Raw genomic sequence first — 143,208 nt, 5'->3', positions numbered from 1 at the left:
GCAGAAAGCAGACAGGGACAGACTGTAAAACCTCAAGGCCCACCTCCAGCGACACATTTCCTCCAGTGAAACTCCAACCGCCTAAAGCAGTGGTTTTTTTTTTTTTTTTCTTTTTTTTTTTTTTTTCAGAGCTGGGGACCGAACTCAGGGCCTTGTGCTTGTTGGCAAGCGCTCTACCACTGAGCTAAATCCCCAACCCCTAAAGCAGTGGTTCTCAGCCTGTGGGTCACAACCCCTTTGGTGGTTAAACGGCCTTTCGCTGAGGTGTCCTCGGACAACCTACATGTTGGATATCCTCATTACGGCTCACAGCAGTAGCCAAATTACAGTTATAAAGCAGCCCTGACGGTAAGCTTCAGGTTGGGGTCACCGCAGTGTGAGGAACTGTATTGAGGGCTCATAGAGTTAGGAGGGTTGAAAACCACTTCCTAAAGGTCCCCCAGCTTCCCAACAGAGCCGCTGAGGGCAGAGTCAGGGGCAAGTGCGGGAACCTGGAAGAAGGTCGCATCCAAATCACAAGGGTTTTTTGTTGTTGTTGTAGTTGTTGTTTGTTTGTTTGTTGTTGCTGTTTTTTAGAAAAGAAGCTACAGGTTGTACAAACTTAATGAAATCCTTCCTTCAAATCCCCATTCCCAGTCACAGGAGGGCACAGAAGAAAACATCCCTCGTTGTCTCGTCTACTGCAATGGGCCACTTCAGTGTGAAACCTGTTGTTAACAGCCCATACGCCTGTCTGCTAGGGTTCCACAGGGACCTCCAGGGAAAACAGCACACTTTGCTGAATCACCCTGCCTGTGACGGCACCTTCCCACCTCTGCAGTCTACAGTGAGACAGCGGAAGTGTGTCCCCAGAAGAGAAGTCAGGCTGAGCCAGAAGCAATGGCCGGAGACACTGTCTTAAGCTAAAGCCCCAAGGACAGTCTCCTGACGCTGGGAGCTCTGGAGCCTTTGAGTCTTGCAGTCAGGTGGTAAGTTGTCTGAGGAAGAGAAACGACACAAAGAAAAATTCCATTCCTCACGGCGGACGGCAAAAGGCAGTGTTTTCAAGGACACTGAGAAGGAGGGAGCCTAGGGCTCTGAGGAGAAATGGAAGAGCTTTCAGATGAACATCCAGGCATACTGCACCTCTGCATCTAGAGAGGCCTTCTGGCTTCCGGATCTCCAGAGCAGACTCCTGTCCCACCGTCGCCGCCGCTGTTGCTCCAAAGCTGTGATCAAAGTCATACAAAGACCCCACAGAACCCCCTTGAATGAGGAGAGAAGCCGCGTAGGGCTCACGTCCAGATGGATAGCTGATGTTGACAAACACAGCTTCTTTCGTTTCACGAACTAATTTAAAATATTTTTCACCTATGCGTATGTGTGTCAGTGTCCTCTGAGTATACGCACGTGTGGCCGTGCTGGAGTCGGCGGAAGCCAGAAGAGGGTGTCGGATCCGTTGGAGTTAGTTACAGGAGTCGGTGAGCTGGGATCAGAGGTTGGGTCTCAGTGGTTGAGCAGCAAGCCTTCCTTACTTAGCCATCTCTGCAGACCTGGTTCCTTCATTGTGACCTTCCTGAATGATATTAACTCCCCGATCACACGTTGTACGTCACACCATGAATATAGGTAACCGTGCATATCTATCTATATGCATTCATATAGTTTGGAGTGTCTGTCTTCTAAGGGGCTAAAGAGACCGCGGCAGAGCCGAAGGGGTTCACAGAGGCCTAGCTGGAGGCTTAGGAAGGCAAAGAGAGTGACTGCGTGGTGAGGCTGGCTACACAGTTGAGGGTTTGGTGGGCTTCAGCGTCAAGTGGAGCTGCAGATTTTAGGCATGGGACCACAGAGGCCGTTTGCAGGACCACAGGATCGTGGGAGCAAGAGGTAGGGGCAGGTCTAGATGAATAAACAGGTGGACAGAACTTCAGTAGGCCGTACCAGAAGTACAGACCATGATGAGCTAAGTTGGGGACTTTGCCCTTGATGCGAATAGATCACTGGACCACTGGCACTACAGTGTCAGGTGACGTACTCTGGAGAATCGAGGTGAGTGAGAGCTTTTGTACTTAGTAAGGCTGGTGCGTGTGACAGATTTCCCAGGCCTGGGTTATCTGATGTGGTCTTTTTGTTATTTGTGTGTGTGTGTGTGTGTGTGTGTGTGTGTGTGTGTGTGTGTGTGTCTGTGTATCTGTGTGTCTGTGTCTGTGTGTCTATGTCTGTGTCTGTGTCTGTGTGTCTGTGTCTGTGTGTGTGTGTGTGTGTCTGTGTGTGTGTGTGTGTGTGTGTGTGTGTGTGTGTATCTGTGTGTCTATATGTGTGTGTCTGTGTGTTCGTGTGTGTGTGTGTCTATATGTGTGTGTCTGTGTGTTCGTGTGTGTGTGTGTCTGTGTGTGTGTGTCTATGTATGTCTGTGTGTCTGTGTTTGTGCATCTATGTGTGTCTGTGTGTCTATGTGTCTATGTGTGTATCTCTGTGTGTCTATGTGTGTCTGTGTGTCTATGTATTTATATCTGTGTGTCTATGTATGTGTCTATATGTGTGTGTCTGTGTGTTCGTGTGTGTGTGCGTGTGTGTGTCTGTATGTGTGTGTCCGTATGTCTATGTGTCTGTGTATGTGATGGTGGGGGTTTGGGGGAGTAGGAGGATATGAGTATAGGTTCCTACAGAGGCCAGAAGAGGGCATCCCATCTCCCGGAGCTGGAGTTACAGACACTCATGAGCCTCCTAGCAGTAAGAATGCAGTGTTAGACTCCAGCTGCTGCTTAGGGAGCAATGCCCCCAGCTCGCCCTCTTTCACAAACCTCCACAGCCACCCTACTAAAAACATTGTGAGTCTCTAGCTAACAGCCTTCTAAGCCACAGGGTCTCCCACCCGGGAAGTGACTTCACATCAAAGCGGGCACTGCTGGCCTGCTCCCCGCCCCTTTCCTGTCCCCTGCCCGGGAATCAAAGAGTCTGGATCTAAGCTGGTGTGAAACCGCCCATCCTCAGAGAGCTCTAAACCCATAACCCACCTCTGCTGTGTGGGCCACTCCTCCCTTCAGATGTTCTCTGCCACCCTGAATGCTTCTGGTGCTGGGACTTGACATCTCAGAGACCCCCGCTCCACGCTGCTGTCTGTCTGTCTGTCCATAGTGTAAACAACTCTTCTAATGCACTTCAGGCAGAGCAACAGCAGCAGCCCTGTTCGCTGGCCTCCTCCAGAGCAATAGAGGGAAAGGTCAAAGGTCATAAGGGCCAAAGGAGAACTGTGGGAAGAGCTTCAGGGAAATGTTTCCCTGGGAAGAACTTCCCTGGGAAGTTTCCCTGGGATCCCCTTGCTTCGGGCACTCTGACTTGCTTTAAGTAGTCTCTCCAGGAAGTGATGCTCCCAACTGAGGCTTCCTCAGAACCTCTCCATCTATGCCTTCCCCTGTCCCCACCCCCTGACTGACTCAGGGGAAACCTGAAAGGTACATTTTCCCCAGAGTGGGAAGAAAGAGATGTGTTGTTTATTAACTTCCTCCTAGCTAAAAATTCCCCCGAGGGTGAAGTGGGAGGTTCATGAGATTCAGAAAGTAAATAAATTTCACATGTCCGGGGAACCTGAAAAGCAGTTGATGGGAGGGGGGAGGGAGGAAGGAGAGGGGTGGGGGGGGATGAAGAGGTGATGGGTGAGGGGATGGGGGTGAGGGATGAGGTGAGGGGTGGGGATGGGGTGAGGGGATGGAGGAGGGGGTGGGGGAATGGGGATGGGGATGGGGGGGGATGGGGGATGGGAGTGGGGGATGGGGAGTGTGTAGGGGGAGATAGGTTCTGCCTGGGCTGCCAGAAGGAGGTTCTCCCTGTCCTGTGGAGCTGCCCCTCGTGCAGAGAGCACCAGGGCTGTAGCTTCCGTGAGATGGGATCTCAGAAATGCTCCAGCTTCTGAACCCTTTCTGTTCCTGTAAGTAGCCCCGAGCCCATTTTCCTGTTAGAAGCCCCAGCTTGGACTTTGGTCTGTCCTGGATTCCCTTTCAGGAGGCATAGATGCATAGGTCACATGTACCTACGGAAGAGTCGCATAGGGGGTGATTCTTACTGGTCTGGGAACGCACAGAAGAGTCCCTAAGGATGCCCACATTCCCAGCTGGTGAATGGGAGATGTTTCAGGTATAACAGGACGTCTCTAGAATCTGAAACTCCCCTAAACAGCTCGTTAAAATTGTAAAACAAAGCTGTCAGCTCCTTGGTTTGAAGCACTTTAAACAGCAGGCCGGTTTCTCCCTCCCAGACAGTCCCTGTGTAGCAGGTAAATGTTTACCCACAATGATGCTGGGTCTTGATTGCTTTTGTCTGGATCTCTACTCCAATCCTGATCTCTGGTTTTAATCTCTCTCTCCCTTCCCTCCCGGGACTACAGTTTCATTCCCCTACCCAGAGAAACCATTGCAGCTTCTGAGACAGAGGTTGCAGTTAATACCTGAAGCTCAGGAAGCCCAAAAGACTCCTGCTTAGCTGTGCTTTCCCAGGCGAGGACCCTGAGGTACAGTGCCCAGCTGGACAGCCATGTGAGGGACGAGGGAGGTTGGCGCATGTGTGTTTGTGTGAACCTGTGAGTTTTTGTGTACGTGTGATATGTGTATTTGTGCCTGTGTATATGTTTATGTACATGTGCATGTTTGTGTATGTATGTATATGTGTGTGTTTATGCATCTGTGTGCACACGTGTGTGTATACATGTATGTGTGTGTATACATGTGAGTGTTGTGAGTGTGCATATGTAGGTGTGTATATATGGTGTATAGGTGTGGCTGCCCATGCAGGCACATATGGAGACCAGAAAGGTCTTCCAGTATGTTATCCACCTTATTTTTTTAAATTCTTTTTTTTTATGTACATGGATATTTTGGGAGCAGGTATATCTGGTCATCATATGTGTGTAGTGCCCATAGAGGCCAGAGGATGGTATCAAATCCCTGAACTGGAGTTACTGATGGTCGTAAGCCATGTGGGTGTTAGGAATCAAACCCGGGTCATCTGGAAGAGCAACCAGTGCTCTTAACTTATCTCCTAGCTTCTCTGCCTTGTGTGTTTTGAGACAAGGTCTCTCACCGAACCCAGATCTCACCAATTCTGTTAGCCTACCAGCCCCCTGAATCCTCCTGCCTCTACCTTCTCCTTGCTGAGGTTACACACACAAATGCCACTATGCCGGGCTTTTACAGAGATTCTGGAAATCCAGACTTGGGTCGTCACGCATGCATGAAAAGCACTTTGCCCCCTGAGCCGTCTCCCCTGCGCCCCCCCCACCCAGTTCGTGTATTGCAGCAGAATTCATCCCGATGTAAATTCCGAGAAATGCAATGGTGGAGCATTCAATGACTGTCTAGTCTGTGGCTCCTTTGAGCATCCGATTCCACAGGGTACCGGAGCCAGCATGCATTAGAGATACAGTTATCAAATTATCAGGAATTTCATAAGCTGATCATTAAACATAATTATTACCAAGCATCGAGTTATGTAAACTTAGAGTTAAATAAATTACATTGTGAACAAATGTCAGTTGGGGCTAGAGAAATGGATCAGCAGTTCAGAACACTGGCTGCTCTTCCAGAGGACCCGGGTTCAATTCCCAGCAACCACATGGCAGCTCACAGTCATCTGTAACTTCTGTTCCCATGCCCCTTTCTGGTCTTCTGGGGCACCAGACACACATGTAGCACATGGAAATATATACAGGCAAAACACCCATACACATAAAATAGAAGAGAACAAATGTGGGGGATAGAAGATGGCTCAACGGGTAAAGGTGCTTGCCGCCAAACTGACAACCTGAGTTCGATCCCTGAGACCTGCATGGAAGAAGGAGAGAGTCCACTCCCAAAAATTGTCCTCTGAGCTCCACACATGTGCTGTGGCATGCGTGCTTCGCCCCACATATAAACGTGATCAATATATATAATAAGAAACTAAAGAACAAAGGTAATAGGCACGGTAGCACACATCTGAAACCCAGCAAGAAACAGCTTTAGATTGGCCTGGGCTACTTGATGAGACAGATCAGGGAGAGAAGGAGGGAAGGAGGGAGGGAATAAACTTTCAAAAATCTATTGGGGCTAGAAAGATGGCTTGGAGGTTAAGAGCACTACCTCTTGCCAAGGACCAGAGTTACTGAGCATCCATGTTGGTCGGTGCACACCCATCCATAATTTCTGGTCAGGAGATCTGGCGCCCTCTTCTGGACTCTGCAGGGACCTACACTCACATGCACACACACACACACAAGCACATACACATAATTAAAAACAGATCTCTTTAAATCCACTTTTCCCCCACTTACTTTCCCATATCTACGACTGTGGCCACACTTATTTCTATTGCACATGTGTTCTGGATAATAGGGATAATAGCCCGGCATCACCCAGTATCAACTGCACTGTGCAGCTTGGACCAAGTGGGAGAGTTTACACCACAGACCTGGGCAGGCTTCACAGGTCAGGCTCACACACCCAGGTGATCACTAACAGCAGCAGCACCACACAGATCCCATCACAAACAGCACAAGCAGAAGCTTCCCTTCTTTATGAGTTGACTTGAGTAGGAGGTGGAGGCTAGAGGATCAGTTGGGGTCAAAGGTCATTTTCAACTACATAAGAAGTTTAGCACCAGAAGCCATTAAAGCCTAAACAAAATTGAAAAGGTAAGGGTGTGGGAGGATGCCAGGACAAGGTCTCTTCCTACACATTACCAGACTGAACTCATCTTCAAAAGGAAGAAGACCCCCTTCCTCAGTAACTCTGTCAAGCTCAAGGGAGGTGAGGAATGTGTAGACTATAAGAAGTTGCTGGAGTGACTGATCCTCAGCTGTCTAACATCTGTATGTTCACAAGATGCGTCTACAGAAATGTAAGCGAGGATGCCCAGGTTCTAAGTGAAACCCTGACGAAGCAGGAGGCACCCTTAACAGGAAGCAGAATCAATACCCAGCAATCCAAAAAAAATCAAACTTCAAAGTCAGAAAATCTCCTGGAGGGGAATGAAGACGGGCAGGCAGCTCTCTGTCTGTCTGTCTGTCTGTTGTCTCTCTGTCTGTCTGCGGCGAGTGACCTGAGACCTGTGATCCACACAGATGTTCTGGAACTTGCCTGGCCTATGAGAGCAGGGAATTTTGTCTTCTGTGATTAAAGGGACGGCAGGCTGCTAGCTCACAGGCTACATCTCTAGGTCATTAGACTTGAATGAATTCAGGGCACCTCCTCAGGGAGTCGCTAGGACACCAGAGCATCAGTAGTTCCGGGCATGTCCCAGGTTCACAGGCTCTATTTTCTGACCTTGGCTTGGTGATTCTTCATCTGCCTGTCAGCTTCGTGATGTTCTTGACAACTGTATTTTGTAATTTTTCTGCTCTGCTAATTCTCCTGCCTGGGACAGTTCAAACCAGTACCTGACCCTCCCCCACTAGAATCAGAGCCTTTTTTTTTTTTTTTTTTTTTAAAGAGACGGTCTCACGTCTCATGTAGCCCAAGCTAGCTATAAACCAGCTATGTAGCTAAGTATGACTTGAGCTTCTGGTCCTCCTGTGCCCCTCTGGCCACATTGTTAGTGTTGTGCATTGCAAGTACTCTATCACTGGCGCCCCAGCCCCGGCCCCAGAAGCTATTTGTTTTAAATATAGTACAAATGATAAACAATGAATCATTCCTTCAAGCGTATACTTTGTATAAATAATAGCTGTGGTGTAGGCTTCCAGAGCCTGGCTGCATACACATGCTTGGGACTTTCTGCCTCAGCACCAACTCCTCCAGACTGTGAGAGGCCTGAGATCCGACCCACCCACCCGCTCCCGCCCCCGCCCCGCCCCCTGCTCTCGCCCCGCCCCTTAGCATATCTTCCTGCTGCAAGTCCCATCCCTCACAGCTGAGCATTGCCAGCCTCCTGCGGTTCCTGGTTCCCAGTCCTTGAGGGTCATGTTCCCCCCAACATCACAGCCTCCCCCGAAGCTTGGTATCTGGAGCAGTCACAAAGCCCCCTTGTCTAGGATGGTGTTATTTATTACCTGATGTAGAGAAGAATCGACAGCCCGATTCACCCTACAGTCCATGGTCCTCTCTGCGCATGACAGGCTGGACAGCAGGCAGACATGCTGCATCTGTAGAACTTAACGCAATGGGGAGTGGATTAGAGGATCGCAAGCCTCCCTGCCCCTCGACTGTCCCCATTTTAACCTGTCAAAGCTGGCGCCTCAGAGGTTAGGGAAAGTTTCCCTCTGGGCAGTGTGGCCAGCCTGACACCTGCCTCAACAGTTGTCACGTGGATCTGGCAGAGACTGGCACAGTCATGCTGTGAGCTGGGACCTGTGAGGCTTAGGCTAGCAATAGGGCGGGTAGTTAGGAATTCCCAGGGAGGATTTGTGCCCTCCTTGTCACACATCCTTCGGGTCCAGTCACATCATCTGCCTGGCCTTAGCCTCAGGGAGGCTTTGGTTGAGTTGTTTCTGGTCTGTACAGTCATGTGCATGCCCACGGGTCCTACAGATACCAGGGCATACAGTTTGAAAGAGGTACACCAAAACTCAAACCTGGGGCGTTCTCTGTATTGCCTCTTGGTCAAGTGTGCACTACACAGGTTTTGTGATGTTTGCAAATGACTTAATTTCCTCTAAAAAGAAATGAGTTCTGTGTTCAGGAGATGGTCCTGAATGGGGCTGGGCGGAGCATTTAGTCAGTAAAGTACTTGCCTTGCAAGCATGAGGTCCAGCAGCTACCAAACCAAACCAAACAAAAACCAGATGTGGTGGTATGCCCAGCAATTCCAGTGCTGGAGGGGACAGACAGACAGACATCCTAATCAGTGAGGCCCGGAGTCAGTGAGAAACCCAGCTCAAAAAACAAAGTAGGTAGCTCCTGAATTGTTTTCTAGCAGACAGACAATCATACAGATAGACACACTGAAACCCAGCTCAAAAACCAAAGTAGATAGCTCCTAAGTTGTTCTCTAGACAACAGACACACACACACACACACACACACACACACACACACACACACACACCACCAGTATATATTCACAGAAAAAGGGAAGGAAAAGAGGAAAAGGGTCCCATAAAGTGGAAAGGGGACACTACTGTCGTGGTCAAGTCCAGAAGCAGCAGCAGCAAGGCCCTGAGACAGCAGGATACAGTGACCCAGCATCCACGGCTCTCAGCAGACAGAGTCTAATGCAGGCACATGGCTGTTCTTTTTTTTTTTTTTTTTTTTTTTTTTTTTTTTTTTTTTTTTTTCGGAGCTGGGGACCGAACCCAGGGCCTTATGCTTCCTAGGTAAGCACTCTACCACTGAGCTAAATCCCCAGCCCGGCTGTTCTTATCAAATCCCTATAGCTGCTTCTGAGAGGGCCTGGTGCTCACGCTGGACTGAATTTCACCAAGCAAGTCTCATGGTATTAAAAACAAAAACAAAAACAAAAAACCCCATGGTTTCCATAGCTTGCTTTCCTGTCACCTGTGGAACTTGAGGTTCAAATACAAAAACAGGCAGCCACTCAGAATACTTTCTCTGCCCTTGGCTTGCAAGCCCCTTTTCATCGTGGATTGGTTTGCTTCTATTTCAAAGACCAGGTAGATATATGTGCTGGAATTATCTTTCCTTCAGTCATGTAAATGACATCACGGCATAGAAACGTGCTTGTGTTCATTTAGAAAGAGCAGAAATTGTATTCCCAACCCCCACACCCCACCCCCGTCAATGTGACGAATGCCATCTTAGGAAAATCTGGCCTAGAGCAGCCATCTGGAAAGACTTATTATTATGCATGGCTCAGCCGCATGTGTGTTATCCTGGGTGTGCACACACATGTTACGTGTTTACCGCAGGAGCCCCTGGGCTGCTCTCTTGCCTTGAGGACAGGAGGCGAAGCGGGAGAGTCTGAATCATAGCTCTGTCCTACTCTGTGCAAAGCAGTATCTGTTAGCTGTGTTGGGGATGTCACCGATTACAGTCTCAAAACACTGTGCCTAGCAAGGCCAAGAAGTGGCCCTTTCTGCTCTGGAAAATGGCTGTTCCCACCAAGCCTTCAGCTGCTTCCTGCCTGGCAACCTGCCTGTATGATAGCTTCTCTACAGATGGTCCAAGTTACCTGACAGGACCAGACTCAGAACTACCCTTGGACTTAAGATGACTTCTCCTTGACTACTACGTCGTCGTCTTCTTCTTCTTCTTCTTCTTCTTCTTCTTCTTCTTCTTCTTCTTCTTCTTCTTCTTCTTCTTCTTCTTCTTCCTCCTCCTCCTCCTCCTCCTCCTCCTCCTCCTCCTCCTCCTCCTCCTCCTCCTCCTCCTCCTCCTCCTCCTCTTCTTCTTCTTCTTCTTCTTCTTCTTTCTTCTACTGGTCCTTTTGCCTCAATATCCCATAAATCCTTGCCTGGAGTTCTTCACCTGGATGCCATCCTCCCGTGTCACTGTCGTAGCAGACATCTCTTGACACAGGGCAGAGGACCTCCTTTCCATCCCATGAGAACAAGAAGCACTGTTGTGTCTGGGTCTCCCACTGGAGCCAGAGGGAGTGACTCGTTATTTTCTGGGCATTTAGTTTCTAACTGACAAACACGGTACTTTAAAGTCAGAAGACCTTCACTTAGGAGAACGAGGCAAGGCAAGGAAATAGAGCGCTGGAAATTATTAGAGGACGGAGAAGGAAGCAAAACAGTACATGTAGCTAGGTGTAGAAAATACAGAAGTCGAGGACTGTGAGTAGGTACCCTGTTGTCCCAGCTACATTAGAGGCTGAGGCAGAAGGAGCGCTTGAGCCAGGGTGTTTAAGACCAGACTGGGTGTGATGGTTTGCTTATGCTTGGCCCAAGGAGTGGCACTCTTTGGAGGTGTGGCCTTGAGGTAGATGTGTCTCTGTGGGTGTGGGCTTTAAGACCCTCATCCTGGGGTTGGGGATTTAGCTCAGTGGTAGAGCGCTTGCCTAGCAACCGCAAAGCCCTGGGTTCGGTCCCCAGCTCCGAAAAAAAAGGAAAAAAAAAAAAAAAACCTCATCCTAGCTCCTCCTGCACCATGGCTGCCTGGATGCTGCCATGCTCCTGCCTTGATGGGAGCCCCTGTAAGCCAGCCCCAATGAAATGTTGTCCTTGTAAGAGTTGCCTTGGTCACGGTGTCTCTTCATGGAAGTAAAACCCTAATTAAGGCACTAGGTAAGACTCCGAGAGAGAGAGAGAGAGAGAGAGAGAGAGAGAGAGAGAGAGAGAGAGAGAGAGAGACTGGAGGAGGATGGCTTGGCAGCTAAGGCATTTGTTGTTCTTCCCAGGACCCAAGGTTGGTTCCCAGCATCTGTATGGCTGTATGGGATGATCACAGTCTTCTGTAATAATGGCTCCAGGGGATCCAATGGTGTTCTGGCTGCTGCAGGCATGTACACACATACATACACACATACATACACACATACGTACATACATACATATATACATACATACACACACGTACATACATATATGCACACACATACACACATGTAAAATTAAGTCTTTTTTCTTTTTTTTTTTTCGGAGCTGGGGATCGAACCCAGGGCCTTGCGGTTGCTAGGCAAGCGCTCTACCGCTGAGCTAAATCCCCAACCCCTAAGTCTTTTTTCAAAAGAAATAAATGAAAGAGAGGCAGGGGAAACGGCTCAGCTATTAATGTGCTTGCTGCTCGAGTGTGAATATCAAGATATGGACCCCCAGAACTCTCATAAATGTCAAGTGGGCATGGTGGCCCAACCGTAATTCTGACCTCAGAAGGTGGAGACAGGAGACCCCAGAGTAAGCTGCTCAGTAAGACTAGCCGTATCAGTGAGGTCTGGGTTTGATTGAGAAACCCTGCTTCGAAGGAATAAGATGAAAGACTGGTGGGGGACGATTGCTGACATCCCCTTGATCCTCTGTATGCGCACACGCAGAGAGATCCTAAGGGGGAAATCCAGACCCAGCTGGCTTAGAGAGAGCGCACTTTATAGGTAGATCCAGAGTGAAGAAGTATGATGAGTGCGGCATGCTGTTGGAAACTCCCCGATCGAGTCATTTCCAAGGCTGACCCCGTCCTCTGAGGCAATGTCTCAGTTTTCTCCTCTTCACAATTCTCATTACCCCCAGGCTGCCTCTCACAGATGATGTTTTGCAAACCCTGATAACATCAGTTCCATCTCTCGAGTGGCGACCTGCCGTGTGGCAGCTTCATCGCCTCCCTCCATTTTGTGGGGGGGAAAAATAGACTCCAAGTGTCACTGTCACCACTCCACAGCAGGGGCTATTGTGGCACAGAGACCCTTTTCACCGCCTGCGTGACATCGGCCAGCCCGTCATCACTGTAACAAAACTTGTGATGAATTTTTTCTTATAAAGGTGCGTTTGTGGGCATAGTTTTGGATGTCCTGTTCCAGGATCAATGGACACCACTGCTCGGGCCTGAGGTAGACAGCAGGTCTCATGATAGACATGGGATACAGAAAAGCTGCTCACCTTGTGGCCTGGAATGGATAGGGAAGTGAGAGGCTGGGCCCCTCCATCCCTTTTGAGGGCATGTCCACAAGGATCCTGGACACTTCCCACTAGGCTCTCCTCTTAAAGGTTCTACCATGGGGAAATGTCTACTGTCCCGGAAGACATGCCTTCAACCCATGAGCCTTTAACACACGGGAAGACACTCACCCAAATAATAGTAACGGCCTCCTCAAATCCGCCCTCTGAGGACCACGCCACAAGCACATCAATTGGAAAGAAGGCAGGTTGGGGCATACCCTGCCTCAGACCGCATCCTGTCATTACCATTTTGACAGTTGTCATGACAACTGGGAGATATGCCCACGTATACTTTATAGTCTTGTCAGGCTGGGTAGGTGGGGACAGACTCAGGACGCTGATCACACACACGCACGCACGCACGCACGCATGCACGCACACGGAGTCTGTAGCCATAAGAGAAATGGGGCTGCCTCCAACACAAGACAAAGGGCAGGGTTGTCTCGTCCTGTGCGGTTCCTGGAAATGAAGGTCAGATGAAATCCACCAGGAAGTGAACAAGGAACTGTGCTCGGGACACGCATGGATGGCCCTGGGCGGGTGTCCGTGCTTTGACGGGTGGGATAATAGGCAGGATGTAGCAATTAGTCCAACACTGTGAGACTCTGCTCCGCCTACATGCATGTGACCAGAGACAGAGTCACCTCCTGGGGGTGATAAAGCCACTCTGGTCTGACCAGACCACTGCCTAAGTGGTCCCCTCACGGGGAAAACTATAGCCCAGAGATGAACTGGGCTAAACTTGGCTCCCCATAGTCAGTCCTTTGTATCCCCAGGGGGAAGAGGGGGTCCTTTCTGCGCATGCGCAAGCTTCTCACATCAAGCAGCACGGAGTTTACATAGAACTTACACGTACCCTCCTGGGTCCTTTAAATCCTCTCTCATCTGCTTATGACACCAATGAGCATTGCTATGCGTGTAGGTCTTTTACTGGGAGAGTTGGCACACGCTCAGCTCAGTACAGACACCTGGGTGTAGCGCAGACTGAACACGCAGAACGAGATCTTCAGCGGTTGAATCTGGGAGTCAGAGTCTGCGTATACAGAGGGCCACTTGTCTGTCGACTGACGCCTTTCTCCCATGCAGCCTGGACTCCTCAGTGGCTCCCAGCCACCGTCTGAGATGGCTCGGGAACTCTCAGAACTATTCCTTGTCACAGAACCTCCTGGCTCAATCCTGTCCTCTGTAGAAGAAAGTTGTTAAGAATCATTTGCCATAGGAAATTATTTTCCCTTTTGCTGTTGCTCTTTTGGCTCTTTGAGACAGATTCTTTAAAAAAAAAAAAGATTTTATTTATCTTACGTATGTGGATACACTGTAGATGTCTTCAGACACCAGAAGAGGACATCAGATCCCATTACAGATGGTTGTGAGCCAACATGTGGTGGCTGGGAATTGAACTCAGGACCTCTGGAAGAGGTCAGTGCTCTTAACCACTGAGCCATCTCTCCAGCCCAAGACAGATTCTTACTATGTAGCTTTGGCTGGCTCAGAACTCACAGAATGGACTGGGCTAGCCTAAAGCTTGAGGCAACCCGGTTTGGACCTCCCAAGTGTTGGGATACAGGCGTACACCATTGTCCCCGATCTACAGGAAGTTTGGTTTTGTTGGTTTAATTTTCCTCTCACGTACATGTATGTCTTAGTTAGCACTCATTGCCAGTGACCTAGCCTAGTGTTCTCTAAGAAAGATGTCTCAACTGAGGGATCGGTCGGGTCAGATAGGCTTGTGGGCGTGTCTGGGAAGGAATTGTCTCGATCGATCGTTCACTGATGCTGGAGGATCCAGCATACTGTCTGGTATCATTCTTTACATGGATGATCCTGAACTTCCAAGGAAGCCAAACAGATGTAAGCCGGCCACAGAGCCAACAAGTAAGAGGCCTCTCCACAGTTCCACTCTACCTCTTGTCTGCGATGTGAGTTCCAGGTCAGAGGTAATGCTGTGAGGACCCCAAAGCAAGCCTACCTTCACGTTCCTGCTTGAGTTCTTTCAACGATAGGCTGTGGCCTAGAACTCTAAGCCAATCGAAACCCTTTCTCTCCCATGATGCTTTTGGGCAGAGTGTTTTAGCACAACAGCAGAAAGAAAACTAGAACATTTATATTGAATGGGCAGTGTATTCCAACCCCCCCAGCTCTGCCCCCCTCTTCTCCTTTCCCACCCCTCCCATTAATTGCCCCTTTCCTCCTAGACAATTTTAATACATTCCCTGACAGTGCAAGCCTTCCATTCCACGGGGGATCTGAGCAAACAGGTGAACAGAGACCCAAGCCAAGCTCTCCAGGTCAACCTCTACAGTGAACTGGCCTCCCAGGTCCCCTGCACAGCCTGGCTTGCAGCCTCTCAACTTCTATGGGATCCCAGCTGTCCTCAGCCAGGGATCTGGAGGAGACCTCTAAGGAACTTGCTTCTGAAGGACAGTGGGGAGCTGCACAGTGACCTGTGCCTGGTTGCTTAGAAACAGGATAATTACCCCAGTGGGGCAGCTTGCTGTCTGGATGTACCATGAGGAAAAGCTTTCAACGTCCGTACATCTGTGATTATGTGTTCACATATGTTCCTCTGTTCCCCATGGCTATGCCCTAGTGAACGCTGTACACAAAAGCATCATACGGTGAAAATGAGTTTGCTACCCCTGTCCTACTGGTCTTGGTGGCCCAGCTCTGCCTGGTCCCTTTCTTTAATGTGATGTTATAGACCGAGGCAAGAGCCTTATGCATGCTAGTGTGGAAAAAACTGTTTCTGGGAAGAATAGCATCTTCCTTTTCCTTTTTTTTTTTTTTTTTTTTTTTTTTGGCATCAGATTCCATTACAGATGGCTGTGAGCCACCATGTGGTTGCTGGGATTCGAACTCAGGACCTCTAGAAGAGCAGTCAGTGCTCTTAACCACTGAGCCATCTCTCCAGCCCAGGACAGCATCATCTACTGAGCCTTCCACAAGAAGGGTTAGCTGATGAGGACGTCAGTGGTTGTGGAGAGTTTAAAATGTGACATGTCCAGAGCCAGATTATGTCACTGTCTTCAGACACACCAGGAAAGGGGCATCGGATCCCATTACAGATGGTTGTGAGCCACCGTGCGGTCGCTGGGAATTGAACTCCAGTTAAGAGCAGCCAATGCTCTTTTCCACTGAGCCATCTCTCCAGCCCCATCTTTAGACACTTAATAGCCATCTATTGCCCTGCCCTGTATACGTTAGCATCTCTGTGACCATTAGGTAAAGCCTTTGGAGTGTACAAAAGAGACACTTAGTTCCGGAGGCTGAGAATGTCTGAGAGCGTCTGAGATCTATAATGGCAGACATCTCCCGACTTAGCTTGAACACGCCTATCTGACGTCCCCACCAAGGTCTGTAAAAAGACTTATGACTTTTCTTTGTTCTCTTACTATGAAAACTTCGCCAAACTGTTACCATGTTGGCATGTGGAATTTGGGGTAAGCCAAATATGTTCTCTTAGGCCACATTCGCTCATAGTTGGCTCAGTAAATGCTGCCTCCTATCCCCCTTGTGGTGAGTGTCCTTTTTTTATTGACATTGACAGAGGCTAGCACCCCACCACTGAGCTACATCCCCAGGCCTTCTTCTGCCTTCCCGAAATGCACCTGGAACATTTACATTCTCCTACTGCTGCAAAACATCATCTAATACAAGTCTATTCTATAATAAAGCACTGAGTAGCCCGTGTAACTTATGGAATATGAAGTGAAATTCAGAAAGGTTACACGGGTACCATTAGCACCATTAACTAAAACTAGAAACCCAGGCATCTGGGTTGAGGGTGTGGCTCTGTCCATAGAGCGCTTCCTTAGCGTACAAAGAGCACTGGGTTCTAACCCTAGCACCACATAAACCAGCTACAGTGGTACACACCTGTGATGGCCAACCAGGAGATGGAGTTAGGAAGATGAGAAGTTCAAGGTTAGCCTTGGCTACATATGGAATTTGAGTCTAGCCTGGGACACATGAGATCTTGTCTCTTTTTCCTCCCCCCCTCCCCCCCGGAGCTGGGGACCGAACCCAGGGCCTCGAGCTTCCTAGGCAAGCGCTCTACCACTGAGCTAAATCCCCAACCCCTGAGATCTTGTCTCAAACAAATCTTAGAGTTGCACCATGGCTAGTCGAGACTGCCTGTGTTCTATGTATGCAGATAGTGTGTGTGTGTGTGTGTGTGTGTGTGTGTGTGTGTGTGTGTCCTGCACATAAAATAGACACAGGGCCTTTCAAGGGATGGGGAGCTTAATGTGCTCTGTGAAGAGTTCTCTCAAAAGCACTGGTTGCAACCAACCAGCCAGCAGAGTGACAAGGACCTATCAGTGATATGGAGGGTCAGTACCTCCTTCCGTTTGCTTGCTCTTGTCACTGGAGGTGTGTTTGGAGTTAGGGAGAGTACTCCCCCCAGGCCCCTCCCCTCCCCGTGACATCTGTACATCTAGTTGATAGCGATGGCTTCTGCAGTTAAGAGCTTCTGGCTTCCCCTCACCTGTGAAAAGGCCAGTAGAGTCCCTCGTTCCACGGGCTCTCCGCGGGAGTCTTGGAAAACCATCTGCCTCAGCGTGAGAGTGGGTGTAGTTAGAACTGACTTCCCATCATGGGGTGTTTGGAGACAAACGGGCACAAAGTGGGTGCACACAGTTGCACGGGGTGAGGTTTGCATATTTGTTTAAATAAAAGAAACGGAAAATGCTGACATGGTCTAGCACTTCTACTCTGGGGTCCAGGGGCCCAGCAGGTGGAAGGCCAGGTCGCAGCTCATGCATAGTGCCTGAGAAGTACCCTCCTCCTCAGATCATGTGACAGATGACAGCATTCACTGTTGCTCCAGTCACTGAGGCCAGTGCCAGGACCACACATTTCTAAGAGGCAAGAGTTTATACATTGGTAGGCGGTCAGAAGAGCTGGCTCCACAGAGTGTCTTCCTGCCAGGGTTCTTGCTGTTACAAAGCCAGCCTGCTGACACCTTCAACCAAGCTCCACCTCTTAAAGGTACCACTGCATCTCAAAATGCCACGGAGGACCACATTTCAAGGCGGTGTCTTCTGACGACCGGACTGAGTATCGGAGTCAGACTACTCCTCCCACTGGTTCTCTGTGTGTGGGGGGTGGGGAGGGGCATTTTGCTGCCTGCCTGTCTTTCCCTTGGTGGCCTGGAGGAAGTCCCTGCCCTCTCACTGAGGCTCTTTCTCAGGCTTCCCTCCCAGGCGTCTTCCCAAAGGCAGTAAGGCTGATGGTCTTTTGTGGACCTCGGGTATCTAGATGAGTGACTGTTGCCATGGCGACAGGTCTGCATCAGGGATACACATATGCTCTTGTATGTGTAGGAAGAAGATACTGGATGAAGAGATTTGAAGATAAGCCCTCTGATAAGAAGTACGTGTTCGAGTGGGGCCTACAGAGAGGGGCGGTTCCTCCCAAAGGCCTTGGTGTTCTAGGCGTAGCTGTAATAGATTAATCTGCTCTATTCTCCCAGAGGCAGCAGCAGCGTGGGTTTCTCATTACCGCCCCAGTGTTGTAGATTCTGGAATGGAAGACACACACACACACACACACACACACACACACACACACGCACGCACGCACACACACACGCACACGCGCACACGCATACGCATGCATTCATGCGCAGTCTTCTATTTTAATATGCTTTAAACAGCTCGACGGCTGGGCTACTTCATTCCCTCATGTTGCTAGCACACCCTCCCCTCCGATATCCCTGAATTATTACTTAGTAAAACCTATATTCCATCCTGGCTGCCCCATGCCCAGGCCTGCAGCCCTCCTAGGCCACGATCCCTGACTCTAACGTGTTGGCAGTCTCTTCCTGCAGCTCTCAAGCCTGATCCTTCTCTTCCCCCTACATGACGGTACTCGGTCCTTCTTCCCTGGGTTGCCTTGCAGGGGGAATCTAAAGCACGGCCTCTGTCTCCTTGAACAGCCATTGATTGGCCACTGGCAACTTTATTCGCCAGTCAGAACCAGCTGACATATGCAGACATGTGGGTTCCTGGTAATTTGGGGAGCTGAAGTAACACAAGCAGCATTAGAACCAATCCACAACACTAGGTACCCAGGGATCGGAAAGGCCTTTGGGGACAAAATCCAAATCGTAACAGTCCTTCATCCACACAGTCATTTTATGAGCAGCATAGGCTAACGGATGACTAAAGGGTGGGAGAGAGGAAGATGAAAAGGTCACAAGCTGACACAGGCGGCAACGGTCCCGCCCCAGCCGACGAAAGCACAAGCACCATAGTAAAATTAAAACTGTAAGACTCTGAAACAGGGCCAGCGAGATGGCTCAGCAAAAGGGAGCCTGCGGCTAAGGCTGATGATCTGAGCTCAAAGAGTGGACTCCTCCTCCTGAGTTCTAAGTTACACACGGCACGCCTTGTGAGGGGACCTGTACCCCTTCATCCAGTGCAACAGCATCCCAGAGACCCTCGAAGCTTGAGGGTGGGAGCCAATGGGAAGGCCCGGCTTGTGGACAGGGCTCTCAGTGAGGGCCAGGAGCGACTGAGTCTACGATGAAGACCTGCTCTGACTTTCCTAGGAAATGCATTGAAGCAAGGGCCTCTCCCCTCCGTCATGATGACGCTTCATTCCAATGAAGCCTTTTGCTGCCTTCTCTGTCTGGCGGATGGAGTTACATCTGTTGAAGCAAACGAACAAACAAACAAAAGCAAAAACAGCTTAGGCCAGGTGTGGTGGCACACGCCTGCCATCTCTGCACTCAGAAGGCTCAGCAGGAGAACTGGGAGTTCAAGGCCCGCTCAGACCACATAGTAAGACCCACCTCAAAAGCCCCCTGCACGCTCCCCTCCTCCCCCGCCCCCAATAGATACATAACAAGATGGAGTGACTGTCTTCAACAACGAAGTTCATATTTCTAAACAGAAAAGAAGCATTTTTAAATATTTATTTTATTTCTTTACTCTGTGTGTGCGAGTCAGTGCGCGCGCACACACACACACACACACACACACACACACACACTTGTCCTATCAGCATTGGGGATGTGGAGACAGGAGACAGGGTCACACATAGGCACCGCTGCTGCCCTAGGAGAGCGGAGGTGTCAGAGATCTCCAGGGCCAGAGTTCCGGGCAGTCGTGAGCCACACGATGAGTGTGCTGGCAACTTAATTAAGAACCTGTGCAAGTGGGGTTGGGGATTTAGCTCAGTGGGAGAGCGCTTGCCTAGCAAGCGCAAGGCCCTGGGTTCGGTCCCCAGCTCCAAAAAAAAGAAAAAAAAAAAAAAAGAACCTGTGCAAGGACAGTATACGCTCCTAACTGCTCAGCCATTCCCCCCACCCTCCCCAGACAGAAGATATTTTAATGTTTCCGTCACAACGAAGTAATAAATGTTTAGGGTAATGAATGTGCTGTGTACCCTGGCTTGACTATTATGCAAATTTCATTAATCAATAGATTACACGGCACCCTATAAACATGCGCGGCTGCATGTCAGTCATTCCTCCAACCAAAGCAAACAAAATCAAGATGGCTAATGACGCATTACATCCCAGGACGGTGCGTTAACATCTTGGGGCGGGAGAGGTAGCTTAGCCGGTGAAGGGCTTACCTCGCAGGCATGAATACCTGAAGTTTGGATACCTCATGAAAAGCCAGTGCGTCATGACATGCACTTGTCATATCAGCACTGGGGACAGGAGAATCCCCAGACTTTGCTGGTTAGCAGCATAGCCAAACAGCTGAGCAAAAAGAATGTGACTAGCACCTGAAAAATGGCTAGCACCGAGGTTGATCTCTGACCTCCACATGCGCGCGCACATACACACACACACACACACACACACACACACACACACACACACTCAAAGCTTTACTGGGGTCACTTACCCACTGACTTTGCTTCAGCTTCCTGGTTATGTGCCAGAGAAGCTTCCCGGTTGGCTGCCCCTCCACCCTAATGCCATTAGCACCTGGCTGTGGTCTCTTCAGAGACCTCTTTCCTTAATGAGGAAGAACTGCAGCTCTCTCTGCACACAGGATGTGCTCCTAATGGGAGCCGCTCAGCTTGCGTGGAATGACTTGAGAATAGAGCCTTTCTCTTCCCTTGCTGCTGAGTGTGGTTTTGTAGCCTTTCAAACATAATACGAACGGCTCGCCCCCCAGCTCTGATTTTCCTTCTGAGCTAAGAGCATTTGCGGTTGAAAAGAAAGTCTGTGGCTGGAGGTCATTTATCAAAGATTGCTGTGCTATGGAAAAAGAACATTTCGAGGGTGTCGGGGTTTACCCCAGCGCCCCATGTCTCGCCAGTGTTTCTGTGTTCCCTAGCGTGGGCACTGGAGGAAAACAGCATTTTCCCCCCGATGTCGGTATTTTATAAGAAGATTCCCCCGTGCAGCTCTGTAGACCCAAACCCTGGCCACTGAGCGTAGATGAAGCCTTTCAGCGTCTCTCTGGATGAGACAATTTCCTGTGAGCTCTTTCAAGTGATGGATTGGACAGATTGTGGCAACAGATGGGGGGGAAAATAACCATCTGATTGTGACATAACGCCAAGAAATAGACCCGATGAACAATAATTAGAAGAAGCCATACTCAGCCAGAGCAGACAGTACCAAAACAGCAAGCCCTGAGGCTGGGGAGAGGGCTCAGTGGAGCGTCTATGAAACAAGCATGAGAAGGAGTTCAGATTCCCAGCGCCCATGAAGAGAGTAACTCGAGGCAACGTGCGTCTATAATACCCTGCTCTGTGTGGGGAGGGAGGGCCAAGGATGGAGGATCCCTGGGGCTTGCTGGTCAGCCAGGTAGCTGAGTCACTGACTCAGGTCCAGTGAGAGGCTCCTTGTAAATGAAAAGATCTAGAGGGTTGGAAAAATGGCTGACGTGCTTGCTGGACAAACATAAGGACCTGACTTTAGATTCCCAGTCCTTGTGTAAAAACTGGATGTGGTAGCTGGATATGTGACCCTCGACTCGGGGTCAGGGGCAGAGACTGGGGGAACCTGGGGGTTTGCTCACTTGGTGTTGGCCTCTGTCCTCTACATGGGCCTCGTGGGTACAGTCTTACAGTTTCTATTGCTGCTGTGAAACACCATGACCAAAAGCTAGTTGGGGAGGAAAGGGTTTACTCAACTTAAACTTCCACATTGCTGTTCGTCACCAAAGGAAGTGGGGACAGGAACTCACACAGGGCAGGAACCTGGAGGCAGGAACTGATGTAGAAGCCATGGAGGGGCGCTGCTTACTGGCTTGCTTCTCATGGCTTACTCAGCCTGCTTGCTTTAGAACCCAGCCTAGGAATGCTGACACCCACCGTGGGCTTGCCCCCCCACCGTCAATCACTAACTAAGAAAATGGCCCACAGGCTTGCCTCCAGCCTTGCCTTATAGAGGCGTTTCCTCAATTGAGGTTCCTTCTTCACAGATGGCTTTAGCTTGTGTCGAGTTGAAGTAAAACTAGCATAGGTGCGCTCACAGAGCAAACATACATACATACAGACACACGCACACAGATGACACACATACAGAGAGAGCCACCCCCAGACACACATAGAGACACACACACACAGACCACATACACACACAGACCCCACACACACACACACACACACATACACACATATATACACAGACCCTCCCATACACACAGACACATACATACACACACAGATCATACACACATGCACACACTGTCACACACATAGATGACACACACACAGACACACACAGAGATCCCCCCATAGACACATATTCACACACACACAGATCCACATACAAGCACATCCTTACACACACAAACACATATTCACAGACACACACACATACCTCACACACACACACACACAAATCACACACACACACACACACACACACACACACACACAGAGTCACAGCAACAGAGCACTAAGCAGATGATAAATGTCTGACTGTACTGCCATGATGGGGGCAGGCAGGGCAGGCAGAGGCAGGGGCAGCGGAGGGGCCCCTCTGTGCTGGAAATCTTTGTCCCTCAGAAGTCCTTTGCTCTAGTCACTGTCCATTTGGCATGGTGACTTTTAAACAATGAAATATAGTATGTAGCTTGCAGCATGGCCCTGGTAGGGGCTCACTTGTAATACAGGGGTGTCAGTGGTGACCGTGAGGAGGCTACAGTGAGGTAAGTGCTCTAGTGGCCTGCACATGACTCCTTATAGTTTGGATTTTGACTATTCCCTGAAAGTCCATATCCTAAAGACCTGATCCCAATCTATGATGCGACTAGTAGTGGTGGAACCCTTAGGAAGTGAGGTAGTGAGAGGAAGTGACGTCATTAGGTGTGCTGATGTGAATGAGAAAGCCCCTATAGGCTCATATAGTTGAACTGGTGGACCTGCTTTGGAAGGATTAGAGAGTGGGGCTTTATTGGAGGAGGTGTGTCAGTGTATCTGCAGGGGTGGACTTTGAAGTGTTAAAAAGCCCACTCTATTATTAGTCAGGACTCTCTGCTTCTTCCCTCCCACTCCCATCCCATGAGTGGATGAAGACACAAGCTTTCAGCTGTTTCTCCATGTCACATGTCTGGCTAGCTGCCACGATCCCCCACCATGATAGCCATGAATTCACTCTCCAAACCGTAAGCCCTTAACACACTCCTTCTTCTATAAGCTGCCTTGGTCATGTTATCACAACAGCAGCAGCAGCAGAAAAGAAACTAAGACATAGGAAATGTGCTCTGAACCCCTCCTCCCACCTCTCTCTCTCTCTGCTTTTGGCTTCCATGAGGTAAACAGGCTTCCTGCACCTAGCATTACCACTATGAGATACTGTGCTGCCGTGGACTAAAGTCTCTAAAACCATGAGCAACAAACAAATAAACTAACTAACAAACAAACCTTCCATCTTTATAAGCTGACTATCTCAAGTGTTTAATCACAGTAACGGAACGCTTATGAACACCTCGCAAAGGTGAACACTCTCAACGATTCACAGGAAAGCCCTTGGGTGAGGTGCTTGTGGCCCTAAGAGAGCCAGGGAGAAGGGAGGAGCTGAGATCACCCACTCAGGGCTGTGACATGGGAAGAGCAGGGACAAAAAGAGGCTGCCACTCCTGGCTTGTCCCAGCTTGGAGCCTGAGAGCCATCTTGTTAGAGTATGACTGAGGTTTACAATCAAATAAACAGACCTCCAGTTTCACCTGGCAGGAACACGCCTTTAGTCATTAAGTAGTATTAGGGGTGTTTAATTAATATAATTACAACGCAACAGGAACACGGCCATCTAGGTCATGCCTGAAGAACACAGAGAAACCAAGAAAACAAGCTGAGAAATTCGTATTTTTAAAATCTCGGAACCCCGGAGAGATACTTCCGTTGATAACATGCCTACTGTAAGCAAGAGGATCAATCCCCAGAACTTATGTAAAATAAATAAATTAATTAACTAAAATATCTGGGCACAATAGAGCACTTCAATTCCCAGTACTAAAACAGTGGAGACAAGTAGGTCCCCAGGACTTGCTAGTCTGTCAGCCAAGTTTGCCTACTCAGTGGACTCCAGGCCAGTGAGAGACCCTGGCTGAAACAAAGCCAAGGTACCTGAGAATCAAAGCCCTGGGTGACCTCTAGCCTCCAGACACACGCAGTCACACAGCCCGTTCGCCCTTAGCTTTGAAGCTCCCCGGTGAGACTAAGTGTCCCAGTGGGTCCCACCAGAACCCAGAAGCAGCCATCATCCTTTGGAGACAGGGTCTCTCACTGACCTGCAACTCACGAATTAGACTACAGTAGCTGGCTGTGCGCCTCTGGGATCTGCCTGTCTCTGACATCCCGGGACTGGGATTATAAACACGTGATGATGGCTGTTACTCTCGTCAACCTGACTACCTCTGGAATTAACTAAAACCTAAGAGGCTGGATCCAGATGCGAAGGGTTTTTCTTTCTTTCTTTCTTTCTTTTTTTTTTTGGTTCTTTTTTTTCCGGAGCTGGGGCTGGGGACCGAACCCAGGGCCTTGCGCTTCCTAGGCAAGCGCTCTACCACTGAGCTAAATCCCCAACCCCGCGAAGAGTTTTTCTTAACGAACTCATTTGAAGAGGGAAGGTCCATCTTTTATCTGGGTCTTGGGGACGGGAAGATCCGCCTTTAATCTGGGCCACAATTTCCTGTGGTAACCTTGGTAAAGGACACGGAAGAAGGTAGCTTTTGCTCCCTCTTTGTCTGCTTGATCCTTCACTGGCAACTCCATTCTTTCACTGGCATTAGCGACTACTTCTTTGGGATTCTGGTGTATACTGAAGACCAACTGAGACATCCTGCCTCATTCAGTGAGCTTCTACTGGACTCTTGGACTTTATGGTTGGACTAGCTGGACCACATCCTGTAAGCCACTCTGATAGATCATGTGTGTGTGTGTGTGTGTGTGTGTGTGTGTGTGTGTGTGTGTGCGCGCGCGCGCGTGTGTGTGTGTATGTGTGCATGTATATACCATATATAAAAATATACATATGTACACATAATTTTATATAAATACATATATAATAAATAATACTTATATAAGTAAACACATATACATACATAAATACACAAATATATATAAAATACATATATGATTTATAGATAGTTATATATTCATTCTATTCTGTTCTGTTCCTCTAATATGGCATGCACCCCCCACTCTTAGCTTTTTACATGGCTTCCGAAGATTGAACTTAGGCCCATATGCTTGTAGCACCAGTGCCTTATGGACGGAGCCACCTCCCCAGCCTGGCATGTGGGGCTTTCACTGGAAGCATGTCATTTTCTCTGCTGGATCTGATCACATGTGTAAAGAGTCGTGATTGAAGAGCGGCAGGCTGTCAAGCACACAGGGCTGATAGAGCTTGTGGGTTCTGGCAGGGGAGACTGCCCAGCCCCCACGTGAGTCACAGATAGGAGAGAAGCCATAGACTGTGGGGAAGACACTGAAGCCTTCCACATTCCTCTTCAAAGAGATGTCCTCTTCAAACGGCCCTGTAACCACATGAGGCAGCACGACCCTACACACGTCGTCTGTACTGGACAACTGCAGCTTTTGTATTGCTGGGGGCAGAGGTCAGCCTGGGGCAGCATCTTCCAACCATGCATGTGTGTGTGTGCGTGTGTGTGTGTGTATACACATGCGCATGTGCACACACAGCCGGTGGAAGCCAAGAGGACAATTCACCAGGTACCATCTGCCTCAGTTTTTGAGACAGGCTCTGTCACAGAACTGGAAGTTGCCAAGTGGACTAGGCTGACTGGCTGTCAAGCCCCGAACACCCCCACAGCCCTGGGATTACAACCCTGTTTTTAATTTTTGTTCTTTTTATACATGGGCTTTGGGGGATTGAACTTTCGCTTCTCTGACTGCACTATCACCCAACCAGCTCAAAGGTTTATTTTATCTTTTATTCTGTGTGTGGGTTGGGGGGTATATGTACGTATTCTTGCAGTTCAGAAGGCGGCATAACCCTGGAGCCAAAGTTACGGGTGGGTATGAACCACCCGATATGTCAGGAAGAGCAGTGAGCGCTCTTAACAGTCAAGACACCGCTCTAGCCCCCTGGCAGGATTTTTGATATTTTTCTATAACAATCTAACTCTGGAGCCTGGAGCAGGCCCTCTGTTGAGCGATTGAGAGTCAGACACTCCAATCTTTATTTTTATAACCTTTTCCTCACAGACGTGCTTTCCTGCGCTCTCTCGCACGGCAGTGGTTTTCGGAGGATGTGAGAAGGCAGACCCACTGTGAGCTCTAGAAGTGTTGATGGTGGCTTCCCAGAGCGCTACATCATTCCACACACAAAGCAAAGATGAGTCTGAGCTGCTCCACATGCTTGACAATGCTGGGGGTTGAAATTTTAATCTAACTTATTTTATTTTATTTTATTTTATTTTATTTTATTTTATTGAGACCTGGTCTCCATCTGTAGCCCCAGGCTGGCCTTGAACTCATGGTGACTCTCCTACCTCAGCTTCCCAAGTGCTGAGCTTTTATAGGCACAAGCTGCTTAGTTTCAGACACTCTGATCTGTGAGTATGTTTCTGCTTCTTCTGTAACAGTGACAGGGTGGGGGGTGGGAGGAGGGTGAGGGGACGGGGTGGCTACAGTGACTTTCTAGCTGGTTACACACTCACCCTTGAGTGAGGACTAGCCATGCTTTCCTCACATCGAGAGTCTCGTAACTCTGAAAAAGCCCAAGTGGTCAATGTGTTGGATTTGGGTGCCAGTGGGCTTGAGCAGGACAGAAGGACATCAGCCTCTAAACAGAACCAGAGTGGACTAGAGGAAGAGGAGAGAGAGTCAGAGAGAGAGAGAAAGGGAGAGTCCTAACAGTGGTGATCTGACTGCACCTGGGAGACTTTGGATGTCAGTAGATGCAGCAAAATGACCCTTGCCTATGGCCAAGATTCCTGTTTGAAGGAAAAGCCGTACAAGTATTATGTCAAAGACCCCCTTCCTCACCCCCTGACACCTCCTTTAGAAAAAAGAAACTGAGGTGTGGCTCTGTATCTGCATTTGCCTAGAATGCATGAGACCCTGGAGTATACCCCCCAGCAAGCCAAAAACAACAATAACAACAACAATAACAAAAAACAAGCACCCTCCCTCAAGACTGAGGGAATGTGGTAGGTGAGGGTGCAGAAAGAATATAAGAGCCGGAGGAGCCCTGATGAGAGCCCTGGAAGGGTGTTTTCTGCAGGAGACATGGCCATTTTGATCCTGAAGTGACTGTGGGTCTAGTGGTCTGCACAGGACCTTTACGAAACTAAGGCAACAAGGCCAGGCAAAATCCCAGCTGGTGGTAATCACTGGACTCGGCTTGTGTGTGTGTGAGTGTGAGTGTGTGTGTGTGTTTTAGTGTGAGTGTGTGTGAAGGTGGGAGCTGTCTAGGGGGAACGGGAGGCGGGAGGCAGTGGCAGGAGTGACTGAAAATGTATATGGAATTGTCAAAGACTAAGCAGATAGGTTCACAAATTGAATATACCTCCTCTCGCCTGTAACTGAGAGGAAGACTTTCTCCCTAGGACCATGTTTAATGTCAGCCAGCAGAAATCATAGCAGTTTCCATACTGAGTTGCCATCCGCCAGGTCTAGAATAGTGGGTAGATTACCATGACCTCAGAACACTGACTTTCTGGTCCTGCTGCTCTGAAGAAGCGAAGAGACCACACTTAGCAACGTTTGCATAACTGGTTTCCCTCGAGCCTTCGGATGTCTACGTTACCAGTGGGGAGAAACTCTAAACATAGCTCAGAGAAGAGAGGAAAACACCCTGAAGCGATTTTAGTGGAAGCTCCAACTGGTGGTGAGAGACATTGGGGTGACATCCTAGCTGCTGAGGAGAGCTGGGGGACACTTAGCTCTGCTGGGTATGTTGGGAGGAAGTGACAACAGGTATCAGACAATAGATGGGGGTGGGGGCCGTCCCAGGGCTCTGGCAGCTGGTGTCAGCTTCACCTTGAAGCTCAGAAGAGGGCGATGGTAACGCTGAGGTGGGTCTGGGTGAGGGAGCCTCCTCTCCTGTCGCCGCCTTCTCGGGAGTCACTGAGTCAGTCCTCCTGTGGTTGCACTGGAACAAGGCACAGCCTCTTTGGAAGCTGACAAGGACACAGCTCTCGAACGGTGCTGTGTGCTCAGGGAGGTGGGAAGTACTACAGCAAGAGCGTGCTGAGGGCTAGATTATAGGCCTGAAGCCAACTTAGTCCTCTGGCTCGACAGCTGAGATGCAGGGAGTGGAAAACAACAGTGCCATCCACAAACAAGCAGTTCAGCAGGTCCTCCTTACACTCTGTTGTCAGGGCAGCTCTAAGATCCCCAGGCACCATTTAGGGAGGAGTCCTTCATGGCTTACGGGGAGGAGGAGGGGCCCAGGAAGGTACCAGGGGGCATCCGGAGGCCTCAGACGGTACCTAGGGATGATGGACACTTTGTTTGGGGAGGCTCTTTAGGAAAGGTGGATCCTGAGGTTGTTCGGGAAGAGACACGGACAAGATGTGGGTGGCAGCTACCTTGGAGGTAAAATAATTTTGCATACTGTCTCACGCTGAACATCACATTTGGAAGACATCTCCTGGAGACCAGGGAGACAGTGCTTCTGTTAGAAGCAGAGAAAGCAGAGTTCTATCCCTAGAATCCATGTTAAAAACAATAAACCAGGGCTAGAGAGATGGCTCAGTGGTTAAGAGCACTGACTGCTCTTCCATAGGTTCTGAGTTCAAATCCCAGCAACCACATGGTGGCTTACAGTCATCTGTAATGAGATCTGATGCCCTCTTCTGGTGTGTCTGAAGACAGCTACAGTGTACTTATATAGAATAAACAAATCTTTAAACAAACAAACAAAAACAAAACAAAATAAAAAAATCAATAACCAAACTGGTGTGGTTGTATTCCCAGGCTGTGGACGTAGAGACAGGTGGATTCCTTGGGGCTCTTTGGGGTTCATTAGCCAGCTAGCCCGCTAGCCCGCTAGTCCGCTGGCCTGGCCTACTCTGAAAGCTACAAGCCAGTAAGAGACCCTATCTCAAACAACAACAAAATAACAATGGATGGTGTCTGAGGAATGACACTCAAGGTTGTCCCCTGGCCACCATACATAGGTATCCACATGCACCCACACCCACATGACCACCTCCCAACATAAACCTCTCATATTTCCTGAGGCAGATGTCAACCACTGCAGGGGGGAGGTAGACATGTCCCTGTTCAGTGAAACAACATGCGGACCTGCTCTCCTGGGCTGGGAATGCTGCCCCCACTTGGATGGCTGATACAGCCTCCAGCTAGCCTTGAATACCTCCTACTTCACACTGTGATGCAGAGGCCCAGAAGCCCGGGGCTCTGCATATCTGCTCAGGGGATGATCCAAAGCCACGTCCAGTATGTGCACCTGAAGGTACCACACTTGGGAGTCTTTCTCCTGTGAGATTCAAATCTTATCTCTGGAGTTAACGTGCTCAGCTGGACAGAGAGGAAGCCAACGTTCTCATAGAAGGATGTAGAAAACTATATAAATGTTTAAGAACTCAGTGTTTCTGGGCAAACAGCGTGCTTGAAGTTAGTCAGAGGGGAGCGTAAGCTGGTCAGTGTGGAGGCAGCCTTGGGTTCATTTCGTGATCGTGAACATCTATTCAAAACAATGATACAACGCTGGCTGGAGAGATGGCTCAGTGGGTAAGCACTTGCTGCTCTCGCAAAGGGTTTGGTTCCCAGCCTCCGTGGAGAACACTCATAAGCTCCTGTAACTCTGGGTCCAGGAAGCCTAACAGTCTGTGTTAGTCTCTATAGGCAGTACATGCACGTGTTGGACAGATATACATGCAAGCAAAACATGCATATGCATATGCATAAAATCTTAAAAACAAAAAACAAACAAACAAAAAAGCCCCAGAATGCTAACAGCAATAAAAAGACAGGCTAGAATTGGGGTCCCAGACCATCAAAGGGGACCATTGAATACAGACCGAACTACCGGCTGGGCTTGCTGGAGAGAATGGTTCCTTTTTCCTTGCCCATTTCCTCTGAGTTGAGCCTAGAACTCTGGGCCCCAGGACAGCCATGCCACAGTCTCTGCTGAGCTCTGGGTTGCCTCTGTCGTGGGCCTAAAAGCCAGCAGAGGTCTCTCCGTTATTGATGACCTTTTGGCTGCAGTCTCCTCCAGCATGTTCTCTCCCGCCCAGACAGTCTGTCTGAGGCAGGCTCCCACGGGGGCCGTCAGCACAGAGATCACTCAGGCTCTCTCTCAATGGGAGAAGCTGCTTTCACCTTTAATTTGCACCTCTATGTCCGGTTCTGCTGTTCATGATCCCTCAGGGATCAAGCTCTAGGCCATCTGCAGGTACGTGGATCCCACTGCCATGTGCTGTACACGGGGATTTTCCAGGCTGAAGGCTTCTAATGTCTCTACTGCCCCCACCCCTATCCCCAGGATGCTGCCAGCCACCCAAGCAAGGGAGCAATGTTCTAGATGCTTCTCTCCTGTGAAGAATAACTGAGAGTCTCTTTCGTCTCTGCACTTAGGTGTCTACATCCTAGGTGTATCTTCCTTCCTGGGGACACAGGATGCTGTTAAATAGGACTAGGACTAACCTGTTCCTGGGGCACTGTGGTCCCCATGAGACAAAGACAGTGGTGGACCAACGCACAGAATCGGAAGGGAGTTTGGAGAGGGATCCTCTCTTTTTCTTTGTGAAGGTCACCATCACTGAACTGGGGTACACGGCTCAACAAGCTTTACCCACTGCTCTCTGGTCCCGGGAGTTTCTGCAGGATAGATCTACCTGTCACTGCTGGCGCAGAGAGCAGGATAGGCCAAGACCGCTCACCTGTTTCTCTCACGGATGGAGCTCATTACAGAGCTGAGGCCCGAGGTCAACTCGGAAGCAAGCCGCAAGCTGAGCTTTGTCAGATTCTAGGTTCAAGGCAAGTCGTGAGCCCCCTAGAGCAGTGGTTTTCAACCTTCCTTATGCTGTGACCCTGTGATATGGTTCCTCATGGTGTGGTGGCCTCCCCCAACCGTAAAATTATTTTTGTTGCTACTTGGTAACTGTAATTTTGCTACTGTTACAAATTGTAATGTAAATATCTGTGTTTTCCAATGGTCTTGACTGACCCCCGTGAAAGTTGTTTGAATCCCCTCCGAAGGGTTCTCGATCCACATGTTGAGAAACACTGCCCTAAAGCGAAGACAACAGACAATCCTCTGGTTGGTTCTACTGTCTTGGCCTTTAGTAAGCCTGTTCTGCAATTTGAGCCAGCACTGACAGGCAGAGCTATCCTGCAGAGGCTTCTTGAGCCTTTCTAGGACCTTCCATCCTATAGGAAGGGCTCACTCCAGTTAACTGCCATCAGCTGTTTTCCTTTCCAGCAGCCCCTAAGGGCCTTCTGTAATTCAGGAAGCTGTGGCCCTGCCTGCAGACTGGTCTTGATCCATTTCTAGGTCCCTCTGGCAGGCTCATTTAGGACCTGGGTTTCCTTTTAGGGGGCACTGTGTCTCTAGGGCAGGACTTCCCACCTGGCTAGGTACTAGTGAACAGAGGGTCACTTCTCCCTTCAAGGGCAGAACAGAACAAGGCCAGTAGCTGCACTCTGTGTGTGTGTGTGTGTTTGTGAGACAGTGTGTCATGTGTCACGAGATCAACCCAGGTGTTGTCCACTTAGTTTTAGAAGACAGGGTCCCTTACTGAAATCCAAGACTGACTTCGGACTAAGTGAGGTAGACTGGCTGGCCAGTGAACTCCATCTGGGGAATCCACCAATATTCTCTGCCTCAACCCTGGGATTACAAGAAAGCACAACCGTTTGGGGCTTTTTTGTTTGTTTCTTTTTTTTCGGAGCTGGGGACCGAACCCAGGGCCTTGCGCTTCCTAGGCAAGCGCTCTACCACTGAGCTAAATCCCCAACCCCGTTTGGGGCTTTTTATTGTAGGTTCTGGGACACCAACATCAGAAAACATGTTAAGGACCTGGCTATATGCCTACCCTCTGTACCAACTTCGGAAGGCCCAGAATTAGTTAGAAATGTATCTCACTGGTATACAGGAACCCTTGGTCCATAGGAAGTGGAGAAACTTTTAGCAAAGTCAATGTACCACAGGAGGAACCACCCACACCTTGCATGGAGAACCCCAAAGGGTCTATCATAGATCACAAAGCCAAGAGCCCAGCATCTCTGGTGTCAACATTGGTGGCCCCAGAGTCTGAGGTGCAGGAGACAAGGCCAGTCTTGGGTAGTTAAGAGCCCCTGGGTCAGGACCTCCTAGCCTGGTGTGGGGCAGGGTGAGGGGTGAAAGGAAGGAAGGAAGGGAGGGGGGGTAAAGGAGGGAAGGAGGAGGGAGGGAGGAGGGAGGGAGAGAGAGAGAGAGAGAGAGAGAGAGAGAGAGAGAGAGAGAGAGAGAGAGAGAGAGGAGAAAAGGAGGACGAGGGAGTTGGGGAAAGAGGAAGACGTGGTGGAAGGTAGATAGGGAGGGAGAGAGGGAACAGAGGGGAGCAGAGGAAAAAAACTAGGGTAGGTGAAGACAGGCGGGGCGCGGGAGGGCAGGGAAGAAGGGAGAGAGGTTGGGGGTGAGAGGAGGGAGGAGGAGGAAGGGGGAGGGGCGAAGGGAGGGAAGAGACGGGAGGGGGAGGGGAGGAGGCGGGAAGGGAGGGAGAGGGGGTGGGGCCTGTGCGCTCGCCCCGCGCCCTCCTTCCCCACGCCGGCCTCCGCGCCCTGTCGCGCCGCAGCATCTCCGCGTCTCCCGGCCTCCCCGGCTCAACCTCCTGGCGCCGTCCGCCTCTGTCGTCGCTGCCACCAACGCCGCCGCCATTCTTGGCGCGGAGCTGGCCTGGCCGGTCCCCGCCGAGAGCCGCCGCGGGTCGGACGCGCGCTCCAGGTAAGCGACTGGGCCGGCGCGGGAGGAGCGCGCGCGGGGTTGGGCAGGTGCGCGGGGCGCGGCGAGCCCCCGCGGCAAACCTAGGGACCCTGTGGGAGCCTCTCCTGTGACCCTCTCGGGGCTCCCAGGATCCCTCTCCGAGCTTCCTCCCCAGATCCTCCCACACCGCTAGGACCCGGTCTGCATTCCCACCTGGATGCCCCCGGACTCCCTCTGCATTCGTACCGGGATCCTTCGGATCCTTTCTGAGTCCCACTCGGATCCCTCAGCCCCCTTCTCCATTTCCACCGCGTTTCCCAGACCCTCTCTGCAGTTCCACCCCAGCCCGGATCCCTCCCGGGCCTCGCCTTCCTAGCTCCCGCCCGGCCCTGGCAGGCAGGTGGCTGGAACAGGGACGCGGGACCCGTAGCGGATCGCGACTTTGCTGGCCAGGCCCTGCGCGCTGGGACCCCGGGGTGCTGGCTTCTTGGGCCGCGCCCGCCAGGTCAGGCCCGGTGCCCCTTGCCGGGCTCCCAGCCCCGGCCTAACCGGCTTCTATTTCGGTCTCCCAGGCCTTGGCTGGGGTGCACCGGATGTGGCGCGGTGCACTCAGACAGGTGCGGCTCGAGGGGCGGCCGCGTTAAGGTCGCCACGGCCGGGCAGTGGGCGCTTCAAGGCCGTGGCTTCCTGGAAGATTCGGGCTGCGTTATTCTAGAACCGCCCGGAACCACAAGCTTTAGCTGGAGCTGCACCTGTTGCTGGCGCCCGATGATTTGCAGGGGGCTGGTTCTGTTGGGGCTCAGCCAGTTATGGCTTGGGAGAAAAAAAACAACAACCAAAAACCAAAACAGAGCTGAGCACGTAGCTCCGTCCTCTCTGTCTGTTCCGTTTCGTCTCTCTGTGGGCGAATGTGGAGTCTTGCTTCAAATGAAGCATGTGGTGTAAGGCCTGCCCTTACATTGGGGGGCATTTGCCACAATGAACTTGCCCTGCTTTTGTTTTGCAAACCCTCACTGTGTTGAGCACAGCCCAGGCCCGTGGGTGGCCAACCTCTCAGTGGACTCAGGGCCTGTAGCCAGCCATCTGACCCTGCTGTAGGTCTACCAGGCGCTACCGAACGGAAGTTTTCATCCCAGGAGGGTGAAGTGACACCAGCGGCCTGTCACTTCATATGCGCCCCTGGCGTCCGGCTTGTCTCATGGCTGCCCAGGCAGGGTTGTTTGGGAATGTTTACAGTGTCCCAGAAGCAGGCAGCCTTGGGCAGAGGTGGGGGGTAGATCCCGGTAGCGGTTATAATGGCCTGATTGTCATTTTGACCGTTGCTGTCTGTGTTCATCACGTCAGAGCGATGGTCTGTTGAGAAGCAGAATGGATAGCATGGTGGGTGGGGATGTCGGTATGGGCAGAGCTTGTCCTCCCTGACCTTAAGACTCAGGTGGCTGGTCCACACAGCAAGTAAACCAAAAAAATAAATAAATAATAAAAACACGTGGCCTGTACCAGTTGTGGCTCCGCCATTTTTGCCTGACTTGAGACCTGGAACCAGAGCAAGAGTCAGAGGCTGCCTTCCGATGATGAGCTTGTTTAAGTCTGTCTGTCCTCTGAAATGGAGCCACGAAGCCCCTCTGTCTATAGACTCCAATGACTTCCGGCTGTCTCACACTCTGCCTCACAGAGACTCCTCCCCAGTGGCTGGAGTTTTGGAAAGTGGTTGTCTGCCCTGGACTGAGGGTTGAGGTGCATGGTATGGACCATGCCGTAGCCTTAGTGATCCAGTGGGTCTGGGGCCAGGGCGGTGTGTCTGGTGACATCATCCACTTGTGGACAGTTGCTCCTCTAGGTTGGCCTTTATGGATGGTGTCCAAGGAGGCCTTCCCCACCCCAGGCATGGTGTGCAGTGGGCCAGTGCTATGGGAATGTGTGCTAATGGACAACACAATCAATAATGCATCTCAAAGATCAATGGTTTTCTTTAGCCATTTGAGGTGCTTCTGAAGGAAGCCTGCCCGGGAGGGCTAGGAAGGCTGAGGAGGGGGGACAGTTCCCTTTATCTTGATTCGATTATGTTTGGGGTGAGCCTAGAGTCAGAGATCCTGGGCTTGAGCCGGGCCTTCCAGGGCCTCCTCACTATACCTGGGTTAACTGCAATATCCTAGAAGAGAATTTGCGATTTTCTCGTTGTAGTCATTTAAAGCAAACTGTTCCCTCCTGTTTAGAATTTGCTGGGTTTAGAGGACTTGGAAAAGGTTCTCCTCTGATTCTCTCAGGCTCCCTGTTCCCTTGGCTCCCAGCTCCCAGGGAGCCATAGCATAAGCTATGCCCATGCCAAGGTGGTCTTGGGAAAAAGCACCTGCTACAAGTTGCCAGCAGGGGGCAGATCCCCTTCTGTCCCTCCCTCTCTCTCTCTCCCTCTCTCCCTCCCTCCCTACTTTAGATGGGGTCTTGCTGTGTAGCCCAGGTTGCTCTCTGATTTCCTATATCAGCCGCCCGAAGGCTGGAATTACAGGTGTGGGCCGGTATACCCAGTTTACTTCTCTCCAATGGTGACAATCCCAGAAGGACCACTAGATGGTGAGAGGTACTGGTGAGAGGTACCCGTGAGATTTGCCCAGGCTGAGGGGGAGGGTCCTTTTGGTTCTCTTGGCTAAGAGCCACCCCAAGCTTGGCAGCTGCAGTATGGGCAGCCCATCTCTGCAATCTCATTTGAAGACGTGGCTGTCCCTGGGTGACTCAGGGTGTGGCCCCAGAGCTAGGCTGGTGAGACCAGGTCTTACGCACATGGACCACAGGGCAGTTTTCTTGCCTGGAGGACATGCAGAAAGAAGTGGCAGTCTCTTAGGAGGTATGGGTTAACCTGGGCTGTCAAGGGGTGACTGGAGGAAATGTAGAAAGGAGCGACAGTGTTAAGAGATAGGAATTACCTTGTCTGTCCAGGGCTGAGCTGCTGGGCCTCCCCGACAAAGGACACCGAGGATTTGGGGGAAGAGCCAGGTGTGGCAGTTTTGCTCTTGGGCACTTGCTTCCCACCTGTGCTCCTCCCTGAGTCCCTTATGCACTTACCTGGGATGCCACACCATGGCACATCTGTTGCCGACCCTGGCCTGGACAGTAGCCCCACCCTACTTCTTGTGGGGGGGGCTTATAATTTGGTTTAAACTCTCGCATACTGCCCATGAGAACCCAGGTTGCATGTTTTCTCTGAATGGCTTCTAGGAGGCGCTCGGAGATGGCAGGCATCCCCAACGCCTCTAACAGGAGTCTCTGCCAGAGCTAGGCTGTGAGACAGACATTTGCTATATATATGAACAATGGTACGAGGGCCTTCTTTACGACCACCATGTGGTGGTTGTTACTGTGAATGCACAGGACACTAAAGGGTGCTTGGGAATCTGTGTCAGATCGGGGAGGGGTCTGGGTGAGTGTCTCTGTGCTCGTCACTCTTTGCTGGTTTCTGTTGTGTACCATTGAAAGCACTCCGTAATTAAAAGCTAACAGTCGAGGGCCATTCCGATTGCTTACCTGAAGCAGTAGCTGAGTAAGGGTTTACTTGAAACTTCCACCTTCGGTGCAGTGCACTGAACGGTCCTGTTCACACAAGTGGGCACTTACTCGTGGAAGCGGTCTCCTATGTGTATCCAGACTGCACAGTTGTGTCTTCGAGGATGCTGCCTGTATGTTGAATAGGCAGTGGTGGTGGTGGTGGTGGGGTATCTCATGGACCAAGGTCAGACACTACCTTACTAGGGGACACAGCCCTCTAAGAGCCTAAAGCAGTGTGCTGAAGTTAGTGGGAATGTGGGCGTGGGGCCTGACTGTCTTCATGTCATACAAACATGTATGTACAAATACGTGGGAGTAAGTCACGGAGTCAGTGTGGAAGTCTGCGATAGTTGTGTGAGGGTATCAGGTGGACAGGGTAGAAGTAGAAGCCTGTGAATGGGGTGTGTGTGTGTGAGTGTGTGTGTGAGTGTGTGAGAGTGTGTGTATGAGTGTGTGTGTGTGTGTCTGTGTGAGTGTGTGTGAGTATGTGTGTGAGTGTGTGTGTCTGTGTGTGTGTGTGTGAGTGTGTGTGACTGTGAGTGTGTGTGTGTGAGTATGTGTGTGTTTGTGTAAGTTAGTGAAAGTGCGTTCATGCATGCAAATTGTAGTGCAGCTTGTTGTGTGGAAGCATCTTCTGTGTTTTCTTTGGCCCCATTGCATTGCCAACGTCCTTACTGTGGCGTTTGGAGCCATTTTTAACTCAAGGAAAGGGTAGCTCAGTAGTCCTGTGGCATGGAGGTGACCTGGGAACTGGTGACTGTTAGTAACCAGCAGGCAAGTGGGATACACTGTGTGGATACTCTGGAGAAAAGGAAGGCTAACAGCGCCGGTGGGGTGGAATTGTGTGTAATTTAAACCTTATGAATTATTTATTTCTGGCATTTTCTATTCAGTATTTTTGGACTGTAATTGACTGGAAACCGAACCTTCAGAGAGCAAAAGAGGCAGTCCGTGTTGCTCTGTTGATCCTGATTGTGTGCCTCTGCTTTACCTCTGCACAGGGGCTCCGGAGGCCCATGTGACTCTTGGGTGTTAGTGCGTGGGACTTTAATGCTGAAGGGGGGTGGACTGTGGTTAGTTTGCTCATCTCTTGGTAGATGTTTGGATTGTGTCCTGCTAAGGGGTTAAAACTTTATAACAGAAGGGCAGATAACCTTCGAAGAGAAGCACGTAGACAAACGGTGGTGTCATTAGTCATAGAAAGCTACAAGCCAAGACCCCTGTGGGATACAAGCCATCTCCCACTGCATTAGAGTGGCTTTGATAAAAAAGGGTTGGGAGAGAGCCCCTGTTGGTGAGGACTTGGAGAAAGTGGAAGACTGGGGTGTGGTTGGGGGTCAGGTAAGATGGTGTTTAGAGAAACAGTCTGGAAGTATCTCGGAAAGTTAAACGCAGATCCAAATTCCTTGTGATCCAGCAATTTCACTTGATGCTCCTACCTAAAAGAATCGGATGTGGGGACTAGACAAAAGCTCTGTACAGTTTATAGCACCGTTCCCACGGCAGCAGATGTGGAAACAGCCCACCTGTCCATCTGTGGTATGTGTACCCATGGAGTATTAGTCAGCTATAGAAAGGACTGGAACACTGATACATGTTACAATACAGACAAACCTTGAAACACTGGGCTAAGTAAAAGTAGTCACAGCTAAGAAGACAATGTGACTCAAGATTCTTGTTTACAAAACCTCAGTACAGGCCCAGCCACAGGACCAGAAACTTCGTCAGCCACCCGGGGTTCGGAGAGGGAAGGGTTATGACTGCTTTATTTTACAGGACTTCTAGTTCCCCTTTGTTTTTTAGTGCAGTGGATTGTTGCCCTCCCCAACCCCCACCTCCACCCCAATTCTGTATGCTGGGTGATAAAACGTGTCAGCTAATGATGGTTGTATAATGTCGTGAATGCATCACAAGATGCTTTTAAAGGATAAGGTGTGTGTGTGTGTGTGTGTGTGTGTGTGTGTGTGTGTGTGTGTGTGTGTGTATGGTGCATGCCCCTCTGTATGCTTCTATGGAAGCCAGGACAGGATGCTTTCTGTTTGCATTCTTGCCTTGAGACCGAGTCTGTCACTAAACCAGAAGCCCACCATTTTGGTTAGCTGGCTGGCCAGCAAGTTCTCTGTCTACAACCCTCAAACCAGGGTTACAGGGGCCTGTAGTGGTGCCCAGTTTTTCCCATTTCAAGGTCCAGGCCTCTCAGATTTGCCGAGCAAGCACTCTTACCCGCTAAAGCCACCTCTCCAGCTCCGTAAGTATATTTGGCCACAGTAATAATATACACAAGTACCCTGTGCATTCTTAGACGAATCCTACTGGGGTTGTGTATTTTTTCCTATAGTCTGGGACACTTCCTTAGGGGAGGAATCTCAGGGTTTTGTGGTGTGTGTCTGTGTGTGCTCGTGTGTGGCTTTTTTGAAGAATCCGGTAGCATTTTTAGTGACAGTTGTGTGACAGGAGATGCAGCCGTTTCCATGTGTTTACTTGGCTTGTTAACACTTACTGTTGTCAATCTAACTCTAAGTTACTCTAGTGGGGTGTTGCAGTGAGGAATGGGGACAAATTCTAGTTGTGAATCTCCCCTTAATACCCGTGTTTCCTTCCTTCAAGGAGCATCCGCTTAGCTTTATCGTTCACTTTTTTGTTTGTTTGTTTGTTTTTTGAGGCCCACTTTCTCTGTGTAGCCCCGGCTGTCCTGGAACTCACTCTATAGACCAGGCTGGCCTCCAACCCACAGACATCTGAGTGCTGAGATTTAAACCGATCCATTTGTCTCATTTGTCAGGTATTTGTATTGTAAGTGTTTCCCCATGTTTGCGTTTTTATTTTACTAGTGATATCTTTCAAAGGGCGGATGATGTTGTTGTTGTTGTCTTATACTTTCAAGTCCAACTCACTAATTTGTTTTTTCTTATTATGGAAGGCTCTTGTGTAGCCCAAGCTGGCTTTGAACTCACTTTGTAGCTGAGGATGACTGAGAGCTCCTGATCCTGCTGTCTCTATACCCCGAACGCCAGGGTTATATGTGTACACCTCTGCCTGACTTCAGTTTATTGCTTCTCGACGTGATGTTAATGTGTGTTTTCCCTCCTCTCAGTCCCTCAGAGGCCAAGGGAGCACATTGGAACTCCTAGGCCTGCAGTTACAGGTGGTCGTGAGCTGCCTGGGAATCCAGGGCCTCTCTGCAGGAGCAGCAAGTGGTCCTTAACCACTGGCCATTCCCCTCCACCCCTGCCCCTGTACCTTGTATGTTGCTGTCTGGAACCTTCAGGGAGGACTCAGGTGGACATTTCATTTATTGTTAAGTATGGCATTAGTGGGATGTTGTAGGCTGAGCTGTTAGCGTTGAAGTGTGTTGGTGTCACATGACCCTCAGCCTCCTTGGGGAGGTCAGGGATTGTTTGACTTCCACTTCCAGGTTATAGTCTTTTGGAGGAAGAGTCAGGGGAGGAACTGAAGCAGCAGCTGGTGTGCCGGTGTGCCGATCTGCCGGTGTACTGGTGTGCTCAGTTATATGCAGCCCAGGACCACCTACAGAGGAAATGCTGCTGTCCATAGGCCCTCTCAACATCAATTAGCAATCAAGACAATTTTTACAGACTTGCCCATGGGCCAGGCTGTCCTGAGTTTGAACCTAGGAACTTCTGCCTGCTTGGCAGGCACTATAACATCACCCTAATGTCTGGCCTTCTTTCTAGTGATTTCTTTGGAGACAGGGTCTTCCTACGTTGTTTGAACTGTTGGTTTTGAGCCTTTGACCCTCCCAAGTGGCTGGAGTTACAGGCCTGGTATTTGAATTACCTACTCTTTTTTTAGATATTGTAGTATTCCTTATGTACAATTTTAGGATTCCATAAGTGTCTGGAATTACCATAGTACACATCTATACGTCTACTTTTTATGTACATACCTGTGAAGAAGTTTTCCTACATTAGGCGCAGAGATCAACAAAATTAATAATAGAACCTACCCAATCTTAGCACCGCGCCGAATTGACAGTTACGAGAACATGATCCTTGCCTTTCTCGAGGTGGCTTATTGTACTTTTCATGTAGAAGGAACACTCTCCGTTGGATGCAGACCACACCTGTGACCTCAGCATCCAAGAAACTGAGGCAGGGGGATGGCACATCCCTGCTGGTGAGGACCATTCCTGAGTAAAGGCATGGGCAGCGGTAGTAGTTAGTCGATAGCAGAAGCAACTGCAAAGGGGCCAGCAGGAGGATGCTGTATACAGTGTGGATACGCTGCACAAAGGAATTTGGCCTCTGCTCCGAGAGCAGTCTACCATATAATGTTGATGAGCCATTTATTCTGGAATTTTCCATTTTCTATTTCTAGACTCTTATTGTGTGCATAACTGAAACTGTGGAACCAGAACCACAGTTAAGAGAGAGTTCTATATTGCTGGGTTTAAGATTTGTAGCATTCTTTATGGGGCAAATGTTTTTGTGGTCTCAATATCATTTTTTTTTTCCTCTTCAAAGTATCGATGTAGTAACAGCGAAGCCACCAGAGTCTGAGGTTTTCTTCTTGGTGAGGCTTTTAATAATGAAATTGATTTCTTGCTCCTAAGATTGCCTGTTTCTGCTAGGTTTGGTTCTGATCATTTAGATGATTTATTGTGGTAAAACCTAAGTACAGTACCTTCCACCCTGTGAAAGTTCCATTCTGGGAGTTTCAGTAAATGCTTACCGGCATGGAATCATCACCCGAGTCCCAGAATTCCATGCCTTCTTGGGCATGTTTGAAGTCAGATCCTACCGTAGCGCTGGCAGCCAGGGCTGGTTTTCTGTCCTTACAGAGGTTTCCAGGGTGTCAGGTGAGCACAGCTGACAGTTTGTGGCATGGAGTCAGGCGTGTTGCCACTCCTACACTTTACCTTAGCAGTAATGGAGGTGATTGGGTCCATGTGTAGAAAGGGCCAGCGGGATAGCTCAGTGTAAATGCCCTTGCCATGCAGATGTGATGACCCGAGTTCCATCAGTGGAACCCAAGGTGGATAGAGAATTGACTCCTGACATCCCTTGACCTCCACATGGTCATTGTGGAGCACACAACACTGGAGCTCATGCATGTGCTTGCATGTGTGTGTACACACTTGTGCATGCACACACACAAATAAATACATACATGCATGCATACATACATAATTTCTTTTTAAAAAGACTGTTTCTGAGCCCTGACTTGTAAGGGTAGGATCAAAAGTGGGCATCAGGTAAGAATGGTCCTGTGGGGGTTGGGTATTTAGTTCAGTGGTAGGCCGCTTGCCTAGCAAGCGCAAGGCCCTGGGTTCGGTCCCCAGCTCCGGAGGAAAAAAAAAAAAAGAAAAAAGAAAAAAAAAAAAAAAAAAAAAAAAAGAATGGTCCTGTGGTTCATGATGGCTTTTGTGCGTCACATGCCCAGGGCTTTTTGCCCATTCTATGGGATCCCCACTGTACCCCTCAACCTGGCCTAGCTTTGCCCCACCCTTTACAGTGGAAGACCCTTAAGAACAGATTGCATAGGGAACTTACTCTTGGGGTCCCTCAGCCAGGAGGGAGAGAGACTGAGGTTTTCACTAGGATGCTCAGGCCCTGTGCACAAGATTAGACCAGACTGACCAGCCAGCAAGCCTGAGGGATCCATCTGGGTACACCTCCCCAGAGCTAGGTTTACAAGCACATGACACCGTGCCCAGATTTTTGTGACATGGGTTCTGGGGATGGCACTTAGGTCCTTGTGTTTACAAAGCAAGCACGTTCCCAACCGTCTCCCCAGACCCCTCCATTGCATTTTACTTAAAAAAAGTTTTCATCCTGTGTTGAAAAACACTGCCTCAGTGTGGCATGTGGACAGGTCCTGCATAGAGTTAGCATGCATCCTCTGGGGACAGGTCTCTGATTTCTATGGTATCTCACTATGACTGTCTTAGTTAGGGGTTAACTGCTGTGAACAGACACCATGACCAAGGCACGTCTTGTAAGGATATTTAATTGAGTTCCGTCCTTTAATCAGGCTCAAAGGTTTAGTCCATTGTCATCAAGGCGGGAGCATGGCAGCGTCCAGGCAGGAATGGTGCAGGCAGAGTTCTACATCGTCATCTGAAGGCTGCTAGTGGAAGACTGACTTTCAGACAGTTAGGATAGCATCTTAAAACCCACACCTACAGTGACACACCTACTCCAACAAGGCCACACCTCTAAATTGTGCCACTCCCTTGGCTAAGCATACTCAAACCACGACAATGACCAAGCTCCTTCACCTGGTTTTCTCCACATCTGGCTTATCCTTAGGCCCTCGGGTTCCTCAGACACCCAGAGCTTGCAGCAGAATGGGAGCTGTTGCAGACTTGTGCTTGGATCAGGCTCCAGAAACTGGGTCACGCCAGAGCTCTGAGCAGGCGGAATTGGATCTCTGCTTGTGTTTGAAGGCAGAGGGCAGCCAGCGGCTTGGGTTTCAAGTGTGGAATCTGGAGAAATCACCAGCTCCCTCCTCCCGCTTCTGTGAGCCCCTAGCTTTGTCTGTCATGTCTGGCAAGGAAAAGATCATCTATCCCCAGGGCGCTGTCAGCCTGGCTTGCTTTCCCCGCAGCTGGGCCCAACCAGGGAGGTGGCCAGAGCCAATCTTTAAAGTAGATACCCATCTCGGAAGAACCTGTGGGGAGTCACAGATTCTCGTTTATATACAAAGTAACACAGATTATACAAAGTAACAGCTCGTGACTCCGTGGGGCAGCGGACGTGGATTTTATTTCAGCCGGAAGAGACTGTTGTGTCAAATGAGCAGAGTCATTTCTGCAGAGAGCTTGGAAGGCGCAGCCCAGACATCTCACTGTGGAAATGGCGGGGGACTCAGGCTGGGGAGGTACTCAGTGTGAACCAGAAGACTTGAGTGTGATCTCTAGAACCAACCTAGTAAGATACCCTGGAGGAGCCATGGATGCTGGTGGCCCTGGTGCTCGCTGGCCAGGTGCCTAGCCTAGTAGACCAGTCCCAGCTCCCAGTGAGAAACTTTGTCTCAAAACACAGTCTGAAGGATCTGGCCATTGTGATGGCTTAGCCGGTAAAGGTACTTAATACCAGGCCCAGTGACCTGCATTCCATCTCTAGAATCCACATGATGGGAGGAGAGAACTGACTTCTGAACCATCTCCTCGTCACAAATAACAAACAAACAAAAGGCAGAATAATTTTTTTAATTAATTAAAAGATGGAGGAGACCGAGGAAGGACACCTGAGTTGACCTTTACATCCTCTTTCTCCCTGGTACACGCACATGCACGTGCTTGCACACACACATACACATATGCACAAACACATACACACACACGAGGGGAGGAATGATGGTGCACAGAGGGCTTGGGTGTATGCTCTCCACTGTTTCAGGGGAGAGCCAGCAGAGACCCCATCTCTGAGTAACTGTGGTATCACTAGGGTATTTCTGCCAGCATCATTTGGGTCTGGACTATTCTGAAGCGTTTTTCTCACGCTTACGTTATCGCTGCTAAAGATGGAAGAAAAGAGGCTTTCAATTCACCAGCCTGGTGCGCTGTGCTCACTGGTGTCATCCTCCCCCTATGCAGTGGGCTGAGGACCTCTTTGTTGCCTCAGGACACAGAGCGTGGCTCTGTGCCACACTAGGCGTTTGCAGTGGCTTTTCCCCTGGGTACTAAGTGGAAGGGATACATCCTCACAGAGGTGAGCTGTGATGCTGGGGGGAGCCTGTCTTTCAGGCGCAGTGGGGGTTACGGGCATTTGCTACCACCGCATCTGGCTTTTCACATGGTGCTGGGACACCTGGACTAGGCCCTCATGCTTGAGCTTCAAGCGGTTTACCAACCGAGCCATCTCTCCAGCCCACTGCTTGTTCAGAGCTGACGGGAAGGGCAGATTTCATAGTCAAGACCCTGTCCTTATGGTTAACCTCTACCTGAAGTGTCTGGGTGTGTTTGGTCCTCAGCCTCTCCTCTCCAGAGTTCAATTCCCAGCAACCACATGGTGGCTCACAACCATCTGTAATGGGATCCGATGCCCTCTTCTGGTGTGTCTGAAGACAGCTACGGTGTACTCATAAGTAAAATAAATAAATCTTTTTTTTCTTTCTTTTTTTCTTTTCTTTTTTTTTTTCAGAGCTGAGGAAACCAGGGCCTTGCGTTTGCTAGGCAAGCGCTCTACCACTGAGCTAAATCCCCAGCCCATAAATCTTTTTAAAAAGCAACTTGAATGGGTTTATTTTAGCTTACATTTCAAGGTAGAGTTCATTATGGTGATACATTTGGGGTGAGGGGCGCTTCAAACAGCTGGTGACATCATAGCCACAATCAGGACAGAGAGTGATGAATGCTTGTTAGTGCTCAGCTCACTGTCTCCATTTTAGACAGTCCAGGGGCGCACTCCTAGCCCCATTAAGATGGTCTTATTAATTTATCTAGTGTAATCAAATGCTCCCCCACAGTCGCACACAGAGGTCTGTGTCCTCTGTTTGGTCAAACGGACCACACTAATCATGTCACATGGGGGCTCTTGGGGTCTGAAGCAGAAATGAGCTGTTTGTGCTCTCGTCACAGAGGGTCGAGTGTAGTGACATGTGGGATGTCACTTGTAGGCCTTCGTGACTGAGACCAGGGTAGAGGCAGCGGCTCCCCGGGGAGAGGGAGAGGGAGGTGCTGTGCACAGATGCTGGGCAGGAGGTATGGCGTGTGAGCACACAGAAGACGCTCTGCAGGCTGCAGGGAAGGTGGCTAATTTTCACATCGTGCTGCGTGTGGACACTGACCTCAAAGGCAGTGAGTGGTCCGTTTCCTTTAAGAGTCTCCTGTGACCACCGTGACAGAACGCTCCAACTGAAGGAGCTGAAGGGTCAGATGATTGGTCATTGCCGTTATAAGGGTAAGGTGTGAGCAGGGCATAGAACTGTCCTCTCTGCCATTGTCGCACGGCCTCAGGTATCGCTGCCTTCTTTGCCTTATCACATGGTCACCTTTTCTGTGTCTTTTTTTTTGGATGTAATAAGGACACTTAAGACCCACCCAAATGTCCCACTTTGAGATACTTCACAGAGGCACAAAGTTCTTTCGGTAAAGATCTTTTGGTAAGGTCACACTCACTCGTGATCGTGGGCCTTTCTTGGGCTGGACTTCAGGTGGGTGACCTGGGACGTGGGAACAGGGCCTAGCATGGGCTTTGGGATTCTTTCCAGCGGAGTTTTATCTGCAGGAAAATGGAAACCATAGCTCCTCTTGCCGGAATGGAAAATCGTGGAAACAAAAATAAAATATATATAATGGAATAAAAACCGAGGTCGGCTTTTCTCTCTGTTGATGGGAGGGGGGTGTCTCTGCAGAGTCCTCGTGGAATCCAGTGTGAACAGGAAGCAAGCGGCACTGAGTCACCTTTCCTTTATTTTTATGGTGTTTTTAGTGTTTAGAAAAGGGAGAAAGAAAGCAAAGAGCTTCCTCTCTGATCTGGGTCCTTGCCATGAACAGCTTGCTTTTCTGACATTTCCCCCCCCCCCTTCTGCTACCATTTTCAGGCGTGTGCCTGCTCCTGACTGACGCACATGCACACACGTGTCCCCAGATTCCTGCTCCTGCTGTGGTGGTTTCTGCAGCTTACATAGGTCCTGTGTCACGCTGGACGGCAGCACCCAGCCTTCAGAGGACGTGTTGCGCGCACCCCGCATCTGTTGGCTCTTGGTGGGTGTCTGTCCAATCTGCTACTTCCCTGGCTGTTTTTCTTGCTGCATTTTGCTCTTCAGGCACTGCTGAGGGACGTTGGCTTAGCCACGATATGGGGTGGCTCCTGGGAATGGCAGAGCCTCCTGAAGTAGCTTCTGTGGTGGGGTGGGTATTCCTGTGCCTGTGTGTTTGTGAGCGTGAGTGTACATGCTTGTGCATCAGTCAGTGTGTATGTGTGTGGACACTGGCTCCCACGTGTGCACACACGTGTGTGTTTGTGGGCCAGTGTGTGCATATGCATGCATGTGTGCAGAAACCGAAGTCTACACTCTGGACTCCCGCCTACGTTTAGCAGACTCTGTTCATTAGGAGGCTCGGTGAGTTCATTTTCTAGAAGTCTGTTCTTGGCCCAGAGCTAAAAATCCACCCTTGCTGTTCTATGGCGCCGCTCGCCTACCTGGAGTGATAGAAGATGCAGGGGCATTCATCGTGATACCGCAGATTGTGTCTGAGTTCCTCCGGGAGTCAGCTGTTCAGCTGTCTTGTCCCTGGTCACACTGGCTGTCCCAGCCAGATTCTGTGGATATTCCCAGTTTCCAGCCATTTCCTGTCCTGGGGCATTGTCCTTTCTGCTCGTGGGAACTTCCCTACATAGGCAAGTTCTATTCCAAAGGGATCCAGAGTCATGGTGGCTTGGGCAGGCAATAAGGTACAGGTAGATGTCCTGCCCAGGTCATGTAGGGAGTTTAATCAAACAAGACAAGAACAGGAAGTTGGCCTGCTCAGGAAGCCTGACAGGTAGAGCTCGATATTCATCCCCATAAGTCTCCAGGGCCGGCAAGGCATAGAGGAAGGTTGCTGGCTGGCTGCTTGGTGGGTTCACCCACTGGAGCTCTTGTAGACTGAGCCTTATGCCTGACCGTTCATTTCCCTGGTGCTTCATGCCTGTCTCGCAGCTGCTGTTACATTCAGGGGCCAATAACTGCCTCTGGTAACGAGTAATTCCTTCACTGCCACTTTAAGTGAATCCTTTTGTCCTTCTCCAGACACAGCTTCATTTTTCTGACTAGCATGCCAGGGCTACACACACCAGAGGCCCTTTAGCAGAGAGGCACTGAGCTGAGCTGTTCTGTTTCCTTTTGCCGGGGGAAAATGTTTCTGTAAGTTGCGGTCTTTCCTCCTGTTGTGAGCTGCTGAAGTTAGCCTCTTGCTCCCTGGCATGCTCTTATCTGACCTTTATACTGGCGAGTTCATCCAACCATAAATAATCCCCTTGAAACACAGAGAGCCTGGTGTGCTGGCATCTGCAAGAGGCTTGGAGAGGAGCTGCCGGGAGAACAGAGGGCTGAGTGCAGGGAGGTGCAGGGAGAGTGCCAGGACTGATGGAGGAGGGTGGCAGAACTGATGGAGGAGGGTGGCAGGACTGATGGAGGAGGGTACCAGGACTGATGGAGGAGGGGCTTCCTCTGTCCCCTTTCCCTTTGGGCCTGAGTTGGGGAAAGAGTAATTAGATGATAATGAGCCAGTGAGTGGGAGGAGCTGGTCTTGGGGACTTGCTGGGAGGACTCAGTGCTATCAGAGTGGAGAGGGGGAGGTTTGGGGGCTCTGTACCAGGGCTGTGAACAGGTGGCTCTCAACACCAGGCATTTGCTGGTAGACTGGAGTCAGCCTATGTCCTGGGTCCTTCCCGAGTGTACTGGCTGATTTTGCGTGTCAAGCTGGAGTTATCACAGAGAAAGGAGCCTCCCTTGAGGAAATGCCTCCATGAGACCCAGCTGTAAGGCATTTTCTCAACTAGTGATCAAGGGGGAAGGACCCAGCCCATTGTGGGTGGTGCCATCCCTGGGCTGGTAGTTTTGGGTTCTATAAGAGAGCAAGCTGAGCAAGCCAGGAGAAGCAAAGCCAGTAAATCCCCAACTTAACCATTTCTCAGGAAGCCAGGCCTTTCTGGGTAGCCTAGCCCATCTTCTGCCTGAAGGTTCTGAGAATCTGGCAGAGCCACTGGGGATCTTAACCCGGTGGGTTTCCTCAGTGACAGTGCGGTGTTGGTGTGATGGAACCATTCACAGGCTCAGGTCCTGAAGCGAGAGCCGCTGTTCTTGGAATTACCAACTTGTACTTTGAAAGGCAGGAAGCGACCTCAGACTTGAAACCAGACTTGCTAGATTTAACCCCAGCTTGGCTTCTCACCTTGATTTACCCACAAGTATGTGGCAGTTAGGGGACAATCCTGTCTCACCATTTCCTGTTCTTCAAGGGTCAGGAGAGGCCTGAGGGCCATGGCTTGATCATATACATGCCTGAACCTTTGCCCTGGACTAGGATGTAGCCATTTAAGAAGGCCATGCATGGTTTCTGAAGCTCCTTGGTTTCCAGGGGCAGCTTCAGTGTGTCTGATCTTGAAAAAAGAACAGTAGCTTGAAACAGTGGGGTTCTTGCATTGCTGTCTACAGAGAAAAATGGCTGGAGACCAGGAGTAGGGAGGAGCAGATCTGTTGATGTTTACGTGGCCTGTGTAATCTTGCAGATGCTCTTATTTGGATTAAAACGCAAGTGATTTCTCAACCCAACCTCAGACACGCAGTAGAAGCGAAGGTTCCTGAGGGCTGACATGCACTGATGTTTAGGGCTTCGAGTTTATCCCCAGGGTTTATTGACACCAGGTGTCTAGAAGCTGTGGTTTCATCCGGACATCATTGTAGTGAGGTTTCTTGGAAACCAGCGAGGCACAGGGTAGCAGGGAGGAGGGGACTCTTGTGTACAGAACCTGGTGCCCATGTGACACCAATGTGACTGGAGCCATTGGGACAGAGACCATTTCCTCATCCCTGTAGAAGCCTAAGTAATTCTGTGGATGTGGGTATGAAGCTCCTGTATGTATGTATGTATGTATGTATGTATGTATGTATGTATGTATGTATGTATGTATGTTTTTGCTTCGCCTCTTTTCTGGGCTGTACCCAGGAAGAACCTGAGTAAGAGTGTCTGGCCCGAGGTTGCTTCAGGAATCATTCTAGAATTCTCTTTCACCTCCCTGTTGAAGCAGGGTATCTCAACCAAACTCTGTCTGGGGATCTCATCTGTGCCTTCTGAAGCTAGAATTACAACTGGGCCTACCCAGCATTAACATGAACTCTGGGGATAAGATCTCCAGACCTCACGCATGTGTCACAAACTTTAAGCTCCCTCATTGCCCTCAGGATCTGTCGTTTGTAACTGAAAGTCTCTGCATTCGTTTCTTTTTAAGGCCATGGTCAGCAGCAGCTCAAGACACAGTGCCTCCACTTACAGCAGGGGTGTGGCTGAAGATTCACTGGTGTACCGAGCTGTGTACCTGACAGCTTGTTTGTGTGTAGTGCATGTGTACCTGCAACAGATTGAGGTGTGAATCAGGCACAGTCAGTTTGACAACAAGCTCATCTGTGCTCCACAACTGCAATACCAGTGACTAGGGAGTGGGAGGTGGGAGGATGGATGGGAGGATGGATGGGAGGATGAGATGGGAGGATGAGATGGGAGGATGAGATGGGAGGATGGATGGGAGGATGAGATGGGAGGATGAGATGGGAGGATGGATGGGAGGATGGATGGGAGGATGGATGGGAGGATGGATGGGAGGATGGATGGGAGGATGAGATGGGAGGATGAGATGGGAGGATGAGATGGGAGGATGGATGAGATGGGAGGATGAGATGGGAGGATGAGATGGGAGTGTGAGATGGGAGGATGAGATGGGAGGATGAGATGGGAGGATGGATGGGAGGATGAGATGGGAGGGTGGATGGGAGGATGGATGGGAGGATGAGATGGGAGGGAGATGGGAGGATGAGATGGGAGGATGAGATGGGAGGATGAGATGGGAGGATGGATGGGAGGATGAGATGGGAGGATGAGATGGGAGGATGAGATGGGATGAGATGGGAGGATGGATGGGAGGATGAGAGGGGAGGGATGAGATGGGAGGATGAGAGGGGAGGATGAGATGGGAGGATGAGATGGGAGGATGAGATGGGAGGGTGAGATGGGAGGATGAGATGGGAGGATGGATGGGAGGATGGATGGGAGGATGAGATGGGAGGATGAGATGGGAGGTGAGATGGGAGGATGAGATGGGAGGATGAGATGGGAGGGAGATGGAGGATGAGATGGGAGGATGGATGGGAGGATGGATGGGAGGATGGATGGGAGGATGAGATGGGAGGATGAGATGGGAGGATGGATGGAGGATGGATGGGAGGATGGATGGGAGGATGGATGGGAGGATGGATGGGAGGATGAGATGGGAGGATGAGATGGGAGGATGAGATGGGAGGGTGAGATGGGAGGATGAGATGGGAGGATGAGATGGGAGGATGAGATGGGAGGATGAGATGGGAGGATGAGAGGGGAGTGTTGGATGGGAGGAGGAGATGGCAGACGAGGATGTGGGGTGACGGGAGGTCGGAGGGGTGGGCGTACGAGCTGGGGAGGATAGATGGGAGGATGAGGTGGGAGGATGGATGGGAGGATGAGATGGGAGGATGGATGGGAGGATGGATGGGAGGATGAGATGGGAGGATGGATGGAGGATGGATGGAGGATGGATGGGAGGATGGATGGGAGGATGAGATGGGGAGGATGGATGGGAGGATGGATGGGAGGATGAGATGGGAGGATGAGATGGGAGGATGGATGGGGAGGATGAGATGGAGGATGGATGGGAGGTGAGATGGAGGATGGATGGGAGGATGAGATGGGAGGATGAGATGGGAGGATGAGATGGGAGGATGAGATGGGGAGGATGAGATGGAGGATGAGATGGGAGGGAGATGGGAGGATGGATGGGAGGATGAGATGGAGGATGGATGGGAGGATGAGATGGGGGGGTGGGATGGGAGGATGAGATGGGAGGATGGATGGGAGGATGAGATGGGAGGATGGATGGGAGGATGGATGGGAGGATGAGATGGGAGGATGAGATGGGAGGATGGATGGGAGGATGAGATGGGAGGATGAGATGGGAGGATGGATGGGAGGATGAGATGGGAGGATGGATGGGAGGATGAGATGGGAGGATGAGATGGGAGGATGAGATGGGAGGATGAGATGGGAGGATGAGATGGGAGTGTGAGAGGGGAGGATGGATGGGAGGATGAGATGGGAGGATGAGATGGGAGGATGAGATGGGAGGATGAGATGGGAGGATGAGATGGGAGGATGAGATGGGAGGATGAGATGGGAGGGATGAGATGGGAGGATGGATGGGAGGATGAGATGGGAGGATGGATGGGAGGTGAGATGGGAGGATGGATGGGAGGATGAGATGGGGAGGATGAGATGGGGGAGGATGAGATGGGAGGATGAGATGGGAGGATGAGATGGAGGATGAGATGGGAGGTGGAGATGGGAGGATGGATGGGAGGATGAGATGGGAGGATGGATGGGAGGATGAGATGGGAGGATGAGATGGGAGGATGAGATGGGAGGATGATGGGAGGATGAGATGGGAGGATGGATGGGAGGATGGATGGGAGGATGAGATGGGAGGATGGATGGGAGGATGGATGGAGGATGAGATGGGAGGATGAGATGGGGAGGATGAGATGGGAGGTGAGATGGGAGGATGGATGGGAGGATGAGATGGGGAGGATGGATGGGAGGATGGATGGGAGGATGAGATGGGAGGATGGATGGGAGGATGGATGGAGGATGGATGGGAGGATGGATGGGAGGATGGATGGGAGGATGAGATGGGAGGATGGATGGGAGTGTGAGATGGGAGGATGGATGGAGGATGAGATGGGAGGATGAGATGGAGGATGGATGGGAGGATGGATGGGAGGATGAGATGGGAGGATGAGATGGGAGGATGAGATGGAGGATGAGATGGGAGGATGAGATGGAGGATGGATGGGAGGATGAGATGGAGGATGAGATGGAGGATGAGATGGGAGGATGGATGGGAGGATGGATGGGAGGATGAGATGGGAGGATGGATGGGAGGATGGATGGGAGGATGGATGGGAGGATGAGATGGGAGGATGAGATGGGAGGATGAGATGGGAGGATGGATGGAGGATGAGAGGGAGGATGAGATGGGAGGATGAGATGGGAGGATGGATGGGAGGATGAGATGGGAGGATGGATGGGAGGTGGAGATGGGAGGATGGATGGGAGGATGAGATGGGAGGATGAGATGAGATGGGAGGATGAGAGGGGAGGAGGGATGGGAGGATGAGAGGGGAGGATGGATGGGAGGGATGGGGGGAGGGATGGGAGGATGGATGGGAGGATGAGATGGGAGGATGAGATGGAGGAGGATGAGATGGGAGGATGGATGGGAGGATGGATGGGAGGATGAGATGGGAGGATGAGATGGAGGATGGATGGGAGGATGAGATGGGAGGATGGATGGGAGGATGGATGGGAGGATGAGATGGAGGATGGATGGGAGGATGGATGGGAGGATGAGATGGGAGGATGGATGGGAGGTGAGATGGGAGGATGAGATTGGAGGATGAGATGGGAGGATGAGATGGGAGGATGGATGGAGGATGAGATGGGAGGATGAGATGGGAGGATGAGATGGAGGGAGATGGGATGGATGGGAGGATGGATGGGAGGATGAGATGGGAGGATGAGATGGAGGATGAGATGGAGGATGGATGGAGGATGAGATGGGAGGATGAGATGGGAGGATGGATGGGAGGATGAGATGGGAGGATGGATGGGAGGATGAGATGGAGGATGAGATGGGAGGATGAGATGGGAGGATGGATGGAGGATGAGATGGGAGGATGGATGGGAGGATGGATGGGAGGATGAGATGGGAGGATGGATGGAGGATGGATGGGAGGATGAGATGGGAGGATGAGATGGGAGGATGAGATGGGAGGATGAGATGGGAGGATGAGATGGGAGGGTGAGATGGGAGGGTGGATGGGAGGATGGATGGGAGGATGAGATGGGAGGATGGATGGGAGGATGAGATGGGAGGATGAGATGGAGGATGGATGGGAGGATGAGATGGGAGGATGGATGGGAGGATGGATGGGAGGATGGATGGGAGGGTGAGATGGGAGGATGAGATGGGAGGATGAGATGGGAGGATGGATGGGAGGATGAGATGGGAGGATGAGATGGGAGGATGAGATGGGAGGATGAGATGGGAGGATGAGATGGGAGGGTGAGATGGGAGGTGAGATGGGGAGGATGAGATGGAGGATGGATGGGAGGATGAGATGGGAGGATGAGATGGGAGGATGAGATGGGAGGATGAGATGGGAGGTGAGATGGGAGGATGAGATGGGAGGATGGATGGGAGGTGAGATGGAGGATGAGATGGGAGGATGGATGGGAGGATGGATGGGAGGATGGATGGGAGGATGAGATGGGAGGATGGATGGAGGATGAGATGGGGAGGATGGATGGAGGATGGATGGGAGGATGAGATGGGAGGATGAGATGGGAGGATGAGATGGGAGGGTGAGATGGGAGATGGGAGGATGAGATGGGAGTGTGAGATGGGAGGATGGATGGGAGGATGAGATGGGAGGATGAGATGGGAGGATGAGATGGGAGGATGGAGGGGAGGATGGATGGGAGGATGGATGGGAGGATGGATGGGAGGATGAGATGGGAGGATGAGATGGGAGGATGAGATGGGAGGATGGATGGGAGGATGATGGGAGGATGAGATGGGAGGATGGATGGGAGGTGAGATGGGAGGATGAGATGGGAGGATGGATGGGAGGATGGATGGGAGGATGAGATGGGAGGATGGATGGGAGGATGGATGGGAGGATGAGATGGGAGGATGGATGGGAGGATGAGATGGAGGATGAGATGGAGGATGAGATGGGAGGTGAGATGGGAGGATGAGATGGGAGGATGAGATGGTAGGATGAGATGGGAGGATGAGATGGGAGGATGGATGGGGGTGAGATGGGGGGTGAGATGGGAGGATGAGATGGGAGGATGAGATGGGAGGATGGATGGGGAGGATGAGATGGGAGGATGAGATGGAGGATGAGATGGGAGGATGAGATGGGAGGATGAGATGGGAGGATGAGATGGGAGGATGGATGGGAGTGTGAGATGGGAGGATGAGATGGGAGGATGGATGGGAGGATGAGATGGGAGTGTGAGATGGGAGGATGGATGGGAGGATGAGATGGGAGGATGGATGGGGTGTGAGATGGGAGGATGAGATGGAGGATGAGATTGTAGGATGAGATGGGAGGATGAGATGGGAGGGAGATGGGAGGATGGATGGGAGGATGGATGGGAGGATGAGATGGGAGGATGAGAGGGGAGGATGGATGGGAGGATGAGATGGGAGGGTGGGATGGGAGGATGAGATGGGAGGAGGGGATGGGAGGATGAGAGGGGAGGATGGGGATGGATGGGAGGATGAGATGGGAGGATGAGATAGGAAGATGGATGGGAGGATTACAATTTCTGGGCCTGCATAGGCTACTGAGGATGACTCTTTCATTGAAAAGGGCTCTAATACAAGTGCATATGTTTTATCACTCATAATCTCTCTCTCTCTCTCTCTCTCTCTCTCTCTCTCTCACTCTCTCCCTCTCTCACACACACACACACACACACACGCACACACATGCAGGCACCTACACACACTATTGAAAATATAACTGTCCAGTAGATCTGGGCAGTCATCACATATCTTATTTCTTCCTTTAGGTTGAAAATACACACCCCTCCTCTTAAAAGAAGCACTTCCCGGGGCTTCTCTTTGGACATCCAAATTCCTACAACCCACTCTCCTGTGCTGTAGAGTCATTATTAAATAGAATAGGGGTTACTGGAGCGCGAGCCCTGAGATGCTCAGGTAGTCAGGCTGATAACGGAGACAGCTGTTGAGTGGATAATGTAGACATGGTGGCTTCAGTAGGCAAGAGGATGCATAGTCCATCAGGATGGGGCAAGGCGATGAGTGTGTGTGTGCGTGCGCACACGTACGCACTACAAAGGACATTGTACAGTTACAAACTTAGAACAAGTCCTGTGGATATTTTTGGACTGTGATTGATGGTAGTAGGTAAGTGAAACTGTAAGATTAAGTTTCAGGTGACAGGGCTATTGTGTGGCCAAGAATGTGAGCTGCACACCCAGGGCCCAGGATGTGTTGTATCACATTCCCGTTGCCTTTCTCTCTGGGAGGTAAAAGGCATGATTCCTTGAAATTCCAAAGGAGTGGATGGTTTGTCCCGAGGTCTCTGTTTTCCCAGTAATTACAGGATCCAGGCTCTGCATTGCCTTTGGACCTCAGTCATGCACGGAGCAAACATAGACTCTGCCCTCTGGTCTGGAGCACATGATCTCTACAGAGGGTCGTCAGGAACTGCTTCAAATTTTTTGACTGTTTTGAACTCCCTTGACTGCCACTTCTTTATTATGACTTGGCCGTTTCATATATGTCTATGAAATTTTCAGTTGATTTTTTTAATCTATATACAATTTTGTAAATTTTTTTCTCTTGGTATAGCATGCTTGTGTATATGCTCATGTGTGCAGATGTGTGTGCGTGTGCATGTGCGTGTGTGTATGTTGTGTGTGTGTGTGTGTGTGTGTGTGTGTGTATGTCTGTCTGAGGGTACATGTGCACATATGGAGGCCTGAGAATGATTTGAAGCCCGGTCACTTACTGAACCCAGAGCTTGCTATTTGGGCTGCATAAGCACATATGGCCTTGAGTTCGAATCCTCAATACCCAAGAGCCAGGTGTGGCAGCATGCACCGGCCATCCTAGCTCTGGTTGTGGAGACAGAAAGATTTGAGGGGTGCCTCACTGGCTAATTTGTCCAGCCAACTGATGAGAGACCCCATCTAAAAACAGCAACAAAACAAAAATAAATGGGTAGATAAATATGGATGCAGGCGAGATGGCTCGGTGGGTAAAACTGTGGGCCGTGCAGGTCTCAAGGGCTGAGTTCCGTTCTGAAAACATACACATCTGTAATCCCAGCACTTCTATGGCAGATGATTACGGAGACAGGAGGATTGGTGGTAGGTTGCTCTGAGTGCATAGTGGGACAGAAACAACCAGAGAGGCTCTGCCCCAGAAAGTAAAGGGAGAGACCTCCACATGGGAGCCATGGTAGATGAGAGCCCTCCTCAGTAATAAATCCTCCCTCTATAGAGGGAGACACCTGATGCTGACCTGTATTCTCATGCATGTACCTGTGGGCATGAGGACACACATACACAGGCGCATATACCACACATACATACATACATGCACATTTTTTAATTAGAGAAGATCCATTTGTGATACAAGATTTTTATCACAGTTTATCCATATAAATTTATTTCCAAGGATACCAAAGCATTTTGTTCTAGTGACATTCGCAGCCACCCCCCCACCCCCAAATAAAATTTTAAGACACGCCAGTCAAATAGGTGGAGTCACTTTATTCTTGTCTTCCTTTGCTTCTGAGGCTAATACCCCGGAAGTGATTGTTTTGCTGTCAAGGTAACATCAACCTTGTTGTTTCCCCTTCCCATTGTCTAGAAGAGATTATATACAATTGTTATTAGTTACTTCTTTCTTTTTTTTTCCGGAGCTGGGGACGGAACCCAGGGCCTTGAGCTTGCTAGGCAAGCACTCTACCACTGAGCTAAATCCCCAACCCCTAGTTACTTCTTTCTTAGTGTATATGGTAGACTTTTTCAATCAAATTGTTGGGGGCCTTTCCGATGTCTTTCTCTGGGGTGGGGGGGTTTCATTCTGTCTTCAATTATTTCCTTAGCGTTTACATCATTGATGAGGCTGTCTATCATCTTGGGTGAATTTGGGTTTTTTTTTTTAAACCAGGTACTTCATGTTTATGGTTGTTTAAAGGTTGTTTTTCTGTTAGCGTCTGTGGGGTCTGTGGTGGTGACTCCTTTTCTTTTGTGGATGGTGGGAGTTGGACATTTGTTCACGTGTTGTGGGTTTTAGAACTAGTGTACTCATCCCTTGCCTCATGCCCAGGGGTCTGTCTCCACTGTCTCCTCTCCAGGGAATAGCTAGTGGGGTGTCTTACAGGCTCTGCAGCCCTGGCGGCAGGTGGTGCCAGGACTAGCCAATTAACACACGAGCACCCCAGTGACCTGCGCATCCGCATGTCTCCAGAAAGGCCAGCTTGCTACCTGGGAGCAGTCCCAGAGGATTGCTGAATTGGCTTCGTTCCACACGGAGAGGAAACTTGTAGGCGAGAGAGTGGTTGAGCTTGTCACTCCTCTGAGAGTTCTCCGGGCGACCGGTCCAAGGGACAGATTCATTGCTGTTCTGTAAAAGCTGCTTGTTGGCTTGCGTGCAAAGCCCAGACAAGCCTGCCAAATGGAGTGAGGCAGGAGAGGAAGATGGAAAATCATAGGGCCGTGGAAGGAAGGCTTATTCTTCAGAATCTGGCTGGGAGTTAGAAGCTGGATCTAAGATTGAAAAGGGGGGAAAAAAACCAAAAAACCAAAACAAAAACAAAAAACAAAAAAACAAAGTTACCTACAAATATAATGCTTGTCTTCTTTTTAACGACATCTCAAACAAGGATGTTAAAACAGCTAGCCAAAAAAAAAAAAAAAAAAAAAACAGCTAGCCAAGAGGGCTGAGAAGAAGGCTCAGTAGCTGGAGTCCTTGCCTAACAGGCACAGGGCACTGGGTTTAATCCCCCCAGTGCTGTGTAAAATGGGCGGGTGGTACACATCTGCAATCCCAGGACTCTGGAGGGGAAGACATGAGGACCGGGGAGTTCACAATCACCTTCAACTGCACAGTGAATGTGAGCCCAGTCTTAGAAAACAAGACAGCTGTGCTTACGCCGGCCACAATGCTTGCATTTGCCAGGGGCAGCACGCCTCTGCCATCCCTGCACATGAGTAGTTACCTGACGGTTCCGTTCACAGAAGAAAATCCTTAACTTTTTTTTTTTTTTTGAAATAAATAAACCAGCTCATATATTTTGAGTTTAACCCTTAGCTTAGGGGCTGGAGAGATGGCTCAGCAGGTAAGAGTTCTGTGGCTGTTCTTTCAGAGGACCCAGGTTCTATTCCCACCACCCACCTGGTGCTCACAACCTTCTAATTCCTGTTCCAGGGGATCCAATGCCCTCATCAGGCCTCCTTAGGTACCAGGCATGCACGTGGTACACAGACACACTGGCAGAACACCCACACACATAAAATAATAAAATGATTTTTTTTTTAAGAATTATTTTATTTTACTTAATGTGTATGAGTACACTGTAGTTGTCTTCAGACACACCAGAACAGGGCATTCAATCCCATTACAGATGGTTGTGAGCCACCATGTGATTGCTGGGAATTGAACTCAGGACCTCTGGAAGAGCAGTCAGTGCTCTTAACTGCTGAGCCATCTCTCCAGCCCCCAATAAAATGATTTTTGTAAAAACAACATAAATCGGGTTGGGGATTTAGCTCAGTGGTAAAGCACTTGCCTAACAACCGCAAGGTCCTGGGTTTGGTCCCCAGCTCCGAAAAAAAGAAAAAGAAAAAGAAGAAGAAAACTTTAGGGCTGGAGAGACGGCTCAGTGGTTAAGAGCACCCGACTACTCTTCCAGAGGTCCTGAGTTCAATTCTCAGCAAACACATGGTGGCTCACAACCATCTGTAAGGAGATCCAGTGCCCTCTTCTGGTGTATCTGAAGACAGCTACAGTGGACTTATATATAATAAATGAATAAATCTTAAAAAAAAAAACCAAAAAAAACATAAACCTTAAATCTGGTTGTAAATTAGATTCTTAGCCACAAAATTTATATATATATATATTTCATATGTAAATATAAGTATAATCTGTGTGTGTGTGCATGTGTGTGTGTGTGTCTGTGTGTGTGTGTAAAACCATTGCAAAGTATGGCTTTCTAAGCAGCAGCCCTCAGTGTACTACGCCTCATGTCTGGTTCATAAACGTGTTGACTTTGTGAAATTCTTTTCCTGGAGTGTTAGTCCGGGAGGTCCTGAGGGTGAGACTCCTCAGGCTGCCTCTACAGTATCCCTGTCCTTTGCTTCTGCTAAGTGGGGTTGAAGATGATTGACTGAGCCCTTCTGTAGGGCACATTGTCATTGTCCCCGTTTGTCCTGTTTGGATGATGGAGGATGTAGATTTTGGTTCCTGCCCTGAATCGTTGGAGCATCTTAGGTGAGGGAAAAGTACCTCCTCCCTTTCTTTTTAGTAATTCCTCAGGCAAGTAATTTTGCTTGATTTGATTAAAAAAACTGTGTCATGCTGGGCTTTCTGACAGAATGACTTTTAAGGAATAGAAAGAAGGTTGGGTCTGGAGGGATGGCTCTGTGATTAAGCTCACTGGCTGCTCTCGTAGAGGACTGGAGTTCTGTTCCCAACATCCAAATGGCAGCCTGTGGCTCCAATCCCAGTGGATCTGATGTTTCTTCTAATGTCTGCGGGTTCTTGCAAACATGGCTGGCATACATGGATATAAAGTATCTCTTTGAGAGAGAGGGAAAGTTTTTGAAAATACAGATGATTTGGAAAGTGGCGTCAGAGAGGGAAGCAGGGGCTGTAGGGACCCCAGACTACAGTGGAGCACCAACTTGAAGTAGTGGTGAGTTGTGGAACGAGCAGGCTGAACACACCGTTTGTTGGGGCCTCTGTTGTCCCAAGAACGGCTTCTGTGCCTGCTATTGAGCCTTGGGCTGCCTTCAGCCTTCTGCAGCTGTCTGCTGCCACTTTGTATCAGTGTGGCTGTGCTAGTGGGTGACATGGGATCTATCAGCAGTCTGCTTAGGTGAGGGCATGGCAGAGGGCATGAGCTACAGCTCTGGCCCAGGTGCTTGACAGCTCATGGTAGCTAGACTGGCAGTGTTCAGAGCCTAACCTCCACTGCGGTCGTATGCAGACAAGGGTTTCTAAGAACTGTGTCTTTCCTCCTCTCATAAAGTAATTCATTGCTTTTGTTTGTGGAGACAGTCGCAATAGTTCAGACTAGCCTCAGAGTATAGTTATGTATATATTTTTTAAACGTTTATTTATTTAATGTATATGAGTATACTGTATTCGTCTTCAGACACACCAGAAGAGCGCATCAGATCTCATTACAGATGGTTGTGAGCCACCATGTGGTTGCTGGGAATTGAACTCCAGACCTCTGGAAGAGGAGTCAGCACTCTTAACCATTGAACCATCTCTCCAGCCCAGTTATGTATGTTGTATCCAGACATTTTGTGTTAAAGTAACAATGACTGAGACACTGAAGAAGTGGGGAGTTGGAGGCTAAAGTTCTTGCTGTGCAAATGTGAGGATCTGGGTTTGGGACCCCAGGATGTAAATTTCCAATGGGATGGTGACTTGCCTGTAGTTCCACTCATGGAAGGCAGAGACACGGATCCCTAAAAGCAAGCCGGTTAGGCAGAGTGCTGTATTGATGTGCTCTGGGCTTGATTGTGAGACCTTGCCTCAGTGAGGGTGATTGAGGATGATTCTCGACATAACCTTGGGCTTCTATAGGAACAAACATTCACTTGCATTGTGTGTGTGTGTGTGTGTGTGTGTGTGTGTGTGTGTGTGTGTGTGAAAAAAGGAGCACCGTGTGCCTTGAGACAGACACTGAAGTGGGGAAAAGGATATAAAAATCAACTCCTCCATCATGTGACTTGCTTGGGTGTGTGCAGTTGTCCGTCTGGGCGTGGTGTTTGTACACAGCGGTGAGCATCCTCGTGATCATCAGCCACCTTTACGTGCCTCACAGTTCCAAGATGATAGATGTGGCGTGTCAGTGGATGTAAGGAATAGGGACGATGACAAAGGGTGAAGACTGAATGTGCACAGAACTAAATTTTCTGAATGTATGTGGAACCCATAGGTTCAGAGGTTCACATGTGTCTGAATTGTGGGCACTGAGGAACTAGGAGCTCCAGGGATGCTGAGTGATCAGATACTGTGTTTTCTCTTTCTGGACTGTGCCGATTTCACCAAATCATCTTGGTTCTGGAGCGTTGGGCAGTTGGTTAGAGCCGGGTGGTACTGGGGCCATGTGCTTAGGACCATACTTGGTACCAGGAAGAGGCAGAGATGGTCCTATTCCAGAAAAGTGCTGCTAGGGGTTCTGCTTATGGAAACTCCAGGCCCAGCAACCAGGAGAACCCCAGCTAACCTTCAAGTGGAAGCTAAGAGCTAGGAAGTTAATTGTGTTTCCCTCCAGGGGGCTGGTGACACTTTAGTTTCTGCTCTGGTGGCTCTGGAAAGAGTAACAAAAGCCCTTCCAGGGTCTGCCCCCTGGAGCTTTGAATTTAAAAACCTCTGGTTACATAGTAACAGGAGTGCAGCAGCATCTTCCAAGTAGGTTCTGCAAGGGCCTCTGCTTCACCCTTGGGCTCGGGCTGCACAGGTGGATGTCCAGCCCTCGTTCTCGCCATATTTACAGGCATTGCATGCTGGGTACTGACAGCAGAGTAGGGCAGTGGGAAAGGACTTGAGAAGGTACACGCCGACAAGACATGCCCTGGAGCAGGGCTGGTGCTCCCAGGTTGATTGCCACCTTACTGCCGCACAGCATGTGTTCTAAGCAGTGGCGATCCTCGCTGAGCTGCCGAATGGGCTCCTGGGTACTTGCACACCTGTGAGGGCAGCTGTGTCCATGTGTGATCCTTGAGTATTGGCGTGTCTGGACATGTGCATACATCTAGCAGACGCTGTTGGAGGTCTAATGTCAGGCCAACACACTGGGTCTTCCTGCTGCCTTGTGGTAGCTCCGGGAAAAGAAGGCCCTGGGCAGCTCCATCCCATTTCCCTGCCCCAGGCTTTTAGAGGTGGTTTGTCAGCCCTGAAGAGAATCCAGATCTACAGGAATGAAAATGAACTCAGTGAGGTGAACTCAGGTGATTTTTTTTTTCCCCTAGTTTTTTTTTTGTTGTTGTTGTTGTTTTGTTTAGTTGTTTGTTTGTTTTTTACTTAGAGCATGTGCGTGCGTGCGTGTGTGTGTGTGTGTGTGTGTGTGTGTGTGTGTGTGTGTGTGTGTACTCATGTGTGCAGGCACAGAGTGCATTTGTGTGCATGGAGGCCACATCATAGCCTTGACTTATTCCTCAGATGCCTCCTAGATTATTTTTGTAAAGATTTCCCACTGGCCCGGAATTTGCTGATTCATCAGTGAGCCCCCAGGAGTCTCCTGACTCTGTAGTGCTGGGATTAAAAGCACACAACACATTTCCAGGTTTTCACATGGGTTCCGGGGGCTTAGGCTCAGGTCCTCACGTTTGCAAGGCAAGCGCCTTATCAGCTGAGCCATCTCCTCAGCCCCTGAGCCAGGAAATGGTTTTGACCTTCCTGTTCTTTTTAGATGTCTGGCCCATTGGGGCGAGCCCCTGACACTATGCACGGGCTGGTGAGCCTCACAGCCAAGTGGTGCATTCTTAAAAGTCAGGCTCGGACCAAGAGAACATCTGCTGAGATTCTCCGGTCTTGGGTTCTTGCAATCATAGGCCTGGTTAGTGCTCTACTCTTCTTTCTCCTGCCCCACCCCCACCCTAGAAATTCAGGGCTACTCCCAACTCCCATTCATGGCTTCTCCCCAAATCATCCCCTGTGCCCTAACCTCAGGATTATGTCCCTTCCTTTCTTCTAGTGTCAGACTTTGGAATAAGTAACCTTTAAATTGGTGTTAAGAGGGGCTCCTGTGTGCCACTCCGTAAGTCACACACCCCTGACATCAACACTGACTGTCCTCTGTGGATGTGCAAATGGCTTCAGGGCAATGGAAAGGTAACCGGTGGCCTCCCATGGGAAGAGCCAATCTGTGTCCACCATGGGAAGAGCCAATCTGTATCCATTGGAAATCCATCCCAATGCCTCTTGACTTCTGTAGCTTTTTGTTACTGAGAAGAAGTTCCCGTAACATAATGGGATGATGGGCGGGGACATTCTGGCACTGTGTTCTGCAGCTTGCAAAGTATTGAAACCCCCAGAACATCCCTTCCTAACCAAATCAGTTTAATGAGTTGCTAGGAACAGCCTTCTGGAGTCTGTTCAATTATTACTTTGTCATTCAGAAAACCCTTTGGCTTCAGTGCCCTAGTGCCTTGCGATACTCATGATGTCTAGGCCACCCCCAGTTTCCACCGACGTGGTATTCTTCCAAGGGTGGATAAGACCTATTAGAGATTCAGTCTGGCAGTCTGCTATGGCGATGTGCTAGCCTAAAGTGCTGGGTGGTTCTTGCTTCTGCTTAGTTGTATGATCATGTTGCTATATAACGCCTTTTGGAACTCATGTATTTTTTGATTTGTACAGATTCAAATAAAAAAGCAAGGCCCTGAATATTCAGCTTGGTGGCAGATGGCCTGTTTAGCATGCTCAAGAGGCTGGGCGTCATCTCCCGCAACAAGAATATAAAGCAAAAATAAAAACCAAGTGGGGGCTTATTAGGAAGACTTCGTCAGGGGATGTAAAGCCCAGTCCACCCTTTGGCCATGAGGACCCAGTATCCCCAGGGTTACACCAGTGGGAGGGTAGGGGTCCTGAAGGGCACAATGTGGATGTGGTATAGGGGTGAACGTGTGCCAAGAGTGTCCCAGGAGTGGCTTGGGAACCAGGGGATCTAAGAATGTAGGGAAGCTTAATGCTTGGTCCCCAGGGTCTGGTTAAGTGACAACTTACCTGGGGGTACCAAGCCAGGTCTGGAAGCCACTGTGCTTGGCCTTGTCTGGGTAGATTGGCATCATGAATCCTGGTGTCTGGAAGGGGTTTCTTTGCAGTGTCCTTTCTGGAACCCAGCATGGGTACTCCGGGAGCTCAGGGCTTATGTGAAGCCAGTGTGGTCACCATTGTCACCTGCAGTTCTTCAGAGTCGGGGTACAGTGTTGGAGGCTTGCTGGCCTGGACTGTCCATTCACCCAGATGGTCCTGACACTTTGCCAGGCCTTCCTGCTGGTGGACCCCATCCCTGCTTTCAGCAGTGTCCTCCGAGCTGGCCAGTAACTGAGAGAATCCTACCAGAGGAAGAGTACTTCAAGCCACAGGAGGTTTGAGCTGGAGCGCCCGTGGGTACCAGCAACTCTTGGGGTTGTTAGTAACAGGACTCATCCATTGACGTTCTTGAGTTTCTAGCAGAGCATCTCTCCTGGAATTTCCTTCTTTTATAAGAAACACAAAGTGCTTTTCAGCAGAGCTGCTGAGCTTTACACTGGATGCTTCTCCCCAGAAGAACAGCTCCTTAGGAGTGGCCCCAGAGGCCCCTGCAGCAGACCTGGGATCCATTACAAATGCACTTCCCTGGGCTCCCCTCAGCTCTGTAGGACCAGGGTTCCTACTGGGGCCCAAAGGTCTGGTTTTTCATTCACCCGAGGCAGTTTCTCTTTGTGAAAACCACTGACTGAGGCTCCTGGGGTCTCCAGGAAATGGCAGTGGCTAAGAATGCATATCTCAGAGCTGGTGGCTGGGTAGGGCTTCTGGGAGAAGGGCCTCTGGCAATGTCTGTGGGTGTGTGCATTTGGAGCGTGAGTGCATGTAGTGTGATATATATGCATGCATGTGTACAGGTTGACTGCTCCCTTTTAGTGGACTGTGGCATGTATCTACTGAAGTACAAGGTAAAATGTCACTAGCAGAGAGGTGACCAAGTTGTCTTCTGACTCCCAGACCTAACTGTGGTGTTGAGAGCCTGTGGCTGCTTACCTCACTGTCTCCTGACACTCATCCACACACTCCAGTCAGGCATTCCTGAAGCCGGAAACCCCAGAGTGGCCATCGCTGTCCAGCCCTATTCTGTCTTGGGCTGTTCCACCTCCACACAGGGTGACCGCCTTCTTCCTTACAGCTGCCCAGGACACGGACATTTGGATAAACTGTCCCTCACTCTGGTCACCCGCTGACGGTCCTGGAGGCTGTTTCCCTTGCTTTGGTGTGATGCAGAGAATGCCCTTTGCTGTGTCTTTGTGTCTGAGTGGGAAGGGGTCTCGGTCCTTTTTCTGTTGCGTGAACTGGGTAATTTGTGAAGAGGGGTGCTTTAACCGGCTTACGGTTTGAAGTTAGGATGTCCAGGGGCACGGTGCTAGCATCCGTTGAGCACCTTTTGAAGTGGGGTATCGTGGCAAGGGCATCACACGGTGAGACAGACCGAGCATGTGGATCATGGATCTCTTCCTCTTCCTTAAAGTTACTAATATGTCACCTTGGAGGCCAAATCCTCATGACCTCGTCTAATTACCTTACAAAAGCCCCACCTCTAACACCAGCAACACAGGAGTCGAGATTGAGTGTCACCCTCTTAATACTGGAACAGTGAGGCTGCCAAATTTCAACACAAGGATCTGGGAGGTACTCTTCCAACAGTACCAAGATATATGGCAGGAACTTTCCAGTGTCAGGCCAGTCCTTTTCCCGACTGTGTCGGGAGTTCCTGGGGTCATCCCCATGACTGGCCCTGGTGATGGGTCACTTGAGATCCCTGCCCACCTAGAAGAGGCACGGACATCTTGTTTATTCCTTGTGTCGTTAATGACACCAAACCCTCACCATCTCTGATTTCCCTCTGCAGTTTTAAGCTTTGGTTGGGGGCTCTGGGTGTTCCAGGGGACCTTGGGAAAGGTGGCCCTGGCACTTTCTGCTCTTTCTATGCCTCCTTTTGTGTGTTGCAGAGTAAAACCTTTTCTGCTTTGATTAAAACAACAACAACAACAACAACAACAACAACCCCACGAGTTTGAGTACTCTTGCTTCCTTCTTTCCCTCTCTTCTGCTTAACATGGTGGACTGTGTGCCAACACCACATTTCTTAGCCTGTGGTTCTAGTTGAGGGGATGCATTAGAAATGTGCCAACATATCGTCCTTTTTAAAAGCTTTTTGAATGTTTGCTTGTAAGTGTGCACCAGGAATCAAACTCAGGATGTCATGTCTGGGGGGCAAGCACCTTTACTCACTGAGTCATCTCATTGGCCCTAAAATGCCATTTTGTATGTATGTATGAATGTATGTATGTATGTATGTATGTACTTACTTATTTAATGTATATGAGTACACCGTCACTGTCTCTAGACACACCAGAAGAGGGCATCGGATCCCATTACAGATGGTTGTGAGCCACCATGTGGTTGCTGGGATTTGAACTCAGGACCTCTGGAAGAGCAGTCGGTGCTCTTAACCACGGAGCCACCTCACCAGCCTCAAAATACCATTTTTTAAAGTCAGGACTGGATTATCTTTCACAGCCTAGGATCATCTCCTGCCCCTCTCCGATTTTCTTAGTTTGTGCTGGGGAGCCTCTGCTGCTCTAATTCCTGGCTCTACCAGAGAAAATAAGCCAGGGAGGGGCAGACAGGGCCACCACCCTTCCCGTTGCTGGTGGGGTTGTCCTGTATGGCTCAGCTAGCAGACATGCTGATGTGCTGGCCGTTTCGGCAGACTGCTGTACTCTAATGGAGTCTCATGTGCATATGTTAGTGTGTGCGTGTCTGACTCACTTTGGTTCTGCTCATTCCCCCTTTCCAATTCTTGTTTCAGACCCTGCTAATACCTCGGAAACACAGCCAAGTTCTGGATACCGGCATGTCCGACGACACTGATCCCTAGGTGAGTAACTAAATCTGCCGCCAAGGAAGATTCCCTTGGGAGGTGGCCCCATGAGTCAGCAGTTGGTTCTGTTCTATACCTGGCCCTGTGGTCTGATTAGAGAACCAGGAAAAGTCTGTCCGTGCAGACCTAGGCATTTTTGTCTCAGAGCTCTGTCTGGGTGAGGAATGGGGCATTGAAGGTCCCGTGTGGATGGAGGGAGAAAGGCTGCCAGCAAAGGGCTTCTGGGTAAAGCCCATTCAGGTGATGAATTCCTCACTTTTCTGTTGTGCAATTTCCAACAATAGCAACTTAAAGGAAGGAAGGGTTCATTCGCTGGTCATGGCAGGTGGGCAGCCGCAGCAGGATCTAGTCAACATCTGTAGTCAGGAAGCTGAGGGAAACAATGTTGCTAGTCAGCTCGCCATCTCTTTATTCAACCTGGAACCCCACGGCATGGGATAGAACAACCCATATTCAGGACAGGTCTCCAGGCCTCAGCTGAACCTCTCTGGAAACACCCTCACAGACACACCCACCAACGCATGCTTCCATGTGACTCAAAATCCAGTCGGTTGACAATGAAGAGTTACCATCAAAACACCTGAGTCAGCACCAACTTCCGACTTCCTGGGCAAGACAGGAGGGAGCTGGGGTTGAGTCCTGGCATGGGTTGTCCTTTCTGGTCTCCCTAAAAAATCCCCTGGGGGTTCTGTGTTCAGGAGCATGTACTGGGTCTTTGAAGGCAGCCTGTCTCTCTCCTGTGGGAGCTTCCTTGCTTCTCTCCTGTGTTCTCAGCTACTGCATGACCCTGGAGTAGGGAAGTCTGTGAAGGTGGCAGGTCAGGTTGGGGCCGGGAGGGTGACATACCAGCCCTTCATGGTCACTACACTTGTGTGTTCAGGGTGATGGACAGCAGAGGCCCTGTGGGTTTGTCTGAGCCTCAGGAAGGCTGTGGTATATGGGCCCTGCTGCAAGTGCAGCAGCTATGCTACCTCATCTCAGTAGCTCCAGGAGGAGGGTATCGGTACTCTTGTCACAGGCGAGGCACTATATGGTGAAGGGAACATATTCAGCCATTTTCTGAGGGGTATCTCCAGCTTTGTCTGTGATCTCCTCTCAGCCACTGCGACATCCATCTCCCATCACTCCAAGAGGCTCTGACTGACGGTTTGTAGGAACACACCTGCATTCAGTGGGCTTTTTCAGCGTGGTTTTTGTCTCCACGCCCGTCATCCCTCAAGTGTCTGCATCTTGTCTAGAAACCCCATTGGGTTGGCCTGCCGTTAGCATAGGATGTTAGCTGCTGGCTCAGAGGTTGCCCAAGGCTCGACTTTCACATCACGGATGCAGTCATGTCCTTCTCTGCTGTTGGACTGTGTGCATGTTTGTTCCCCAGAGTCAGCAAGGAGAAAGAGCACGGTACAGTAAAGCGTTTGAGAGCAGGAGGAGAGAGGGCTCACACTTGCACGGCTCTCTGCCGTCCAGCGCTGTCACGGACCGTTCTTGCGATCTCAGTGTGTCTAATTTTAAGAAAGGAACTCTGTCCTAGGTTTCTGTGTGCTTGGAAAAGCACGGAGCACCCTCCGTGCTGTCTGTCACCCCGCAGAGGTCTTGGAGGGCAGCTCCCGAGGATAAGGGGGACCGCTGTAGTTTGCATATAAAAGGCTGCTTAGAAAGGAAATACTTGGGGATATTGAGCTGTATTTTGTAGGGTTTGCATCGAGGTGGAAACTAAAACAAATTTTCAGGATCTTTCCCATCGTGAAGAGGCCCAAACGAGCAGCTTTGCCTTTAGTGGGTCCTCAGAGTGGGGACAAAGCAGGCATTGTCCTTACTGTTGCCCCTGGGGGCCCGTCTCTATGACGCCATGGTGGAAATCTAGCCAAGAATCCAAGAGTGGCCTCTGGGAGAAGCTGGTGTGTCCAGGCAGGGAAGGCAGCAGCCAGAAGGTTCTGTGGGGCCTGGCTAACAAGCATGGTTTGGGGGTGCTTGGGTGTCCTTTGGGTCTTTTTGGGAATACTGAGCATAGGACAGGGCAGATGTCAGGATTAGCGACAGGCCTCGCTTGGTGGCAAAGCTGTATCTCACCTGCAGTTCTGTTCTTAGCGCCTTGATCTTCCCTGTGTGCTTGGAAAAGGGACACACAGAGTATGGGAGGTAAAGAGGTTCGAGTCTGACCGCACTTTGAAGCCACTCAAGCTTTAAAATTCTGTCTTTGGACTAGAGAGATGGCTCAGGGGTTAAGAGCACTGAGTGCTCTTCCAGAGGTCCTGAGTTCAAATCCCAGCAACCACATGGTGGCTCACAACCATCTCATTACAGATGTTTTGCTTTTTTTTTTTTAAAGATGTGTTTATTATATTTATGTGTCTGCGTTTGTATGTGCGTATGCTCCATGCATGAAGGTGCTGTGGACAGCCTGCTGGGGGTGCCGAGAACTGGGTCCCAGTTCTCTACAAGAGCAAGAAGTATTCCTAACCTCTGAACTGTCTATGATATCTCAGCCCCAGCCATGAGGCCTTTCTGAGCCCATTGTGTGCATGCCGCAGCACTGCTCCAGTGTGCCCAGCCCTGGAGTAGGCTTGGCTGACTGTACCTACCCCTAAGTGTGCCCAAGTACTAAGTGTGCTACTCTCCAGTGTGCTCAAGTGCCTTGGGACTGACAACTTTTATATAGGAGGGATGCCTTATTTTTAGTAAGTGTGTAAAATAAAAGCTTTGAGCAGGGCCACTGTAGATTTAATTAAAGGCCGGTAAAATGGGAGACGAGTACTTCTGTCTGTTTCGTGGGAGGGTCTCTCTGGTCCTGTGGGTGCAGTCCTGTGAGGCTGTGACCTGAATAATGCCCAGTCGTCCCCCCCCCCATCCCCCAAGGCATCAAGGGTCTAGTAGGTACAGAGCCAAAGGCTCCGAGACCCATTAGTATACAGAACTCTCACCTCTGGGGCATCAGCCAGATGCTAGGACCACAGTGTACATCACCAGTGGGCGTTGCATTAGAAATGTAAAAAATGGCAGGTCCTCCAGTGTCTCTGAACTGACAGGAGATATGCAATTTAGCACTGTCCAGCCTCTTCAAGCACAGAGGGGCCAGCCCAGACCTCGGACTTGGCCTTGGTCACAGCAAAGTATCTATTTCTAGTGACTGGAAGCATCCTTGGAGCCAAACATTTATATTAGCAGCCCCATATGGGACATATTGCTCTCCTGTGCTTAGTCCCCATACCACCCAGTCACAAATGAGTACTATGCCTGGCCCAGGTACAGGAGTGTGGCTGTTGAAAACCAAAGCCTGCTTTGAAGATCCAGCACCCAGAAGGCATTGCACAATGCCCCTTTCTGAAGTGTGTTGAGTGCATGTCAGAAGGCTGTATTGTGCATATTTGTGTACTGGATTAAATGAGATAGATTATGAGAAAGCATTTACTCTGCTGTCCTGGCCATCCATGCAGTCAGTGGTGTGTGTTGTCTGCTGTGCATGCATGCGTGCGTGCGTGCGTATACGCACACGTGCCATGTACTGTGTTTGTCGAGCAGTGTGGATCTGGAATGATATGGATGCCTTGAGTTTAAATTTGCTCTTCCAGAGGTCCTGAGTTCAATTCCCAGCAACTGCATGGTGGCTCACGACCGTTTATAAAGGGATCTGATGCCCTCTCTGGCATGTAAGTGGCATGTAGGTGGCATGCAGGCATACAGGCAAGACAGAGCACTCCACATTCCACATCATGGTTGTGTCCTGACTGCAGTGGTGGCTTGCTCAGCCTGTGTGTCATGTTTGTGCGAGCCCATGCCTTTGTGGGAGGGGAGCCACCTCATAAATACCCGCCCCCCCATACCATGTGACTTGCTTTGAGTAGCTCGAGTGGAGGGGGCTGATGCCCATGCAGCTGCAGGACCCGCACAACTCTAGGAAAAGACCTCAGGCACTCCCACATCTGGTCAGGCTATTTTTATCCTACAAAGGGCTCCTTTTCCCCTGTGGACAGCCTGCATGTGGTGATGCTGTCACGCACATGAGCAGAGCCCATGAAACGGGCCTCGAGGTGATTTCTAGATGCACCGTTGAGTTCCCAGCTACAAGCCTGGGTCTCCCAGTTTTCTGCCTTTCGCTCTGCGGCGTGTGGATGCTGGTTCCCAGAGGGCAGGTGGAACTGTGGGCCCTTAGGTGGTCTGCCGCAAGGAGGCTGGCCCTTCTAAGTTGTTTCTATCTACCCAGCTGTGGAGGAGTTCTCTGAAGCCTACTGCACCCTGGCATAGGGGCCTGAGCGGAACAGCAAGTGCTAAACTGCTGGGGAAGACAGGTGGGATCGCTGAGGTCAAGTGGGAGAAGAGACAGTGTATGTTGTGTGGAGAGATCCACATCATATTTAAAAGGAAGGGCTATTAGAACATAGGCCATGGGGCTGGGGATTTAGCTCAGTGGTAGAGCGCTTACCTAGGAAGCGCAAGGGCCCGGGTTCGGTCCCCAGCTCCGAAAAAAAGAATCAAAAAAAAAAAAAAAAAAAAAAAGAACATAGGCCATGTTCATAGGCAGAGCTGGTCCCACAGGGATACCCCGTAGATGAGCCCTTCGGAGTGTCCTCTGAGCTGGACATATGGGTTGGGAATTGGATGAGGATCCCACCCTGGATAACGTGTGTCTGCAGTTTTCCTCCTCCCGAGGTTGCCTCGTGTTTAGAAGTCAGGGCCATCATGATCCTAGATGGCGCATGTTTGACTGAACGGGGGGGGGACGGGGACGGGACTGCTCATTCGTGCAGATAACACTGTAGACTGATATCTTCTCTTCCCCCGAGAACCTGGGAGGCCTGAGTGTGTGAATCATGCAGGTGGGGTAGGGCAGGCCCCAGTACCTATGAGAGGCACACCAGACTCTGAGACCCAGGCTTAGCCGTTGTGTGCTGCTTTGCTCTTGACGGCTTTCTGCAGATTCTGTGACTCTCCTAGGGATGTCAGGTGCTGCCCCGGGCACCTCGTTAATGCGGTCTTGTGTGAATAGCTCCTAGGAGTGTGAGCAGATTAAAGGTCTTTTAATGGAGAGCTCATGGGGGCTTATCAGGGAGTATCCAAATGCAGCAACAGGCACCCCAGGGTGGGGGTGGGGGCAGGCAGACAGCCAGGGGAGTCAAGATGTTGAGAAGAGAAGGCTCTGTGGAATGAGGGAGACCCGGGAGCAGTGGGCTGCCAGAATGGGTTTTATCCCAACCTGCCTGGGCCCTGTGGTGCCTAATGTCCCATCAGACATTGCTCTGAATGTCTGGAAGGTGTTCTGATTTTTTTTTCCTCCTTAACATGTGTGTGCATGTGTGCATGTGTGTGTGTGTGCATGTGTGCATGTGTGTGTGTGCTCGCGCATATGCGCCAGGACCTGGTTGTGCCATACATGCTTGTGGAGGTCTGTGGGCTAGGTCAGAGTCTTCCCCTTCCACCTTAATGAAACAGGGTCTCATTTACTTGTTCGCTTGTCTCCTCTGTGTGTGACAGACTTATTGACCCATGATCTTCTGGGGCTTCTGTATCCACCTCCCATCTCCCTGGGAGACTGGAACTGGGGTTACAGATAATGCTACTGTATTTGGCTTTATTTGGGTTCTGGGGGCTCAAGCCCAGGTCCTCATGGTGGCACAGCAATCATTTTACTCACTGAGCCATCTCTCCAGGCTTTGATGGGGCTCTGATGAGACCTAAGGACTCAGACAGAAGGCCTTCCCTTGGTGGTGATTAGTAGGAAGGAAATACCTGCTGGTTAGCTGGGATCTAAGAGGTTTCCAGTTGCAGATTGTAGATCGAAACCTTCTTCTTCTTCTTCTTTTTTTTTTTTTTTTAAGATTTATTTATTATATATAAGTACACTGTAGCTGTCTTCAGACACACCAGAAGAGGGCATCAGATCTCATTACAGATGGCTGTGAGCCACCATGTGGTTTCTGGGATTTGAACTCAGGACCTCTGGAAGAGCAGTCGGAGCTCTTAACCACTGAGCCATCTCTCCAGCCCCGATCGAAGCCTTCTTAGTCTCAGGGGCCACATCAATTCTGCTCTCGGAAGAACCTGGGGTACCAAGAGCCCCATAAGCTAGGACCCTTTGTAGCCACTGCACCAATGGAGAGCCTGAATGTAATTCTTGGGGGTCTGTGGAGGGAGTGGGGTCTAACAGTGCCCTTGACCTTGGCCCGGTGACATTGCCCTGAGACTTCTATCCTCTAGAGAAATGGGAGAGTCAGTTCCTGTTGTTTTAAGCCTCTGGGCTTTAGTAATTGGTGAGAGCAGCCACAGGAAAACAGGAAGTCAGGATAACAGGGCTTCCACTGATACCCCAGCTGCCTCAGAGCTGTCATTCAGAGGCCTTGGCCCCAGGGTGGGGCACTGCTGGGTCACCGGGTGTGTGGCTCTGGTAGAACTTGCTGGCCTAGTTTCCGAAAGGATCTTGGTAGTGGATCCCGTTCCCGGTTCCTTCCCTCCGCAGTGGCGAATGCCTGCTGGAGATCTGATGCCGCCGCCGTGGTCATACTGCCTGTCCCTGAGCTCCGGTGAGCTGTTCCAGCCTCTGTGACTCTTCGGCTGTGTTCTCTGTTACCACTTCTGCCGGGTGGTCTGATCCTTTTGCCCATTGGCAGGGGCCGAGCGTTTCAGATCTTTAAAACACCGATTCCCAATTCTTAACTTTTTTTTTCCATTTATTTATTCCATGTGTGGAGGTGGGGAGTGGGGGTACACGCCTCAAGGCGCATCTGTGGAGATCAGAGGGCAGCCTGAGAGAGTCCGTTCCCTCCTACACATGGACTCATTCTCGAGATGGAGCCCCGTTCTGATGCCTTTCCCTGCTGAGCCTCTGGCTGCTTCCCAATTCTGGCTTTTGCTGGCTGCTTTTAATGGAGTCTCATTTGTCAGACCGGGAAACCTGTACATACGTGCTCAGGTCTTTTTCTTTGCTCTTAAGGTCTGTGGTGTCGGTGCTAAGATATAATGGCTGTGCGGGAGTTTTATTCTGTGAGTTTGAATTGCACAGCATGGATTAAGATGTTTAAGGGAAGGTTTCCAACAGTGAATTAGAACACATATGTGGGGGTGTGACCAAAAATTATTAAAAGAGCTTTTTTCCTTTATATATGTGTGTGTGTGTATATATATATATATATATATATATGTGTGTGTGTGTGTGTGTGTGTGTGTGTGTGTGTGTGTGTGTGTGTGTGTGTGTGTACATGTGCACTGTGGCTCAAGTGGAGGTCAAAGGACAACTTGCTGGGCTCAGTTCTCTGCTTCTACAGTGTGGGGTTGAGCTCAGGTTGTCAGGCTTGGTGGTAGACAATGTCTTTACAAAGCCATCTATGGCCCTAAAAGCCGTCTTAGAGGGAAGAAGGAGTCCAGTCTTGGGTCCTTGCAGTGTGCTGGCACGAGGCAACAACCGTTCATGTTTGGTTTTGATCCACGATTTGAATGTCAGCTCAGTGGTCTTGTATGTTCTTCATAAGAGGGCATTCCACTGCTCCCCAGGTGGCCTGGTGGCCTTTTCCCATCCTGAGTCACTTTGGTGACAGTTCTATGGAGTATGCTGACAGTGGTGAAGGAGTCCCCTCTCTGTCCTTTGCACGTGTTATCTTAGCACAGCACAGAGAGATTCCCTCTAATGGGTGTGGGATGCCACGTGCTCCCTCTGTAGAGGATACATAGTATCTGTACTGAAGGGGCTTTGCCAGGAAGACCAGGGAGAAAGGAGAGCACACGTGTTTACTCTCTTTGTTACCAGTGACTTCTAGAAGCCTTTAAAACTAGAACTGAGGGGTTGGGGATTTAGCTCAGTGGTAGAGCGCTTGCTAAGGCCCTGGGTTCGGTCCCCAGCTCTGAAAAAGAATGATGTAGCTCAGTCAGAGGAATGCTTGCTTACCTGGCATTCAGGTAGCCCTGGACTTGATCTCCAGCACAGCATAAATAGGCATGAGGGGACACACCTGTAATCTCAGGAGACTCGGTAGTTCCCAGTCGGTTTTAGTTACATGTTGGTTTGAGGCCAGGTGGGGCTCGATGCGATCCTGTTTCAAGAAACAAACAGGAACCGCAAAAAACCAACTGTGAAATGAGTGAAGTCAGAGTGTAAGGCAGTGGGCGCTAACTGGAAAACAGCCTGTGGTGGGCATGGCCATAGGTGACAGCATCTATGTTGGGGACTTGCCCTCCTCCTGGGTTTCCTTTAGGTGTCATTGGTCTGGCTCTGTCCAGGATGGCTGAGTGCTTAGATGAGGTGGAGCGTGTATACCAACCGTGGGGAGTTGTTCTGTGCCGTATCCATGTGTTAGGATGTGTGTGACCGTGTCCTAGGTTTGTGTGCCTGACCTGCAACTTCCAGGCCTGGGTCCTTCTGAGTATTGTCCCTACACTGCCTGCCGCTTGGGTGGCTGTGCCCCATGGCTTCTGAAAAACTCTGTGTGGCTGAGTTTGCCAGGCCCCACCCCTGCTGGGAGCATAATGAGTTCAGGCCTGCATTTCCCTGTATGTGACCCGGCCGCACCCGAGCTGTGGGTGGAGGTGTGGAGTGTTGCAGGTGCCTGACCCCACACAGGACTAACAATACCCCCCCCCCATCTCCTAGGTAGGTGTGGGATGAGGTTGGCCACAGTGTCACTGGGTGGGATCTATCTAACCATTCGCTGGTCCCAGGCAGGCGTGTCCTTCTCAGTCAGCAGCTGCTGGCCTAGCTGCTTTATGGTGGCAGTGATGTTGCTGGACCCTGGCTCTCCTATGCGGGGATGAGCAGCATCTTCCCGACACCCAGCATTCTGCAGAGACAGCAGCTGTGGCATTGCCTCAAGGTCAGTGAGAAAAGTTGATGACAGCCAGGTCTAAGGACCAGGTAGACAGAGGGGGTCAGGGCTTGGGGGCAGATGGCCAGAGCGTCTGGATGTTCCAAGAAGACTGAGTCCAGTGGGTGTCAGGGCATTCCTACTTACACTTTTCTTTCGGCTTCTCCACAGCCTGGAACATAGACTCCCTTCTCTTTCCAGGGCTTCTCAATTTGTGGGCTTTGCCCTTGGGCAGGAGTGGGGTCACGCTCCAACTGTTACCTGGCAGGTCTCCCCAGGAAGTGGTGGGGAGTTTCCCAGGGGGCCCAGAGGGCTGCAGGTGGGCCTTCTAGACTGTGAGTCTTGGTCTGGGGGGAAGCAGCTTCCTGGGGGTAGAGGAAATGACTTCTGCATCCGTGTCTTGGGTTTTTGTGGGGTTAAGCCTTCCCTGCTTGGTGGGGTCTATTGAAAGACTGTCTGCTCAAGCTTCCCCTGAACCGTAGGTGGGGAAGTTGGCCCTAGCCACACTCAGTTTCTTTAATGACTTTCTGATTCCCCTCTCAGCTCTGGGACACTTTGCTGTCTCTTGGTTTCCTCCTTCTTTCTGTGCTCCTGGGACATAAGGGACCAGCTCCACCTACACCTTGCAGAGTTTCTTGAATTGAGTCAGGGCAGGAAAGCCATCGAGGCTGGGCTAAGGTGCTGTAGCCCCTCCCTTGCTTGGCCTTCTTGACTGTCCAAGCCCCTCCTACTGCTCTACCTACTGGCCTTGACATGGGGGCAGGAGTAGTAGGGGGTTGGACAGCAAAGTTTTCTGGCTCTGAGAGCGTGTGCAGCCTGACCCCTGGCAAGAGAGGACGCTGGGTATCATGGCTGGGAGGGACACACAGCCTCCCTCACAGACTTGTTGGGTGTTGATTCCCACACACCATGCCGTGTGGGATGCTGGTGTGGTAAATATATAATGGCACCCAGAGAAGCCTTTAGAGGTGGCTGGGGGCGGGGCTGAGAGGGGCTATCAGTTCGGCCTTAGGCATCCCTGTGCCTCTGCTGTGAGTGGCCTCATGGCCGCTGTACAGAAGAAGGGACACACGACCCTTCCTCCAGCCGCCTGCTTGTCGTCCACTGCGACTGCTCCCTCCCCTTTTCATGACATTTAATAGATCCGAAGGAAAGTGATTGAGCTGGTGTTGGGAGAAGAAATGAGAGCGAGGCAATCGGTTGAGCAGCCAGGCACCAGGCAGCCCCAGTCCTAAAAGAAGCCAGTGTTTGTCCAGTGCTCTGCTGGGGCCGGGTAGGAGCTGGGGTTGGAGCCCTGAGGGAGGAGCTGCTAGGCAGGGGAATGGGTCCTCTGCCCTCTCTTTCCTGTTCTTGGGAACATTGACCTGTCACTTGGATATGACCTGACATACACCTAAGCCTAGGCCTGGCCTTTACCGTCATCCGTCATGCCCGAGGCCCGGCCCTGCAAAGCCATCGTCAATGTTGTCTGCTGTGCAGAAGTGCAGCTTGACCACTGGCCTGAAGGGGAACACTCCCTACTGAGTCCTGCGTGTGAGCGGAGGGAGAGGGGCCCGTCCACTGATAGGCTGATTGGGTTTAAGGTATTTCTTTCAGCATGGTGGCATGTGGGGCGGTTGAACAGGTAAGGGCTGAGGCTTACAGGTGCTGACTGGGTGCTGAGGAAGCAGTTTGCCTTGGGAGGTGGCCGTTGTTCTTAGAAGGCTGTGCTGTTGTGAGTGGCCAGGACAGCAGGTTGCTGGTCAGCTGAGACAACTTTTGGGAGCTTGCACACGGCGAGCAGATCTCCACACTACTTTTGTCACTGGGGGAAACACTACTAGAATAGAGAACTCAGAGTAACTGTGGGCTGGCTGACTCCTGCTGGCTCGGGTCTCAACTCAGGATCCACTCCAGGCCTCTGCCCAAGCTAGCTCACCTCCGGCATCCAAGTAGGACCGACTGCCTCCTGGCACACCCAGGCATTCATCTCATACCCCAAGACGTCTTTCCATGTCTCATCCCCTGCTTGCTTCCATGTGGCTAGCTCTGGTCCCCTGCTGGTGTCAGGTGTACTGCCCGACAGCAGCAGGGACCAGGGTGCGTGAGAAGGTTCTGCACGTGATACTGGGGAGCTGGCATGGGAGACTCCTTGTTTTCAGATCATTTTTCCAGACGGCTTGGTGGCTTTATAAGCAGAAGGCCAGACCAAGGGAGAGTTGACAAACAGGTGTGTGTATTTATGCATCCAAGTGGGTGCGTGTGCATGCCATGTTATGTATGTAGAGGCCAGAGTACAGCCTTGTGTCGGGGCTCACCTTTCACGGGAGACAGATTAGGCAGCCAGCTGTACTGCTATAAGGTACAGAGCTGAGATTTTAATCTGAAGATAGCCGGTGATGTTCTATTGTTTATCTTTTTATTACACGTGTGTGTGTGTGTGTGTGTGTGTGTGTGTGTTTGTGTGCATGTTTGCACGCGCGCAGGGAGTCTATACACATGGAAGCTAAAAGCTGGTTTTGCCTAGACTGGCTGGCCAGCGAATTCCTCAGATCCACTGTCTCCGTGCCCCGAGGTCTGGAGTTATATGTATATGTCACCTGCTTGGTGACATGGGTGCTGGGGACCCCAGCTTGAGTCTTCTTGCTTGTACAGCAAAGTCTCCTACCAAATGAGCATCTCCTGAGTCCCTGATGGTGTCGGTCGGAGCTGGATTTTAGGCATATACTGAGGAAGAGTGGAGAGAAATATCTGGAGAGACTTGTGCAGAGCAAGACACAGGGGGATGATAGAGGGAGGTTATCAGTCATTCGTCAAGGGTGGGGGACTTGTGTTCTCAGAAATTCTGAGTAGTTGATGGATTGACAGTCTAAGACCTCAAGTATTTGAGTCTGAGAACTAGGAGCTTTTTGCTCCCGACTGGGGTGGCCCGAGGTGTGTGGTCGAAGTGGTCAGGTTGTAAGCAAGCACATTACTCTAGGCTTTAGCTGCCAGTGCTGGCACTGGGCAGATAGTGCCTTAGCTCTTGGCAGCAGTGTATGGCAGCACCGACCTTGCAAGCTAGTGTTACAGTCCCTGTGCCTTGAGTGTTGGGACCTGTGGCTCCTACCAGCAGCCAATGTCAGAACGCTGAATGAAGCCTAGGCTGTCTCTAGGACTTGGTAGCTCTTGCAACTCTGTGACCAGGGCCTACATTCCTTCATCGTTCGTTGGCTCTGTGCAGCTCTCTCCAGGCTGGGTGTGGTAGCGCACACCTTTATCCCACCACACACTCAGGAGATAGAGGCAGGTGATTCTGAGTTTGAGGCCAGCCTGATCTACCGTAGAGGTCCTTGTCAGGCAGAACCAAGCAGTGAGACCCTGTCTCAAACCAACTTCAGTACTTTACCATCCTTCGTCTTCTTAGTCACTGGCCACTAACCCTAGAGAGAGAGAGAGAGAGAGAGAGAGTTTTATGCATACAAGTAGGTGTGTGTGCATGCCATGTCATGTATGTAGAGGCCTTGTGCCTTGTCTCACCTTTCACCTTGTTCGAGACAGGGTGTCTATTGTTTGTTTCTGTGTACCGGAGGCTAGCTTGTCAGTGATTTCTAGGCATTAACCTGTGTCTGCCTCCCATCTCACTGTAGGCGTTCTGGGATCACAGGCACACATTGCTGTGCCCTACTGTATTCGGGTTCTGAGGATACGCAAACCCTCATACTTTGCACACAGAGCCATCTCCCTACCCCTTCTGCTCCCATCTTGGCTCTGTGTGTGGCTGCTGCTGGTAGCATCACCACGGCCACAGCTGTTGCTGCTCCATCGTCTCCACTTGGTGTTACCCGCTCAGCCCCCTCAGCCTAGGATAAGAAACTGAAGTAGGCAAAGCCACTGGAGGGAGGCTTCCACTGGGGCTACAGTTATGAAGACATCAGAGGACAGCACAGGAAGGGGGTCTCCTGACTAACTTGAAAAGTGAGCCAGTCAGCCTGGTTACATGGCCTAGATGTGTGTGTGTGTGGCAAGGGTGTTTGTGCCAATGTTGACACAACCCTTCATACAAATGGAAGATTGTATTTGCCCCAGCAATAGGTGTGCCCTCTCTGGTCCAAGTGAGAACATCTGCTTGCTAACCGATGCATTGTTCAGGCCTGTGATACTTGGGAGTGCTGCGTTCCCAGGCTGGTCCAGGCTCTATCTGGAATGGTTATGGCTAGAACAGGCTATGTTTTCAGCCGAGGTTACAGCGGTCCTCTGCAGCTGCTGGAGGGTCTTCGGGGTGACTTGAAAGTATCCAGAGTGGCCTGCCTGACATGACGGGTAACCTAGCTGTTTCTTGGGCCTGTGGTTCCCTGTTCACCACCCGACAGCTGCCTACTCCTAGCAATTTTGATCAATTCCAGACCTCGTCGGAAGGATGCTTGCAGTACAGGCTGGGGGGGAGCCCAACACAGAACTCAGAACTCTAGTAGTATTTAACCGTACCTAAATAGTGGGTTCAGTGTATGTGGAATGGTGCTTAACTTTTCCTCTCCAGTTCACTGGGGAGCCAGATGGATCCCCTGACCTGGGATGAGAAACCAACACAACCACAGGTTTGTCCTTGGTGGGTGTGAATGGAGGTGACACAGCCTGATAGCTCCCAGGGCATGGTGGGTTCTGAGGGAGGACGCTGCGTGACCCGTTTTGGCTGAGCCACAGAGCAGCCTGGCCTCCAGTGTCCAGGCCTGCCAGTAGCTAGTGGCAGCATCTGTGTCTCTGATGAGGGTGACCAAAAGAGCCACACACCGATGTAAGATCATTATGTGTCGTGCTTTTGGACCAAACAGGATGAGTTCATGCGCGTGCGTGGCGCCGAAATATGGTGAGCTTGGTCGAGGGCCAGCTGGGTTTCGTTTGGCCACCGCTCGCACAGCGGATTCCTCGCTAGCCCTTTTTTTCTCTTTAGGTTTTGTTTTGCTCGGGGGAAGACACACATAATTTTGAAATTAGACACTCACACTTGCTTTTTACGGTAAACAGATTGATGCATTGTATTGCGGGGTCTGGGTTGGCTGCCCAACCCTTTGCTGTTTGCTGACCCAGCACCTTCCGAAACGGAGTTCTGCATACTCGGGCATTTGAGTGATACTTGCAGGTGTAGGGAAACATAGCCCCTTGTGCTAGTAAGGAAAAGCCTTTGAGGCTGGTTTGTTTGTTTGTTTGTTTGTTTGTTTTATGTTAAGTCACTAATCTCAGAAGAAATATTTTGCTCTGTGGACTTCTCTGGAGTGTTTCCTCAGTCCCACACTCCAATGGCTAGGGGTCGGGGAAGCTCTGAGGCTTCGGGTGATTGTTAAAACTGTGTCCTCTGGGTCAAGAAGGTGGCCCTTGGCTGTGCCTGGTGGGCAGCAGCCTGCGTCGTGTGGGTACTGGGCAGGGTGGTCTCCTCTCCTCAGGTCTAAACCCCCAGCCTCCAAGGCAGCCTTTCTCCTTGCATAGCTTGCCCCAGGTCCCTGAATCAGCCCATGTAGGAAAACAATCAGGCCCACATTGTAGAACAGCCCTGCTATTTACAGGGCAGAGAATGGGGACAGGCTTGTCCCACGACCTGCAGAGAATGCTCACCACAGAGCCTTGTCTCCCCGTTGAAGGGTGCCTTGTTGTAGCAAGAGTGGACTCGGCCCCCTACAGCACATCCCCCCTTCACCCCATCCCAGACTGTACCCCGACTCTATGGTCAAGACAGACATCTCAGCCGGGCAGAGGCCCCACTTGAAGGTAGAGCGACTGGACCTGAGGGCCGGGGTGCAAGCAAGGAACCAGGAGCACAGTGGCCAGAGCAGGGCTGGGAGCCCAGCTGCGGAAAGGTTTGCAGGGCTGGTAATGGGGCCAGGTGTTCTTTCTCTCCTTTTCGGGTGGCTCAGGGCTAAGTGGGATGTTCTGACAGTGTGCTTTCCAGGAGTGCAGATGGCTGGACCCCAGGAATGGAGGAAAAGGCTCTGAGGTGGGGGGGGGGTAGGGTTGGTCTAAGCATGTGGCTGTCCTGTACCTTGAAGGCAGTGGGCATGGTTCAGCTACAGAGCTGATGGGTCCATGCTACCTGGCCTGGGTAGCTGGTTGGCATCCAAGCGCCGAGGCTGGCCCGGGTCACCTTCTCTTTGTTGTTTGAAGTCATTTATCTCAGGTTTCTGTCTCAGAGACAACTCTGCGGGGCGGGAGTGGTGGCCTAGAGCGGCTGGCTTGCTGCCTGTGGGTGTGGCCCTGGCAGGGACTTGCCTGGCCCCATAACCCAGAGAAGGAAGAAGGCCCTGGCTTTTGCTTCTGAAGAACACAGATATGGCTGCTGTGTAGGACAGCACAGCTGGGGTGGCCTCATGTCACTGGGGTCGGTAAAGCAGGGGGCTCTGATGGTCCGTGTGTGTGTGTGTGTGTGTGTGTGTGTGTGTGTGTGTGTGTGTGTGTGTGTGTGTGTGTGTAACTCAAAGGCCTGACAGACATGGGGACAGAGAAGGGCCTTAAATGACAAGTCAGGACCAAATTGGTTCCTGTCTGCCCTGGAGCTCCCAGAACAGCAACTCTGGAAGCAGAGCTCAGAGACTCCCCAAGAGTGGGGGTTTCCGGGGAGAGTGGGGTGGGGACATTTCCAAAGTCAGAGGCTTTTGGTCCGACTGCTTTCCTGCGACTTCTCGTGTTCTTCAGGGTCCTGAGGCTCTCACTCAGTCCACAGTTACTCACGTTCTTAGCCAGACCTGCCCTTTTTCTCTACTGGACTCCAGTGGGGTTCCTGTCCTCCAGTGACCCTGTTGAACACAGCCGGCTCAGGCAGCTGATTCGGGCAGGGGTGCTATGGATGTCCCCTTATTAAAATACCAAACCAACGCTTCCAACCAGGAACAGGCTTCACCTGAAACAGCAGCAAACACGCTGTACCCATCCTGGGTATCTTCCTGAAGGCTGGCAGCTGCCCTCGAAACAGGACCTCAAGCCCGTGTCCTTCTGTTCTCCCACACTGGGCCACAGGGAGTCCGTGGATGTATGGATAGACATTGGGAGCCATGATCCGTAGCCTCGTTAACCCTGAATGCCAAAGAAATCAGAAGATAGGATTAATTTACAGTTAATCCTAATTGGTTAACCTAGAAAGAAGCCCTGGCCGGCTTTATAATGTCTAGAAACCAAGAGACAAAACTCAGGAGCTCTGCAGACTGAGCCGCGAGAGAGCTTTCCCACAGTAGGGTCAGGGGCAGCTCACATGGCTCCGTTCCACCGAGCAAACCAGCCGGTGGGGCTGATTGTAAGTTAGGTGCTAACAGACAGCTTTATTTACTTACTTGTCTTTCTAATGAGTTTATAAAGTAGCATGTTCCCTTATGGCATTGCATTCTTAAGTTTGGTTGATTCTTGTCATTCATACCTTAGTCTTTCTGCCTCCTGATGTACCCCAGCCCCCCAATATCCCTCCTTCTGCTTCCAAGTCACATGTTCGTTCCCCTCCCTTCTCCCTTAAGGTCTTTTTCCCCTCATCTCCTGGGTCCTCCTTCCTTCCTGGCCTCTCTCCATACTCTCTCCCAGCTAATAAATGTATTTAACAATCAGAAGCTAGGCTCTGCATGTGTGAGAAATACAGAGAGGTCTTTTTAAAGTTTGGCCCAGGAAAACAGAGTTAGCCTTCTGCCTCAATGATTCCCATTTATGAAAGAAAAGAATGTCAGTTTTATGGGATAGCAAATGGGAAATTCCTACCTGTTCTGGGCCCTGCAGACTTCTTTCCTGGGCTCCATTCCTTCGATGGATGTTGGACGCAGGTTTTTTTCAGCTTAAAGCCGGCTCCTGCTGGACTGTCAAACATTCTAATTTTTGCAAACAAAGAGGGGTAGGGGGTAAGTGTCTCTTCTGTTACCCGGGACTCCAACCCCTTCTCTCAGTTTTGGATTTTTAGTGACAGATGTGCTATTCTGGGGGATCTGCAGGGCACTGAATAATGCCCCTCAAGACATCCACATCAGAGCCTGTGACTGTTAGGTGACATGGTGAGGGGCCTAGCAGAAGCTATCATGATCTGGTATCTGGCCTTGAGGTGGAGAGACTGTCCCTGATAATTCAGGTGACCGGGAATATAATCAGGGTTAATGCAGAGGGTGGGCGGGGGAGGGGGAGGTATGGGAGAGCCCTCCCCCCACTTTTCAGGCCCTGTTCCCTGGGGCCTGTGAAGTAAACTGATAAGAGACCAGTCTTTGGAGAGGAGACAAGCTGGCTGACTTTAATATCTCCATGTGTATTTGGCACCCTGACAGAAGAGAAGTCAGGCCATTTAAATAAGTGGTGGTAAATCACGGAGAAAGACGAGACAAAAGAGGGCGGGGGTGGGGGTGTGACTTGTGTAACAGTGACCTAGAAATGTGGGAGGGGAGGGTTAGTCCCCAGCAGCCTCATCTCCTGTTCTTCCTGGTGTGGGATAAACAGTACCTGTACCAATGAAAATTGATGTCAGAGCCAGGCTTAGCAGTCCCAGCATGCCGGACACAACCTCCTATCCTTAGTAAGCCAGTTTAAAAAGTAGACAATGGTGAAAAGCAGAAAAGGGAGATGTATTCAGTGTGATCACTGCGGGGGCTGGGGGGGATGGACAACAAAAGGAGCAGCGGCTCACCCCCACCACGTACACACCTGGGGTCATCTTCAGGGCCCTGAGGGTCCACACAGCTAAGCAGTCCAGGTCACACATGGTGGTGGTCCCAGCTCTAGTCTCTTCAGCAAGGTCTTCTGACGAGTTATGGAACTGTATGAGATTTCTTCCTGGGAAAGATTTCCTCTGGCTTGTCCTTCTCTCAACCTGAGCCAGTTTCCTGGGGTCCATTGTTTCAGTAGCCTGGTCACCAAAGGCACAGATGTCCTTACGATATATATTCATTCCCACCGGGACTAGGCAAAGTCCTCACTGGCCCTCAGATCTCAGGGGTCCTGGTGACAGAGGCCTACTTGGGCCTGGGACACTGGGATCCCACTGGATACCACTCCGTGGTGAGGGAAACCTACAGAGCTGGGAGATGCCCGGTGGTACATCCAGGAGCCTGGGCAGCCCTGCGCTTTCAGCCTGCCCTCTGCAGCTCTCTGTAATGTATCCATGTTGTTTCAAACCGGTGGGGTTGGGTCAGTTTCAGCAGCGTCCCAGGGAGACATCAGTGTTCCCTAAGATGATACAGTCCTCAGGGAGAGAGTATCTTTGCCATTGAGAGACAGGCAAGGGCTGTGATGGCCCTGCTGAGCAGGGATGCAAGAACTCTGCCCCTGCCAGTGTGGTGTCCATAGGGCTTAAGCATGCTCACCTGTTGCCATTGGGCCAGCAGGAGCTTCCAGTAGTGCTGGGCACCACAGCTCCTGCGGGCCTTAGATGGAGACAGCACAGAGGGGCTGGGCAGATGCAGGCCTGTCTAGGGTAGGTGAGATTTAAGGGACAAGAAAGGCGACTTAGAGGTCCTTTACTCCTGGGAAGGAGCGGCTAGGTAAGGGAGTGTGGTGGACATTGCCAGGCCATGGTATTCCCAAAGGGAAATTCCTGTGAGGGATGGGCACAAACAGATGTGGCTATGCTGGAAGGTATCAGAATTTTAGCTGTCCAAGGAGCTAAAGCAGGAGAATCATTTGAGCCCAGTAGTTCAGGGTTGTTTTGGGCAACAGAGCAAGACTCTTCCTACCCTCTCCTCCAGCCCCTCCCCCAACCCCTTCCCACCCCATCTCAAACAAGGCAAGACAAAACGAACCAAACGGTAAGCCATATTGGTCAGTCACAAAATAGGCTCGTCTTTGTTCCTCACTACCTCGGCCCCAGGGACCTGTCTGGGATGTGTTCTCTTTGTTTGAGTCTACTATGAGCTTAGAGCTATGCAGGCAGCCACAGGCCCTGGGCCTGCAGAATGGAGAGGTCAGCACGAACAGAGCTTAAAACTAAACATCATCCCAGTGCTTCTGTTGGGTGCGTCCAGGAAGTGGCACCAGCCGGCAAGGAGAGCTTATGTGACGCTTACTCGCCTGGCTGTCCTTCTGCGTTCTCTGGGTGGCAACGGTTTCAGGTACAGGGTACTTAAGGTGCCATAGATTCGGGGGACAGGCAGGAATGTGATTCCCTGGTCCTCTTCTCAGAGTGTCATTGCCGTACATGCTCACACGCTGGGCTGGCAAACATGAGTCTTGTAGACTAGTCTCAAGGCCAAGGTGATTCTGTTGCTTCAACTTCTGTGGCCTCCTGGCTTCTCTCGGCTACCTCTGGGTCAGTTCTCTGTCTACCACTGGCTCTGGAAACCTCTCTCTAGTGCTTAAAAGAAGGCTTCTGTCTTAGTTACTGTTCTGATGCTGCGAAGAGAGGGTTAGAGCCCATGATTGTCAGGGTGGCAAGCGCAGCAGCACTGGACGACAGCTTACATCTTATCCAAACATTGGAGTCAGAGAGAGCAAGACTGGGGCCTAGAGTGGATTTTTTTTTTTTTTCTTTTTTTCGGAGCTGGGGATCGAATGGAGTAGAATTTTGAAACCTCAAAGCCCACCCCAGCGACACACCCGCCTCCAACAAGGCCATACTTCATAATCATTCCCAAAAAGAGTTTCACCAGCCAGGGGCCAGACCAAACACTCAAATACCCAAGCCTGTGGGAGCCATTCTCATTCAAACCACCACACCTGGGCTGCGCCTGGGGCTTAGATGTTTGCAGGAGTTTGAGCATCGTTGCCCGTGTGATAATGTGAGGTTTCAGGTCCACTTGTGTTCTGTCGTCCTGGCCAGTGAGTCCTTTCTTTCGTGAATGGTCTTAGGTAGTGTGTGATCCCTTCTTTTTCTTTCTGTGAGGTAGGGACTCCTTGTAGTGTAGGCCGCCCGTCACTCTTGCTCCTCCTGTGTCCACCTCGAGTGCTAAGATCACAGGTGAACAGCACCGTGTCTGGTATATACAGTGCAAGCTGGGGTTGAACTCAGGACTAAGTGCATGCTAAGCAAGCACCCCACCCACAGAGCTGCCTCTCTAAGACCCCATTTTTCTTTCGGCTGACATGGGGTCTTACTGTGTTGCCTAGACTGGCCCTAGAGCTCACAGTCTCAGGCGATCCTTCCACTTCAGCCCGAGTAGCCATGGACTGAAGGTCCATGCTAAGTGGAGATCCGCCAACTTGAACATTTCTGAAGGAGAGAGAGGGGCTGTACTGGCTGGTTTTGTGTGTCAACTTGACACAAGCTGGAGTTATCAAAGAGAAAGGAGCTTCCCTTGAGGAAATGCCTCCATGAGATTCAGCTGTAAGGCATTTTCTCAATTAGTGATCAAGGGAGGAGGACCCAGCCCATTGTGGGTGGTGGTCCTGGGTTCTATAAGAGAGCAAGCTGAGCAAGCCAGGGAAAGCAAGCCAGTAAGTAACACCCCTCCATGGCCTCTGCATCAGCTCCTGCCTCCTGCCCTGTGTGAATTCCTGTCCCGACTTCCTCTGGTGGTGAACAGCAATGTGGAAGTGTAAGCTGAATAAACCCTCTCCTCCCCAACTTGCTTCTTAGTCATGATGTTTGTGCAGGAACAGAAACCCTGACTAAGACGGAGACTGACCTAAGTCAGAGCAGAGGTCACAGGTGAAGGCAGGTGACCAGGCAGGGCTTGGCAGTGGCTGTCAGTGCTGGAGAGATGCTCACGGGCCTTTGCCGCCTTGAGAGGTCACTCCCTGGGTTTGGGATGTAGATCTCCTGGGCCTCTGTCAGCACAAGAGGGCATCTCTGCTCCCCAGTTGCACACGGGTCATACTGAGCCACTCTGCCTGGCTCTAGCTGCCACAGGCTGGCTGTGTATCTCTCTGACCTTTTCTCTGCTTCTTTCACTTTTCCTTTCTAGAGATAGATTTCTGGGTGAGCAGATGCCGCTGGGAGATTTAATACCCTTGAGCCTGGATTCCCTTGAGCTCCAAAGACAGCCTCTTCCTGTCTTAAATTGGTTCAGGGTGGGGGTGGGGGTGTGCCCTAGTGTCCTCCTAAGGAGAGTTGACCTTTTTGTTTTTTTAAAGATCTCTCTCTCTCTCTCTCTCTCTCTCTCTCTCTCTCTCTCTCTCTCTCTCTCTCTCTCTCTCTCTCTCTGCGTGTGTGCGTGCGTGCGCGTAGGAACTGAGTCCCCTGCAGGATCAGTGGGCACTTTTAGCCACTGAGCTCTCTTTTCCAGTTGGAGAGTTGGTTTTTAAATTGCTTCCCCTTCAGGCATGTCTAGACTGTTGACATTTTTACCTAGTGTTGTCACATATAGAACTTACACCGAAGAACCACATGGCCTAGTAAACTCTAAGTGAGCCTATAGGCTTTTTTTTTTTTTTTTTTTTAAGATTTATTTATTATAGATAAGTACACTGTTGCTGTCTTCAGACACACCAGAAGAGGGCATCAGATCTCCTTACAGATGATTGTGAGCCACCATATGGTTGCTGGGATTTGAACTCAGGACCTCCGGGAGAGTAGTCAGTTCTCTTAACTGCTGAGCCATCTCTCCAGCTCTTTTTGTTTGTTTTGAGACAGGGTCTCAACTGTGGAGCCTTAGCTGGCCTAGAACTCACTTTGTAAACCAGACTGGCCTCAAACTCAGAGATCTGCCTGTCTCTGCCTCCCAAGTAGGGAACTTAATGGATTTTTATTGGGCCACATTTATTGCTCTCCTGGGCCACCTGGGGATCAGCAGGTGAATTAAGCTGCCAGTAGTAGTCCATTTCAGTAACTTTACTGCAACCCCGCGGTGGCCTGCACTACCGGGTAATGGAAGCTAAGCTAGGCCCAGGTTGCAGCTGGTACACTTGGTCTAACTGTGACTCTGTGTAATGGGAGATAATGAGTTTTGAAGCACAGGCGTGAGGATGATGGAGGCACAGGTCAGAGCTGAACAGCACAAAAGATAACAGGCAGGGGCCCAAGGTGCTAAACTGCCTGTGGGGTGGACCTCAGTGTGCACCGGGCTCTGGAGTTTTGAGGGCACGGCTCTCTACAAGATGAGGCCGAATCTCTACAGGTGTCAGGAATGTCTTTTGGGGATACTGAGGCAAGGTGCATCAGAAGAGAGGATGCCAAGGTGGGAAGCGGCTGTGGCTGGAAACTGCGCCCTTGGAACTAAGGTCAGTATTGACAGGAGACCCCAGCCACATATGTAAAAGACCCAGAAGAGTGCTAAGAGGATGCTTAAAGTGCCTTTAAAAGCCCACCTTCCAGAACTAAACACTGGTCATTCCGCTTGTGTGCAAGTAACCACACCCAGATCAGCCTAGGGGCTGCCTGTGTGAGACCCGCATGTACCTCGAAAGCAGGAGCTGCTACCTACCTCTCCAGGTGTGGGTCCGTGTGGAGCTGCCTGGCCCAGCCTCCAGGCTTCACCCTCAGGACTGTGATTATATCGAGTAGCCCTGCATTTAAGTGCTCTCCTATTGTTTTGCGTTTAGTGCTGTATTGTGTTTGTCTGTACTTGCCAAGAGCGGCTGGCATGCCTTGGCTTAATGCTTGCGTTGCACACCCTGCCCCTGTTATTTGCTTAGCCTTTCCTGATGGGTGAGCGTATGCTAAGAGATTAGTTTTACTTTGAAGCCACCTTAGAGATAAATATCTCCAAGCTGGCATCTCCTTGAACTTGAGGGATTGCAAGGCATAGCTCTCAGGCCCCAGCTCCCCGCTCTCCTCTGGAGTCCTCTGCACAGGAGACTGTACAGCTGGGTCCAGAGGCTACACAGGCTCCTTGTATGTTAGTGGAGGTTAAGATGAGGTTGAGTATAGCTAATGGATGGGCTGGGTAGGGCTGGGTAGGGCTTGCGGGTTGGGGCAATGTTGCTACAAAACTTCCTCTCCTTATGAAATTTTGTGATGCGCTCACTCCCTGTGCTGAAACCCCCTTCCCATGACTGACCTGTTTCCTGAACCTGTGTCTTGTCACTCCCTTGCCCCTCCCTGAAGGCTGTCCAACTCATGGCTTTTGTGGCTCTCCCACCTTTTTATTTGTGGAGACCACTTCTAGTTGTTGGCCTTGAGACAGGGAAGCCCACCACGATCAGGCTACTCCGGAGAATTCAGCATCTGTATGGAGCCCGCACACTCCCACTTTGGCTTCATCTTCTTGGGTTGCTGGTGTGAACGCAGCGTACGCTGAGCCAGTAGTGGAAGGCGTAAGGACAAGTAGTGTGCATTCTTAGCCCAGATCCAGCGGCTTCTTCCTGTGCCTTTGTGTGAGTTCATGTTCCCATGCGTGTCCAGATATGGTGTGCAAGTACGGGAGCCCTCGAGGCCCATGCGAGGGTCTACTGTTAAACCACCACCTGTGGGCTTTCACATGGGCTCTGTGGGTTGAACGTAAGTCCTCGGGTTTGGAAGGCAAGCACTTAACCCACCGAGCTACCTCCCCAAGCCCTGACTTTCTGTGCCTTCAAACACATGGATGCCTAACAGTCAGTTCCAAGAGTGGAGCCTCTTCCTCTTGCACAGCTGTCCCTGGTCTGCATCATTTGGGGCCTTATGTCTGCTACTTGCCCTCCTCTGCCTGTGGATATGGGGAGAAGATGGAATGGGCCTGGCAGATACATGTGAGGTATCTTCTTTCACTAGGATACCTCATCACAGTCATTGGCGTGGAAGGACCTGGAGTGTCCCAGGCCTCTGGAGTGGGCACTGAGCTCACTTGAGGACAAATCATTGCCTTGGGGCAGGAATGGATGAGGCTGCAGGACCACCTGTCCCTTTGTATTTGCAACCTGCATTATCTTGGTGAAAGAATGTTCTAGAATCTTGGCTTTTCCGGGTGATGGGGATTCTAAGGTTTGATGCTCTAGGCTTGGCATGAGGCAGTCCTAAATATCCACCCAGCATTCTTTCCCTGTACTAGGGGTGAGCCCATCTCCTTCCAGTGACCCCAAGAGATGCAGCAGTGGCTGTAGCCCCTCTGCAGGTACTTTCCTGTCTGGTGACAGTGACTCACCAGCTCTCCCATGTTTCCTGTGGCTGACCCACCATGTTTCACAATCTGAATCATGTAGGAATTGACACAGCACAGAACAAGAGACCTCTCACCCACTCTGGCATGCCTGACTGCTAGCAGGACAGTCCCTTTGGGAGGTTCATGGGACTCAACAGGTACTCAGGGCCAGGGTTTTAAGTCAACCCAGAGCTGTAGGCCCTAGTGCCCTACCCATGGAGATCTAGGCTGCCGGGCGCAGAGTGGCTCTCATTAGCTGGTCCGTAAGGCCCCAGTTGCTTCTTCCCCTGCTTGCAGTATGCAGGAACAGTCTGATTTCTGGACTTCCCTTGGTCTAATGATAGTGAATCCTCCCAGGTACCATTTCCTGCTGAAAGATCAGCTCTTGGGTCCTGCCCGCTGCCTCAGGGACACGGTGAATGCAGTTCTGATGGGAGCCATCTTTATGGATGGTTTCCTGCCTCCTCAAGTGACTTCGGGTGTGTGTAACAGATGCGAGGCCACTCCAGATTATGGACTCATTTAAAGTTGTTTCCGGATGCCTGTGTCATGCTAGAGCAGCGGTTCTCAACCTGTGGGTCTCCCCCTTTGGGGGTCAGACATACTGTATATCAGATAGTTATAGTTACGAAGTAGCGATGAAACAACATGAGGGACTGTGTGAAAGGGTCACAGCATTAGGAAGGTTGAGAGCCATGGCCCTAGAGGAGGAAGTCAAGAAGAAAAAGCACCCGTGAGTGACTTGAGACACTGGGTAAAGTCAGTTTGGAGATATGCACTGGCTGGTTTTATGGCTCAACTTGACTCAGGCTGGAGTTATCACTGAGAAAGGAAATGCCTTGCTCCCTTGAGGAAATGCCTCCATGAGACCCAGCTGTAAGGCATTTTCTCAATTAGTGATCAAGGGGGAGTGCCCAGCCCATTGTGGGTGGTGCCATCCCTGGGCTGGTGGTCCTGGGTTCTATAAGAGAGCAAGCTGAGCAAGCCAGGGGAAGCAAGCCAGTAAGCAACATCCCTCCATGGCCTCTGCATCAGCTCCTGCTTCCTGCCCTGTGTGAGTTCCAGTCCTGACTTCCTTTGGTGATGAACAGCAATGTGGAAGTGTAAGCTGAATAAACCCTTTCCTCCCCAACTTGCTTCTTGGTCCTGATGTTTGTGCAGGGATTGAAACCTTGACTAAGGAAAGAGAGTTTATAATTTACGGATTACAGCAAGCCAGGCTCTAGAGTGTTCTTCTGTGTGTATGTCCTCCTGTGCACAGGCGTGTACAAGCTGTATGCCAGGGTACTCGTGTCTGAGGACTTGACAGCAGGCACCCATACTTGCTGAGTCATCATGATAACCTGTTACATCTTGCCTGAGGGCCATTTTGGTATTTGGAGACCAGAAGTTTGTAGAGATTCTGGCTGGGGAAAAAAAAATCTGCGGCAACAGTTGCACCATAACTGTCTTGTTGCAAACGAAACCCCAGCACCCTCACAGTGCCCGCCTCTTCCTCTCACAGCCATGTGTGAGGTAGTGGGTTCATCTCATGGCTCACCCTTCAGTGTTCAGTCTACCCATCCATGGTGACTACATGCTGAGCGTCAATGAAAAACATTGGCGACTTGGGGTCCACTGTGGTTAAGAAGCAGAGACACTGAGTTGGATGTTAGAGAACAGGTCTATAATCCCAGCAGCCAGGAAGCAGTGGCAGGTGGATCTCTGGAGTTCTAGGCCAGCCAGGGCTCCACAGAGAAACCCTGTCTTGAAAAAAAAAAAACAACCCACAAATTAAAAACAAAAGAAGCCGAGACAATGTTTCACCCTAAGGCTGAGGCAGGGACAGCTTATGTTTAGGAGTTAGAGGCCAGGCCTGATGACACAGTAAAGCCTAGCTTTAAAAAAAAGAAAGGAGGTTGGGGATTTAGCTCAGCGGTAGAGCGCTTGCCTAGGAAGCGCAGGGCTCTGGGTTCGGTCCCCAGCTCTGAAAAAAAGAAAAAAAGAAAAAAAAAAAAAAGAAAAGTTGAAAAGAAAAGCTAACAGAAAAGCTAACAGAACTTTAAGATTCATTGAAGTTGCTGAAGTATGGTTTGGGGGTTTCTGGAGGAAGGCAGGGATCTGTTAATAGTCAGGGTGACCCACGCAGTATGACAACCGATAGTTGGCAATTGGCAGTTAGACAGACTGGAAACCCTGATGAGGCAAACTAGGGGAGCTTGGACTTGCTAGGCCGTATGGAGAGCAGCCAGCCTCTCCTAGGGATTGTACCACATCCTCAGAAAGGAGTGAGGAGATAACCGCTCACTGACCCTGGGCTCTGTCTGGTGAATCTTGATTATGACCCTCGTCGAGCTGGCCCGGCCTTGTAATTTTGCTGCGCGTTTCTGAGGAATTGCTAGAGATGAAAGGAATCTGCTAGGGTAGCATTTTGCGGTTTGGGGACTTAGAAAACAAATCCCAGTTGGCCATGGCCCTGCCCTCTCTGGCTGTGTGTGCTCATCCATCACCTATGCATGAACTGGGTTTGAGAGCAGCAGGGCAGAAGGACCCCAGGCCACAGGCAGAGCTGCTGCCTTGCTCTTCTGCTCCCTTCCCTGTGGAGGCCAGGCAGGGATGCTGGGCTTCTGTTCCATTCTGCTATTCCATGTCTTACTGTACAGTGTCCAGCCCATGCTTGCCACTGAGCGTGATAGATGTTCTGGACTTTAATATATGCCGTGCAGGCCAATGGTCGCTGCGGGATTTAGTGGTTCAAAATCCTTGTTGCATGTAGGGAAGAGCTGCTGAGCCAGGGTCTTATACATGAGGCCTTGGCTAGCCTTGAATTTGCTATGTAGCCGAGGATAACCTTGAACTCTGCCCTGCTTGCCTTAGCCTCAACAGCTAGGATTATGAGCATGAAGCTACCACCAGAAAACCAGTTTTAAACAGTGTGGGTGTCGCATCTTAGACTTCTCACATGCTCGTCAGCCATTCCAGCCCCTGAGCCACACACAGCCTGAGCCCCAGCCGGACCGTTAAAATGCTCTAGGCTCGCTTAAAGTAAATGCAGCTATGCTTGGCTCTCCTTGTGCGCGGCTAAGCCATCTCAGGGAGGCCTTTGTGGCAGGCTACATTTCACCAGCAGCAAGGTTGCCAGCTTAACACTCACCAGCTAGCTCTTCACTGGGCACAACGCTCAGGATTAAGCTCGTCACACAGATCAACCTCAGAATCTCAAACCTCGGGGTGAAGCAGTGCTACTTCTCAGCTCCCGTTTTCGGAAGGAAGAAAATGGCCCAGAGAGGCCCAGCAACTTCCTTAAGACCACCGGGCTCGGAGGCGCCAGACGTCGAGCCGGTAGTGTTTGACCATTGGGCCCTTTGATCCAGTTACTGCTGGGCATGCGGGGCCACCCGAGCTGCTGTCCTAGAGGTGAGAGGAAAGGAGGTTTCTGGCTTCTGAGAATGGAAAGCTCTCCTATGATGAATGTGTTCCTTCCTTCTGCAAGCCACAGCAGGCGCTTGGTTAAGGAGGAGGCTAAGGTGCCATCCTAAACCCACGCAGGGGGATTCCATGGGTAGGGTGGCCGGGGTGAGAGACTAATTATAACTTGTGTGGTTTTGTGTTGAGGAAGCAGAAGAAAACGGTCTGAGCGAGTGGTGACTACAAGCTGTAGACTCAGGGTCTGGGTGGCTGCTGCAGCCAGAAGCCCGGTTGTGACTTGAATTTGGAGCTGACTGGGGTCAGTATCCAGGGCACTGGAGCCTTGGAGCCTTGGTGGGCAGGAAGTGGGTACAGACAGTGAGTCCAAGTGTCAGAGCCATTCGGTATCACAGGGACGCAGAAACCCGGACCACACTGTCAGCCCTGGCTGTTCCTTCATTCATGAAGTGACCAGCATGCAGAATGCCTCTCCGAAGGGAGTCTTTCCATTTCATAATTCTGAGCCTTCGCGTTGCTGTCCAAACCTTTCCCTGCCATGTCAGTCCCTTCCTTTATCCCCCTAAACTGTTTTCTGTCCTAACCCCAGGAGAGACCCTTTGAGTGAGTCACCTTGTGTCATTTGCAGACTCCCATTGGAGATGGCATGTGATTCAGCATGCAGAGGGAGACAGACGTGGGGCTGGGCTCAGTCTGGCCTGCTCCCGAAGCTTCTCCCTCCAACGCTCAGCCTCCAGCTGCCCACGGCAATGGTTATCCCTCTGCCGCTGGCGGCATGGGGTCACTGGGTTCATGGAACCTGTTTGGAGGGGTCTGTCCCAGATGCTGAAGGATGCATGCAGACGCCTGGCCCTACCCCACGGCGGGTTCTTGTTTCTGTTTAGCTTTAAAACTACCACGAGGGATAAGGAAGGGGCTGAGGCTCAGAGGCGGGCTGCTGACTCAGTGTGAGCCAGCCTTGCCTTCTGTCTCAGATCTACCTAAAATCAACCGAGTCACACGGGGCGAGCCATTGCTTCTTGTGGATATGGCGTCTGTGGGTTTTCCTTGGTTTCCTTGGGAGGGGGAAAAGGGACACAGATCTGAAATTAGGACTGACAAACTGACTCAGCCAGTGAAAGGGGCTCGCTGCCCACCTCAGGGACCTGAATTGGATCCCGGGGTCCCACACGGTGGGAGAGAACCAACTCCTACAAGTTATCCATCCTTGGGCTTCCATGCATGCTGTAATGTGAGTGTGCCTGCACGTACACATAAATAAAGTAATAAATAAAGTCTTACTTGAGCTTTTAAAAATCTGAAAAGAGTAACACGGCTAGGTTATACTTGGTTTTGGTTCTTAGGTAGTCCAGGTTGGCCTCGAATTCACTACTCTGCAGCCACAGATGATCTTGAGTTCCTGATGGAGTGCCGGGATTACAGGATCACACCACTGTGTGTTTTATGCAGTGCTGGGGGTAGATCCCAGGGCCTTTCACATGCCGGGCAAGCTTTCTTAACCGAGCCTGGTGACCTTTTTTCTTTTTTCTTTTTTCTTTTCTTTTTTTTTTTTTTCGGAGCTGGGGATCGAACCCAGGGCCTTGCGCTTGCTAGGTGACCCTTTTTCTAATGCATGGGCTCTGCTCTTTGCGATGGGTCAGTTTGCACAGACATGCCCTAAGTTATTCAAAAGTGGCTGGTGTGGCTGGGTATGGTGACACACACCTGAAATCTGAGCACTGGGGAGGCTGAGGCAGGAGAATATTGAGTTTGAAGCTAGTATGGGCTATATAGCAACAGCCTGACTAAAATTAGTTGTTTTTTAAATTTTATTTTATTTTAACGGGAATTGGTGTTTTGCCTGTATACATGTCGATGTGAGGTTGTCAGATCTCCCAGAACTTGAACTATAGACACTTGCGAGCCACCATGTGAGCGCTGGGAATTGAACTCGTGTCCTCTGGAAGAACAGCCAGTAGCTGGTGCTCGGAATCTCTCTGCACCACTCCCCTAGCATTTGTTTGGTTGGTTTTTTTTAGAGGAGAAGGAAAAAGAAAGAAAGAAGTGGTTGGTTGTGGTGTGCGCGGTGAGGTGAGCAGCAGCTGACCCAGGCTGTTCTTCCCTTTTGCGGGTTCCCCAGCACCTCACTTCCTTTGCAGCATACTAGCCCTGAAGGAACCAGGTAGAAAAGTCATTGGCCTGGGGCCATAAGTATAAGAAGGTGGAAGGAATTTGTATTTAGTGTCTGTCTGGAAGCCAGGCTTCCTATGGAGGTGAAGGACCCACGGCCTTGACTCTCCGTCTCTCATTGCTTTCAGAGATGTCTTCCTGAAGCTTCCCTTCTAGAGGTGCCAGGAACAACCCCCAGAGACTCAACACGGCACAGGTAAATCATTTCGCGTATGATTTGTATGTCCAGGTTGGCAAGTGATACCTTCTAGAAGCCTCCGTTGGATCTGGTGGACTGTCGGGTACCTTGTTCCCATGGGTTCATTGGAGCCTCAGGGTAGCATCCGGCTTTGATGCTAGACAGTGAGATTTCCTGGTTGGCCTTCCCTTCCCTGTCTCCATGTTCTCCTCCAATTTCCATCCCTCCTGAGCGATGGCTGCTAATGGTGTGATGGCCCTGTGTACATCCCGTGTGTTCTTGCTCTTCTCTTTAGCGGTGTGGGAATACCATGTGTCCGTGTGTGTGTCCGTGTGTGTGCGCGCATGTGTGTGTGTGTGTGTGTGTGTGTGTGTGTGTGCGCGCACGCCTGTGTCCCTGTCCCTGTGTGTGTGTGTGTGTCCCTGTGTGTTCATGGCTCCACATCTGTGGGATGAGTTTGACTATGTGCATGTGTCTCCTGCATGACCGTGCTTGACTGTGTGTTTGTGATTGTGTGTCCTGTGTCACTAGTGCCCCTCTGTGTGTATCTCTGTTTGATGACCAGCATTTCCTCTCACAAAGTTGGTGAGGGCCACAGCAACCATACTGCTTCTTCCTGCCATGAGGAATGGCACTTGAGAGCTGGTTCTCTACCCCAGATTTTGGGTGCATTTTAATTGGGCAAAGCTAAGAGAAATAACCAGAATTAGTGTATAAGACTTGTCTTCCCTCATTCTCCTCTTCCTGGGTGTGCAGTGATACAAAGTAGCAGCTCTCCTTCCTCTCACAGAGACAGCCGCCGCTGGGCAAGGCTGCTGTGGTAAGGAGGGAGGCCCTACCCTGGGTGTGCGAGCTTTGTTACACACATTCAGTTTTCATGGCTATCTGGGTACAGTTTGGCCAGGAGCCTTTTACGTGTGAGTCCAGGCACGTGCATGCCCTGGCGTACCTGTGGAGATCAGAGGATAACTTTCAGAGTTGGTTTTCTCTCTCCACCGTGGGTACCAAGGATTGTGCCCCAAGTCCTCAGCTTGTGGGGCAGAGTGGCTGAGTCATCTCAGTGGCCCGGGACTGAGACCTCATTATTCCTGAGGAAGTCTGCAGTTGGCCTTGGGGTTCTGAGCATTAGCTTGTTCCCCATCCCCCTTCCTGTTTGACCATCTGTCTTTCAATTTTGTTGGTCAGATGTTTCCCAGGTTCCTTGGATTTGCGGAATTTGAAAGTGCAGGCAGTTTCGTGCGCCCAGAGCCACATTAAATACCTGAATACCAGCCCCCCAGGACAGTCTCTGCTTGTCTCTGTGTAGGTCAACACTTGCTCTCCACATTGTGAGCCATAGCTCCCTCCTGGGCTCTACACCTTCCCTGGAGCGCTGTGGAGGGATGCAACAGGCACGAGATGGCCCAGGCTCACCCACCCGGGTCGCTGACTGCTTGGTGTGTAGGTGTACCTTCTGTCCCGCTCCAGTGGCAAACACAGTGGGGAATTTCTCCTCACAGTTCCTAGGGCTGCAGGCTGGAGCCACCAGGGAGCCAGAGAGCTTCTCTGTGGCAGGGTTTCTATTCCCTTCCCCGCCCCAAATCCCTTGTCTTCCAACTGCACCAGCACTGACTGATGGAGACCCAGGAAAACTATGTGGTGTTTGATTTTACAGTTCTTTAGAGGAGCTGGGCACCACAGAGCCAACTCAGCAGTTAGGAAACCTTTTACGATAAAGGAAAGTTGAGAATGCAAATGAGGGGCATGGTGGTTAACGTCGGTAATGGAAATTTCCTCACTCTCTTTGGGCACTGATGCGCATCGCCATTGTCAACTGCCTCCTGGGTAAGTACCAGCTCCTGGTGTCTGTGGTACTAGCTTCCTGGACCTGGTTTCGATATTAATTGACGCTCCGGTTATAAGCAATACCGCTGTCTCAGTTCTGCAGGTCGCAGTGTAGGACTGAGCTACGACAAGAGTCCGTGTCTAGGGAAGGCTCACTCCTGGCTTTCCTTGGTGCTTTTATTGTGTCCTGTCCGGTGGGAAGGGAAAGGGAGTTTCTGTGGAGCATCCTTAGGAGGGCTGCCCTCGTGGCCTCAGAGCCTCAAAAAGACTCTACCTACCCCCTATCACCATTACTTTGGGGTTCAGGACTCCACATAGAAATTTAGAGTGTCCTAGTAATTCTCAAGGTAGCGGCTGAAGGTTACCCAGGACGAGAGGGCTAACATCTTACCCCTGGCCAGCCACTCTCAGTACAGGGCTACATGGTCCCTGGGATCCAGGACCAATATTCAGAGTCCTGATGGATAGTAAGAACTAGTTGGGGGCCAGGATTTGGTGTGCTTCTTCAAATGAGTCGGTGGGGCTGGAAGAGGAGTGAATGACACCCTCATATCACAAACCCATAGAAAGAGATGTTGTGTCAGGATTTAAGCTCCGTCGTACCAATGGCATGCCTTTGCCCAGGTCTGCTGGTGGCTGCCCGCCGGCCCTCCATGGAACCCCACTTCACACCCAGCTCTCTCTCTGCCTCCTTAGTGCCGTCCTGTTCCCGCTGCCATTCAGTAGGCTCTGTGACCGTCACTCCCCTGTGCCTTGCCTCACAGGCTGGCTTCCCACCCAGCATGGCACCCACCCAGTGCTTTAGGGTCATGAGCTGAGGTAAGAGGCCATCTGAGTGACGCCTGCGCCCGTGAGGTGGCTTGAGATTTGAATGTTGACCTGGATGGTGATGCCCAGCTGCTCCCGCTAGCTGTCCTTGGCCAGTGTAACTACAGGAGAGTGTGTTCCTTAGCTCTGGGGACACGCTCTGAGGCCTGGGAATGCCATAGCTGGAACAATAGCTCGGTGTCAGGCAGCCACTCAGGAGCTCCTGGACCTCTCAGGGGACAGGGCCTCTGTGATTCTGTGGTCAGGCCGGTGATAGCATTACCTGTGCCAGCATCGCAGGTGTGGGATACCCCGCTAATGGCTGGCAGGGAGTGGTTGGAAAGCCACACCCAGCTGGGAGGGAAGGTGTGGCTGGACTATTTTCCATCTTGTAGCAGCCAGTTCCACCTCCTGTCTGAGCCGAGGAGCAGCTTGGAAGTAGGCGGAGCAGGCCCCTGTGGCCTGTGTCTTCAGGGATCTGGAGTCCAGGGAACAGTCTGCCTTACACATCCACATCCACTCAAGACCCCCAATGGTATTTGCCACCCATGGTGCTCAGGAGGGTGCCTGAAAGTCTGTGTAGCATCTTGTCTTGTGAGCACCTGATGGTATCCCTTCTGTGGTCTGTCCCCGCTGTCAGGTCCCAGAGAGGAGCCTTAAGTCTAAGACACAGCACACACACACACACACACACACACACACACACACACACACACACACACACACAGAGAGGGAGAGAGGGAGGGAGAGAGAGAGATATCTAGGTGCATATCTGCAGATGCACGCACACACAAACATGTAGACATGTGTGTTTGCACACACCTGCAGATACATGGGTATGTGTGCACATGTGAAAGCATGCATTTACGCTGTTACATACAGAGATAACATTTAACTCAGCATTTTGCAGGTGTGCCCATGCACATATACATATAGACACATATGGCATCTGTGCACACACATGTGCATGGGTGGTGTGAGCCCGGGTAAATATGTGTCGCTGGTTGATACGCTGACACAGATGCACACAGCTCCGTGTGCACAATGTGTGTGTGTGTGTGTGTGTGTGTGTGTGTGTGTGTGTGTGTACTCAACACAAGCATACACAGGGCCCTTAAGGCCATTAGCATTCTCAGGCCTGAGCTGGGTACTCACAACTCTATGACTGTGCCCTAGCTGGCTGGGGTCGGTCCTGTTTTCAGTTGCAGCCCCTGCTGAGATTTCCAAGATTTGCTGGAGGGGAAGAGTTGCCCTCTGACAGGCTGCAGGGAGGGGCCTCAGACAGAGAAAGAGACTCAGGCCTCTTTCTCCTGGGTTTAGAGTAGGCAGTCTTGCCTCTTAGTGTAGTAATGGGGCCTTCATGACCCTGTCTCTAATGGATGTCAGGCCCTCTTCTGGAGGGCCTCAGCTGTCACAGGGAGACCTCAGCTTCCCCTGGGGGAAGGGTGTTGGATCCCTTTGTTTAAATTTAAACACTGAGAGTGAGGTCCTGAACTTGGCATTCGAGGATGCCTGTGGAGCCGTTCCTGGAAGGCACTGTGGCAGCCTGTCTGTGTGGGTGTGGCAGGCGCATTGTTTAAAGTGAGTTTTAAATTGCACCAAACAGCGAGTTGTGTAGAGAAAAAAAGGAAAAAGAGAAAAAAGTCAAAGCCTAGCAGTCGTCTCCCTCTTCCCTCTGCTTCTCAGTTCTCCCTCTCTGGCCTCTTGCTGTCCCCAGGGGCTTGTTTTAAAGAGTAGCAGGGTGTAGGCAAGTCTATCGCCCTCTAGTGTCTGCCCATGAAATTACTGTGCTCTGCATGATGGGGTTGGGTCTGCAGGGCAGGAACCCATAGCTGAAGTGAGCACAGCGCATGGCTGAGCTCGTTCTGTGCTTCAGCCCGGGGCCCCAGTGAACCCCACAGTTCCTACTTTTAGTCCAGACTGGCAGAGGAGTTTGCTGGCTACCACTGAAGGCCAGAGGTGGCATGGGATCCCCTGGAACTGGAGTTTCAGACGGTTGGGAGCTGCCGTGTGGGGGCTGTGAGAAGGAAGGCAGATTCTCCATCTACAAGAGCCACAATTGCTCTTAACCTCTGAGCCATCTCTCCAGCCCCAACTGGTACATTTTATACCTTCTATCCGAGGGCAACCCCAGTCAGACGACACTGGGCTGGAGAGATGGCTCAGCGGTTGAGAGCACTGACTGCTCTTCCAGAGGTCCTGAGTTCAATTCCCAGCAACCACATGGTGGCTCACAACCATCTGTAATGAGACCTGCTCTCTTCTGGTGTGTCTGAAGACAGCTACAGTGTACTTATATATAATAAATAAATAAATCTTTAAAAAACTGTTTTCCTTAAAGAATTGTTTTAGCCTTGTCTCCTGACTTTTTCACTCCAGGCACAAGCTGAGGCCCCTTGTCTTGCACCCCCACCCTCCCACCCTACCCTCCTAGTAAATGTATCCCGCCCCCCATAACCCCCATCCCCTTTAGTGACTGAGGCTACACACTGGGCCAGGATAGCACATTCTGATGACATTTCCACTATGGGCCATCCTCTCTTCCCCTGGGGCTCTATTTGCTCCATTTTGAATGTGTTCGGTCATTCACTCTTAGACTGAGGGAGGAGGCTGGTCCAGCTTCTTAGCCCCGTTGTCAGGGCCCAGCCTCTGAGGCTTTCCACTTTGCAGCGGATAGAATAAGACCCTTATTATTTTATGTTCACCGAAGGGCCGTTAGACCTCCAGACTTCTGGTCTGCGTTTCAGATCGCAACATCGAGATGAGCTTAGGGTCAGACTGCTAGTGTTTTTATTATCACGGTTAGCCTAGTTCGTGGGATTGTTAACAGTAGTTCCCACTTAGATTTCTTTGGCTAGAACCTACAAATGTGTCGAACAGGGCAGTCTGCCCACTGAAGGAAGAAAGCTCAAGGTCTTGTGACCTAGAATGAAGCAGGAAGCCACAGAGGCAGGAGGGGGCCAGGCTGGAGATGGGTGAACGTGCTTCTAGTGTCCGGTGCCTTCCTTGGTCTCCCATCCACGTGTTTGGCTAAGGTGAGGGAGCTGAGGGAGTGTGTAGCATTTCATCCTGGGTCTGCTGACACTCACAGTTCTGAGAAGGAAGAGGTTAGGGTTCTGTGTTGTTGCTGCTGAAGATGGACTTTCGGGGTAGCCCTTCTGCACCCTGCCCAGCATGTACATCCTGTATTTCTCAGTCACCGAGTCTGTGAACCACCTCCTGCCCTTTCACGTTATGGTGGGCCATCCTGACTAGCGGCTTTGTGCGTCCGCCAGCTCACAGGTTCAGGGCACTGTGTTGGGTCTGGTGTTGGCCAAAGCCCTTCTGGTCTGTTAGCCCCTTGGTTCTGGACTCTTCTTTCTTGGTGTCTTGCTTGGCCATGCCCCACTTCTTTACCAGGACTTAATTAATTAATTAGTTTGTTGTTAATTAATTTTAGTTAATTAACAAAATAAATAATTAAAATTTGAGCCAGGACCTCACTGTGTAACCTGGGCAGGCTTGGGACTCACTATGTAGATGGGAACCTGCCTGCTTCTTCCCCAGAGTGCTTGGATTAAAGGTGTGCACCGCCACATCTGGTACGCCTGCTTGTTTGTCTGTTTGAGACACAGTTTCAGTTGTAGCCCTAGCTGGCCTGGACTCATATGTAGACTAAACTGGCAGTGAACTCACAGAGCTCCCTCTGCTTTGTGATTAAAGGCCTGCGCTGCCACCAAATTAATTTTGGAAGAACGGCCTTCTTTCTGCTTTGTATTTTTAAATTTTATTTCTGTAGCCCAGTCTGGCCTCAAACTATGTAGCTAAGGATAGCTCTGAACTTCTCTTTCTTCTGCCTCCACCTGCTGGTGTATCTCTGTGCCAGGATTTATGAAGTTCTGGGGACTGAGCTCAGGGCTCTGCGCGTTAGAAGCAAACATTCCACCAGTGGAGATCTCTACCCAGCCCTGAAGGAATGTTTTATAAAACTGTTCAAGCGGGCTGCACAGTGGAATGCGACTCCCCTACCTGCACGACCTTGGCTGGCGACCTTGCCTGGCGTTCAGCCTTCTCTGTTCTCGCCATCCTCTGCTTCCATCAGGGGGATCTGAGGAGGGAAGAAGCATCCATCCCATGCTACCTGATCCTCACAGCTGGAACCGCCTGCACCCAAATCAGAGGGCCTCCTGCCTGTCACAGCTCCCTTGTTCCAGTCATCTTCAGTTTCTGCCAAGCCCAGGGTCTTCTGGGCTTAGGCCTGTGTCACCAGTGGCTCTGTACCCAGGGGATGCTTAAGATCAGGGTGACATTGCTGTCCTGGCTATCCTTAGCACTGTGGATGCTCAGTGTTGGAGGGAGTTGGTGACCATGGCTTTAAGAGGATTCTCATGGCTCTTACGTGGCAGGGCGCACCGTGAGCTTGCTCAGCAAAACCCAGAGTTCATAATTGTCTGGGTCACTGCTGTCTGTTTCCCAGTCACTGCCTCAGTCCTTGGCTTCCTGCTTTCTGGTTGGATCGGGGTAGGAGTCACCCCTTGTGCTTGGCTGCTGTGAATTTCCAGGGTAGGACAGGGACCAGACCCTACCCTTGTTAAACCATTGCCTATAACTGGAGTCACCTCTTTGCATGTCACCTGTACCTGCTTTTCAGCTATAGCAATAGTTAAGGAAAATGGTCAGCTGCACTGGCCTAGAATATTCCACTCCTTGAAGGATGGAGGGGCTTGGGCTCTTTAAAAAGCTTCCAAGATCCATTGGGATAGCGGCCAGACAGCCTGTCAGGGCTGCACTTGAAGACAGGACAGGATAGGGCCCTGAGTGGAGATGCAAGAACAGCTGGCCCCGCCCTCTGTAGGAGGAAGGGTGGGGCAGGGGAGGCCTGGCAGGTGGGTAGATGCTGTGCCAGCATTGGGTCCACATCTGGAGACTGTTGTGCCCTGTCAGCTCCCAGTAGCCACACCCAAAGGTGAGGCCTATCTGTGTATCAGGGCAGCTGGTGTGATTCAGCGCTGAGCTCTGCATCCTGGGATCCTGGTGTGTGCTGGGCCTCAGGCTTGACGGGGGCAGGTGAGGACAGGGACAGAGGCCCAAGAGACCCATGGCCACAATTCCACCAGACAGCCAAGCCTGGTCTGGTCTTCTGTTTCTTGTTTGGACAAATCAGAGTTAATTGCTAGTGTTTCCATGGTAATTAACGTCTTCCTGGTGAAGCAGGAAGAGCTCGGGTTGCCTCCTGGGCTAGCTGGGTCCTTTGTTGTGGCTACTCCTGCAAACTGAGGCCCTGGGGGCATGTTTTCATGGGTGTGAAGGTTAGTGTGTGCTTACATTACATATGTGTGTATGTATGTATGTATATATGTATGTATGTACATGTGTGCATTTTTGTGTGCATTTGTGTATGGCTACACGCACTTGTGTGTGTCTACCCATGCATGTACATTCTTACATGCGTTCTCAGGCACGTGCCCTGTCCCTGCAATCCTCTGATGTCTGATAATTTTCCTGGGTTAGCGTGTCAGAAATTGGGAAGAGAGCCCTCCAGGGAAACTGAGACCTATATTATTCCTATACTTGTGGCGTGTCACCAAGCACCTGGCCGTCCCTCTAGCCAGTTATTTCCATATTGGTGTGTTTTAGCCTCGTTGTCTCTCTACAGGATCTGGCTGGCTGGCAGCCCCACAAGTCCTGGATGCCTTCCATGTCCCTCAGCGGGCAGGTTCAGACAGGATAGGCCGTAGGAAGGGATGGAGGGGACTGAGCGCCTTCTGAAGCTGCCGTGACCTACAGTCTCGTCATTTCCTTCTTTTGCAGGTCGGAAGGGAACAACGCCTTTGGCATGAGGTTGTAAAAGTGGCCTTTGCTAACCTGACATGTGGGGACTCAAGAACCCCACTTCCTATGGGCTCCAGTCTGTGCTGCTGGCCCCAGCTCTGGGGCTCTGAGAGGTTCCTGCTGCTACACCACAGCAGCCCACTGCCATTCATGTGTGTCTGTTGCTGAAGGCCTCGGTGGCCCCTGCCCATGAGGATGTGTGCCCCCGTCAGGGGGCTGTTCTTGGCCCTGGTGGCCGTGTGGAGGACTGCGGTGGCATTTGCCCCTGTGCCTCGGATCACCTGGGAGCACGGAGGTGAGTGTGAAAGCCGTAAGTGCCCGCAGCTCTGGAGAGTGTGGGGTCCCTGCTTTAGATGCTGTGTGTGTGTGTGTGTGTGTGTGTGTGTGTGTGGGTCTGTCAGGGCAGGTTTAACCTGCTAAGATGTCAGGAGGGTGCTGTGTGAGGAGGAAGCTCTGGTGGCTGCTTCAGGCCCCACAGCAGGTGCCAAACTTGAGTTAGGATATGTGACGTCAGCAGCTCCTAGCTCACTGGACGCTGACTCCAGGATGGGCAGGGCTGTTCCACGTTCCAGGGAGGGAGCAGTGTGAGGATGGAGTCCAGGAAGTAAAGGGCAATAAGAATGCCCACCTCAAAGCCACCTGGACACTCGGGATTCATACTCATAGGCAAGTTCAGAACTCACTGATGCCAGCGCGTAATGCCGAGCTCAGCATCACAGCAGGAACCTCCACACCCAAGACGTAGAGGCAGGAGGGCCGTGAGTTCCAGGCCAGCCTGGGCCACATAGCGAGACCCTGTCTTAGACAACCAGTATCGTGTATTTTCTTCCAGTGTTACCGTGTTCCTAAACTGTTGCAGGTTCAAACAAAGTGTCGTTTGTCTCTGGAAATCATTGGTAATGACTAGAGATTGTTTTGGAGAGACATGCGTTCTCCCATCTTGACTTTTCTTTGGAAGTTCTAAATCATTATATCTTTCTAAACCTAAAGTGGAGGGTTAAAAACACATTAAAGAGGTAGAGTGTAGACCAGGTGCCTTAGTAAGGGTTTCCACTGCTGTGAGCAGACACCATGACCAAGGCAACTCTTGTAAGGACAGCATTTAATTGGGGCCGGCTTACAGGTCCAGAGGTTCAGTCCATTATCATTAAGGCAGGAGCATGGCAGCATCCAGGCAGCCATGGTGCAGGAGGAGCTGAGAGCTCTACATCTTCATCTGAAGGCTGCTAGCAGAACACTGGCTTCCAGGCAACTAGGATGAGGGTCTCATAGCCCACACCCACAGTGACAAACTTCCTCCAAAAAGGCCACTTAATAGTGCCACTTCCTGGGCCTTGCATATTCAAGCCACCGAATCAAGTGTCTGTGATGTGCTGGAAGCCCCTGGTGTGAGGGATCTGGAACTCCACAGGACCTGGGAGACAGAAAAGGAGATTGGGGTATAGCCCAGGGATGCCTGCCAGCCTCAGGGCCCCAGCCGTGGGCTAGCTCCTCTCTTGCACTTGGTGGCTGCATTGAGATTACCTGGGGGTCCTGAGCTCTGCTCCATGTTGAGCAGCATCATTCGGTCCCTGGGACAAGTCTGGTTCTGACAGTGAGGTGGGACCGGGTGCGTGCAGGCTCACGGTGACTCCTGGGTTTCCCCCTCCCCCCTTTGCTGCCCACAGAGGTAGGTCTGGTGAAGTTTCACGAGCCAGGCATCTTTAACTACTCTTCCTTGCTGATGAGTGAAGACAAAGACACTCTGTATGTGGGTGCCCGGGAAGCTGTCTTTGCAGTGAATGCGCTGGACATCTCTTAGAAGCAACACGAGGTAGGTCCTGCAACTTCCCAGCCATAGCCCTGTGGGTGGGGCTGCCTTTGCTGCCCCCCACCCCCCCACACTCTCCCCCCATTCCCAGTCTGCACAGGTCTGGCTTGACCTCCACCAGGAAGCTCAGCTAGGCTGTTTCTATGCTGTCAGATCTGTGTTGAGTAGTACACTATCTGGTCACCTTTAAAAGGAGGAGAGAGTAACTGAGGCTGAAAATGACTAAAATTCATTCTGTGCATGTGTCAAACTGTCAGGAGAAAAATTAGGTCGAGAAGGGTCTGAAGGGATGGCTCAACAGGTAAAGACATGTGCCACAAAGCCTGATGATCTGAGTTCAATCCCCGCTCCTCCCAACACACACCACATACCACACACACACACAGACACACACACCACACCACACCCACACACATACACACACACACACACACACACACACACACCCACACACACACACACACACACACACCCCCACACACACACACACACCCCCACACACACACACACCCCCCCACACACACACACACACACACACACACACACCCCCCTACACACACACACACACACACACCACTCCACACACACACACATACCCCACACATACATACACACACATACATACCACATACTACCCACTCACCTCCACACACACCACATACCACACACACATACACACACACATATACACATCATACCACACACATATACACACCATACCACACACACACACACACACACACACACACACACACACACAGAGAACTCCCACAAGCTGTCCTTGCACCTCTGCTTGTGCACCCTCACACGTCCACATCTACACATAATAAAAATGTGATAGAAAGCCCTAAGGGTGATGCAAAAGAACAGATGAAAGCCCCCGATTTTGGATAGAATTTAATTGGTTATACTTTTATTATATGGAGCCAGGGATCATAGGATGACAACCTTGGGCGTCTTTCCTTTGGTGCTGTCTACTTTTTATTTAATTTTTTTTTTTTTTTTTTTGAGACGTGGTCTCTTGGTCTCTGGAGCTTGTCAAGTAGGCTGGCAGCCAGCAAGCCACAAGGATCCTCCTGTCTCTGCCTCCCCAATGTCCAGTGCCACACCTGACCTTTTCACGAGTTCTGGGGCTCAAATTGAGGTCCTCGTGCAAGCACCCACTGAGCCGCCCGTCTCTCCTGCCCTCTGCTGTTTTGTCACAAGATCAGGGCTGTGTTATCCCTGCTGGTTTAGGGATGATGGTCACAGAACATGAGGAAGCCCTAGGGATGACTCTGGGATCTCAGCCCCTGCCTGCTCCCTGAACGTCTTGTCTTCCTAGTCTGGCTTTCTTCTGGCTGCAAACCAGTGTGCTCTGAGCTGTGGGGTGCCTTCTGTTGTCTGTTTTATAGCAGTTCCTTTCCCAGTGGGGCTGCCGTGAACCGGCTCTGACATGTTCCCCCCTCACAGGTATACTGGAAGGTCTCCGAAGACAAAAAATCCAAGTGTGCAGAGAAGGGGAAGTCAAAGCAGGTGAGCACAAAGAGCTCGCCCGCGCACACGCACATTTCGCAGTTATTTGGATCTTTTCCAGTACCGGGACTTCTTTCTGCATGCCCACCTGGCGTCATGTGATTCTGGTGGGCTCGGTCCTGTGGCAGCTCTCCCTGGGCCCCGGCGTCAGGATGGATGCTCTCGGGCCGGCGCTCTGTCTCCTCAGCTCTGGAGAAGCCTGTTCAAATGGCCTGGCCTTGTGACTACAGGATACGTCCTGTAGTTTCTGCTGCCCGCTAGGACCTGGTGTGAAATTGGCCTCCCCTCTGTGTTTCTGGGCCTCTCACACATCTACACCAGCCGTGCGAGGCCTAAGAGGTCTCAGGGATTTGATGGGCATCAGAAATGAACGGTGTGTTGTTGTTGCTTGGGTTTGTTTTGTTTTGTTGTTTTATTTGGTTTGTTCTGTTTTTGTTTTGTTTTTGAATTTTGTTTTCGGGTATCCGTGTGCCCACTCCGGGAGGACTGAGCCTTGTATCCCTTTTCTCAGGAGCTCTGGGTACTCTCTTGTGCCCACCTGGTGCCCCACAAATGTCCCAGGTTTTTTTTTTTTAGATCACAAATGTTTTTAGATCACAAGAGCCAAGTTGTCGCTGATAACGATCTCGGTGGCTCAGCGATGGCAGAGTGTGTCAGTTCTTAGCTGATTTCAAAAGCAAAGATTCAAACAGCCGCTCACAGTTTGTTTTTTCTAAGTTAAACTTTCTTGGCCGAATGCTCACTAAGCACTTTTCACCGTCCCGCTGGTCTCTAATTGGGGTGTGAACTCGGGATCTGAGGCAGGCAGGCAGGCATTATGACTGCGGCAGGCAGTATGTGTAGCCAGTGAGCGGATGCCTTACACCGCAGCGTGCACGTGGGGACCCACAGTGAACTTGGTAGGGAGCCCTCCTGTAAATGATACCCCGTCCATTTGAAAACAGTTGTTGGGGGGGACAGACAATAACAACAACAACAACAACAAAATCCTTTTTCAATTTGAGATAATTTCAGGCTATAGCCCATGTACTCTAAAATAGCACGTAGGTTCCAAATTGTCATCTTTGTTTTCCCACTGGGCCCTTGGGGATGCACAGTTGGCCGTCCCCTTGGGTCCAGCCTCTCTCTCTTAGACCCTGCTAGTCGCTATTTCTAGTTCCATGCTGGCGACAAGAGTATAGGGTGGGGTCCCCAGGAAGGCAGAAGGAGCCTGTACAATGTCTGTTTTGGTGAGATGGGCATCAGAAATGAACGGTGTGTGTTCAGCTAGGGTAACTACATGGCCATTTGTAGTGGGTTCCCCGGTACAATTTGAGGGTCGGCTCTGGTTTGGTCCTGGCTTTGTTTGGTCGCCAGAGACAGGCTGACCATCTATTAGGGACAGAGCTAAAGTCATTCCTGGCACCTGCTCTGCCCGTGGACCTCAGAGATAGGGTTCACGTTGCGGAGCCTGGCTCACGGTGCAGTGTGCCCCTTCTGTAGGCGTAGACAGACCAGTCTGAGCAGAGGAGAGAACCGGGCAATGGATGCCTGGCCTTTACGACGCGGACACGCGGGTTCTTTGGTGGGTGCCTGTTAATGGTGTGTGTGTTTCCCTTGCAGACGGAGTGCCTTAACTACATTCGAGTGCTGCAGCCGCTTAGCAGCACCTCCCTCTACGTGTGTGGGACCAATGCGTTCCAGCCCACCTGTGACCACCTGGTAAGGTCACAGCATATTCCTTTCCTACGTGCTCACCTACCAGCCTCGCTAGGGACTAAAGCAGAGCCAGCCTCTCCCGCTCTTTCTGCAAAGCACGAGGACTAAGAACTGTACAGTCGGACTGACTTCCTACAGCAACCGTAGCCCCGTTCCTCCTGACCAGTGTTCTGTGAGGCCCGTAGGATGATCCAAAACACCAAATTGGATGCTCAAAACATCCTGCGGAAGTCAAGGAAGTAGTCTCGTTAAGGGAGCTGGTTGGGGTTCCCAGCAGAGTCCTGGTTAGAGCAGAGTGTCCACGCCGGGTAAGGGTTTTAAGTGAAAGAACAAACAGCAGCAGAGAGATGCCGTCGCATCAGGAGCGTCCTGCATCCATCAGGAACTAACTGGGGAAGTTGAGGCAGTCGGCTGAAGCCACCTCTCCGTGGCCGGGCTCCCATGGCTGCCCTCCTCCCCACCCCCTTCCACTGTAGACACTTTGATATTGCGAGATTAAGTAACAGTAAGCTCTCTTGCAGACGATTCACCTCCTAGCCGCTCTCAAGGGCACGCTGTTTTCACTCTTGGGCTGTTTGCTGTTCTCCCTGTCACAGAGTCAGGGGCCTGGGAGGACACTGTGAAAACATGCTTGGGTCTGAAATGGAGGAGGGGCAACCCTGCCGCCAGAGCCATTTTCTCCGTGAGCTCAAGCAGCACAAGAAAGCTTACCCATACAACAAGTCGCTTACTTTGCCCTTGCCGTGACCCAATACTAGATAAAAAGCAACTTAAGGAAAAGTATAGAAGGCCACCTCAGTGAGACAGAAGGCAGAGTTGGGGAGGTAGAGCTGGCCTATAAACACCCAGGCACACCTGCAGAAACATATGTGTGCGTGTGAACACGCACACACAGACACGCACACACACACACACACACACACACACACACACACAGAAACATGTGCACACACATGTATAGACACTCATGGACACATACACACACACGCACCTGAGTTGGGGGTGTAACTAGACAAAACAGACTCATTAGGAATTCACTTAGGCAGCTAGGTATGGTGAGGCTATCAGAAATCCTCAGCGCTCTGGGAAGGCTTCTGAGTATGAGGTCAGCCTAGGTTATGAGATAGAGCTCAAAAGAAAAAATAATCGAGAGAGAATTAAGAACTGAATGTTTGTATAGATGTATGGGGAGGGAGCCACTGTGCAGGTTTACCTGGCTAAACTAACTGTAATATATTCTGGGATGCAACCAAAATTGCTTTGTGTTGTGTGTGTGTGTGTGTGTGTGTGTGTGTGTGTGTGTGTGTGTGTGTGTGTGTGTCTGTGTACTTGATAGAGTACGGCTTGTGGTTCTCATAGGCCTTTACGAGTATCTCTCCTAAGAATGGGGACATTCTCCTGCACAGCTGATGTTATCATTGCAGCTAAGAAAACAGTGATTGCCATGTCCCCCCCTCCTCCCTGTCCAGTAGCTTAGAGCAGGGCACAGCCCCAGTATCCTCAGGGCATCCCTGGGAGGTGTGACAACAGATGGGTCTTATCAAGTGGGTCACACTGTCACCTCAGCTCACACTTCCTAACCTGACTGGTGACCTTTATTGTTTTTGCTGGCCTGTGGCTTCCAGCCAGCAGTCTCTGGCAGAGCTGGAAGCTCCTGACTGGTGGGCAGCCCTGCTCCTCAGCCTCTCCAGTAGGTGCAGTGTGTGTTGACGGTCTACTTGCATATTCTCAGCGATCCTGGAGTTCTGATAGGCTGTCCTGTGGCTGGCTCCTGTCTCTTTAAGGTTTTGGCCTGCTGTATTCTTCCACATGTGTCTGTGTGCCTCTTGTGTATCCAGAAGTGGAAAATGGAAATTCTTCATCGTTTTGTGGGCATTGCCCTCACAGTTTGTCACTTGCTGGTGAACTGTCTCATGTTTCCCCATATGAGAACGCTCTGATTCATTATGTATTAATGTCTGGATGGATCTGTTTCTCCTTGTATGGTGTCGGTGTCTTGTTCTGTTTTATTTTTGTCAGCTTGACAGAAGCTAGACTTCTCTGAGAAGAGGGAACAGTTGAGCGAATACCTCCATGCGATGGGTCTGTAGGCAAGCCTCTAGGGCATTTCATATTAGTGGTTGACGTGGGAGCACCCAGCTCACTGTGGGGTGTATAAGAAAGCAGGCCGAGCAAGTCATGAGGGTCAAGCCAGTAAGCAGCATTCCTCCATGGCCTCTGCTTCAGTTCCTGACTCTAGACTGCTGCCTTGAGTTCCTGGCTTCCCTGATTGGGGGATTGTAAACTGTGAGCTGAAGTAAACCCTTTCCTCCTCTAGGCGTGGCATTTACCCCAGCAGTAGAAAGCTAAGATATGTGAAATAGGTTTCCTTGTCTGGTAGAAAGAGGTTATCCCAAGATTGTGTTGCCAGAAACATGGACACCAAACATGTTTGTGTCCTCCCCCAGTGCCAAAACGTATTCAATAACAATAAATCTACAAGGTTTAGCAGTTTTAGTAATATAAGTTTATGACTTTAGTCCTGCATACCTTGGTGATCTGGCTGAGGCAAAGTCAGATTCTTTTTTCCAGTCTTTTATTTGTTTGAGACCAGATTTCTCTGCCTAGCCCTGGCTGCCCTAGAACTTGCTTTGTAGACAAGGCTGGCCTCAAACTCAGAGAGATCTGCCTGCCTCTGCCTCCCAAGTGCTGGGATTTAAGGCTTGGGCCAACATTCCCTGCTCTTCTCTGAATCTTAATAGTGTTAATTGTCATAGCTACACAGCTCAGAGCAAATATTTGTGTATGCCATGTATATAGTTATAGAACGAATACAGGCTAATGATGCTTGGGGGTTACCCGGGCTCAGAGAGTCTGTATTGATTTCTAGTCAGGTCAGTGCTGGGAGAGAGCAGCTGTAGTCGAGCATTAGAGAGCTAGAAGCCTCCAAGAAGCCGGAAGCTAGAGTCTTCCAAGGCAGAAGGATGTCTGGGTATACAAACCGGCATCAGCCGATAGTTTCGTATTGGGGTTGTCCATCAAAGTGATGGTGTCCATCACTTTAGGGGACCAGGTGAGGAAGTTACAACCCAGATCTGTTAATTCTTGGGCCTGGTGTCCCAGGCATATTTAATACAACCGTGTGTCCCGATGCTCTCAGCTTGGGTGAATTCATCAGGTGGCTCCCCTTTCTGCTCCCAGGAGAAATTGTTTATCTGTCTGTTTTGGGTGGACAGTGCATGGCAGATGGTTTGCAGGTCCACCCGGGGCCTACTCGTCCTTTCCCTCAAAGTGGAATCAAAGGCCACTGGCAAAGTGGATTCTCCTAAAGCAAGGTACAGCCTGGAGACGGTATGGGGCAGCTTAGAGCCGGGCCCAGCCTGATCCCAACATGGCCTGTGTTGTAGTGAGCTTGGTAGTAGGAATGGATCCTCTAGGAGCTGCTGCTGCTGCTGCTGGAAGAACGGGGGTGAGGATGCTGTGGTTTGTTTCTGTTTGCTTGGTGTACCCTATTGTGTGAGTGGTGGTTGAGCAGGTACGACTGATCCTGGCTGTCCCAGGCTCTGTCACACACACACACACACACACACACACACACACACACACACACACACACACACACACACACACACACGAGGTGTATGTCCTTCAGGTGTCCGTGATCCCAGGGTGGGACCCACATGGGTCAGGCCCCCCTTGTTCCACACTCTGGTCTTCTCAGACAAAGGGGTCTGTACCTTTAAATGGTTCAGGGACAGGTCCTCAGCACCGAGAGGTTAGATGTTTTCTTTTTATTCCATTGTAGAACTTGACCTCCTTCAAGTTTCTGGGGAAAAGCGAAGATGGCAAAGGAAGATGCCCCTTCGACCCCGCCCATAGCTACACATCCGTCATGGTCGGTGAGTCCTGCGTCTGAGGCTCCTTCGTGCTCTTGAGTTTATGGTGGCGTGTGATGTGGCCACCTGGGCTTCTCAGCTCTTCCCTCCTCAGTGCCGCCTTCCTTGGCTTCCTTTTGACCCCAGGCTCCCTTCAGAGAAGGTGAGCGGCACATGGCACAGACTCCTCAGGGAGGGGAGCTTTTGAGTTTATCATTCGGCGGGAAGCTCAGGCTCCACTGCGGCAGCGCGTGCTTCTGTCAGTTGTCCTGCGCACCAGCTGGATGCTCCCTGGCTGCGTGCCTCCTGCTGTGGTCCATCTGAGGCTGGGGGGCACACGCTGTTGGACAGACAGTTCACCTTGGGATGTGACGGTTTAGGCTTCACTGTCAGTTACAATATCTAGTGAACTTTGAGGTATTCAGTACTATATTATTTTATTTATATGAGTACACTGTAGCTGTCTTCAGACACACCAGAAGAGGGCATCAGATCCCATTACAGATGGTTGTGAGCCACCATGTAGTTGCTGGGAATTGAACTCAGGACCTCTGGAAGAACAGTCAGTGCTCTTAACCGCTGAGCCATCTCTCCAGCCCCCTAGGTACTATATTATAATACAGGAGTTGTGTGTGACACTTCCGTGCAGTCCTAGGCTAAAGTGTGTATTCTGAGTGTACTAAAGTAGGTGAGGTAGGGTCCCCGGTGGAGGAGTTAGAGAAAGGACTGAAGTAGCTGAAGGAGTTTGCTACCCCCATAAGAACACAGTATCAACCAACCGGACTCCCCAGAGCTCCCAGAGACAAAACCACCATCCCAAGAGAACACAAGAATGGACCTAGGGCTCCATCCGCACATGTAGCAGAGGAGGGGCCTTGTTGGGCATCAGTGGGAGGAGAGGCCCTTGGTCCTGTCAAGGCTCGATGCCCCAGCATAGGGGAATGTCAGGGCAGGGAGGTGGGAGGGAGTGTGTGGGTGAGTAAGGGAGCACCCTCATAGAAGCGGGGGTGGGTGGGGGATGGGATAGCGGGTCTCTGGAGGGGAAGCCAGGAAATGGGATAACATTTAAAATGTAAATAAAAATATGCAATTAAAAAATAAGTCTTTAAAAAAGGGATAAAATAAATAAAGCAGGTGAGGTTGGACCACGATACCTGGCAGTGTAGGGGCCTTACACATCTTTTTTGACTTACAGTGCTTTTTACTTAGGATGGCTTTCTGGGGGTGTTGGACACTGAGGAGTCTGTCTGCTGTCGCTATACTGACTGCGGGGAATTCTCATTTGTGACTAGCTATTACCTGTTATTAACCTGGAAAAACACAGTTAAATTTGGTGACTGTGACTGTTCTGGTGAAAGACGCTGAAGTAGGGAGCAGAAATTCGTATCGCAGAAGACGGGGAGGCCCCCTTCCCAGCAAGGAATAAATGAATTACGGCAGCCTGGTAGGGGTGTGATAGCCCAGTAGAGGTGGAAGCATGAGGCTTGCTTATGGGCCAGCCTGGGCTAATGTCAGAACTTGTGTTAAACAGTTGTCCCCAGTCTCCACCACAGTCAGAAAAGCTCTGACTGGATCCCCTTCTTGACTCCCTCTTTACCACTGCAGGGGGAGAGCTCTACTCTGGGACGTCATATAATTTCTTGGGCAGCGAACCCATCATCTCTCGAAACTCTTCCCACAGTCCCCTGAGGACAGAGTACGCCATCCCTTGGCTAAACGGTAAGAAGTGGGTGCTGCCGGCCTACCATTTTATCGTTCCTCTGGCTGTCCCCGAACCACGGGGGATGGGGGCTCATGTCAGATCCTAGGCAGTGGGAAGGAACCCTTTGGAACTGCCCGAGGCCCACACCAGAGTAGCTGTCTCGCTCACTGCTAACAGACAGCATTGTTTAAATCTGCTACTGTCGTACCCCAGTCTACCCCATCCCTACCCCCCAAAAATACAGTTTGGGAGCCTTTAATAAAACGAGGCTCTGATGGGAAGGAAGTGGAGAATGTAGATACTGAGTTTGGGGTGTGGAGCCTCCGGGGTCTGGTCAGGAGGTGTTGAAATGTTTCTTTACTGCCAAACAAGATCTTCAGTCTGACTTCAGGGTGTGGATGATGGGGGCCTTTTGTCGGGTGTCTTTTCATGGGGATGCTGGCCAGTGATACTGGGCATTTTTTTTTTTTGAAGCCCCTTGATGTGGAGTCAGACTCTGGGGTCTGTGAGATACGAGGCAGCCAATTTCTCCTTGGGCCTCCCCAGGAGTCAGAATCTCAGCATCCTTCCAGTGGCTGACACTGGCCGATTTGTCCCTTGTTTAAATCAGCAGATACTCTGGTTTCCCAGACCACCCGCCAGCAGGGAGGCCTCACCTGGCTTCCTCTGTGGCTGCCTTGGTGAAGCTGAGAAGGGTGGCAGGCATCATCCGGGCCTGGAGTTCCCAAGTGTGATGCGTACTCTATAGATGTCCTAGCAGGGAAGCCGCCAGGCGCTAAGGCTGCGCTTGCTAGCCTGTGGCACCATGGGGAGCAGGTAGAGGGGTGGCATGGTGGCTCCATGTACAGAAACGATCCTGATGCCACTCCACAGAGCCTAGCTTCGTCTTCGCTGACGTGATCCACAAGAGCCCAGATGGTACGGAGGCTGAGGATGACAAGGTCTACTTCTTCTTTACGGAGGTGTCCGTGGAGTACGAGTTCGTCTTCAAGTTGATGATCCCTCGAGTTGCCAGGGTGTGCAAGGTGGGTGCTGCCTCCCCCGTCCCCACTCACACTCCTGCCGTGGATGCTGCCTGTCCAAGACGCCTCCCTCTGGAATCGCAGCCATATCCTATGGGTAGAGAACCCCGGTGGTAAAGTTTCATGGATAGTTGAGGCACAGTAAGAGACTCAACAGTGACAAGTGATAAAAGATAAGAGATGTGTGTGAACGGTTTCTTTTGACACCCAAAGTAGGATCAGGAAGATGGCTTAGTGGTTAAAGTGCTTGCCACGAAAGCAAAAGGACCAGAGTTCAAATCTTCAGAACCTATAGATGCTGAGTGAACCCCCTGTAATTCTGACTTAGAAAAGTGGAGATAGGGGCTCACTGGAGCCAACCTGCTAGTGGGACTGTCCTCATTGGCAAGCTCTGAGTTTGACTGTGAGACTTTGCCTCAAAGAATAAGGTGGATGGGACCTGACATCAACTTCTGGCCTCCATATGCACTGAGACCCAAACACTCATGTAGAAGTGCACCATGCACGCGCGCGCGTGCGCACACACACACACACACACACACACACACACACACACACACACACGCATAAAAGGAAGGAAACTCAAAGGGGGAAAAAAGAACCAAGGTGAGCATTTGTGATATTTTCAGTATGACTAGTCACGGGTAACTGAAATTGCAGGAAACCAAGACCACTCACACGGGAGCTGGCTTATTTCTCTCCAGCTCACGGTTGGGTACAGTTGGTAATTGTTTCCATTGTCTCCGTTGTTGACTCACTGAAAAGACTCGGGGGCTCTAGAGCTCTGTCTGGAATCGAGGAGGCAGAGAGGGCAGGAAAGGAGCTCTTAGTGGATACTCGGATGTTTGCCCAGGATGGCCTGTAGGGCCAGGGTCTGTGGTGGGAACGAGGCCACCCATCATTTGCTTATCTCCCGTGTGCTCCTCCCTGGGTCACAGCTGGGAAGGCTGCAGGAGCCAAAGCCAGTGGCACGTTGGGGTGACACAGATGTGGTTGTTTTGGTTGTCACTGAATGTGCCTGGCTCTTTTCGAGTTCTGTGACCCCGGCCCACATGGGAGTTTGCTTTGGTGACATAGCTTGTCTGCAGCAGTCTTGGGCTGGGCTGGTGGCTGGGGACATATGGACGCCTGCTTCTGTGGTTGGCCATCTGTGCTGCCTCTACCATGTGCTGTCTCTGGAATTCCAGGGCGACCAGGGCGGCCTGCGGACTTTGCAAAAAAAGTGGACCTCCTTCCTAAAGGCCAGACTGATCTGCTCCAAGCCAGACAGTGGCCTGGTCTTCAACATTCTTCAAGATGTGTTTGTGCTCAGGGCCCCGGGCCTCAAGGAACCTGTGTTCTATGCGGTCTTCACCCCACAGCTGTGAGTTAGCTCCTTTGTCACCTGGGGCCTGTTCACGCCGATGACCCCCTGCCCTCCTGACGCTCTCACGAATTCCCCTCCACAGGAACAACGTGGGTCTGTCTGCGGTCTGTGCCTACACGCTGTCCACGGTGGAGGCCGTCTTCTCCCGAGGAAAGTACATGCAGAGTGCCACAGTGGAGCAGTCTCACACCAAGTGGGTACGCTACAATGGCCCAGTGCCCACTCCCCGGCCTGGAGCGGTAAGCAGGGTGTCAGGCTCTGGGGAGGGCTCATCTTCTCTCTGGATCTCAGGGCCACACAGGTCCCAGAGCCTCCTGGCAGCATGTTGCATGGCAACAGGAGTCTGGGCGCCGGGCTGAGTGGCTGCTGGGCCTAGGGTGAAGGGTGAAGCTATTCTTTTCTCATCTCTTCCGTGTTGGGTAACAGGTCTCACTGCCTGCTGCCTGGGCGAGAGAGCGTACCACCGGGCTCTTTTGAGAAATGGGCATTGCACAATGGCCGGCTTGCTTCATTTTCTGTTTCCCGCAGAGAAAACCTGTTTGTCAGCATAGCCTAGGCGGTCTCCTGAGCCTGCCTGTCAGCTGGATAATAGGAACCATATTCTTTCCTCCTAGAGACAGTAAATTTGTAAAGAAATTTCTAGGGTGGCTGAACGTTGTTGCCACACTGTGAGTGGGCATGGGGCAGGGTGGCTTTTGGATAGCACCCTATCTGGCCCTTAAGGCTCTCCCAGGTCAGACCTCTCTGTGGGTGTCTGGCCTTGACCCCTGGTTATTCTCACCTGCGCGCTGTGTTCAATGAAACATGGAGAGAGGGGGCTGGGACAAAACAAAAAATCTTTCCAACCTTGTTTTCTTTCATGCTACCTAGGTAGAATTTGGCTGTGTGTGTGTGTGTGTGTGTGTGTGTGTGTGTGTGTGTGTGTGTGTGTGTGTGTGTGTGTGTAAAACTATTTAACAAGCTTCTTTTGGCACACTTTCTTCTCGAGCTCTCTTCTCACAGAAAAGCTGCTAAATGCATGCTTTTTAATTTGAGAAGTTTGCTGAGTGTTTTCATTGACTATTAATTTCCTTCACCAACCCGTGACTGTGATTTAAAAACACAGCTCTTTGTTTCTGGGGAAGCCACCTTCCCGTTAGTCTTGGGAGAAGTGTGACTGGGGCCCTTCAGGGCTCTTCTTCTGTGCTCCGTTGATGCTAAGTGGGTGTGTCTCCACGGTGCTTTTACCCCACAGTGTATCGACAGTGAGGCCCGGGCAGCCAACTACACCAGCTCCTTGAATCTCCCAGACAAAACGCTGCAGTTTGTCAAAGACCACCCTTTGATGGACGACCGGTGACGCCGATAGACAACAGGCCGAAACTGATCAAAAAGATGTCAACTACACCCAGATAGTGGTAGACAGGACCCAGGCCCTGGATGGGACCTTCTACGACGTCATGTTCCTCAGCACAGGTGGGTTCCCGGGTGAGATTGGGAAATTCGCTTAGTCCTTTGTGGGTAAGAGCTGGTCTCTCCAGGTGCCAGGAAGGCTTGTGACAGCAGAAGTTTCTGAGGCATCACAGCATCTGGAATTCTGAATCTCCGTGACTATCAGGCACCTCAGGGGCCGGTTACTAATGCAGGCTCCACACATACCTGGGCTGGAGTGGAGTTAAATAGTCCCTGTTGTTCTGGGACCAGTGGGGTAGCCTGGTATTTCTGAATTGGTAGTGGGAGACTCCACCCCCTACTGAGACTCCACCCCCTTCTGAGACTCCACCCCCTTCTGAGACCACTCCCTTCTGAGACTCCACTCCCTTCTGGGAGCCAGGGTCTGTCCCACTCTTAACTGCCTTTGGAGGCACATCTCTCAGACAAGTCTTCTGGGATGGGGATGGAGAGCTGGAGCTTGGCAGATGCTAGAGCCCCAGGGGCTACCCTTAGGGCTTCCCAGGTGGCTTGAACACTTTGCCCTCGCCTGCCTGTCTGGGCCCCTAACCTCCCCTGGAGGACCAGTGGAGTACAACAGCCACCTTACACCGAGTGTGGCTCAGGTGTCAGGGTGTGATCTTGTTGATGAAGGTCATTGGACTCCACCATGGGACAGAGCTGTCCTCTTTTGAGTGAGCGCCCCATTGAGGGGGTGACTTTGAGCGTGAGTGGTTGCCTTCACGGCTGGAGTCTCTGCTGGTTTCATTTCTGTTGCCGGGCTAAATTAAAACGCCCCGACAGAAGCACACCTAGGGGAAGACGGTTTATTTGCCTTTTATGTTGGGTATCGTCTGTCATTTTGAGGGAGTCAGGGCAGGAACTTAAGCAGCGAGTCACGTCATATTTGTAGTCTAGAGCACAGAGAAATGAATGGACCCTCGTTGTCCGCTTGCTGTATCGCTTGCTGGGCTACCTCTGCTTAGCTAGCCAGCTCTCTTCACTTAACATTGTCCACGGGATGGTGCCTTCCACAGTGGGCCAGGCCTTCCCACGTCCGTTGACAATCAAGACAGTCCTCCACAGACCTTTCAGCAGGCCAAACAGATCTAGGCCATTCCTCAGTGGAGGCTCTTTCCAGACGATTCCAGGTCGCACTAAGTTGTCACTTAAAACTAACCAAGGTGGCGCCCTTGGCATTTCCCTCTAGGACCTCCTTGCTCACCTGTGTTTTGACCTTGCAGACCGGGGCGCTCTGCATAAAGCTGTCATCCTTGCAAAAGAGGTACACGTGGTTGAGGAGACCCAACTCTTCCAGGACTTCGAACCGGTCCTGTCTCTGCTGCTATCATCAAAGAAGGTAATGTGGTCTGAGGGGCAGGTCCAGGCGCTTGTCTCCCTCGGGAGCTTCTCTGTGACTAGGACTAGATAGGATGCTCTCAAGGCTTGGCAGCCTCTGGTCTTCCTGGCCCGGGTGAGCTGACCTTTAGACTCTCAGAGCAGTCTTCCATGGGATCTGAGGCCTGGGAGGAGGACGGCAGAGTCAGGGAGGTTGATGTGCTAAGCCCCTAGAGCTTTTAGGAGGTCACTAACCTGGGAAAATGTCTTTGTGCCGTGAACTTGAAAGAATGCAGACTGTAATGCTGGTCAAGACACTTACTAATTTTTAAGGAGAAATAACAGGTCACCCTCTAGAGCTCCCCCTGCCACACCATCCTGTGCATCCAGCTGCCTTTGCAGAGGCCTCAGTCATGGTCGCTTGGCTCTGCACTGTGGCTCCCACAAAGCCATGGAAACACATAGATGACCAAACCTGCCCTTGAACCCTTGAAGCCAAGCTCTGCATCACCTGAGGTTTTCATAAGAAGCTTCAGCCAGGTAGTGGTAGTGCACACCTTTGATCCTGGCACTCGGGAGGCAGAGGCAGGTAGATCTCTGTGAGTTCAAGGCCAGCCTGGTCTTCATAGTGTGTTCCAGACCAGCCAGAATGATGTAGGGGGAGACCCTGTCTCCAAACAACAACAACAACAACAGCAAATTAATTAATTAAATATTTTTAAACCCCTGAATGGGGCACAGTGGTTCTTCATACCTATAGTTTCAGACCTTAGAACATGGAAGATCAAGAGTTCAAGGCTAGTCTTAGCTACATAGCAAAATCAAGGCCAGCCTGAACTAAGTGAAACCCCATTGTAAAAGTCAACTGATACACAAAAGTCCTTTAGGTGGTGGAGTCTATAGAAAAGGCCCGGGGGCTGGGTTTGGTTCACTGGCTGGAACCTGTTTCTTATCCACTGGCCTTGGGAAGGCCTGGACACCACATTTTATGTCTAGGATAGAGCAGTGAGGTTCAGAATGTGGGCTGTCTCCCAATCCTGACTACGCTGTGCTGCCACGTGACCCTGGGCGTCACTGTGTGATCCTCATAAGGTGGTCTCTCTGTGTGTAAGCTTCTCATAATGTGACTGTGAGCATGTGAGCCTCCTGGGTGCTAAGGACAGACTTTGAGCAGCACTGAATCCAACTAGGAGCAGGCTCAGCGGCCACCTGCCCTGCTTCATAGCTGCTGGCCAGAGGTGCTCCCCTCTCCTTGCTAGGACTGTGCTGTAACCCACTGAACAGATGGGTCCAGGGACACACTTATGGCTTCAAGTGTCTCTGATGCCTGCCTCTGGGACACTGCTGAACTCTGTGGCCTGGTGTTACCTTTCCCTGTGGACTGCACATCTGTGGGCCCCATGTCTGCTGTTCAGTTCTCTTTAAGTAGCTGGCCACGGCAGATACCCAGGGCCCATCAGTCTCACCCGTGTGCTGACCACCTGCCACCGTCAGGTACGATGCTGACCCTGGCCTTGCAACCACATGGCACGCTCCTGTCCTGGAAGTCAGAGCCTTGCATGTGCTAAGCTCTGTGTGGTTACACATGGTGGTGGGGGTGGTGGGGGTGGTGGGGGGATTGGCCTATTCTTGTGGCTCTGTGCTCACAAATGCAGGCAAATGGGAAATCACACGGCAGTGTCTCTTGCTGGGTTAAGCTTGATGGCCTTCCGTTTGTTCTTTGCACGACGTTGATAGACGTGGTCACATTGGCCTGCCAGATTCAGAGATGAATGATAAGGAAGTGTCCTTAGCACAGGTACCTACTGTCTGTCACAAGACAAGGCTGGCATTTAAAGGCTCTGGCCTGTGGCTTCCAGCTGCAGTGCTGCGTCACCTACAGAGAGTCCAGGAGAGCAGTGGGGGATGTCAAATTAGGAGTGGGAAGCAGCTGAAGAGGGCTGTTACATGGGTTTTCTCAAGACACAAATGAAAGTCTCTTCACCCCAGGCAGGGCACTGAGGACAGACCAGTCCAGCTCAGCGAGCCAGTGAGTTATGGGGGAGTTAGCTACAGAGGAAGAAGGAGGGTTGATTTACAAGCCCGTGGGTGACTCAGAGGCAGCTGCATGGACAGCCTACCCCAGCATAAGCGACATTCACAAAAGCTGCAGCGAGGGAACTCCCTGCACGACTGGTAGGCAGCTCGGCAGGACAGAGCCTCGTCTCTGACAGCACTTGTGTATTGCTTATATAACCCTGGAGGAGCGGGGGCTTGTGAATCTTATTACTTGTCAGGCTTCCTTTACTGAGGGTCTTGTGAGCCTCCCTCCGCCCTCCGGGAGGACACGTTTCAGTTGGGCAGAAACAGAAACGGAGTTGTCTTTTCTCGAAAGAGAAGCTGCTTCGGGAGGGACGGCAGTACGCCCCGCCACAGGTCTAGCCCCAGATATGGAAGGGTGGTATCAGATCTGCGATTCCTCAGGTGGTGTTTGAACCCTCCTGGGGTATGGGACACCCTATATTTCCATACGAGATTTCTGTCTTAGTGTGCTTTTTTTTTCTGTTGCCATGATAAACCACTCTGACCAAAAGCAGTTTGGAGAAGAAAACATCTGTTTTGGCTCAAACTTCCAGGTTGTAGTCTGTCCTTGAGGGAAGCCAGGGCAGGACCAGAGACCATGGAGGAAAATGGCTTATTGGCCAGCCCTCCTGGCTTCTGCTTAGCTACTATTTTACAAAGTCTAGAACTATCGGGGTGACATCACCCACAGCAGGCTGAACCCACCTACCATTACCTAGCAAATAAGAAAATGCCCCACGGACAGGTCCCCGGGTCGATCTGATGTAGGCAATTCCTCAGCCGCAGTTCTCTGCCCCGCAAGCGTGTCAAGGTGACAATGAAAACTAATTTCAGGACGCTGTCGTTTAGGTCTTGGTAGTCAGGCCTTGTGGCCTGTTCTGAGCCAGGGAGTCTTTTCCTCCGTGCAGTGCTTGAACGCAGTGTCTTCCCAGTCTCGGGACTTCCCAGTGCCCATGTCCTCCTTACACCTGCCGTCTGTCTCTCATGCACAGGGGAGGAAGTTTGTCTACGCTGGCTCCAACTCAGGAGTGGTCCAAGCTCCCCTGGCCTTCTGCGGAAAGCATAGTAGCTGTGAAGACTGTGTGCTAGCACGGGACCCCTACTGTGCCTGGAGCCCAGCCATCAAGGCCTGTGTTACCTTGCACCAGGCAGAGGGCTCTAGCAGGTATGAGTATGGTTAAGACTGTGTGCGTGTGCCCGGTGCACAGGCTAGAGAGTAATGTGCGCCCACTGTCTTTTAGGGGCTGGATTCAGGACATGAGTGGCGACACGTCCTCGTGCCTGGGTGAGTGGATCTCCTTTGTTTCTGCACTTGGGTTGGCAAATTTCCTGGGGCGTCAGTTCCGCGGTGTCCTGTGTCCCTGTACGACTCGTCTTCCTCCTCTCCAGACAGAAGTCAAGTGTCACGCAGCAGACCTGGTGGACCTGTGGTCTTTCTCTGTCCCTTTGGTTACAGAAAGAGGGCTCACAGCCACACGGGGTATATCGGTTCACGGGAAAGCATGCCCTGTCCCACACCAAGTTCTTCTGTTCCGCTTAGCGGGGCCCCGTAGACAAAACCCGAGCCTGCTAGGAATTGAGAAAGAAGGAGTCCTTGGGTATGGTTCGATAGCCCTAACCTAAAAACAGCACTCAGGAACAGTGGGGATCAGTGTCATGCTTCGAGGAGCAAAGTCTTACCCTAGAAAGTAGTATCTTGACACTAGGGAGACGGCTCCGTTGGTAGGATCTGAGTTCGATCCCCAGAACCCATGTAACAACTGGGCATTGATGGTCTATGCTTGTGACCCCAGCCCTAACGAGGGTGAGGCAGGTGGGTCCCTGGAGCCTGCTGGCCGCACACAGCCTAGTTGACTAGACAAGTACCAGGAAAAGACAAAGTGGGGTGGAGGTGGGGAAAACTGCTATCTGAGGGTGACACTCGGTAGATTTCTGGCCTCTTTCTATATAAACACACACTTGGCATCAGATTGCTTTCAGGCTCTCTGTGTAAGGTGTCACAAATGACAAAGAATTCCATGTTGAGACTTCGGCCCCCTTCCAAAGATAGTCGTCTTGTTTTCTACATGCAGATATTCCCAAACCCAAAGCGTTTCCCATCTCCCATATTTCAGACAACAGACACGGTTATGATTAGTTCTGGTGTCCTCTTTGGGGAGGGGAGGACCTTGCTGATGGCTAGCTGTCAGGGAATAGCTGTCCCTGGTTGCTAGCTGGCCTGCTTCAGCCATTAGCAGAAGTGTTTGTCAGCTGACTGGGTGTAGGTGGGGCTGCTGAGAATGCCCAGCCCCTCAGTCTGCTGAGTTCTCTCCAGGGCCAGGGTGAGACTAGAATTTCTCCGAGCTGTCACCAGTTTGTTCACTGTGGTGGGGTTGGGGCTGCTGTAGGGTCACAGATGTCTTTACCATGGTCCTGAAGATGGCACCTGGCTCCAGTGGGCAGACGTCTCGTGCCACCGTCCTGTGGGTATTAACCTGTTTTTTGAAAGCAGTTGAGCGATCAGGTGGAGGTGTGTGACGGTGAGCACATTTATTTTGATGTTCCAGATAAGAGTAAAGAGAGTTTCCATCAGCATTTTTTCAAGCACGGCGGCACAGCAGAACTCAAGTGTTTCCAAAAGTCCAACCTGGCCCGGGTGGTGTGGAAGTTCCAGAACGGCGAGTTGAAGGCTGTGAGTCCCAAGTATGGCTTTGTGGGCAGGAAGCACCTGCTCATCTTTAACCTGTCAGACGGAGACAGCGGTGTGTACCAATGCCTGTCAGAGGAAAGGGTCAGGAATAAAACGGTCTCCCAGCTACTCGCCAAGCACATCCTGGAAGTGAAAATGGTAGCTCGGATCCCCCCGTCACCTACCTCACAGACTGCTCAGACAGAAGGTAGTAGGATCACATCCAAAATGCCAGTGGCGTCTACCCAGGGGTCCTCTCCTCCTACCCCGGCTCTGTGGGCAACCTCCCCCAGGGCTGCCACCCTACCTCCCAAGTCGTCCTCCACCGGCACGTCCTGTGAACCAAAATTGGTCATCAACACGGTCCCACAGCTCCACTCGGAGAAGACGGTGTATCTCAAGTCCAGTGACAACCGCCTGCTCATGTCTCTCCTCCTCTTCCTCTTTGTCCTCTTCCTCTGCCTCTTTTCCTACAACTGCTACAAGGGCTACCTGCCCGGACAGTGCTTAAAGTTCCGCTCAGCCCTGCTGCTCGCAAAGAAAAAACCCAAGTCAGATTTCTCTGACCTGGAGCAGAGCGTGAAGGAGACGCTGGTAGAACCTGGGAGCTTCTCGCAGCAGAACGGCGACCAGCCCAAGCCAGCCCTGGATACCGGCTATGAAACCGAGCAGGACACTATCACCAGCAAGGTCCCCACCGATCGCGAGGACTCGCAACGGATCGACGAGCTCTCCGCCAGGGACAAACCGTTTGATGTCAAGTGTGAACTGAAGTTTGCAGACTCGGATGCCGACGGGGACTGAGGCCAGTGTGTCCCAGCCCGTGCCCCTCCGTCTTCGTGGAGAGTGTTGTGTTGAACCTATTCAGTAGCCGAGTCTTGTCACTGTGCACCAGCCTCAGTCCCTTGTCCCTTTCTCTCTTGGGTTGAGCCTGTGACTTGTCCCCTTTGTCCTTTTGGGAAACAAGTATCTATTCAAGCCTCAAGTCCGGCAGTTGTTGGAGCGCTTACTACACACCTGAGCCCTTTGTGTCCTGGGGGAGAGATGGCCACCTCCGTGGGCTGAGAAGAACTACCCCTTCCTCTTCCGCTCCTCGAAGCAGCCACTGAGAGATAATTTAATTCCAGATTGGAAATGACCTTTTTGGTTTATCAGATTGGTAACTTAATCTGCCATCCAGGTGGCACGGACGTTTTTCTTTCACTTTGTTATTTTTTTTTAGGATTTGCGCTCCTACTGTGTTGATGTCTTAGGTCATTTTTTTTTTTTAAGTTACCAGAGGAGATGTTTTGATATTCATGAGAAGAAGAACATTTTCTAGATTTTTTTTTTTGGTTACATATTGAGATAAAATATGCCTCTGTTGCTTAAGATTCTCAGGGATAGACTTGATTTTTGCTAATTTCTTTCCTGCTGTTCGGAACGTAGGCCTAAAACTGTCTCTTGAGCTCACACACTCACCCTTTCCTTTTGGTGGGGTTTTTTTTTTTTTGTTTGTTTTATTAATCTTATTCATTTCGAAGGATTTTCTTTATGAGCTTTTGTTTTGTTTTTGTTTTTGTTTTTCTCTTTTTCCTGCCGTACATCTACGAGGTGGGTTTTGAGTGAGGACAGGTGGCCCAGTGGCTTCGGGTGGCCCAGCGGCTGTGGGTGGCAGTTGAGCTGGTCCTGTGAGGGGAGGAGGGCTTAGACTCCACGGCCCTGCTGCTTCTCGGCACCTCCTGTCCCGATGGGTGGCGTCTTCATGAGGATCACATCTTGTCTCTCCTGGCTTCCATCTTGTACCACTGCCCTTGGACTTCCGCCTTGACTATCCACAAAAGACAGAAATGGGCTGGCTAGTTGGGCTCCCAGCCTCGGACGGTGGCCGCAACGTCCCGTGTGGGCGGCTGCCGCTGCAGCCTGACTCCTGCCGGTGTCTTTCAGGATGTGAACGGGTGGTACGAATCTTGACATTTGTTTCTCACTTCCTGTGTGTGAAACGACACTCATTCCATGTAGAGGGTGACGGACTCTGGATCCCCCCTTGTCGTGTAGACACTCATCTTCAGCGTGACCTGGTCCTACCATTCGGTGTAAACATTTGTGTTTATAAGATTTACTTTGTTTTTATTTTTCTACTTGGAACTGTACATATTTGAAAAAGTTACCCAAATAAACCAGAAGCTTTATCGTTGACTGGGCGCAGCCTTGCCTAAGTAGAGGCTGTGTGGGTCCTGCTGGCCTCTGTGATGGCCCTGGCTGGGGGGTGGTCCTGGGATCTTGCCTTTTCTCATCTCATGCGTCCAGTTTCTTGCTTTACCTTCTCCTTCGTGGGAATGGTTCTGATGACTTCTTCCTCAGTGCCTTCTTTTCTGTCCTCTGTCTCACAGCCTCATCTCCTAAGTCCTTCCCTCCTCCTGGCTCCTCTCTGTCCTGTCTGGGCCCTGACTCATCTTCTCCCAGAAGCCCTGGGCCGGCCTTGGCCTCGGGGCCCAACAGCCGTAAGCAGGTCGCCTTGCTGCCACCCTTCTTGAGTGACCAGGCACAGCGGGTGCAGGCGCTGGGGACCTTCTACCTCTTCTGCCAGGCCACAGGTGAGTGAGTTGAGGGCCTGAGTGTCCGTGGCTGTCTCCTCGCTCTGCCCTTAGCAGGTTCAGCTGTCCGTGCTTTCAGCCCCATGGATCCCGGGATAAACGGTCAACAGCCAGCGTGAGGCTGTTGCTATAGTTACTGTAGGGGCCATCCAGCATCTTGCCATAAAGGTACAGGTGTTGGATCTTCTGAGCTTGTAGGCTGCTGTGCTGTAGAAGCAACTGTAGCATGGGCACTGTTGCATGTCAGGAAACTGGAGTACAGGACAGGAGAGAGCCTTGCTAACCTGGGTTATGGAGGGAATTCAAGGCCAGGCTGGGCAACTTAGCCAGACCCTGTCTTGGAATTATAAAGTAGGAATAGGGATATATCCAGTGGTAGAATGCATGACTAGCAAAGTACAAGGTGCCAGTCGTGGCATAAGTAAATTCATAAATAAGGCATAAAACCCATAAGGTGGGGGCTTTCTCCCTATGCTATAGAAATACTACATAAGGACATGTACTCTTGAACGATGCCCAGAGGGGCTGGAGAGATGGCTCAGTGGATAAGAGCACTGACTGCTCTTCAGAGGTCCTGAGTTCAAATCCCAGCAACCTCGTGACAGCTCACAACCATCTGTAATGAGATGTGATGCCCTCTTCTGGTGAGTCTGAGAGATGCCCAGAGCCCCCATCTCTACCCGTGGGCTTTGGCCTTTGTACAGAAGTGAGGAATAGAGTTGATTTCAAGGAAGAACAAATCCGGTTCATCTTAAAATTGCTTTTGTATTATGGAAGCCGTGGAGAACTGTGCTCTGTGTTTGGTTAAATTAGCTCCAGGATCCCAGGGGCCTAAGTTCTCTGCGATGACTGCAACATGCCGTTGGCAGCTGGTGACCCCGGGGAGGCTGTGGAGGGTGGACAGAGGTTGCTGTGGACCTGTGTACCATGACGTGTCACCAGTGAATACATGCCACTGATTGCCTTTCTGAGTTGGGTACCCGGGCTGCTGCCCCTGGACACCTGAGTTTCAGCCTCCCTCCCCAAGTTTCTGGGTCTCCTGGTGTGTATCACCGTGCCCGGTGGTCCCCTGGTCTCGTGCTGTGGACCAGGCCTTCATGTAGACACCTGTCTGTCCTTCAGATTTTAAGATGAACCATTTAATTATTTACGCCTGTGTTCACCGATGTGCGTGCGTAAAGGTGCAGAAGCCAGTCACACGTGGTTGTACATCACCTGGTGTAGATGCTGAGGACGGAACCTGGGTCCTCTGCAAGGGAAAGCAGGTGCTCTCCACTGCTGAGCCATCTCTCCAGCCCTTTCTCCAGTCTTTTAGCCTCAGGCAGCCGAGAGAAAATCCCATGTCTTTTAAGGGGTAGGCCATCACATTTGGGGGAGTGTTTTCAGGTCTCCGGTACTATTAGCCAGGCTTTCTTACACAGTCCTCTGCTGTGGGAGAGAGTGAATGACTGGGCTTTCCTTAAGGAAGATAAGACATCGTTGTTATGCACAGAAAGTACAACATCAGGCATTTCAGCATGGGGGAATTTGAAGCAGGGAGTTTTTTGCTAAGGCGATGGAGAGCCTAGGGGTGATACCAGCATGAGTGGTAGCGAAATAAAACCTAACTCACCCTTGCCAAGCCTCTGAGCTTGAGCCTGCACAACCTGCGTCTACCCTTGCCGGCAGTGCTACTACCCTGACACTCATGAGAGGTACCGTGAGAGGCAGGAGATGTGTTCTTTGAACTTCTTAGTGACCTAAGGGAACACTGGAAGCCAGGGGCTGAGGAGCCATGGCTGGGGACTGTGGGGACCAGTAGTACGCAGTGTGCGAGTGGGAACTGAAGTGGGAGGAGTATCTTCCTTTCCCAGCCCCTCAGAGTGGATTGAGCACAGGCTGGGGAGACAGTGATTAAAGTACTTGCTGTAAGAGTGTAAGGAAGGGGTTCTCGTCCCTAAACCCCATGAAGTCCTGGGTAGGCTTGGTGACCCACCTGCAGTTCCAACCTTAGAAAGTGGAGATTGGATCCCCAGAGCATGCTGGCCAGCAAGATTAGCCATTTAGCAGTGCTCTGGGTTTGATTGACAGACCCTGTCTCTATGACTCTGATAGCCTCAGGCTTTTGCATGCGTGTACACACAAGTGCACACATATACAGTGTCTGCCTTTGCATGCATCTACACACAAGTGTGTACACACACACACACACACACACACACACACACACACACACACAGAGTCTGTGTCTTGAGCTGGCGTAGGACCAAATCCCCTCTCTTGCTCTCTTTTCTCCTGTCTTTTTTTCCACAAACATTTGACCGCATCTGGCCTTTCTTTCTGTCCTGTCCTCCACCATAGTACAGCACCTTAAGGAAAGGCTTGGTGATGTGCACTGCTGGTTATGGCTGGGCAGCCTTTGATGGTGTGAACCTGTAGGGGCCTCTGCTGGCCCTGTGGCTTTGAACTAAACTCCCTGTAAGTTATGTCTGAAGTCTCATGTCTCGCTAAGGAGGCAAAGGCAGCTGTCCCAGGTGAGACCGTAGTTGGCTCTCCTAACGTAACCACAGTCCATCCTACGTGCCTGGGGTGGGGCATAGCAGGGCAAAGGAGGACACGTTGGGAGCCTTGACCTGGGTTTTTCTTTCTCCTAAAACAGCTGTTTGTATGATTGCCGTAAGTGGCTTGGGGCTGGCTGATTAAAGGCCTAGCAAGCTGTTTTTAGAACACGAGACTTAAAGAGGGGGTGAACAGGGACTCTTCAGTTCCTTGGTGTATGTCCTGGTGCCCACTCTGGCTCTGCTGGTGACACTGAGCTATCTTGGGGAGTCTCACCCCTCCAGAGGGTTGATCAGAGGTCAAGTAGACAGCAAGGCTTTTACTTGGGACTGGTCTGCCCACTCCGGCTCCCACCCAGGGCCTCTGTGTCATCTGGGTTGGATGACTGTTTTCACAGGGTATGAGGCAGTTCAGACACCCTGCTCTGCATACCCAAGTGAGAGGACCAGGGCATGTAGCATCAGGAGACACGAGAGCTGCCCCAAGCATGGCTGCGGGGAAAGTCAGGCTGCCCACAGCCTAGAGATTGCAGGAGCTCTCTTTTAGTGCCAGGAAAAGCAGCAGGATCTCAGGCACTGCCTTCCTCAAGTCTTTGTGCCCCAGTCTGCAGGCCAGCACTGAGGTCCTGGCACACGCAGCCAGGTGCGTGGGGACTGGAGCTGCTGCACTGTCTGACCTTAACTGAAGGTGCTTCCCAGGGGTCCTGACATCACTGGTAGGTTCACGATTATTCTCTCCGGCTGCCATGGGTTGGCATGTGTACAGCGCACACCACACTACACATCCTCACACATAGGCCATGCCCCACACACCACATCACATACACTACATCACAGCCCACGATGTATGCAATGCCACACACACAAATAAACCAGGCACCACACATAACCCCCACATGATCTCCACTACACACACCACGTACACATCACACATACCCCCCAACACCACACATACAACTACCCTCTGCACACATAACACCCAGTACCACACGCCACATACATCACATCTTACATGCCACACCCCACACACACCATGACACATCATACACCACCCATACCACATCCTAACATACATGCTTCCTATGTGTACCACATGGACCATATTACATGTATACACTATGTACTCAGTCCCTAAACACTACACACATCACACAAACCCCTTATGTATCACACAGCACACTTAACAAATGGCACACACACACACACACACACACACACACACACCACATAGCACACAGCAACACCACATCTTACCTACGCCAAATACCTACACAAGTTACACAGGCTACAGATGGCCCACACCATAAATGTACCACTCAGTACCATGTGCGTGCAAACCTTACAAACGTAAGACGCTTGGTTGAGGTTCTTTACTCACAGCATAAGCAAATTGCCTTTGCCAAGCGAGGTTCCAGGCCAAGCACCCGTACATTCCCCAGTCCCCTCAGTTGGCTCGTTTCAGGTATGGATTTGGGGCCCCTTAAGAGAGTTGAGGAAATGGGGTGGTGGGAACTATGAAAGCTGCTTCCTCTCCGGGGCCTCCTGGGGTCTGGGCAGCTTCAGGCTCTGGGCTCACAGAGACTTTTGGGGCCCCTCTCTCCCACTTGCTGATGAACACTCATGGAGGCCTCTCTGGATGCCTAGGTGGGTGGGGCTGGAGAAATAGAGTCCTTGGTACCTCCCTATCTCAAGGAGGGCAAGGGCACAGAAAATGGTTTCCCATATCCATGACCTTTAAGAGCATCCTCAGCCACTGGGCCTTTTCCTGGTTCTGGACTTTCAGGGGGTGGGTGTGTTAGAGATCACATGACCCTTACCGTGAGACTCAGGCTGGATGCCTTGTAACGTTTCCTGGAGTATGCCGTAAGGTCTAGGCTGCCTGCTGCTTCAGTTGACTGGTCCATCCTTAACGCAGACGAGATGTCGGCCAGCCAAGGGCATCAGACTCGTCCTTGAGCAGGCAGTATCTTTGGTTCCCCAGAGTCCAGAGCCCAGCTTCCTCATTCTGAGGGCTCACTTCATTCCGCAGCCCGAGGAAGCCATTGGTGGCTAAATCATCATCTCTCAAGACCACCGGGTGCAGTCCCGATTACCTGCATGATGAGGTGTCTGGGAACAGGGACAGGGAGAGGGCTTCAAGCTTAAGCCTCCCCTCATAGGTAACAGACGCTTGTACTTGATCTAAATTCCAGGCTGGCAAGGGCCAAATGAGATGCCATGTGGGCTAGCAGCAGGCTGGACTAATGGCATGTGACCGCTGCTGGGGGAGCTCATGATCTGAGGCTCCAGTATGAGAGAAGCTCCTAGGGGAAAAAATTATGCTTAAAGTTCTGCCTGGTCCTAGACTGCTAATCTGTCTTGGGTGAAATGGAATGGCAGAGTAAGACCCTGAGACTGAGGCAAGCTTTGAAAGAGCCCTTGGGGCCAGAGTGCAGGCTTTTGGGGAGTGCCCAGCCCATGGGAAGAGGTGGGTCAGAATCCTTCCCGGGAGGCTTAGTAGCCACTGACTTGATGTCGGGAAGAACCGTGTGTGTGTGTGTGTGTGTGTGTGTGTGTGTGTGTGTGTGTGTGTGTGTGTGTGTGTGTGTGTGTGTGTGTGTGTGAGAGAGAGAGAGAGAGAGAGAGAGAGAGAAGTTAGTGGCCTTAGTAGCCACTGACTTGATGTCAGGAAGAACCGTGTGTGTGTGTGTGTGTGTGTGTGTGTGTGTGAGAGAGAGAGAGAGAGAAGTTAGTGGCCTTAGTAGCCACTGACTTGATGTCGGGAAGAACCCGTGTGTGTGTGTGTGTGTGTGTGTGTGTGTGTGTGTGTGTGTGTGTGAAGTTAGTGGCCAAATACCTGACAAAGCAACTTAAGGGGAGGTTTTAATTGTGGTTCACAGTATGAGTCCATGAGGAACGCAGCAGAAGCATGCACCTGTAGTCAAGTAGCAATGGTGCACACGTTGGTGATCAGCTTATGGTTTGACACCCCCACCCCAGGGCGGGGCATCACTGTATAGCCTTGGCTGGCTTGGAACTATGTAAAACCACGATATCTTCCACTTCCCAGAAGTCCTCCTGACTCTACTTCCCGAATGCTGGGATTAAAGGTGTGTGCCACCTCGGCCAACTTCCCAGGCATGCCTAGGGACACATCTCCTAGGTGGCTTTAGATCCTGTCAAATAGACAATGTCACATGAAGATATTCGAGGCGGGTAGCACAAGACAGAAACAACTGTTAGCTTCAGTGAACTCCTAACTGGGACGTGGAAAGAACTCTGGGAACCCTGTGGGTAGAATATGCCTGAGCATCTGTGACACCTAGGTCCAGTTCTGGGACCACCACCCAGAGGGCACAGCACTGAGGGGTGGCACTGCCCACTGCTTTTAACGCTCCTTCTCCCTCTCTTTGATTCCCGCAATCAGAAGGAACTGGATAGTTAAAGAACCAACAGAGAGTAAGTACCTCTTCCCCTCTTTCGTGGCTGACAGTTGTGGCAATTTTAACTTCACAGGCGCTGTGGTGTGGGGTTTGTGGCCAGTGTGGCCTACATGTTTCTACTTCCCACCACAAACTTGATCTCTCAGGAGCTTTGCAGTAGAAGGTTCCTGTTCATGGGATTTGGGGATTGGCTCCAACTCAAGCCAAGTAGATTCCCTGCCGGAGGGTTTGGTGATGAGACTCCTCCAGTCCTCTGTGTTCATGACTGGAGTTAGTGTCCCACGTTCATTCTTTGGTTGTAACACCTCAAGCATAAGTTCTTCCACTTGGATTGTAGGTGGACGCTCGCCTGCAGAGGAATGGCTAATGCAATATGGTTCCATGAAAAGGCACTGAGTACTATGCAGAAGGAAGTGCTTAGCCCTAAGATCTGCAGCTAACACCCAGGATCCTACCCGCTAGGAATCCAAAACCACAAAGCTATACCTGTCCTGGACCTATACAGGCTCCATCGTGCCATTGTTCCCTAGTCAAACTGTTTCACAACTATTTAAGTAGTGTCTGCGTAGTATTAGGTATTCTAAAAAAATCTAGAAATGATTCAAAGTCTTCAGGAGGAGGTTCATGTAGGTTTCCTGCAAACATGTCTTTCGATGTCCTCAGGGATCTAGAACTGAGGCCCTGAACATACTAAGAGATGACTCCCATTGTGCTCCCCGGTTGATGGACATCTGTACTCGGATGTGCATGCACACGCATGTAGATGTGTTTGTGGATGCTTGTAAGTACGTGGAGGTGTCAGTGGCCAGAATTGAAAACACTTGAGTAGAAAGCAAATTGTAGAATTTCATTTTAAGTCTATAGGTCTTGTCTGCTGGTCTGCAGCCAGATGGGTAGACACGGATGCGTCTGGAGCATCTTTGGAATGTCCCTCAGAGACTGGCACACTCCTGGCCTTGAGGACATTTGCTTTTTAATTTTTAAAATTTATTTATCTGTTTAGAGACAGAATCTTAGAATGGATCCCTGGCTAGCCTGGAATTAGGGCACTTTATATATATATATATATATATCAGGTTGGCCTTGAACTTATGGTCAACCCTCTGTCTCTGCCTCCTGACTACTGGGCCTATAAGACAGGTGTGCTTCACCACACCCAGCTCAGTCCTTCTCAATGGCTTTTTTAATTATAAAAGTAACATTTGTATTTTTTATTAATAAGCTCTTGGAAACATAAATTAAAAATTCAAGGGGCTGGAGAGAGGGTGCAGCAGTGACTAAGACCATTTGTTTTGGGAAAGGACATGGGTTTGATTCCCAGCACCCAAGTGGTGGCTCACACTGACTGAGCTCCAGTTCCAGTGGATCCAATGCTGCTTCCTCGGGCACTCCATGTTTGTGGTACATTGATAACATGCCAGCAAAACACCATACACACAAAATAAAGCCAATCCCCAGGCTGCGGAGGTATTTCAGTAGGCAAAGCGCTTGCTGTGAGGCATGGGGACTGGACGTTTGGTCCCAGCATGCACCTCATGTCTGGCAGGCAGTTCCAATAGACCACCTATATCCCAGTGCTCCAGAGGTGGGAAAGGGAGATCATGGAGCCAGTCTAGCTGATCCAATGAGATCATGGTTTAGTTGAGACCCTGCTTCTATTTATAGTGACAAGCAATCGAGGAAGATACTTGATTGACATCAACCTTCAACCCCCACATGTATGGGCACACCCTAGCACACCCTACATTCTGTTAACCCTCTGGAGCCCTGCCAAACACTCTGTACTACATGCTTTCCATTTTGCCTTTTTTGAAATCAGTTTTTCTCTGAGAGTGTCGTGACTGTCACTGTAGTGTCACTGTAGCCACTGTAGTGGCTTTCTACCACTTTTGTGTCCCCACCCCACCCCACCCCCAGGGCATTTCCTAATTGTGACTAACAGAAACAGCCTGTGGTCCTCTAGTTGTATTACTGCCTTGGATTCGTCCCTGGGATTGTCCGGTTGTGGGTGTACTTGGTCCAGCTTGAGAGGAAAGCTTGTGACAACACATGAGTAATTGATGAGGGGACCAGATGAAGATGAACAGATGCCAAGGTTGGTGAAGTGAGGAGACTTCATGACTAAAGTAATGAACTAAAAATCTCTCCAAAAGTCTAGTCTGAGGGGCTGGGATCCTGTTTGTATAATGGTCACCTAGACTGCACGAAACCCTAGGTTAGATCCTCAATACTTTGTCAACTTGTTCAGGAGTGCAGGCCTATGACCCTGGCATGTGGAAGGTGAAGGCATGGGGATCACAATCTCAAGGTCATCCTTCGCTACATAAAGATAAGGCTAGCTTAGGCTACACTGAGATCCTTTCTTAAAAAGAAAAAATATATCTCCAACCCGTGATTAAGAAGTCCAAACTCCCTGCCTAGCACTATTCCTTCCCCAGGGTAAGTTTTCCCACCCTTGGCCACCCACACACCCTGGCCTCACAGCTGGGGACAATGCCAGGTGATTCTTAAGAGTTCCCAGGTTCTCCCTTGGTTGTTGGGTTTTTTGTTTGTTTGTTTGATTTTTGTTTTTGTTTGTTTTGTTTTTCCTGCTCAGTGTTTGAGCCCCTGGTGGAGATTGCTAGCTCCTTTCTCCCCTGATTGAGTGTCTCCCATCAAACCAGCCTTCCATTCCTGGCTGGGCTGGCATCAAGGGAACCTAAAGACCCATCCTCATGAGGTGTTCTGGTCAAGCAGGGGCTGCCCTTGGGGATTCGATGTGCTTTTGCCACGTTAGGTCAGGTGACCTCAGCTCATCAGGAGGAGGGAGGCTGAAGGAAATGTAGGCACCGTCAAGAACCAGCACCCTCAGCAAGAGATGCCCTTGTTCATGCTAGTGGGGTACTTAACTGGACCCAGGCAGGTGTGTGTGTATGTCTGTCTGTCCGTCCATCAGTCCCTGGCTGGAGGGTCCTGGCCTACCCAGCTCAGCTTGGTATATCACATACCTGGCCACAGTAGCAGACGAAATGTAGCACAGCACCACTAGGCTGGTTTAAACCACCATTGGGCCATCTTCAGCCAAATCCCAGGTAGGGCCAGGGAGTGAAGCAGGGAGTTTAACTGCTTTGTTTTGCCTTCTTCCTGGATGGAGTACAGCCTGTCCTAGCGTGGCCTGAAGCGCTGTGGCTCTAGGATGAAGTCTGAGATCCAGACTATACATACCCATAAGTCAGCGCGAACAGGGCGGTGACCTGTTGCCATCACAACTGGTTTTGGCACTGTGACCAGAACTCAACCTTTCTTTACAATTCCCTAGAAATGAAAACCCCCCAGACACCCTATAAGGAATTAAGGATCTGAGGTTCGCTCTTCTAGTTTGGGTCACAGAATCTCTCTCTTCTATTGGATGCCCCTGCTTTACCCACTTGACCCTGTGTGTCAGACAAGTTGAAGTCCCCCACAGTGCCCCCTTGAATGGGATGTAGTGGAATTAGTGTGAATAGTGTGGTGGAAACAGGTGGCCTTAGTCTTGATCTATTTTTGTTTTTTAAGACAGAGCCACACTATGCACAGAAATCCTTTTGCCTCTGCCTCCTGAGTGTTGGGATTAAAGGTATATGCCACCACACTTGGCTATTGTCTTTATCTTTTCAGTAATTACTGTAAAAACAAAAAACAAAACCTCTAAGAACTGGGCATGGTGAGGTAATACACACATGGAATCCTGGCATTTGGAGGGTGGAACCAGGGATCAAATATACCCTCAGAATGTGTACCACGCCTCCGGATACTCGCTGGGTACTTCACTGGGTAAGGGGTGTACAGTGCAACAAGCAACCAGGGGTTGAGGTCCTGTGTTCTCAAAGGCACAGGACATTCAAGTGTGAATCAAGGCGCCTGGCATCAAGAGGCCTAAGAGGAGGTGAGGTCTAAGGGTGGGTGTGGCACTTAGTGGTTTAGCCCTTCCAGGAGAGACCTGGTACAGAGCTGGAAGCTGTCCTGTGTCACTGCTCATCTATTTGGGACCAGGATGGCCCTTCCTTCAGGCAGCTCCCTCAAGTGTCCGGTAGACATGTGGAGAGAGTCCATGTGCCCACAGGTCCAGCAGACATCCGCTTCATCTGGGAGAAGAACAGGCGTGTCCTGGAGACGTGTGTACCTATGCAGACCCATGCGCTGCCCGATGGCAGGGCCCATGCCCTCAGCTGGCTTCGGGACACCATCCAAGAAACCACGGAATACAGCTGCTCTGTCCTCTCCTCAGCAGGGAACCAGACCTCAAAGGTTCACGTCACTGTGATGAGACATGGTAAGTGCGATCCATGCCAGCAGCGACCCTTCGAGGGCCGGTTGTCACTGTGTAGCTTCAGTTTGAGGAGTAACCTATTTGCCTTGTGCTGGGGGAGACTTAACTTTTCACTGTTATATGGTAGACTGATGTACACATGAGCACACAGGCACTACAAACACCCACACACAGCCGTATATATGCCGTATGTATGTATGCCTGCATATATACACACACATACCGTGGATGCCATGTGATTACATGTACAGACCACTTTCACCGCACACATACTGTATACTGCTTGCCTCCCACTTTCCTATATGGCGACCTAAATTTATGTTGTAAGAGGTTAGGAAGAGGAGGCTACTGATGAAGTGCTTACTGTGCCAGATGCGTTTGATTCCCAGAGCCCAAGTAAACTGAGTACAGAGTTTGTGAGGCTCAATTAGTAAAGCCAAGTGAGTGACCTAGTTGGATCCGAGACCCATGTAGTAGAAACAGAGAACTGACACCAAGTTGTTCTGATTTCCACACACAGGTGAACATGGGTGTGTACTTTTTTTTTCTTTTTTCTTTTTCGGGGCTGGGGACCGAACCTAGGGCCTTGTGCTTGCTAGGCAAGTGCTCTACCATTGAGCTAAATCCCCAACCCCGGGTGTGCACTTTCAATAGAAGAATGTAACAGTAAAGTCTGGGTGTGATGGTACATGGTTGTATTCCTATTGCTAGGGAGGTAGAAGCAGGCAGATCCCTGGGCTCACTGGCCTGATAGCCTAGCCCAGACAGCAGGCCCCAAGACACAGGGAGATCTGGTCTCACCAAACATGGGGGATGGCTCCCGGGAAATTATATCTGGGATTGATCTGACCTCCACTATGCTTGTGAGGGTACACACACCCCTTCCCCATTCCCCTTCCCATGTGGTGTACCTCTGCTGATTCCCAGTTGCAGGACACTCAGTTACCAAACACCCTGGCTTGTTATCACCCCTCAGCTGTCTGTCAGAGCCAAGGTGCCACTTTTGGATGGCTGTTTTGAAGCAGTCGCTCATGCTGCAGCCTAACTGGCTTTCCTGTGAAGCTCCCACCTCAGATTCCCGCGTGCTGGGACAGGATGCAGCATACTTGCTTGGGGTCGCTTGTCACTTGGGGAGCAGAGTTCTGTCTTCACGTTGGACCAAGGGTCTGACTTCCTGGGTGTTCTTTTATTGAGTGGCTGGTTTTTATACAATGTCTTGAGGCATGTGTATGGAAGCAAACCTTTTGAAAGCTTGTATCCCTTGAGTGTTTGTTTGGTTGAGTACCCAGACTTCCTGACCCCACTCTGGCATCTGAGGGCCCAGTTTGCTTGTGCTGGGCCCTTTACCTGAGACATCCCCCACTTTTTTGAGAGTCTCACTATGTATCTGTCACTTGAGGCCTTTTAAAATTTTCTCTGGAAGCTTCTTTTCTCAAGCAGGGATAATTCAAAATGGCTTGGCCTTTGTACACTTTCCCACTGGCACATTAACTGAGTGCCCTCGCCCGCCTGTTCAGGGGCGTTTTCTTGACGGTGTTCACTGTTCTCCACCTACTGTTCAGGATCTTTTCCAAGCTGTGAGAATTGAGCTGCTTCCGTAAGGCGATGTTTTCTTTCCTATCATCTCTTAACTCTTCTAGTTCCTCATGCATTTTTTCATCCTTACCTTCCAAACTATGGGTTCTTTTAGAAATGGAGTTTTTGGCTTTATTGCATTTTGCTGGCTTGCTGCTGCAGATCTTCTCTTTGCTTTACAGAATAGGAACAGTCCTCATTCTCCGAAATTTTCTTCTCTCCAAGTTGCCCTTTTCAAAGCACGGGATCTGGACCAAGTAGCATCGGCATGGCTTGGGGCTCACTGGGAAGCCAGTGGTCAGAACTACAGGGGTTCTGAGTCAGAACTGAGGCCCCTGCACATGTTGTGCACGGTGCTGATGGGACAGGCTGGGGCTCAGCTCTTCTCTTGGCTCTTACAAAATGCAAGGTTTGTCTCCGCAGAGCTGGGACTCGGCATCAAAACCTAGCAGTAGCCCAGACTTAGAATAACTTAACAGGGCACTGCAAGGGTTGAAAGAGGGCAGGGCTTCCTCCTTTCAGTGTTGAATGTCCACTTGAACTGTCTGCTGTGTACCCAATCCAGAGACCTTTTGTTCTACACTAAGGCAGAGGGAAAGTTGTCACTGGTGGGGCAGTCTTTGAAGCTGTACACACATGACCGTGTTACTCCTCCCACTCCCCATATCTAGAGGACTCAGGTGCTGTACCACAGGCCTTGCTGTGAAGCTGTCTTGGGACAGCAGCTGTGTCTCAAAGCTTCCCACGTTCCAGGTCCCCTGGCAGCTTCCTCCAGTACTCTCTTCATGGTTTTACACACATACAGTAAAAAGTTCCTCCACTGTCCTTTAGTGGGTTCTAGAGAAAACAATTCACCATCCACATCTGAGCAATGGCCTGGTACCTGGCAATCAGGATGAATCAGAGTTATCAGAAGGGGCTTGTGGCTTTCAAATTCTCACCTGGAATTAGGGCAGCACTAGCAACAGCTACAAAATCACCTTGACAATCACGGGGAGAGGTGATTGTTAGTTGGAGGGCCCACCCTGCTCACTTGTGCTGTCAGAATCAGTGTGCAGGGTTCCCAAGGATCGCTGGAAGAACTGGCTTCTCCCCCTTCCCTTTGGCTAGCAGGTCTGAGCTTCAAGTAGGGGTTGCCATGGCACTGAATGAACTGGAGCCTTCACACTGTGGGCTCATGTTCATGGGACTATTTCTGACGTTGGCATAAGCAGCAGTTCAAGGACACGATGTTATCTCACCCTTGCATGCAGTTGGGGTTGATTTCAGAATCCAAGAGAAAGCACACTTAGAGGACCATGAAGAATGAGAGGTGAGGGAAATCTTCCCCAACTCCCAAATCCATAGCCATGTTGGCTTCCTAAAATCCTACCAAGTTTAGTAAGAGCTGTGCTGACATTTGAGCTTCCATACCTGCCCTTATTGAAGGGCCCAAAGGCTCACCAGCAAAGTGGGGGTCTCTGTCACCTGTCACAGCTATGGGAATAGGGCCTTTGCCATCTAAAAAATGACAGTGGGCAGTGGGCTACAGAATGAGTTCAAGGCCAACTAGATCAACAGGGCCAAACTGTCTCAAAAATAACCAACTAGTAATGAAATGTAAACTCCACAGCTCCCCAGAGCTCTGCTGTGGCCCCTTCAGGCCACTGAGGGATTGATTCCCCCAGGGGGACAGGCTGCCAGAGCAGAACTGGGACTCACCCACCCACTCAGCCTACAGTGTGGTCCTGATGGACAGTGTGCACCAGTAGCAACCTGGGGGCTGCAAAGCTGTGACCTTGCTTCTGCTTGTCTTCCAGAGGCACTACAGCAGGAAAAGTGGAACCAGGAGCTTGCTGCATGGCGCGTGGTGGCTGGGGAGCATGACCGGCTGATGCAGGGCTGGAGGAAGGCATGGGTATGTACTTGCCCACCAGGGAGCTTCCGCAGGTAACCGCTATTTTGCCAGTGGGCTCCTCTGACTTCCTCTCAGCCTGTAGACAAGTTCTGCTTCTCTATTACCCTGTGGGAATTCTGCGCTGTTACTGAGGCTATCAGATACAACAGTGGTGTAAGAGGAGAACAAGACACGTTTTAGGTCATGCCCAGGCCAGGAGCTTTGTCCTAGGTCCCAAGGCTGCTCTAGTCCCTGGCAGGTCTCCTGGAACTCACTGCTTTCATGGGAGCAGGAGACTTGCTGCTGTGGAAGACCATGGAGAGGTGGGTTGTCACTACCTCTAAGCTTGTGGAAGAGAAGCTTCCTCAGGAAGGGTGCCCTCACACAGGCTCAAGTCAGTGTGCTGCCCTTCAGCCAGGATTTACCCTGGGATGAGCTGCCACACACAAGTAGGAGTTCGAACCTTGGGCGGCCTGAGTATGTGGTTAGATAACTGCCAGGCTGTCAGTGAGCACTGCTAGTCCCCTCTCTCATCAGAGCCCAGGCAGATCTCCCTCCAAGGTCGCCTTTGACACCAGGAGATGCCAATCATCTTAGTCATTGCCCACAGCCCCTTTCTGAAGGCAGGAGCCTGCCTAGTCAGCAGGGGCTCACAGAATACTTGTTTGAAGCTAGAGCCCACAGCGCTGCTTTTGAGTCCTTGGAGAAAGCTGCATACTTTAAGCCCCGGGGCTTGGGGCTAGTCTACTAGGCCCAGAACTCAAAACCACCTGGTGTTTCTGTTTCTCAGGAAAGCTGCAGCAAGGATACCTTCTAGCGCCTGAGGCAGCGCTCGGTGGATCCCACGTGACCTCGCTGGCAGCAGCTGCAGATGTACGTGGTGAAGGCACAGCACCCACAGCGCCAAGCTTCTGTGTCTTGGCTGGCTCTACACAGCGTTTGCCACAGCCTGAGTGTCCCTTCTAGAGGCTGGGAATCGCAAGGCTTGAACTGCACAGGCCTGAGACAGAGAGCAAGACCTCCTAACACGTAGCAGAAAGCTAAGCCTGCCTGGCAGACAGGGAGCTGAGCTGTTTAGGAGGCTCCCCACCCGAGCAGATGACCGAGCAGTCCGTGAAGGCTAACCCGATGGCAGCCACCCTGCATTCTTCCCAGGACTTCATGCACTCCTGCTCCTCCCCCAGGGTCAGCACAGCTAACCTCGCTCCGGTTCTGCTGATGTGGCCACCCAGGAACAGGTTGATCTACTGGGATAGGAGAGCTGAGACTCCACATGAGGATATTTTGCCTTAAACCTTGAGTGATGATGAAGTTGCTCTTTGCTTATCTCAGAACCCAAGGCTATTTTCCAAAGCACAGTGCTTCCCACCTGTTCACCCTGTCAGCGCTCCGCTTCTGAGGTAGAAAAGCCAAACAGGTCAATTATGCAAATCTCCTGGTGCCGTATTAAACTGTTTTCCAGTGCTGAGTTAGCATGTCTTTAGGTCTATGTTACAGTCGGTCTTTGAAGCTTGTGGGTGTGTGTGACCTGGGGAGGTGTGGCCCAAGACCTGCTGAGCCTTTAATCTTGGCAGACATGTCTCTTCTTGTCAATCATAAAACCTAAAACTCTGTTCATAACAAAGCCACGCCCTTCTATGATACCTGGAGACACTGCCTTGCTCAGCCTGCAATGTCCCTTGTTTCTGGGACAATGAATCAGGTGAGCTTCCAGGTGTGGGGTTAGCTGCAGATTGGTAGGGACCCTGATGGTCATGTGTGCTGTCTTCTTGTCTAACACTGCCCAGCACCTGTTCCCGTGACCAATGCACCCTGACCATGCTTGCAGCGCCTCACACCCTGTGACAGAATTTCCTTGTAAACTCTTTCCACTGGTTACGGCTTCAGCCACAACAAGCTGCCCCGTCCCTTGCCTTGTCAATGCGTCCTGTATCTTCCATGAAGACTGGATATGTCAGGACCTGTCTGACACAAAGCAGTCATACACTGAGGTGGCAGGGGATGATTTAGTAAATAGATTTAGTAAGATTCCCTGTTCAGCTGCAACAAAAGTGGGCACCTGCCCTTGTGTTCA

At 50.9% G+C, this 143,208-nt stretch overlaps 1 protein-coding gene across 1 annotated transcript; it reads left to right on the top strand.

Moving 5' to 3' along the window:
• Positions 1 to 66,467: 66,467 nt before the first annotated feature.
• Sema4d (semaphorin 4D) lies at positions 66,468 to 142,606 on the top strand. Its single transcript, XM_032919615.1, is given in 22 exon segments — positions 66,468 to 66,539; positions 95,925 to 95,992; positions 104,396 to 104,711; positions 106,084 to 106,229; positions 107,679 to 107,741; positions 109,344 to 109,442; positions 113,224 to 113,317; positions 114,899 to 115,012; positions 115,869 to 116,020; positions 117,205 to 117,380; positions 117,466 to 117,622; positions 118,618 to 118,714; positions 118,717 to 118,749; positions 118,752 to 118,838; positions 120,038 to 120,153; positions 123,185 to 123,357; positions 123,434 to 123,477; positions 124,739 to 125,068; positions 127,233 to 127,436; positions 137,477 to 137,686; positions 141,058 to 141,155; positions 141,925 to 142,606. Coding segments are annotated over 20 exon segments (2,526 nt in total). The 5' UTR covers positions 66,468 to 66,539; positions 95,925 to 95,992; positions 104,396 to 104,605; the 3' UTR covers positions 141,952 to 142,606.
• The last annotated feature ends 602 nt before the right edge of the window (positions 142,607 to 143,208 follow it).

The sequence above is a fragment of the Rattus rattus genome, chromosome 14 (genome assembly GCF_011064425.1).
Source record: "Rattus rattus isolate New Zealand chromosome 14, Rrattus_CSIRO_v1, whole genome shotgun sequence".
Taxonomy (NCBI): domain Eukaryota; kingdom Metazoa; phylum Chordata; class Mammalia; order Rodentia; family Muridae; genus Rattus; species Rattus rattus.
This window is presented reverse-complemented; position numbering and strand designations above follow the sequence as displayed.